We start from the raw sequence: 133,944 nt of genomic DNA, 5'->3' as shown, positions 1-133,944 counted from the left end.
AAATTACAGAAAAAAAATATCGATCATCTTACAACAAAGAATAACTATTACATTTTTAGTAAGATTTAATCAATTCGCCTGAAGTTTAAAAAATAAATTTTTATTAAAACAAAATGTTTAACTTTAGCCATTTGAAATTGAAATATAAAAATAAACTCTAAATAATAATATATTCAAATTGATCAGCAATATTAACAATTTGGGCTAAATACATTTTTTATTTTTTAAATAAAAATAAAGTCAGGTTTAACAGCTACAATGGGCACGTTTTGCAACACACAGCCTTTTGAAGCATGATACTGATAAAGCATGTTCCCACGAGCCCCCCCCTTGGCACCGCCCCACTAATTGAGGACTGATTTAAATTATGACATAAAAAAAATTAATGCACGCAAATGATCTTCTTAACTCAATATTATTTGATACTACAAGAAATTCATGCTTTTTTGGTCATTAAAACCCTTTTAAAATTAAATTCTACACTCGCTTAACCAAAAAATCTGCTTGTCATTTTGACTTCTGGTTCCAAAGCATCAGTTTGTTGGAACACAAGAAAAATAATCAAATGAATTAAATGAAAAAGCACAGTTGGAATAAAAAAGCAGCGCCTCCAGGATTTTTTTTTTTTTTTTTTAGAACGTTGCAAACTAAAATGCTTGATTTCGCAGCTAATTTTTCTCGGCCCGCGGTACATTTTAATAAATACTATTACAAAAATGAACATGAACAATTGGAACAGAAGAGCAAGCAGGTGAAATTGAACAAGAACAAGTTGCAATGTTGACTCTTATAACACAAAGCTGCCATGCTTTGACTATTTTTTTTTAAATTTAAAAATGCCATTGCTCGAAATATTAAAATGAATCAAAATCAATGTGAATTATTGACCTATTTAGGGCTCCATTTACATCAAATATTCCACTTCTTATTCAATGCATTTCCTTTATTTCCATGACTATTTACATTGTAGATAGTCACTGAAGGCATCACAACTATGAATGAACACATGTTGAGTTATGTACTTAACAAAAAAAGGTGAAATAACTGAAAACACGTTTTTATATTCTAGTTTCTTCTAATAGCCACTCTTTGCTCTGATTGCTTTTTTGCACACTCTTGGCATTCTCTCGATGAGCTTCAAGCACACCTGTGAAGTGAAACCCCATTTCAGGTGACTACCTCTTGAAGCTCATCGAGAGAATGCCAAGAGTGTGCAAAAAAAAGCAATCAGACCAAAGAGTGGCTATTTAGAAGAAACTAGAACGTAAAACATGTTTTCAGTTATTTCACCTTTTTTTGTTAAGTACATAACTCCACATGTGTTCATTCATAGTTGTGATGCCTTCAGTGACAATCTACAATGTAAATAGTCATGAAAATAAAGAAAACACATTGAATGAGAAGAAGTGTCCAAACTTTTGGTCTGTGCTGTATATTTTATTGGTTTGAAAAAGAAACATTTTTGCAAATTTTTTTAGAGTGCGACCCTTAGTGGAAAAGTTAGGACACCCCTGGGTTAGACAGTTGATGAGACAGTAGATGTTGCGTTTAAGTGCTGCTGGGACATTTTCGATTAACAAAAATGTGCGGGAAAGTGCAACGTGTCGAAGCCACGCATAACTTGCGGCGATTGGTGCGATCACAACATGTAAAATCCCGGAGGGACTAACTGACTGATACGATACAGTATGATGATATCATGATACCACGAAGCGGCCCACTGGGGGCTTCTGCTTCTGTGACCACGATGAAAATGAGTGTGACACTCCGGTTCTAGAAGGAGGTAGACACAAAACTTGACCCAATAAAGTGTTTTTTTAGGTCATATTTTTCAAAATGAGTCTTGACTAAGAAACAAAGAAGTATTTTTATTTGTATTTCCATTTATGTTAAGCAGTATTATACTTCACTAAACATCATTATGAGCAAAGAAGCCCCCTATTGTTATGAAACATGTCCGTGAAACTGATGATCAACTTTCACCTCAGCCACCTCAGTCATCATTCAATCATGTCAGATTCTTGCTGCGGGGTTTACCCTACATGTACTTGATTGCGGCGCAACGCCACGGCAAAATAAATGCCGCCACACCTTCAACACAAGTATTTTTAAGTAACATATTGTATGAACGGATATACTGTATAATCTATTGTTTACATTCAGTTGGCCATAATAAGTGTCAGAATAATTGTATCTAAGTTATCACAAAACTTTGCGTTTCGATGAGTTCCCGGCGAGCAGACAAAAGCTGTCTTTGATCTTACCAATCAAAAGGCTCGTAAAACTCCACTGTGTAGGATGGGGAGCGACATGCAGGTGTCGGTTTCTTTGATGTATTGTAATCCACAGGAAGATTTTGTCTTGACCCGAGATCTACAAAGCAGGGCCTGACCCCCCTCCAGGCGCCTTTTCTTCAAACTGTTTTGTGATAAGGGCAACGGCTGTTTACGACCCCCCTCCCTTAGAAACAGCTGTTGCCATGTAATCAGGGAAAGTCCAAATAAAAGAGGAGGCGTACAATCTTTCGTCAGAGCGTGGGACGACACTGTACAAGGGTACAGTGTCTACACTGCAAAAACTGAAATCTAAGTAAGATTAAATATCTCAAATAAGGGTGATATTTGCTTATTTTCTGTCTGATAAGATAATTCTTCTCACTAAGCAGATTTGATGTTAGAGTGTTTTACTTGTTTTAATGTTTTGGTCCTAAATTATCTCAGTAAGATATTACAGCTTGTAGCTGAGATCTGATGACCAATATTGAGTAAAACAAACTTCAAACTAGAATATCAACTGATGCAAAGCTGTGTCATTAACACTCACAAGTATAAAACTACTTTTTTAAAGTAATAATTTCTTACTTCAAGCATGAAAAAAAAAATTAGGATGCAAGCGCATATCATTATGTCAAGATAATGGCACTAGCAATTTGCTTAATTTAAGAATATTTTTCAACATATTGAGCAAAAAGGTCTCTTTTTTTTCTACCAAGAAAAGTGCACTTGTTATTAGTGAGAATATACTTATTTTAAGGTATTTTTAGGTTCATTGAGGTTAGCTAATTTTACTTGTTTTGTAAAGTCTTGACAAGCCGAATTTTCTTGTTCTATTGGCAGATAATTTTGCTTAGTTCAAATAAAATAACCCTCATTTTGGTATTTTTTTCGCTTGTTTTTGAACTGACTTTTTGCAGTGTACGCGTTTCTCCTCAATTGAGCTGAATTTAATTCTGTCTCTGTTTAATTCCTTGCTTCTTGTCTTGTTTAATAGATGTCATCAGTGTTTGAACCTGACAATAAGGTTGAAAGACATTTCTAATACCATGAAAAACATTCCTCTATGCTTTATTAAGGGGGAAAAAAAGCATCTAAATCGCCTCAACATTTTTTTAGCCTCGAGGAAACCCTGTGCTGTGAGTAAAAAACACAAAACGCTAAACTAGGAAAACTGCCGCTAACTATTGCTAAATTTGAGAACATGGCGGCCTTTAACCTGCCAGTGAAACAAATATGCTAATAGCTAGCATGCAAGCAGCTAGCAATACCACCAACGTACTGAGAGGATTAATTGCATAAAATCTTTAGTGATTTTATGCAATAAACTAGTGCAGAGTACTGAACAACATGACATGTAAATATTTACACTTTATCATGAGTAAAATACGTCAAATGCTAACAGTTTTCATGCTACCAACTAGCAAGCTAACGCAAAGTACTGATTGTTTAAAGGCAGTTCTTACATCATGACACGTAAATACAATATTTTTATCGTGAATACACTTGATTAAATGCAAACATGCTAACCGTTTTCATGCTAGCAACTAGCGAGCGAAGGCTATAACTACTTCACGTTTAAAGGCAGTTCTTATGTGGTCTTACATCATGACAAATAAATATTTGGATTTTAACATGAATAAACTAGATTAAATGCTAACATGCTAATTGTTTTAATGCTAAGAACTAGAAAGCTAATGCTAACTACTGAACATTTAAAGGCAGTTTAGTGTTGAAGTACTGAACGTTAAAAGCCAGTTCTTCCGTGTTCTTACATCATGACATGTAAATATTTGCATTTTATCGTGAGTAAAATGTATTAAATGCCAACGGTTTTTATGCACCCACTTAGCAAGATTATGCTAAGTGGTGAAAGCGCTATGGCAGTCCTCTTGCTAGCATATAGGTTGACATTCTGCTAGGGTTGTACGGTATACCGGTACTAGTATAGTACCGCGGTACTATTGAATCAAAAACAGCACTATACTCGGTTTGAAAAGTACCAGTTCCCTATTCTTTTTTGTCGTGACATTGCTGGTTTTGCGAGTAGAGGAGCATGTTCGGCAGCACACAATCACAGAGTACTTACAAACAGACACAGTGTGTAGACAGAAAAGGGAAAAAGGACGCATTTTGGCTTAAAAACTAATGATAAAGGTGAAGTTATAAACACTGAAACGCCGCTCAGCAAAAGGTGATTTAAAACATGGCTAGCTAGTTAGCGGCTAACACACATCCGCACTCGGCAGTGTTTTAGCTAATCCTAAATCTCTAATCCTCGCCTCCATGGTGACAAATAAAGTAAGTTTCTTACAAGTATCATCCCTGCAGGAAGAGGAATAGCTAAACATGCTTCACTACACACCGTAGGAGGATACGATAGCTAACAGGCTAGCGTTCCTGAATATAAACAAATGCCATGGGTGGATCTAGACCTGACATCCACTGTAATGATACCAAGTACAGGAGCAAATCTAGTCGACCCTATTATGATTACATCGATATTTTTTATCGTCACAAAATCTTTTTCTTTTTAATTCACATTATGTTTGTGTCCCTGGACACATGAGGACTTTGAATATGACCAATGTTTGATCCTGTAACTACTTGGTATTAGATTGATACCACAAATTTGTGGTATCATCCAAAACTAATGTAAAGTATCAATCAACAGAAGAATAAGTGTGTGGACGGGGGCGTGGCCTGCAGGCCTGCCGCAGAACGGGGTGTGCCAGGACCGGCCTCGAAGACAGCAACAGGTGAGTAGATGGCCCAGGTGGGCCTTGTTATCTAATCACCTGCCGCTTTTATTAGCAGCAGCCGGGATGAGACAAGGAGTTGGAGTTGGAGTGGGAGTCAGACGCCAGAGAGACACAGACGCAGACAGACACTTTGCTGAAAAGCAAAAGGCTCTCCACATTTATGCAAATAAAACAGTGTTATACCCTGAATTCCGGGCTCTCCTGGCAGTGTGTGGTGGTCCGAAGAACCCACTAGAGGGCAACCTCTACAAAGTGATTATTACATTTTAACAGAAGTGTAGATAGAACATGTTAAAACAGAAAGTAAGCAAATATTAACAATAAATAAACAAGTACATTAATAATACATTTTTACAGCTTGTCCTTTCTAATATTGACAAAATAATAGAATGGAAAATGACACAATATGTTACTGCATATGTCAGCAGCTAAATTAGGAGCCTTTGTTTGTTTACTTACTACTAAAAGACAAGTTGTCTTGTATGTTCACTATTTTATTTAAGGATAAAATTGTTCTTCGAATGCGATAAGAAACATGTGTTTAATGTACCGTAAGATTTTTTGTTAAAATAAAGCCAATAATGCCATTTTTGTGGTGCCCTTTATTTAGAAAAGTATTGAAATACATTTTGGTACCGGTACCAAAATACTGGTATGGGGACAAGTAGAGATGTCCGATAATGGCTTTTTTGCAGATATCCGATATTGTCCAACTCTTAATTACAGATTCCGATATCAACCGATACCGATACATACAGTCGTGGAATTAACACATTATTATGCCTAATTTTGTTGTGATGCCCCGCTGGATGCATTAAACAATGTAACAAGGTGTTCCAAAATAAATCAACTAAAGTTATGGAAATAAATGCCAACATGACACTGCCATATTTATTATTGAAGTCACAAAGTGCATTCTTTTTTTTAACATGCCTCAAAACAGCAGCTTGGAATTTGGGACATGCTCTCCCTGAGAGAGCATGAGGAGGTTGAGGTGGGCGGGGTTGAGGTGGGGGGGGGGGGGGCTAGGGGGTAGCAGGGGGTGTATATTGTAGCGTCCCGGAAGAGTTAGTGCTGCAAGGGGTTCTGGGTATTTGTTCTGTTGTGTTTATGTTGTGTTACGGTGCGGATGTTCTCCCGAAATGTGTTTGGCATTCTTGTTTGGTGTGGGGTCACAGTGTGGCGCATATTTGCAACAGTGTTAAAGTTGTTTATACTGACACCCTCAGTGTGACCTGTATGGCTGTTGACCAAGTATGCCTTGCATTCACTTGTGTGTGGGAAAAGCCGTAGATATTATGTGACTGGGCCGGCAGTTCCCTTAAGGTTTATTGGCGCTCTGTACTACGTCCGTGTACACAGCTGTGTTTTAAGAAGTCATAAATTTTACTTTTTGAAACCGATACCGACGATTTCCGATATTACATTTTAAAGCATTTATCGGCCGATAATATCGGCAGTCCGATATTATCGGACATCCCTAGGGACAACCCTACATTCTGCTCATGATGAACATCCATTGGCTAGTGGCGAACACAAAATGCTGCCTGTGTGGGTTGATGCTGTCGTGTGTTTGTGTTCAACTTTTGACTCCCGAGCTATTTTAAGCGCTCGGCTTTGCTCTCCTGAGAACGTCACAAGATGAGAGCAAAAACCTTTGAAATCACTCGACTGCAGACAAAATCTGTCAGTGGCTTAAGTCTGGTCAATGTTTTATTAAGCGCCTTATGGCCAACGCAGAAATATATTTGTAGATTTCTGATAGAGTTCAATCCCTGCGCTCCCTAACTTGTACGTTGGTGGTTTTGCAAAATGCATGCTGTAGCTAGGTTGGAAGCCACACATGTAGAACGCAATGTTCTGGCAGTCCATCTCCCTAACAACTCGGCCAACTCCTCTCTTTCATTACCGGTCTGGTGAGCTCACAATGATATTTTTCATAAGTGAGGTCTACGGTCGGTTCATTTTCCATACAGGTGGAATTAGCTGAAACGGTTGTGGTGTGCTCGCTTTGCATGCGAGAGGAAATGTGCTCGAAGCCTGCATTCTTCCAGATTGTACAAAACCAGTGAAGTTGTCACGTTGTGTAAATCGTAAATAAAAAAAGAACACAATGATTTGCAAAACCTTTTCAACCTATATTCAATTGAATAGACTGCAAAGACAAGATACTTAACGTTCAAACTGGCAAACTTTGCTATTTTTTGCAAATATTAGCTCATTTGGAATTTGAGGCCTGCAACATGATTTAAATAAGCTGGCACAAGTGGCAAAAAAGACTGACAAAGTTGAGGAACACTTATTTGGAGCATCCCACGGGTGAACAGGCTAATTGGGAACAGGTGGGTGCCGTGATTGGGTATAAAAGCAGCTTCCATGAAATGCTCAGTCATTCACAAACAAAGATGGGGCGAGGGTCACCACTTTGTGAACAAATGCGTGAGCAAATTGTCCAACAGTTTAAGAACAACATTTCTCAACCAGCTATTGCAAGGAATTTAGGGATTTCACCATCTACGGTCCGTAATATCATCAAAAGTTTCAGAGAATTTGGAGAAATCAATGCACGCAAGCGATGATATTACGGACCTTCGATTCTTCAGGCGGTACTGCATCAAAAAGTGACATCAGTGTGTAAAGGATATCACCACATGGGCTCAGGAACACTTCAGAAAACCACTGTCAGTAACTACAGTTGGTCACTACAGGTGTAAGTGCAAGTTAAAACTCTAAAAAGCCAAAGCCATTTATCAACAACACCCAGAAACGCCGCCGGCATCACTGGGCCCGAGCTCATCTAAGATGGACTGATGCAAAGTGGAAAAGTGTTCTGTGGTCTGACGAGTCCACATTTCAAATTGTTTTTGGAAACTGTGGACGTGGTGTCCTACGGAACAAAGAGGAAAAGAACCATCCGGATTGTTATAGGCGCAAAGTTTAAAAGCCGGAATCTGTAATGGTATGGGGGTGTATTAGTGCCCAAGACATGGGTAACTTACACATCTGTGAAGGCGCCATTAATGCTGAAAGGTACATACAGGTTTTGGAGCAACATATGTTGCCATCCAAGCAACATTATCATGGACGCCCCTGCTTATTTCAGCAAGACAATGCCGAGCCACGTGTTACAACAGCGTGGCTTCATAGTAAAAGAGTGCGGGTACTAGACTGGCCTGCCTGTAGTCCAGACCTGTCTCCCATTGAAAATGTGCGGCGCAATATAAAGCCTAAAATACCACAACGGATACCCCAGACTTAAGCTGTACATCAAGCAAGAATGGGAAAGAATTCCACCTGAAAAGCTTCAAAAATTGGTCTCCTCAGTTCCCAAACGTTTACTGAGTGTTGTTAAAAGGAAAGGCCATGTAACACAGTGGTAAAAATGCCCCTGTGCCAACTTTTTTGCAATGTGTTGCTGCCATTAAATTCTAAGTTAATGATTATGTTGTGTTTGCAAGAGGGAGTTGACGGCACAGCACCACAAGGGGACAGTAAAGCTCTATGATTTCTATGATATTATATATATATACAGTGGGGCAAAAAAGTATTTAGTCAGCCACCCATTGATTGTCAATGGGTGGCTGACTAAATACTTTTTTGCCCCACTGTATATATATATATATATATATATATATATATATATATATATATATATATATATATATATATATATATATATATATAATAATCAAACAATAATAATATTAAAGTTCTAAGTTAATGATTATTTGCAAAAAAAAATTAAGTTTCTCAGTTTGAACATTAAATATCTTGTCTTTGCGGTCTATTAAATTGAATGCAAGTTGAAAAGTATTTGCAAATCATTGTATTCTGTTTTTATTTATGAATTACACAATGTGCCAACTTCACTGGTTGTGGGTTTTGTACCATTAGGGGCGCCGTGATCACTAGCTTTTGCTGCTATATGGCTTGGATATACGTGGTGTCACGTACGACTCATTAAATATGGTGGTCAAGCCAGCGTCTGTTCTCAATGGGCACCAGGCGCCATTTTGCCTTTCTCGAAGACAAATGCCCTATGCTTGCGTTGTTCTCAGCGTTACGACTCCTCTGGATCACGGAAAGGATAACAGTTTCTTCACAGTTCCAGGAGACGCGGAAGAGTGCAAGGTTTTACGAAAGACAACGACAAAAGTGGCACGCACTACAGTCCAAGGGAGCAGAGTCGAAGAACGCACAAGTTTGCAGCGATCACTCCGTTAAATATTTGTTTGATATGCTTTGAATATACTACTGGGTTTTGTCTATGTTCTTTTATTCCATTGAATGCCCTGAGTTTACCCGGTTAGTATCTCCCATTGAAGTATTAGCACAATATTGTTTGTATTTGATTTTTCAACAAACTGAAAGTCAGAGTCAATGATATTTTGTCTATAAAAGGTACTTCTACATCTTCCCTCTTGTTTATTTTGTACACAAATGCAACACCAGGACCAAAATCTAATATTGTGATGATTCAGTAATTGTTAGTTTGTTAAATGGACATGCAGTTCGACATGTCTGGGAACTCCACCGACAGATAATCCTTGATATCACTCGACAAACCTTTGTTTGATAACGTATAGGTATCTATTCCATTGCATGGTTGAAATTTGTTGCTCGCATCTGCTTTTTGCAGGAACATCTAAGCCCTTTGCGTACTCGGCATCATGGTTTGGTTGACCACCACTGGTTTTCACTTCCAGGAAGAAGTCACGTGACGGAATGCAAGTAATTGACATAATGGGCCGGTGAGATGCTGCATCGCCTCTGAGCAGGTCAAGAGGAATTCTAGATTATAACCGAGAAGTTGTTCATCTTTGACATCCAACTTTTGCGCCCCCAGTTTTTTTCACATGCGTGAGGATTATGATTAGTTCTTCATTTAAATGGGAAGATATAAACATCCCATCAGGCGGCATCCCAGTAAGACATTGTACAGTAAGTGATTGTTTTATTATATTCATAGTCTCTATTTCTTGTTCAGCACTTAGCAGTGTTAGAATAATTGTTTGTAAGTTATCACAAAAAACTTTGTGTTGAAATGAGTTCCAGGCAAGAAGACAAAAGCTGTCTTTGAAACCTACCGAGAGTAAGGCTCGTAAAACTCCACTGTGTAGAGGGGGGAAGCAAGATGAAGGTGTTCCTGTGTTCTTTCATGTATGGTAATCAACAGAAAGATATTGTTCTAACCCAAGGGCTTCAAAGCGGAGAGAAGACAGGATCTGCCCAATTTCCAGACGACCTCTTTTTGAAGTATTTTACAAACTTCTTTTTGAACTATTTTATGGACCGCTTTTGGAACTATTTTACAAACTCTTTTTGAACTGACCTTTTCTGTGAATTGTTTACAACATTTTCTGTGAACTTTTTGCGACCTTTGTCCTTTGGAAACAGTGGTGGCCATGTGGTTGGGGAGGGTCCAAAATAAAAGGAGGAGGCGTGCAATCTTTTGCCAGAGCGTGCTGAGATACTGTGCAAGGGTACAGTGTACAGACGACTGTCCTCAATATTGAGTCCAAATTGAATTCTGTCTCTGTTTAATTCTTTGCCTCTTGTCTTGTTTAATAGATGTCATCAGTGTTTGAACCTGACAAGCAGTACTGCAAAATACATAAATATTACATGTTATTATGCATGTGCCTGTTATTACATACAGTATGTACTTACAACGTGTATATGAAACCGAGGTTTTGGGGTGTTTTTAGAGTGTTTTAAAGGCAGAATAGAACAAATCTCATAAGGATTGTGAATGATAGACAAAATAAAAAAAGAATACTGCAGTTCCCATTTAAGAGCGAGATCCAAAGTGAGCAGATGCTTTCTGTCCTCTCGCTCAGTCTCCAAATGTTTTTTTGGGTACGCACAGAAATTCTGCTGCGTTTACTCCAACGTAAACAGAAACATCGTGTTATTGTCTGAAATTTGCTGCTTGTAAAGTTAAACTAAACGATCATAAAGGACGAATGCACTGGTAGATGATGTCTTACATTTACGTGGACTGGTGAGTCATAGGGTGGCGGAGTAGCTGCAAGATTCCAATCTCCTAATAGAATCTTCCAGAAGCAGATCTGATCTCTTCCTTGCAGGATAACACGGTAGGTTATAGACCACTAGAAGCTAGCAGCTAACACTTATTTTAACTGCAAATTAATGAAGAGATTTAATGTCATGCAGGTTTTAGCTTTGGAAAGAACATTTTAGGGTGATTGCATTTTTTTTTCTCCCTCAGAATTGAGTGATTCCATAAATGTCCAAAAATGAAACGGTTACAGACTACCACCGTTTATTTTCTTAACAACTGAATAAACATGATCTCAGTCTGCCGATTCCATGATTTTTGCCAGGGGTTGTATTTTGTGCTACTTGTAACATCACTCAAAACTATGCTGAAGAAACAAGTCCATGACAGAAAACCAACAAATTTAGCTGAACTGCACCAATTTTGACAAGCGGAGTGGTCAAAAATTCAACCAGAAGCTTGTGGATGGCCACCAAAAGCGCCTTATTGCAGTGAAACTTGCCAAAGGGACATGTAACCAAATATTAACATTGCTGTATGTCACATTTTCAGTAGACCCCTAATAAATTCATAAAAGAACCAAACTTCATGAATGTTTTTTGTGACCAATAAGTATGGGCTCCAATCAGTCTAGCACAAAAAAATAAGAGTTTTAGAAACTATTGGAAACTCAAGACAGCCATAACATTATGTTCTTTACTAGTGTATGTAAACTTTTGACCACGACTGTACATTTTAGACAAAATCGCCCATCCCCTGTGAAAACAATTATGTACTTCTAAGAGTATTAACTGCGATTAGTAATTCAGCAGTAATAATACTTCTTTCCTGCTGCGTCCTGGTATACGTGATTCAGAGGACTTGTTAGGGGTCACTGGGTCATTTTGGCAGTCACGCATACATCCTGATAAAACCGGTATCTTCAGGCAGCTGTGTTCCGTCGCCGTGGTCACCGCCTCCTTGAGCCCGCGGCTCGTGTGTCAGCGTGGAAAGTTTGTCAGAGTCCGCAACCCTCCTCGAAGGGAGCGCGGCAGGGAATGCTTGCAGACAGGCGGAGTCGCCTGCCTTAATGAGGCTATCACCGTGGCAACACACCGGTGGATGTGGCAGTCGTGTTGACCTTTTGAGGTCAAAGCCTGCGTTTTGTCAGGACGTGTCAAATAGGAACACTTTAGGTGTAACATTAATTCATTATTAGATTATATTGTTATAATAATAAAGTCCAACCTGTGATTTAGCAATGAAAGTCCACTACCGCCCCCACGTGGCCGTCACTGGGAATGGCGGGTGATCCGGGCGAGAGCAAAAAGGCGCACAAGAAGCTTCTTAATTGAATTTATTAAGTTGTAGGTGATCAGTCCATCATCATAGTCGTGTCTTTTCATTGTTAAAATCCACTTTGCTGTAACGGAGCTGAGAGTTAGCGGCTCACAACATCGCTCGTATAAAATGAAGACATGATGATCAACACTGCGATGCAACGTTCCGGTCCAACGTGGCGCCGCAGAGGGCTGGTTTGTTTTGTTGTTAATAACACTACACGGAGCTAATAGTAATTATAGAAATAATACAAAAAAAAGACCACCACAGCTTTACGCTTTGACCAGTTTGGAGACGAGAAGAGAATATGAAATAAAACCAAAAAGCAACAAAGACCCTCAAGACTGTACAATTGTTCGGAATCTCTTAGCGAGCCTCGTGGTTGTTTTGTCCACAGTCCCAAATCCAGGTCTCTTCCCCCCAACCCCTGGACAGAGACGTCACAGAGCGGGGACGTTCCACATCTTCTCTTCCGTGGGCGGCACTGACGAAGCGCAACGGGAAGCATCTGGTGGACGCGCAGAGGCCTCATCGTTGCAACATTTATTTCCACAGAAGAAGAAGAACTGCTTTTGTTGGGGTTAGTCGCTGAAAGGAGCGCGCTCACTGGGCATCAATGGTGGGTCTGGCTAACGAGGCCCCCCTTTCACGCTGGCAGGCTGGTCTCGCTTCAATGTGGGGGTTAGTTTTTGTTGTTGTTCAGGCGTTGTAGTGATAACATGCATCCTTTATACTCTTCTTAAAAAAAAAAAGTTTGTTTAAAAAAAAAAAAAGTACATTAAGAACAAACAAAAAGGTTTTAGAAATGCAGCTATACAAAGTCTTTCGCTATCCACAAGGGTGGGGTGAGGACAAGGTTTGACGTCGGGAATTTGAGAAACCCAATGTGTGTGAGTGTGTGTTTTCTTGTGTGTGTGTGTGAGTGTGTGTTGGGAGCGGGAGGGGGTCTTCTTAGTTACTGCAGCACTTGCGGCTGTTGGCCTGGTTCGTCTCCGTCAGGTCCACGCCCCGGTTCCGCCCGCCGCTGGCGCCGGCCGCTTGTGGCTCGTTCTTGGGGAGCTTCTTGGCTGCGATGACATCATCACACATGCGTTTACCTCCATGCGTCTGTTTTGTCAGGATGGGTCTCCCTCCACTTAATAAAAAGGCGGCAAGGCACCGTAGATGACCACAATGTACCCTGGATGTTCCCAATGGTGCCAATTCACAAATGGATGAAGGAACATTAACGGTGGAGTTGCTCCGCCCAGTGGTGAGGTTGCTAAATTACACTTTCATGAACCCTTTACCAAAAACATTTACTAACAAAATACCACGCTCACATGTGAGATAGAGTTACATAAGCCTGGGCTGATAAACTTTGCTTGACCATATGTTGACCTGCCAATTATTGCTGATCAACGAATTTATTGTCAACATTATTTTGAAACCAAATTATACAGCATTATTCACATGTGAATAACATAAATACAGTCTATTATACAGCATTATTCACAAGTAATAATATAAATACAGTCTATTATACAGCATTATTCACATGTGAATAATATAAATACAGTCTATTATACAGCATTATTCACATGTGAATAATATAAATACAGTCTATTATACAGCATTATTCACATGTGAATAACATAAATGCAGTCTATTATACAGCATTATACACATGTGAATAATATAAATACAGTCTATTATACAGCATTATTCACATGTGAATAGTATAAATACAGTCTATTATACAGCATTATTCACATGTGAATAATATAAATACAGTCTATCATACAGCATTATTCACATGTGAATAATATAAATACAGTCTATTATATAGCATTATTCACATGTGAATAATATAAATACAGTCTATTATACAGCATTATTTACACGTCCATCCATCCATTTTCTACCGCTTATTCCCTTCGGGGTCGCGCTGGAGCCTATCTCAGCTACAATCGGGCGGAAGGCGGGGTACACCCTGGACAAGTCGCCACCATCACAGGGCCAACACAGATAGACAGACAACATTCACACTCACATTCACACACTAGGGCCAATTTAGTGTTGCCAATCAACCTATCCCCAGGTGCATGTCTTTGGAGGTGGGAGGAAGCCTGAGTACCCGGAGGGAACCCACGCAGTCACAGGGAGAACATGTAAACTCCACACAGAAAGATCCCGAGCCTGGGATTGAACCCTGGACTACTAACCCCTGTGCCACTGTGCTGCCCTTTATTATTATTATTATTTACACGTGAATAATATAAATAGTCTATTATACAGCATTATTCACATGTGAATAATATAAATACAGTCTATTATACAGAATTATTCACATGTGAATAATATAATTACATTATACATTTAAGTCCGGTCAAAAAGGAACATATGCATTATACAGTCTGATGACTGTCGGTATGAATATTAGTAGATATTAAAGTTTAAACGATATGCAGTAAATGTGTTTTTAATACCAAAATGTAAAGAACAAATACATTTAGTAAGAAATTATTGGCCCTGCGACGAGGTGGCGACTTGTCCAGGGCGTAACCCGCCTTCCGCCAGAAATGCAGCTGAGATAGGCACCAGCACCCCCCGCGAAAGCCGTAGAAAATGGATGGATGGATTAAATAGACATAATAATTCAAATATACTCTCTCCAATGCAACACATTTGTATTTCTCGTATATTTTAACATTGTCACTCAATTAATCAACGTTTATTTGTACAGCCCTTAATCTCAAGTGCCTTGAAGGGCTGCATTGTAATTGGAATGCAAACTTTGAAACAAATTATAAAAATAAAATATACTGTTAGCAAACGTTTGCACTTGATTAAAAATCACAACCAAAAGCAATAAAATAGATTATGTCTATCTGTTAAGGTGGGGTGGAGGACCTCCAAATATACACAACCAAAAGCAATAAAATAGGTTATGTCTATAAAGGTGGAGGACCTTTAAATATACACAACCAAAGCAATAAATAAAATAGTTAATTAAAGTTATTGTGACCAAAATAATCACGATATTGTTGAATGTGCTCAAAAAGTACTTATACTCACACTGAAATGTATTAAGCAAGTTGTATATTTTTTTTAAACCTAAAATAAATAGACATACAAAAATACTTTCTTGGCAGAGGAAACATTAAATATTGTTCCGGCTTCAGAAGAGCCATATTATTTTTATTTGTGTGTTTAAATATGTTTATCTTCTTGGGTTTGCATTTGGAAACGTTTTAGAATGTTTTCTAATAAATGCAACTTAGGCAACCATTTTTTCACGCCCTGTTTATGTGACATCACACAAGTTCACATCCTGTTGACGACACGTCTGTTTCTACTCGGAACTGTTTAGTTTATATTAGGGCTGCAACTAACGATTAATTTGGTAATCGATTAATCTGTCGATTATTACTTCGATTAATAATCGGATAAAAGACGAACTACATTTCTATCCTTTCCAGTATAATATTGAAAAAAAACAGCATACTGGCACCATACTTATTTTGATTATTGTTTCTCAGCTGTTTGTACATGTTGCAGTTTATAAATAAAGGTTTATAAAAAACAAAAATTTAAAATTTAAAAAATAATAAAAAATTGCCTCTGCGCATGCGCATAGCATAGATCCAACGAATCGATGACTAAATTAATCGCCAACTATTTTTATAATCGATTTTAATCGATTTAATCGATTAGTTGTTGCAGCCCTAGTTTATATCGATCACTTTGGTCAAAGGCAGCACAGCCTTTACATTCAATGTGAATATTATATCTTAGTTGTTTAGACAACAATGTGTTTATACAAGTTTAGATTAAGGTAACAGGGAAGGACATTAGTGTCTATTGTTTTCATGTTAGCATTTAAGCTACCTCATAGGGTACACTAATAAAGTACCGCGGTACCATCCATCCATCCATTTCCTATCGCTTGTCGTCCCTTTCAGGGTCGCGGGGGGTGCTGGAGCCTATATTAAACCATACTATACTGTTTCTGAAAAATACCGGTACATTTTTTGTCGTGACATTGCTGGTAAAACGAGCAGAGGCACATGTTAAGCAACGCACACAGAAACAGCGTGAAGATAGAAAAGGAAGAATGGACGCATTTTGGCTTAAAAACAAACTATAAAGTTGAAGCTCCCGCTCTGCAAGAGGTGCTTAGCTATTGCTCCTGTTAGCTAGCTAGCGACTAATGTCCATTTGCAGTCGGTAGAGTTTTAGCTACACTATATTGCCAAAAGTATTTGGCCACCCATCCAAATGATGAGAATCAGGTGCCCCAATCACTTGGCTCGGTGTATAAAATCAAGCACTTATGCATGGAGACTGTTTCTACAAACATTTGTGAAAGAATGGACCGCTCTCAGTGATTTCCAGCGTGGAACTGTCATAGGACAACAAACTGTGCAACAAATCCACTCGTGAAATTTCCTCGCTCCTAAATATTCCAAAGTCAACTTTATTATAAGAAAAGTGAAGCGTTTGGGAACAGCAGCAAGTCAGCCACCAAGTGGTAGGCCACGCAAACTGACAAGAGAGGGGTCAGCGGATGCTGAAGCGCATAGTACAAAGACTTTCTGCACAGTCAGTTGCTACAGAGCTCCACACTTCATGTGACCTTCCAATTAGCCCACGTACAGTACGCAGAGAGCTTCATGGAATGGGTTTCCATGGCCGAGCAGCTGTGTCTAAGCCATACATCCCCAAGTCCAATGCAAAGCGTGGGATGCAGTGGTGTAAAGCAGTGGTCCTCAACCCGTACCGGTCCGTGGACCGATTGGTACCGGGCCGCACAATAAATAAAAATAAATAAAAAAATTTTAAAAAATTTAAAAATTAACTTTTTTTTTTTTTTTATTATTAAATCAACATAAAAAACACAATATATACGTTATATATCAATATAGATCAATACAGTCTGCAGGGATACACTCCGTAAGCACACATGATTGTATTTCTTTATGACAAAACAAAAAGAAAAAGAAAAAGAAAAAAAGAAATAAAATACCATACATCGCTCCCCCCTGGTCCGTGGGACAAATTTTCAAGCATTGACCGGTCCGCAGCTATAAAAAGGTTAGGAACCACTGGTGTAAAGCACGTCGCCACTGGACTCTAGAGCAGTGGAGACGCCTTCTCTGGACTGATGAATCACGCTTTATCATCTGGCAATCTGATGGATCAGTCTGGGTTTGGACATTGCCAGGAGAATGCTACATTTCGGATTGCATTGTGCAGAGTGTGAAATTTGGTGGAGGAGGAATTATGGTGTGGGGTTGTTTTTTAGGAGTTGGGCTTGGCCCCGTAGCTCCAGTGAAAGAAACTGAATGCTCCAGGATACCAAAACATTTTGGACAATTCCATGGGATGGCACTTCAAGTTCATATGTCAGTAAAGGCAGGTGGCCAAATACTTTTGGCAATATAGTGTACTTCTAACTCACTAATCCTCGCCACTATGACGACAAATAAAGTACGTTTCTTACAAGTATTATTCCTGCAAGACGGGGAATAGCTAACCAGGCTTCACTACACACACACAGCAATGTAACACTCCTGAATGTAAACAAATTCCATGGGTGGGTCTACATACAGAGACATAGACTGTAACGATACCAAGTACAAGAGCCGTACATAGTCGATACTACAATGATTACATCGATATTTTTTATTATCAAAAAATCTTTTGTCTTTTTATTGTTTATAAACCCAGGAAATACATCCCTGGACACAGGAGAACTTTAATCATGACCAATGTATGATTGGTGATCCCCAAATGTGTAGTGTCACCCAAAACTTATGCAAAGTATCAGGAATAATAAGTAGATTAATGATCTGTTTTCTACGGTTTGTCCCTCATAATTTTGACAATAGAATAGGAAATGACACAATATGTTACTGCATACGTCAGCAGACAAAATAAGAGCCTTTCTTTGCCTACTTACTGCTAAAAGAGAAGTTGTCTGGTATGTTTAATATCTTATTTAATGAAAAAATTATTTGATTTTATTAAGAGTTCATTTTCATTTATCGTTCGGTTAGTTAATTTTATCCTATATCGGCCCAGGTCTAGTGGAATAATGTGTTTGAGGAGACACATACCAATGGCCATGAATATCTCGTTGACGTTCATGGAGGTCTTTGCCGACGTCTCCATGAAGAGCAGGCTGTTGTCGTCGGCGTACGACTGTGCGTCCTGTCAACGTAAGAACAACATTGTCAACTTATTTTTGTGAACAAAATCAACGTCAAACATTTGCTAAAGAGCAATCGCTTCTCATATGACCCACTATTTGTATGATTCAGTTCTTTAACACAATCTTTTGCACAAGACTTTCCCCCAGGGGTCGTATACCATCTCGGTTATCGTACGGCCAAACATTCCACGTAACAAACTTGTCCGCTAGCCCGTGTATCATTTCACATAATTCAGTGTCCAAACCAAGAATTCACATGCTGGTAATTCATTCTGTGTACCGGTATGTTTTTTTTACGGAGTACGACTGCAAAGTAATCCACCGTGGGGCCAAAGAAAGTTGCGAGTACCAGCACTTTGATAAAGAAGATGAGAAACCCAAATAAATTCCAGCAAAGTACAAAAAGTGTGTCCTTTCTCTCTGCCAACAAGAATCTTTAATAACATTTATACCAAGGGTCTCCAAACTTTTTCAACCATTTTTAATATTTTTTTATTCTGTAAAAAATGCTAAAAACAGAAATTATACATATTTAAAGATAGAACCTTGAGTCAGCTTTCTTTCTTTTCTTTCTTTTAGTTTATATCGAACATGAACACACTTACAGCATAATACATCACACAATTTCATATAATTTCTCTTTACATCATGTCCGAGTAGGAAGAAGCAAAGCTTATTTAATCCTACCCCTTTCCCACTTCAGAGCAAACATATACATTCATTTACTGACCTTTTTAAAGTAAAATGACATCCGTGAATGAGTAATACAACAGTTTTGTAATATGTAATTAATTAAGTATTTATTTTGAAACTGCTCTGTGACATGTGCTGTTGACCTCTTGGCCAGGTCACCCTTGTGAAAGAGATCTTGATCTCAATGGGTTTTCTTATCTGGTTAAATAAAGGTTCTAAGTCAGTCATTAACATACTGAGATGAAGAATATCTTATTTTCAATAAGGTTGAAAGTATTTCTCATAATTCTTCTTCTTTGTTCTTTGTAAGCACTATTAATTTGAACAACCTCTTAAACTGGATCATATCAGTACAATGTTTGACTTCTTTCCATAATTTAATTCCACATACTGATATGTTAAAGGTTCTAAGTGTTGTACGTGCATACAAATGTCTTGAATTAGATTTTCCTGAAAGGTTATATTTCTCCACTTTAGTTGAGAAGAATTGTTGTACATTCTTTGGTAGCAGGTTATAGTTTGCTTTGTACATAATTTTAGCTGTTTGCAATTTTACCAAATCATCGAACTTTAATATTTTTGACTCAATAAAGGGTTTGTATGTTCTCTATATCCAACATTATGTATCAGTCTAATTGATCTTTTTTGTAACACGGTTAACGAATGTAGCGCACATTTGTAGTTATTTCCCCATATTTCTGCACAATAACTCTGATATGGTAACACTAGCGAGCAGTAGAGAATATGAAGTGATTTTTAGGCCCAGGACGTATTTTGCTTTATTCATTATTGAAATGTTCTTTGCCACCTTATGCTGTATATTTTGTATATGAGATCTCCAGTTCATTTTATCATCTATTAATACTCCCAAAAATCTGGTTTCTTTTACCCTTTCAATGTCTACTTTAATAATGCCACTTTGTGTTACAAGTGGCATTATTATTCTTATACGATATCGGAACCTTGAGTATTGGCCAATAACGACATTAATCCAATACGGTATCAGTACAAATGATTTACTTTTGTTTAGTAGTGTGGAATGTTAGAAAAAGTTTGATCAAGAGTATAAAAAGGTATGGAAAAACAAAGTATGAAAAACACAAACCTATTTATTATCAACCGTCTAGAATGAACGTTTGCTGTCTTTGGGTAAAGTGAAGTGATAATTGTTTTTGGCACACCTAGTGGTCACAATAATTGAATACGGTCACAGTGTAGTAAGTGGAATGATGCGGACACGTTTGTTTCTAATATGCATTTGCCTTGGAGACTTTGTATGTTTAAGTAATATGTAACTATGTTTATTTGATACTTGCTTATATTGACAAATGTGCTGTTTTAGACTAAAATATTGTTCAATTAAGGACACCTATTAAGTATGTCTAGCATGTGTGCTATTGTGTGCTTAGCTGTTGTGTATCTGCTAGCTCCTACAGTATACAACATGTTTACCTTTTTAAATGACTTGACTTGGGCTGGGACGATTCGTCTACTAAGTAGACGTCATGTACCTTGCATCAGTGCGTCGGGAAAAGATGGCCGCACACGCAGAAAAAGATAACACTGTGTTCTAATCGAATTTGAATATGCTGCTCCGTTGGAGACTTTGAATCTGTATTTAATATTTTATACTTATTGACAAATGTGCCGTTTTAGACTGCATTATTGCTAAATTAAGGACACTTATTAAAGGTGGGGGAAATAATAGATTTTTGGATGCATTGCAATTCAGACATTTATTCGGATTATAGAATTGATTAGTAAACGTCACTAATCGATAATCGATTTATTTATTGTAAATAATGCAGACAGTTCTAAAATTTGGCTGAGTGCAACGAGACACCTCACCGGGAGATCAGACCAGCTCCTTTACTTTTGGGCACTTATGGTCCAGTTTTACACACATTTCCATTAATTTCATAAATGTGATGGGAATTAATTTAAGTATTTATTATTTCAAACAAATTGTTTTTTTTTTTAAGTTGCTAGTGATAAACGCTTACTTAATGAAACGAAAATAATTATAAAACTGCATCAATATACATAAATTAAAGCTGCATCAATAATCGATTTTTAATAGAATAGCTCCTGAATCTTGAGGTGCCCAAAGATGCCCACCTCTACTTATTATGTATACCAAGATGGCGCTAATTGTTATTTTGCCATCTTATCGGGACACCCCTAGTTATTAATATCCAAATTTAAGCTTTTTCACACAGCATTGTCTTTTTGCTCTTTTTTTCTTGCATTGTTACATGCTTTGTTTAATTTTATTTAACAGTATCCTTGCGGGCCAACAAAACCCAAGCCCCTGATTTCTACATTTTATCCATCATTTATATGTATTTAAGTTTGTTTTCTGCATGTAAATCTGCATTCTCTATAAAATAAATGTGTTTTGTGTTCATATTTGTGGGTGCCTGTAACAGATTCCTCATATTTACATTAGTTATTGAAGAAAACAGTGTTTCAGTTTTCATTAGGTGGTTTGGACTACTGACAGAAACGGGTACCACAGTACATCCAACAAGCCCACTTTGATAACCTGCGCTGCCAGGACACATCATTAGGTATACCTGTTGCACTGTGATCCAAGTGATTTTTAAAAATCCCAACCAAAAGCAAGCAAACCAAAACAAATAAAATTGGGCACGTATTGAATGGAAGCATATCTGTTTTTGTGTTATGACGGAGGGTGTGAGAAATCTTTCATAGGCGTTCAAAAATGATCACCGACCCATCAAACTACTTGGTGCTTCAAGGCGCAGGTGTCCAAAATAACTGCAGTCAGACAAATTCAAAGATGTTGGGGCCACCGAGAAGCATTTTGTGCATTAAAGATGCTGGAAGCAAGCCACTGTATGTCAGAATGCTAAGCTTTCTTAACAAAACATCCACACTTGCTCAGTAACGGTCATATGCGCTAATACAGTGTTTCTCAAATGGGGGTACGTGTACCCCTGGGGGTACTTGAAGGTATGCCAAGGGGTACGTGAGATTTTTTTAAATTTTCTGTCAAAAAGAACTGTGAAAAGAAGTGCAACAATGCAATATCCAGTGTTGACAGCTAGATTTTTTGTAGACATGTTCCATAAATATTGATGTTAAAGATTAATTATTTTTTGAAGAAATGTTTAGAATTAAGTTCATGAATCCAAATGGATCTCTATTACAATCCCCAAAGAGGGCACTTTAAGTTGATGATTACTTCTATGTGTAGAAATCTTTATTTATAATTGAATCACTTGTTTATTTTTCAACAAGTTTTTAGTTATTTTTATATCTTTTTTTCCAAATAGTTCAAGAAAGACCACAACAAATGAGCAATATTTTGCACTGTTATACAATTGAATAAATCAGAAACTGATGACATAGTGCTGTATTTTACTTATTTATCTCTTTTTTTCAACCAAAAATGCTTTGCTCTGATTGGGGGTACTTGAATTAAAAAAATGTTCACAGGGGGTACGTCACTGAAAAAAGGCTGAGAACCACTGCGCTAATACATCTTGACGCGTCGTTGCGGACACAGTAAATTGACTAACCTGGAAGTCGAGCGCTCGCTTGTTGGCCAGGTCGGCTTTGTTTCCCGCCAGGGCGATGACGATGTTCGGACTGGCTTGTCTCTGGAGCTCCTTCACCCAGTTCTTCGCCCGTACAAACGACTCCTGTGCACAGGAAGACCGCGTCAGTGAAACATACACCCCTAAATCCTCCACTCGACACCTCCGCTCCGGACAGGCTAACCTCCTCCAACCTCCGAGGACAAAGCTACGAACAATGGGAGACCGGGCTTTCTGCTCCGCCGCTCCCAGCCTGTGGAACGCTCTCCCTGACCACCTGAGGGCACCACAGACTGTGGATGCTTTTAAAAAAGGCTTAAAAACCCTTCTTTTTTTAAAAAAGCCTTTTTTTTTTTTTTTAGATATATGCATACTAGTTCTATCTATTTGGCTGTTCTATTTTTTTTTTTTTTTTTTTTTTTATCTTTTTATTTTAATTTAATTTTTTTTAATACACTGTAGCACTTTGAGGTTGTTTACTCAATGTAAAGTGCTTTTTACAAATAAAATCTATTATTATTAATATTCCAGGGAGGGAACAGAGTTGCCTATGATGCCTCTCCAGGCCGGACAGGAAGTAATATTGGACGATCTGCTTCTAAACATGTCAACCAATTCCGAATACAAAGTTGCTTTTTCAAGAGAAGGGCGAGATTCACCGAGGTGTTAGAAGAAGGTGGGAAGAAAAGAACAATGAAGACAGGAAGTTATGTAATGTAAGCAGACTCAGGTCAAAGACAAGCAAGATTCTAAAATGCAAATGGCTTATTAATTTATGTATTTACCTTATGTACATGTTTAAAAACACACGTGAGCCTTAACATATCTACTCTCCTCTCACAATCCCCCATTATTCAAAAAGAGACCTACTGTATACAATTGTTCATTTATAAAATGCATACATTGGGAAGCTTAAGTCAATAAAATGCCTGTACAGAGAGGCCTACAATTCATAAAATACCCCAAATATACAATGCATAAATTAAAAAACACCTACTTTAAAAGTCTTTAATTTTTTACAGACTACACCACAATACACAGCAACAATGTACCGTCTATAAAACGCATGCTAAGAATCTTTAATTTATACAGTTAGTAAGATATTGCATACATTTGAAGGCTACACTAAAACAACACAGGTAAAAAACACTAGTCTTTTAATGTTAAACTAACTATGATATTTACTGTATTTCATATTAAAATACTAATCCTGTCAATGTTGGCAACACTGGTTGATCATTAATAACTAATCGTTTGCAAGAAAACAAAAATTTGAATTATTAGTTAAATTTTTAAGGTATGTGGGAAGCTTATTCCAGTCTTTTGTTGCTTTATTAGCAATAGAGCAGATTGGGCAAAAGCAATTTGTTTTTCTGTCGTCTTAGAGTAAGGTCAAATCAAACAGGCTCCGGTTTGGACGACTGTATCAGCTTTAGCTAACAAGTTCATACATGTCACTTTTACATGGATGTAAGACTTTTATGATATAATAACTTGCTTGTATTCGCTCACAAGAAAAATGTACTAACGTGCATTTTTTTACTTTAAAGAATCTATTTTTAATCATTTTTGAAAAGATCTACAAACATGTTCACTCAGCCATAAAAAAGGTCAGTTGGTGGCCCTGTAGCTGATGCAACATCCCGTTTACTGCCATCATGTCTATGATCGCATTCAAAGCAGTATATTATGACGTTTTCTACATTTTAAAACTCTTCCTTGTGGTCAACATAGCATGAAACGGTGGTTGTTCAGTAAAAAAATGTAAATTGATTGTTTTACAGACCGTCTAAAAGCCGCTTTATGACCGTCTCTTCAGGAACTATACGCTACCTTGTATTAGAAATGACAACATCGAAAGATGCATGTGCATGCACACAAGAACAGGTACTAGTAGGTAAGAAAAGATGAATGTAAATAATAAGTCTCCTTTACGAGACGCCATACATTAACTTACTTGTTAGCTACAGTGTTGCACTTTTAGTACTGCTTTACTTCTTAACACTGTGCCATGAGCTCCACATTACATCTTTATTATCAACAAGAGAGTCAAACGGAAAACTCCCATCAGTACACTTCAATACAGTAAGCATAATGTGTAGACTACACTGTGTATTAGTACACTTCAATACAGTAAGCACAATGTGTAGACTATACTGTGTATTTAGTTTCTAAGAGCGCAAATGTTGCCAGTTTACAGTCCAACACAATTATGGGAAAAGATGATCAAAATGTTTTTTAAACTGTGAATTTCAACCACTTATTAGAGCATTATCACCAACATTTTGATCCCCTAATAAAATGTCTGCCAGGTTTCCACCCACCAGCCCCTCAATATAATTTAAAACGTACCCATAAAGTTCGGATTATAAGGCACTAATTTTTTCCTAGGCTTTGAACCCTGCGGCTTATAAAACGGTGCGGCTAATTTATGGATTTTTCTTCGTTGACGGTCATAATGCAAGTATTATTAAAAAATACAAAGCAAACACACTGAATAGGTGTGTTTTTGTTTGTGCCATGGCGCTATCTTTTGGACGAGTTTGTTCACTACAGGTGCTGCAGCGCCGCATTGCCCTTCTATTTAGACTGAGCCTTCAACCGAAAGTTCCATATTCTAGCCGCCCATAGCGTTTCTACTCGTATTGATTCTTCATTTATTATTCCAATTAACATTTGTACGTTTGACAATATCACGAAAACAATTCTTACTTACTAGACCGTCCCATGTGTGATGTCTGTCGGAGTGTTTTAACGCATATTTATACATGCTATTGTAATTAAATCAAGCTAACGTCGTTAGCATTAGCTAATATGCTAACATGTTTACGAGTGTCTATTTTTGTCATTGTAAGGTAATAATACTTTCTTTTTGTATGGTTTCAGTTTCAGAAATTCCTCAGTAAATTCACCAAAACGTCACGTGGAGTTTTTGAGTCTGTTTAGCTGAATGGAGAGCTAGCTTTCGCAGCTAGTGGGTCCATGACGATGACTTCTGTTTTGTTTGATCAGCCGTTTTACTGCCATGTGAGAATTAAAGTATGTAAATATTTACAAATGATTTCTGTGTGTATAACTAATTTCACAATGTTTATATCTGCGTTTAATAGTCCGGTGCGGCTAATATATGGAAAAAATATCAATTTAAGTTGTTCCTCCCCCTCCACCTCCCAGCCAAGACGGCGACTACCGAGGGCGGTAAGCGTCCTTTCAAGTCCGTTTACTGACCGTTTTATTGTTTTGACGTTTGTAGAAGTCTCCTTCTAGTGGGGTGGGTGAATTGGATACCGGTGTTCTGATTCAACAACTGGTTTTATTTCGTCATAAAGCACTTGCATGACACACAACTTTTCAGTCCTCTTTTGTCTCATGCTCTCCAAGTCTCTCTCCAAACTTCCCCTCCTCTCCTGCACCCGGCCGCTCCCTCTTAAAGACAACAGATGATTAGATTAACACGTACCACCTGTGAAATCTAATCACCTGCCAGCTGTGTCTCGCTGTCAGCACATGCCCCGCCCCTGCCCGATGGCACTTGCCCTCAGCACCACGGACAGCGGCGGTGATTTTTACTCCTACAGACAGCGCTGGCCACACCTCATCCCACAACGTTTTACTGTCGACAGTGGTTCTCTTCTTTTTACACTTGCACGTCAGATGTTTTGACCTCACCTCATTGGTGATGTCGTAGACCACAATAGCGGCCTGAGCGCCTCTGTAGTACATGGGAGCTAGGCTGTGGTAGCGCTCCTGGCCGGCCGTGTCCCAAATTTCGAACTTGACTGTCGTGTCGTCCAAACATACCGTCTGGGTCAGGAAGGCGGCTGCGTGGGTTGGCGGGAAACAAAAGCACAGATTGGTTCCATCAAGCAGTTGAATACTACGTTGCCATGACAACCTGTTGGCGGTCGGTCTACACATCGCGGTTTACACATGTAATGTACGGTAAGATTAATTCATTCGAGGGCCAAACCTCCAATCGTGCTCTCCTGGAATTCGTGAAACTGGCCCTTGACGAAGCGGAGCACCAGACTGGATTTTCCCACCGCCGACTCCCCCAGAAGGACCAGCTTGAACTGGCAGATCTTGTTGCCGCCGTTGGGCCCATTGGGTCGGGTAGCTCCGCCTCTACTTGCCATGTCACTTTCTCTGGACGTTTCCTTTCGGATGCTGGGAAACATTTAGAAAAAAAGACATTGAATATTAGGGGTGCACACAAAAAAATCGATCCATATTTCAATCGCGGTTCTTATTCATACCGATTCTAAATCGATACTTTTTTTTTTTTTTTAAATCAGTTAAAAAAAGATTTCGAAAATATATTTTAAGAATAAATGTTTTGAGGCCATCTCTATGCAAGATTTAAAAAAGTCATTATAATTAATTAGAGATGTCCGACAATGGCTTTTTTGCCGATATTCCGATATTGTCCAACTCTTAATTACCGATTCCGATATCACCCTCAATGTGACCTGTATGGCTGTTGACCAAGTATGCCTTGCATTCACTTGTGTGTGTGAAAAGCCGTAGGTATTATGAGATCGGGCCGGCACGCAAAGGCAGTGCCTTTAATGTTTATTGGCGCTCTGTACTTCTCCCTACATCCGTGTACCACTCCGTACAGCGGCGTTTTAAAAGTCATAAATTTTACTTTTTGAAACCAATACCGATAATTTCCAATACACATTTTTTAAAGCATTTATCGGCCGATAATATCGGCAGTCCGATATTATCGGGTTACTTTTTGAAACCGATACCGATAATTTCCAATACACATTTTTTAAAGCATTTATCGACATCTCCATAATTAATATTCCAAATAATATATTGCAAGAATTTGTTTGAATTTGTGGGGCGGCGTGGCGAAGTTGGTAGAGTGGCCGTGCCAGCAATCGGAGGGTTGCTGGTTACTGGGGTTCAATCCCCACCTTCTACCATCCTAGTCACGTCCGTTGTGTCCTTGGGCAAGACACTTCACCCTTGCTCCTGATGGGTGCTGGTAGCGCCTTGCATGGCAGCTCCCGCCATCAGTGTGTGAATGTGTGTGTGAATGGGTGAATGTGGAAATACTGTCAAAGCGCTTCGAGTACCTTGAAGGTAGAAAAGCGCTATACAAGTATAACCCATTTATCATTTATAATTGAGAATCGATTCTGAATCGAATCGTCACCACAGGAATCAGAATCAGATTGAATCGTAAGATGCCCAAAGATTCACACACCTATTGAATATGATTATTATTGCACTTGTACAAACAACTAACTCTACATCATCAGGCGATTCTAACATTTTGGTATGGACTTGATGAGCGGGTTGAAATATAATGTGTGAGGAAAAGTGTGGTGATGACTGTAGAACAGACAAAGCAACATACCGCCAGTCTGGAGTGACAAGAAGTTGACATGTGTAAATTGCAAAGTCAGCCATTGTAAAGTGATTTAACTGCCTCGCATATTTTGACACGTTGACAACTAAGAGTGTGACGTAAAGCATTGCCAGAAGTCCATGGATAACGTTTGTCTTAAAGGGGAACTGCACTTTTGGGGGGAGTTGTTCCTATCCAGGGTTTCCCACACATTCATTTAATTGTGGTGGCCCGGCACGAAAGAATTACGTCCGCCACAAATAAAAAAAATAAAAAAAAATAAAAATTAAAAATTAAAAATTTTTTTTAAAAATTATTATTTGTTTTTGGTCCTCTCCAGCTTCTCAGGCAAATCATATAGTTGATGTAGATGCCCATATCGGCTTTTCATATTTACTTTACAAAAGAGAAGTGTAGGATACTTCTCTTGTTGCCTTATTTGTATTTGACTTTATTAAATTTATTTATATTAGAAACACAACATGTGTATATAACAAAGGGTGCAAAGTCTGCAGGCAGTAGGAAACACATGGTTAAGTGTAGGGAGTAAAACTGATTGCAGTCTAAAGTTCAAGATTTTTGGAGCTCTTTGTTCAGTGGATCAGATGTTTGATGAAGCTCTGTGTATCTACCACCACTACTGTTTTCTGTTTATTTGTTACTGACTGTGACAGGACACCTCTGGCTCTGTTTCACTTTATGTTGCTGGTAAATAATATGGTTGTAGTAGTAGGCTAAAGTTAAATTATTTAGTATGCACTAATTAAAGGGGCAGAGCTTTGAGACATTTTAGCTTTTATATTTTATAAGATATATTTTTTGTAAGAACCACAATTAATAAATATATTTCAGTGAATAACTTATTGTTCAAATCTGTATATAAATATGTACATAAAGTGTTGTAATTATATTGTAAAATGGATGGATGGATGGATGGATGGATGGATGGATGGATGGATGGATGGACGTTTAAAACAAAACTGTTATTATTAATTAGTAAGTATACATTTTTTTAGCCTTTTTAGAGAAAATCAAATCATTATAGTAAATTATGCAAATTACTCGATGATGTCATGATGACCACGCCCATAGCCACGCCCCCACCGCCACAGGTATCTTGGCAGTTTATGGGAAACACTGCTATCATTCACAATCCTTATGTGAGACAAAAACACAAAATGTTTTTTGTTTTTTTTTATGCATTCTAATTCATAAAATATGGCAAATACAGTGCAAAAAATATCCCAAAACTGCTAACAATAGTCCATTTACATCTCCTGACCTGAATATTAACCAAGCATTAGCGATATTACATATATTATAGCTGAAAAACAATGTTTAGCTGCTCCGTGATTACAGAGAGCTAACTTGCTTATGCTACTATATTGACATATTGAGCGTGCAAGCTGCTACATCGTCTCGGAGTTGGTGACAGTTAAGTCTAGATTACAAATCATGCCTCTCACCTGGACTGTAGAAGGTTGTGGTCATAACCTGAAAAGTTGGTCAACTTTGACATTCCACTTATACACAGAGATGGCAAGAAAAACACGAAAAGGCGCTTGTTTGCTGCACTTTTTTTTAACCCTTCATGTGAATTATGATTATATCTTCATCTAAACAGGAAGATTTGAACATCCCATCAGTCAGCATCCCAGTGAGAGCAGACAATGTACAGTAAGTGATTGTTATATTATGTTTACATATCTTGTTTAGCACTTAGCAAAACTGCTACATGATGCATATAGTTCCACTAACATTGGATTGGTTTAGCATGCAGCTTCTAAAACTTGCAGATCACCCTCCTTATATTCAGGCTCAAAAATATATAAAAAAAAGGTACTGGTTCTGGATCATCATTTGTACCAAAGTCGTCTTTGATGGCTTTCATGAAGTCTGTCATGATTAGTAGTGTTGTTATTGAAGGGAAAAGCAAACATAAATATTACAGGTTATTATAAATGTGCCAGTTTCTGCATTACATTAATACTTACAGCATGTATATAAAACACTGATGGAGGTGTTTGGAGGTTTTTAGGGACGGAATAGAGCGACTCTCTTTGGGTCCTTTGTTAGCTGACTTTGGCTAACATTTATTTACGAGTTAGAATACATGGAAAGAAAAAAAAATGTGTGCTTGCCTCACATAAGGATTGTGAATACCGTAATTTCCGGACTATAAGCCGCTACTTTTTCCCCTCGTTCTGGTCCCTGCGGCTTATACAAGGGTGCGGCTTATTTACGGCCTGTTCTTCTCCGACACCGACGAAGAGGATTTCGGTGGTTTTAGTACGCAGGAGGAAGACGATTACACAATGATTAAAGACTGACTTTTCATATACCGGTAGGCTGGTTATTTTGATAACGTACAGGCGAGCACTTTGTATTACTTTGCACCGTTGTATTATTTGTACTCTGTACGAATGCTGTTCGCCATGTCAAAGATGTGAAAGTTTGATTGAATGATTGAAAGATTTATTGTTAATAATTGTTAATGTCATCTCTGTCCCGACAATCCCCTCCGTGGTAGCAGGAACCCCTATATATTACGGTAATTACACATCAAAACCCTGCGGCTTATAGTCGGGTGCGGCTTATATATGGAGCAATCTGTATTTTCCCCTAAATTTAGCTGGTGCGGCTTATAGTCAGGTGTGGCTTATAGTCCGGAAATTACGGTAATTGGCAACATTCCCAAAAAAAGAGCAGTTTCTCTTTAAGGGGCCATTTTTAAAGGTAATTTCCATCTCCACTGTAATAATGTTATTTTGTCGTAAGTCCACAGTAAATGAAGCATCAACAGTAATGTAATGCTTCACGCGAACATGAGTCACCAGTAGTATTGTATTGCAGGTCACACAAAAAACAAACAAACAATGGTTGCTTGACAAACTGAACGAATAAGGTGTGCCCGTCCATGGCAACAATCACCATTTGGGGATACATACTTTAATATATTGCCTTTCATATATGTACATATTAGATATATAAAAGATGAGGGGAGCACACATCTGGAGTAGTGTGGGAATATGTAGGCTACATTCCGCAAATACATGTATTTAACTATCATATAACCCGTCTCACAGCTTGATGAAATTATATCCATTTCTACCACTTGTCCCTTTTGGGGTCGCGGGGGGTGCTGGAGCCTATCTCAGCTGCATTTGCGGTTATTTTGTTTCAGAATTGACTAGGGATGTACCGGAATTGTAGATACAGCGGTATTGCCGTTTCAAAAATCCCACAATAATGCCATTTACGTGTGATGGCGTCAAAACAAAAACTCAAGTGAGTGTAGTTTTTATCTGGCCCTTTTGTGTTGGCCGGTCTTCAAATAAACTACATCTCCCATCATCCCTTGCGCAGCGCGAGACCGGCAAGATAGGGGCGTGAAACGCCATAAAAGGGAGAAAAGGAGGCAGCAATAAAGGGAGAAGAGTGTTCGTTGTAGATAAGAAAAATTTTGGGGGAGACATTTCCTCAAAATCTCTCCATAACTGTTTGAGTTATGTTGCTAACACACAGATAAACAAACCCTGGCAAAAACAACCTCTTTGGTGTAGGTAATAAAGTCTGCATACTAAAGCGCTACCTTCGTCTCGAGCAATTCTAAGGCGACACTTCCGCGGTGGGAGCGCAGATATTGCACTCCGCGGGAAAATAAGAAGCTACTTGGTGAACATCACCCGTAATAATATATTTGAAGCCAGCAAAACTATACATATACACATTTTTGAGGTATTTGCATTATTAAAAGTTAAATAATCATTTAACTTTTCAGAGAAACAGCATTTTCCAAACAGATATAACATTGGACAATGCTTCTTAGAAAGTAAATGTTAAACATTGTTTTTTTGATGTTTAAACTGCCCCTTAAAAGACACTCAAATGTATTTTTTTTTACTGTTGTTGCTTGAAACAGTGCGAAAAATACATGTACTGTATGTAGTAAAGTGAATATGATTAGTACATTTGAGCATTGTGTTTGTGTTTGATTACAGTAAGTGTGTTTATCCTAAACATCCCTGCCACTTCATTTTACACACAATGGCAGTTTTACCAAACATTTCCACATGATTGTTTGCACCTAAAAATACATGTTTGTAGTAAAAAAAAAATGTGATTAGTATATTTGAGCATTATGTTTGTGTTTATTTACAGTAAGTGTGTTTATCCTAAACATTCCTGCCACTTCATTTTCCACATAATGGGAGTTTTACCAAACCTTTTTTTGGGGGGGACAATACCACAATAATATTGTACCGATCCAGGGTTGGAATTGGGGGTTAAATCACCAAAAATTATTACAGAGCGCGGCCACGGCTGCTGCTCACTGCTCCCCTAACCTCCCAGGGGGATGGGTCAAATGCAGAGAGTCATTTCACCACACCTAGTGTGTGTGTGAAAATCATTGGTACTTAACTTTTTTGATTTACGCTTTTTTGTTGTTGCTTGAAACAGTGCATGTTTCTTTGCACCTAAAAATACATGTTTGTAGTAAAGAAAATGTGATTGGTATATTTGAGCGTTATGTTTGTGTTTATTTACAGTAAGTGTCCATCCATCCATTTTCTACCGCGTGTCCCTTTCGGGGTCGCTGGAGCCTGTCTCAGCTGCATTCGGGCGGAAGGCGGGTTACACCCTGGACAAGTCGCCAACTCATCATAAGTGCGCTTATCCTAAACATTCCTGCCACTTAATTTTCCACACAATGGCAGTTTTACCAAACGTCTGTTTTTGGACAATACCACAATAATATTGTACTGATCAAGGGTTGGGATTGGGGGTTAAATCACCAAAAATGATTCCAGAGCGCGGCCACCGCTGCTGCCCACTGCTCCCCTCACCTCCCAGGGGGCGGAACAAGGGAATGGGTCAAATGCACAGAGTCATTTCACCACACCTAGTGTGTGTGTGACTATCAGTGGTACTTCAACTTTTACACTTGTTTTTGTTGTTGCTTGAAACAGTGCATGTTTCCACATGATTCTTTGCACCTAAAAACACATGTTTGTAGTAAAGAAAATGTGATAAGTACATTTGAGCGTTATGTTTGTGTTTATTTAAAGTAAGTGTCCATCCATCCATTTACTACCACTTGTCCCTTTCGGGGTCGCGGGGGGTGCTGGAGCCTATCTCAGCTGCATTCGGGCGGAAGGCGGGGTACACCCTGGACAAGTCGCCACCTCATCGCAGGGCCAACACAGATAAACAAACAACATTGTTCATCCTAAACATTCCTGCCACTTCATTTTCCACACAATGGCAGCTTTACCAAACCTTTTTTTGGGGGACAATACCACAATAATATCGTACCGATTAAGGGTTGGAATTGGGGGTTAAACCACCGAAAATGATTCCCGAGCGCGGCCATCGCTGCTGCTCAATGCTCCCCTCACCTCCCAGGGGGTAGAACAAGGGGATGGGTCAAATGCAGAGTCATTTCACCACACCTAGTGTGTGTGTGACTATCAGTGGTACTTCAACTTTAACTTTTTTGTTTTACACTTGTTTTTGTTGTTGTTGCTTGAAACAGGGCATGTTTCCACATGTTTGTAGTAAAAGAAAATGTGATTAGATTACCGTAATTTCCGGACTATAAGCCGCTACTTTTTCCCCTCGTTCTGGTCCCTGCGGCTTATACAAGGGTGCGGCTTATTTACGGCCTGTTCTTCTCCGACACCGACGAAGAGGATTTCGGTGGTTTTAGTACGCAGGAGGAAGACGATGACACGATGATTAAATACTGACTTTTCATATACCGGTAGGCTGTTTTGATAACGTACAGGCGAGCACTTTGTATTACTTTGCACCGTTGTATTATTTGTACTCTGCACGAATGCTGTTCGCCATGTCAAAGATGTGAAAGTTTGATTGAATGATTGAAAGATTTATTGTTAATAAATGGGACACTTTGCGTTCCCAAACAGTCATCTCTGTCCCGACAATCCCCTCCGTGGTAGCAGGAACCCCTATATACTACAGTAATTACACATCAAAACCCTGCGGCTTATAGTCGGGTGCGGCTTATATATGGAGCAATCTGTATTTTCCCCTAAATTTAGCTGGTGCGGCTTATAGTCAGGTGCGGCTTATAGTCCGGAAATTACGGTAGTAAATTTGAACGTTATGTTTGTGTGTATTTACGGTACGTATGTTTATCCTAAACCAGTGGTTCTTAACCTGGGTTCAATCAAACCCTAGGGGTTCGGTGAGTCGGCCTCAGGGGTTCGGCGGAGGTCAAGACACACCCGACTCATCGTGTAAATAAAAACTTCTCCCTATCGGCGTATTATGGATACGGCAACAGCAGAAGTCACACTGATTTGCAGGTGTGTAATTTGTTGTGAGTTTATGCACTGTGTTGGTTTTGTTGTTTGAACAAGGTGATGTTCATGCACGGTTCATTTTGCGCACCAGTAAAAAAAATGGTAACACTTTAGTATGGGGAACATATTTACCATTAATTAGTTTCTTATTAACATGCAAATTAGTAAAATATTGGCTCTTAAAGGCCTACTGAAACCCACTACTACCGACCACGTAGTCTGATAGTTTATATATCAATGATGAAATCTTAACATTGCAACACATGCCAATACAGCCGTGTTAGATTAGTAAAGTGCAATTTTAAATTTCCCGCAAAATATTCTGCTGAAAACGTCTCGGTATGATGACGTTTGCACGTGACGTCACGGAATGTGCGGACATATTGGGACACCGTTGTGGCCAGCTATAAAGTCGTCTGTTTTCATCGCAAAATTCCACAGTATTCTGGACATCTGTGTTGGTGAATCTTTTGCAATTTGTTTAATGAACAATGAAGACAGCAAAGAAGAAAGCTGTAGGTGCGATCGGTGTATTAGCGGCTGGCTACAGCAACACAACCAGGAGGACTTTGAGTTGGATAGCAGACGCGCTACCGTGAGTACAGCTTTGGCTTCCAAACATTTGATCGCTTGCCCGTACGTGCGTGCCGCTATGTGCATGTCACGTACGTAACTTTGGGGAAATATATGTGCTGTATGAACTTTACGGAGGTGAACGGTACTTTGGGCTGTGGGATTGAGTGTGTTGTGCGGGTGTTTGATTTGTATTGGTGGGTTATATGGACGGGAGGGGGGAAGTGTTTGTTATGCGGGATTAATTAGTGGCATATTAAATATAAGCCTGGTTGTATTGTGGCTAATAGAGTATATATATGTCTTGTGTTTATTTATTGTTTTAGTCATTCCCAGCTGAATATCAGGTCCCACCCGCCTCTCACAGCATCTTCCCTATCTGAATCGCTTCCACTGCCCTCTAGTCCTTCACTCTCACTTTCCTCATCCACGAATCTTTCATCCTCGCTCAAATTAATAGGGAAATCGTCGCTTTCTCGGTCCGAATCGCTCTCGCTGCTGCTGGCCATGATTGTAAACAATGTGCAGATGTGAGGCGCTCCACAACCTGTGACGTCACGCTACTTCCGGTGCAGGCAAGGCTTTTTTATCAGCGACCAAAAGTTGCGAACTTTATCGTCGATGTTCTCTACTAAATCCTTTCAGCAAAAATATGGCAATATTGTGAAATTATCAAGTTTGACACATAGAATGAACCTGCTATCCCCGTTTAAATAAGAACATTTAATTTCAGTAAATAGTAAATGGGTTATACTCGTATAGCGCTTTTCTACCTTCAAGGTACTCAAAGCGCTTTGACAGTATTTCCACATTCACCCATTCACACACACATTCACACACTGATGGTGGGAGCTGCCATGCAAGGCGCTAACCAGCAGCCATCAGGAGCAAGGGTGAAGTAGGCCTTTAACTAGTCGTTATTAAGTACTTATTAATGCCTTATTTGGCATGGCCTTATTATAACCCTAACCCTCTAACCCTGGCCCTAACCCTAACCAAATAACTCTAAATTAAGTCTTTGTTACTTATATGTTCCCCTAGTGTCCAAAAAACTCTAAATTAAGTATTTGTTACTTAGAATATGTTCCCCATACTAAAGTGTTACCAAAAACATATAACTTTGTCTTGAATTTGAAAAAAAAACAACATTGTATTTTTCACTAAAGAAGGGTTCAGTGAATGCGCACATGAAACTGGTGGGGTTCGGTACCTCCAACAAGGTTAAGAACCACTGTCCTAAACATTCCTGCCACTTCATTTGACACACAATGGCAGCTTTACCAAACGGTTTTTTTGGGACAATACCACAATAATATCGTACCGTGATATTTTGATACCGTTACATCCCTGGAAGTGACAGTTTACGCAACCTGTCCTCTTGTTATTGTTGACTAGCAGGAATTAGCAGCGTGCTAGCGTTAGCAGCGCGGCTAACTGACGAAAGTTCGGAACGTATTTCCCCAAGACACATTTTTATTCCCCCCAGCTATTAAGTCCACTACGCGTCGTGTCGTGTCATTTGCACCCACCTACACATAGTGGTGTGAGAATTGTGCGCGCTTTGGCGAGGAATTATAAATGTGGCGTAAGTTATGTGTTTGGGTGTGTACGCGGCTAGTGACAGATAGCTAGGCTAGCTGTCACTACGAACTGACCTGACTAAATCGTGGTGAAAATGTTCAAAACGCTTTTGCATGTTTTGTTATTCGAACATAACGAATGACACTCGGAACCGCCCAAGTCGTCATGCCAGCGAATTTAGCCCTTCCAGTGTCGACGGCACTTAAGCGGAGCCGACACCCGGCTAGCTGGGAGCGGCTAATGCTAATGCTAATGCTCGCTGTACTCACCCGGCCAAGAAACGAAGCCGCTGGGTGTGATCACAATGTCGCCGCAGTAACAAAAACAAAACAAAAAAAAATTAACACTTCAAGCCGTCTTGCTGTGCGCCGATGTCGGGCGAGCTAATGAAGCAACCGAGTATTCTCCAGCAGGCTCCGCCACTTTAACTTCCCGGTTGGCTTTGTACGTACGAGCGATGATGACAGATCGGATGACTTGCGGCTCACAATCCTCCTACGTCCGGCCGAGCACCGCCAATCATAACACACACTATCCACATTTATCTCTTTTTAAAATGTTTTCAACATTGCATGCCACGACAAGACATATATGAGACAACGCCCGGAATTGTTTTTAATTTTTCCCCCCCATCATTTTTAAAAAAATGTATTCTATTTTTAATTTTATAACCCTTTATTTATAATATGCAACATTTACATACAATCAACAAATAATAATAATAATCACAACAAGTACAGAAATAGTACAAGACAACACCCGGAAATATCTAACGATACCGTAGAAAATGTCATTTAAAAAACTTAGTTTCGTCAATCTTTCTTCATATTCATTTTCTAATGTCACTTTTATTGATGTCCTTTGAGTTCTAATGAAAAGTAACAGCAATATATGTCGGCGCTTTAATGGACGTGTTGCTAGGCAACGGCACACTGTTAAGCAAGCTAGCCCTGATATGTTTCCTCCCCGGCAGGGAACGCCGTTTTATACTTTTTTGTAAATATTCAAGAATGTGGAAAAATGTCCGACGGAATGAAGCTGGCGGACAGGTTGACACAAATGCCGACGGTAAGTTCAAGTGTTGACTCGATAAGCAACATTCGCTATAGCTTGTGGCTTTCTTTGATAGTTGTATAAACGCTTAATGCTAACTTCACGTTAAATTCAATGATTACTATCATTTTTATTTTTTAATCCAGGCTGGAAAACGATATCCTGTTGGGGACAGAGCCGAGGCTTGCTTACAAGATGGGGAAAGGGTAAGTTTTTACAAATATCAAACAAGCCAGTGGTGTCCAAAGTGCGGCCCGGGGGCCATCTGTGGCCCACAGCTAATGAAAAAAACTAGAGATAAATGCTTTAAAATGTATTATCAGAAATTATCTGTATCGTTGTTTTATTATTATTATCGGTATAATTTTTTATTTATTCAACCCCAAAAACCTCATTCACACAAAAGGGTGGTTTCTTTCAGTTATTAATATTCTGGTTCCTACAATATATATCAATATATATCAATACAGTCTGCAAGGGATACAGTCCGTAAGCACACATGATTGTGCGTGCTGCTGGTCCACTAAAAGTACTAACCTTTAACAGTTAATTTTACTCCATCCATCCATCCATTTTCTACAGCTTGTCCCTTTTGGGGTCGTGGGGGGTGCTTGTGCCTATCTCAGCTGCACTCAGGCAGAAGGCGGGGTACACCCTGGACAAGTCGCCACCTCATCACAGGGTCAACACAGATAGCCAGACAACATTCACACTCACATTCACACACTAGGGCCAATTTAGTATTGCTTTAACAGTTAATTGTACTCATTTTCATTCATTACTAGTTTCTATGTAACTGTTTTTATATTGTTTTACTTTCTTTTTTATTCAAGAAAATGTTTTTAATTTATTTATCTTATTTCATAATTTCAAAAAAAAAAAGACCTTATCTTCACCATTAGAGATGTCCGATAATATCGGGCGATAAATGCTTTAAAATGTAATATAGGAAATTATCGGTATCGTTTTTTTTATTATCGGAATCATTTTTTTTTTGTTTTTTTTTAATTAAATCAACATAAAACACACAAGATACACTTACAATTAGTGCACCAACCCAAAAAACCTCCCTCCCCCGTTTACACTCATTCACACAAAAGGGTTGTTTCTTACTACCATCAGGGCGCAGGTACAGAACCATCAAATTCCGGAGGGCCCGCCTCAGGAAAAGCCTTATCCCTGCAGCTATAGCCGCCCTTAACAGCAGGCCCGGCCGACCTGTCTGACAAGCCTGTAAATGTGTGCTGGTCATGTAGGATGTCTTTTTGTTATTTTTGTTTTTGTGATGTGTAATGTCTATTGTTCAAATGTACGGCAGTGAAAATGAATTTCCCCAAGGGGACCAATACATTTATATCTATATCTATCTTCTTTCTGTTATTCATATTCTGGTTCCTACATTATATATCAATATATATCGGTTTCATAAATACACCTTACGGTGCAACCTGGACACATCATCAGTGATTCTCCCGGGGTCATAGGGTGTTTCGGGTCTTAATCAAACACCCTCTCCCGGGCGACCCAGCCGAGGGTGATCAGTCCCTCGACTTGTGTCCAGGTAGCGCTCCACGCCACGCGTCCCCCCTCCGACGGTCTGCCCCGGGGTTGCGCCGGTGGTGCTTGGAGGTTCCAGGCACTGTGGGGAGTGTCCGGGCCTGGGTCCTCCTCCGTCTCATCAGGGCCGTACAAGGTACTGGCCCTGTGCGTTGCACCACGGGTTTCCTCAGGCAGCCTATCTTGATCTTATGTGTCTTCAGGGTTTTTCGCAGCGTTATATGGGCGCTCCCTTGCGGGAGCTGCAACTTGGGATGCTACCCCTCCCTGCCCCGGTTGCCGTCTTTCCGAGCTGTCAACTGTCTCTCCAGTTGTCACCACTCTTTCGGGGTTGTCATCCAGCCTCTTCCTGGAAGTCAATGGCGATGCCATACTGGATCGGTTTCATAAATACACCTTACGGTGCAACCTGGACACATCATCAGTGATTCTCCCGGGGTCATAGTGTGTTTCGGGTCTTAATCAAACACCCTCTCCCGGGCGACCCAGCCGAGGGTGATCAGTCCCTCGACTTGTGTCCAGGTAGGGCTCCACGCCACGCGTCCCCCCTCCGACGGTCTGCCCCGGGGTTGCGCCGGTGGTGCTTGGAGGTTCCAGGCACTGTGGGGAGTGTCCGGGCCTGGGTCCTCCTCCGTCTCATCAGGGCCGTACAAGGTACTGGCCCTGTGCGTTGCACCACATGTTTCCTCAGGCAGCCTATCTTGATCTTATGTGTCTTCAGGGTTTTTTGCAGCGTTATATGGGCGCTCCCTTGCGGGAGCTGCAACTTGGGATGCTACCCCTCCCTGCCCCGGTTGCCGTCTTTCGTTATTAATATTCTGGTTCCTACATTATATATCAATATATATCAATATATATCAATACAGTCTGCAAGGGATACAGTCCGTAAGCACACATGATTGTGCGTGCTGCTGGTCTACTAATAGTACTAACCTTTAACAGTTAATTTTACTCATTGTCATTAATTACTAGTTTCTATGTAACTGTTTTTATATTGTTTTACTTTCTTTTTGATTCAAGAAAATGTTTTTAATGTATGTATCTTATTTTATGAATTTTTTTTAAAAAGGACCTTATCTTCACCATACCTGGTTGTCCAAATTAGGCATAATAATGTGTTAATTCCACGACTGTATGTACCGGTATCGGTTGATATCGGTATCGGTAATTAAGAGTTGGAAAATATCGGAATATTGGATATCGGCAAAAAGCCATTATCGGACATCCCTAGAAAAAACATTTAAAAATGTGGAATAAACAAAAAAAAAACAGGTGATATATAACGAGAAAAAGTTACAATGTTTACTCGATAAACACAAAGCTGCCACACAGGCTGTTTTTTTTTCTTTAAAACTGTCATTGCTAAAAAAAAAAGATTGACTCAAAATTAGGGATGTCCGATAATGGCTTTTTTGCCGATATTCCGATATTGTCCAACTCTTAATTACCGATACCGAGATCAACCGATACCGATATACACAGTCGTGGAATTAACACATTATTATGCCTAATTTGGACAACCAGGTATGGTGAAGATAAGGTCCTTTAAAAAAAATAAAAAATAAGATAAATAAATTAAAAACATTTTCTTGAATAAAAAAGAAAGTAAAACAATATAAAAACAGTTACTTAGAAACTAGTAATTAATGAAAATTAGTAAAATTAACTGTTAAAGGTTAACACTATTAGTGGACCAGCAGCACAGACAATCATGTGTCCTTACGGACTGTATCCCTTGAAGACTGTATTCATATATAATGTAGGAACCAGAATATTAATAACAGAAAGACACAACCCTATTGGGTGAATGAGGGGAGGGAGGTTTTTTGGGTTGGTGCACTAATGGTAAGTGTATCTTGTGTTTTTTATGTTGATTTAATAAAAAAATAATAATAACAATAAAAAATTTTTTAAAAAACGCTACCGATAATAAAAAAAAAAACGATACCGATAATTTCCGATATTACATTTTAAAGCATTTATCGGACATCCTTACTCAAAATCAATGTGATGAATTATTTACCTATTCAAGGCTTGATTTGATTTACCATATTTTTCGGACTATAAGTCGCAGTTTTTTTCATAGTTTGCGACATACTCAGGAGCGACTTATGTGTGAAATGATTAACACATTACCGTACAATATCAAATAATATTATTTAGCTCATTCACGTAAGAGACTAGACGTATAAGATTTCATGGGATTTAGCGATTAGGAGTGACAGATTGTTTGGTAAACGTATAGCATGTTCTATATGTTATAGTTATTTGAATGACTCTTACCATAATATGTTACGTTAACAAACCAGGCACATTCTCAGTTGGTTATTTATGCGTCATATAACGTACACTTATTCAGCCTGTTGTTCACTATTCTTTATTTATTTTAAAATGCCTTTCAAATGTCTATTCTTGGTGTTGGGTTTTATCAAATAAATTTCCCCAAAAAATGCGACTTACCGTATACTCCAGTGCGACTTATATATGTTTTTTTCCTTCTTTATTATGCATTTTCGGCCGATGCGACTTATACTCCGAAAAATACGGTATTTTAAATGTATTGGTCTCTGTTGGGGAAATTCATTTTCACTGCCGTACATGAACAATAGACATTACACATCATGAAAAAAAAAAAAAAAATGACATCATACACGACCAACACATTGATAGTTCTGTACCTACGCCATGATGGTAGTGGGATGATGTATTGGTGTAGTGGGTGAGTCATATCCTGGACTATTGTGTTTGCTTCAATTACTTCACATCATAAATTCCACTTTGAAATATTTTTTAAAAGAAAATATTGCATATTTTGTGTTTACCTTTGCCATATAAAAAACATGTTTCTTTGACAAGCAAAGAAAAATAAGAAAAACTTATATTTCACGGATAGATTTGAAGTTGATCTGAGTATTAACTATAAGACCATTGTTGGGCCGCAAGCGCCCCCATACAGGGCCTCCCAAAAAAAATTGTTTTTAAGTTGTGGTCCATATGGGCCACAGCTGTACTCAGTTGTAATACAGATTTCCACTACACGTGGCAGTAATGACAATATCAAACAAACAGAAGAAGACTGGAGCTAAAGTCCTTGAGAAGTTTCTTAAGCGCAAAAATTATGACTAAAGTGGTGAAGCTGTATTTTCATTTGCATTTAAATTTATTTGAGAAACATATACTGTATATATATATATTTTTTTTCTTTTATTGATTTAGTTACAATGTATTTATTTTAGCACAGTGTAATTGTATATTTATTTTTCATCAGTTTTTATGAGTGTCTTCTTTTGCAGTATATTTGATTTGTATTTATTTTTGTAGTCAGCCTGACCTAAGCCTTGATAATAACCTTTGTGGTCAACACATGCTTTCATACCGTTGTATATCCTGTTGAACTGTAAGTAAATAAGATATAATTATTGAATATGATTAAAATCAAAAGTGATATTACTTATTTAGTGTTAATATTTTAGTGGGCCTTCTGTAGTGGAAAAGTTGGGACCCAAGGTCAAAAAGGTAAGAACTCCTGATCAAGAGATTTCATCGCTAAAAGTAAAAATAAAAATATATATATATGTATATTATTTTATTTTCCACAATTCTATGAGTGGGGCCCTTTTGGATCCCGAATAAATTTAATGGTATTTTTTTTTTTAACGGTCATTGTTAAAACAAATAATAATAATCATGTAATCAAATCAATGTTATGAATTATTGACCTAAGGCTCCAATGACTTCACATCAAATATTACACTTAGAAAATATATATTTTTTAAAATTTTGCATATTTTGTGTTTTTGTCGTAAAAAACAAGGTTTTGACAAAAAGGGTATAAACCTAAAAAAAAAAATCACTTTACATTGACAGATAGACCTGCAGTTGATCTAGAGAATTAAGCTTTTAAATTGTATCTATCTATCTCTCGTTATATATATACACATACATACATATCTATATCTATATATACATAAATATATCTATATATATATATATATATAAGCCTTTGTGGGACTCCCCTGAGTGTTTTTCTAGGTAACGTAAAGGAAAACTGCACTTTTTTGGGGTTATTTTGCCCTTCATCCACAATCCATATTTGAGACAAGAACACACGTCTTTCCCTTTTCTGTGTGTTCTGCATAGTTAAGAAATTCTACTATTTCCCCTACACTTTAACATCTTGTTGGCCTGTGGCACTAAAGAAAACATTGTAACTTGAGCGAACAATAGCTGGGTTCCTCTTTTAAAAAGCACAGTCTCTCTTTTCACTGTTCTGTAGATGAATGTCCGATATATAAAAAGGAATGCTGCATCTTTTCCACTGAAGTCATTGTTAGCACAACTCGATGGAACTTGGAAGGCTGTAAACTATTTAAAATTCTAGCAAAGGTGAACATTGTTTTCTATAAAAAGCACTTTGAGACCGTAATCCATGCCTTTTTTGTTTAAATCTTTCATCTTTGTAAATGGCGTTTTTGTAGTTGTAAACCAGTCATACGCACTTTTAGACGACCACAATGTAACCCACCGGACATCCATTTCAAGTACTGGTCTAAAAGGCATGTAAAGTGAACATAATCCAAATAAAAATAAAATATTCATTCTAGTGGTGGGATGCAATACACATTGAAATTACTGCATACAATAAAAGGCACATTTCTTAATATTTGTCATTGTTTTTTTCCAGGCTCTAACCCCACCTATGGTGAAGAAGTACCACGACAGTAACCGACCCATGCCTGGCGTGATCCGAGTGCACCACGGGAAGGCCAACGATCCCAAAATTGCAGACACAATCGTCCACGGCAAGAGTATCAAGTCTTCCCTGACGGTGAACAACTCTCTCACCCCAGAAGCCAAAGGTTGATGATACTGATCTGATAATGACTTTTTGTCAAACAGGCGGCAGATTCCCTCAACCCCCCTGTGTGCAGCAGGTTCCAGCATAATCTTCAAGACTTCAGTGAGGCCATCTACGCATCCAAAAGGAAGACGCCGCTGGCACGTGTGCCCGACCAACGCCTTGGACTTCCCAGCTGGTACAACAACGAAACCACTTTTGGACATAGAAATGTGAGAGGTACGTGTGACGCCAAGTAAGACAAATCCTTACTAGTCTGCTTGGTGTCTCATTCCTAATCAGGGTTTCTTTTTGTGCAGAGGTGGACGTCCGGGATGTTATTCATCCTCCTAAAACGGCCGAGGAGTTGAACAATGAGATTCAGGGGTCACACGAGGCTTATGTCCGGAGTCACAACAGCTATTTTGTCGGTGAGTATTCTGGAAATGCTGTATATGGATACAACCCTTGTACTGAATTTCGTTAGATTGTGTACCTCAAGTGTATCCTGCCAGTCCTCAGTGATCCTGTCTCTCGTATTCCAGGCGAGCGAATAAACCGGAAGTACGACACGGATCACTACAATAAAGAAAGATGCTTTGGCAAGCCGACACCTCATTGCAACGAGGGACGCAGGGTTGCCCGAAGTTTACGATGGCTGGACGAGCCCACCGGGTGAGCCGGGACTTAATTAAGGTGGCATCAACTGAGCCTTGTCCCACCATTAGCGGAGTCTTAACAAGGCCCAGATCTAGTAGTGTGGTTGCCTCAGAGCGATTGTTGCCAGGAAACACAGCTGACAGTCTTCCATTAATTCAGAGCCAATCACTTGTAATTTATCATTGATAACTGAATGTCGGCCCAAAAAAAACATTGATTAATACACAGTCATCCATAATAAAATGACAAATACAAGAACGAGAAGCAGCTAACAAAGAAAGCGGACATACAATAAACATATAGAACACAATAATACAGCGGACCATTCACTATCTCGGAAATATTTCTAAAAGTGAGAAATTTGTTGTCAAAATTGGATCTCATTTCGTCTCGTATTGACTATTGCAATTCTCTTTTCACTCTTTTCAACTTTCAGACTGTACAAAATGCGGCTGCCAGACTTTTGACCGGTGCACCCAGAACAGCCCATATTACCCCCGTTTTATCCAGTCTTCATTGGCTTCCAGTTAAATTACGCATTGAGTTAAACATTTTTGTCCTGACATGGTGGGGCCCCTTTAGTACTTCACTGACTTGCTATGCCCCTATTCTTCAAAGTGCAGGGTCTTCTAAAGATGCCAAAAACTTGTTTTAAAACCTGTGGAGACCTGGCATTCCAGGCTATAGCTCCCAGACTCTGGAACAATTTGCACCAGTCCCGCCGTGATCTTGACTGTGTTGACACTTATAAGAAACATTTGAAAACTTCTGTTTTTAGTTAAGCTTTTAGTTAATGCACCTTTTAACTATCAATTTTAATCAACTTTGTATTATTTTTATGATGTTGCCCCTGTTGTTTTAATTGAATTGTTGTTTTACTTCACCTATGTTTTGTACAGCGCTTTGTGATTTTATATGTGAAAAGCACTTTATGGATAAAATGTACTTACTTACTTCCATTGAGGCATTGTTCTTTTCCTGAAGGTTCTACAATCCAGACCCTGACTCAACTGGCTGCTTTGGAAAGTCACAAAGGTGAGAGTTACTTTAAAACCACATTTCCAAGTTGACCTGTCTTTATTACCAGGAAAGGGGGCAGCTTAAAGGTGTCACCACACCACAGTTTCGGAATGGTCAAACCTGAGGATGAATTTGGTGAGTTTTCTTATCCTAGCTGGCCATCTGAGCCAAGACGATCCGATGGCGTCATTTTCGTGTTTCCTCCCGCAGGCCTCGGAGAATTGATCCACTGCATGGACCCGGACGAGAGCGTTCGACCAGTAGAGCGTCACCGTAGTTTGTCTGGCGCGTTGCGACACCGCCTCAAGATTATTAACTTCCAGAACTTTTCTTCTATTGTGGAGGCCTTCAGGTACTATGACAAGGTACATGTAGACCTATCTGGTTGGGATTGGGATTATGAATGGTTTCAGTAAAACCTTGGTGACTTACTCCCCTCATGGCAGTTGTCACTGACAAGAACAACATTTGTCTCCAGAAAGGCAACGGGCAGGTCGACAAGGAGGACCTTAAAGAAGTGTGCCGTCACTTCAAGCTGGGGGTGAGAGATTCGGTCCTGGGCGAACTGCTCCAATACTGCGACACGTACAAAAACGGGTTTATTGACTTCCTGGAGTTTGCCAACTACCTCACCTGGAAGGACAAGATGCCTCTTAACAAAAAGGACCAGACACTGGTTGTGAATGGTGAGCTGCAGCTGTTCTTGGATGTTTCGAGAACTACCAACCTGTTTGCATAACAATTCTAGTCTAGTGAAACTGGGGCTGGGCGATATATCGATATACTCGATATATCGCAGATTTGTCTGTGCGATACAGAAAATGACTATATCGTGATATTCGAGTATACGTTCTCACGCAGTTGCTTTTAGCTGCGGGCATCAGACTGCATGCGTTTCCCACTCTTTCTTGTCTCTCCTCACAGAGACTTAAAACAAGCGCACTTTCTTACATACATCACGTGTGCAACTTCACACGCTCCCGCGGAGCAGACAGGTAGCGACATGGTAACGTTAGCTGTGATGCTAACGGTGCGGTGCGGGCGGTAATACGAGAGAGAGAAGGTGTGAATCTGGCAACAAATGAAGGAATCATTAATTACCAAGAAAAACAGCACGGGGTCCATCGTCTGGCGGTGGTTTGGCTTCAAGCGGGAAGATGTTGAAAGTGTTTCTACAAAAAGTAGCACCACTGCTAATGTAGCATCTTTTGAAAAGTCACCCGCTAGAGAATAAGGAGTGCTTGAAACTCTGCATGTCAACATCTCCGTTCGGTGTAACACCAACAAAATGCCGAAGCAACCATTTCCACATCAACACCGTATGAAAAAAAATAGTCAACAACAAAAGGAGATAACGTCCGCAATAAACTGTCACATAGCGAAGGACATACACTATTTGATTTTCTACTATGCAGCTCATTTTTATTTGACACTTATTGAAATATCTTGTGTGACATCATGCACAAAAGTGCACTTTATTTGTTTTAAACTATTGTAGTGGCATTCTGTACAAAAAGTGCACTTTAATTTAGTGTTTTGATATGTCATCTTAGTGACATCATGCACAAAAGTGCACTCATAGCTTGTTTTAAAATGTCTCTGACAATCTTGCACTTTCTGTTTTGGAAATGACATGAATGTTTGTGCCACTGCTTAATAACTGTTTAATAAATACAGTTTTGGTAAATTGACTTAGTTGTGATTTCCCTCTCTGCATGAAAGTTTAAAATGAGCATATATTAATGCAGTATGAAGAAGAATGTTTTAATGTAGACACATAGAATCATCATACTGCTGTGATTATATGCATCAAGTGTTCATTCAAGGCTAAGGCAAAATATCGAGATGTATATCGTGTATCGTGACATGGCCTGAAAATATCGAGATATTAATAAAAGGCCATATCGCCCAGCCCTAAGTGAAACCATTCTTGAGTGGTGTTGCCTCCACCTTAGAAGTTAAATGCTTGGATCCAACACCCTCCCCTCAGACTAGATGTAGTCCATGAGCATGAACAGATAAAAGTCTGCTCGGATGAGCAGTCCAGCCGTGACTAATTCAATGCCCCGAGCATTCAAGACCTGGATGAATGAAAACATTCATAGCATATAACCATTATAGCCTGTTTCTGTTGTGTCCAGCCCTGTATCCGACCAGCTCAGACGGCGATCCTGCATCAGTATTGACTCGGCACCCTTCTTCCCATGCTTTGTTAAAACCTGAAGACCTGGAACTTTTCAAGCGGGGCAGCTCAAACAAGAACGTGAGGACGATCAGACGACCCGATGCGACCCCAAATCACTACATTACCTCCGCCTCGTTCATCGGGGCAGGCAGAGGGGGACTGCAGTCATCAAGTAAGAAATTGTTACCAACAATTGATGATGTCAAAGTCCTCTCGTCTTTCTTTTTTTTGTGTAGAGACTCGCACGTATGGGCTCCCATCGGTCCGCACTGACGTTTCGCTCACACGCAACAGGAGAATCAGCAACCTTATTAATTACGGCGACATGACCACAGCGGCAGATCTGCTGGTGCCATCAGTGAACTGCAGCAATGGCGTCTACCATGACCACTTCTTCAGTCCATGCTCCAAGAAAGAGGTACACGCTGATGACCGCTCAAAATAACATTCAAGTGCATCAAATTGAACACGTTTGCCCCAACATGTGAATGACAACAGTCTTGTTTGACTGTTTAGTTTCTTTGCTTTTCTGTCGACCACTAGAATGTTCTTCAGGGCATCGAGTGACCGCCAAAAAAGGGGAGATTTTGTAGAACAAAGCTGCAGCTAAGGACTATTTTCATTGTCGATTAGCCGACTAATCGGATTGTGAAGCATTCAGAAGCTCCAATTTAAGTAACAACAAAGATGACTACTTTATTCAGATTTTTTCTATACCGTCACTGTGCTGCTTATTAGGCATATTTACAAAAAGAAAAAAATGGCTTGCCAATCAATAGGCCGTCGATCAGTATCGTTCAATTTTTGTGAAAAGGACACGATCGCCATTTGCAATTAATGCCTTTTAATGTTGATCACACTTCTAGCTGACACTTTATATTTTTAGTCCCCCGGCTGACAAGTGGCTAGCTACTAACTATGTGTCTTCATACACAGTGTGGAGTCGCTTCACTAAGTTAATAATAACAGCCTCGACTGCGGAAAATATTCTACATTCCTTAGTATTTTAAGTATCATATATTACGGGCGAACGGAGCTACACACCAAGAACAAGCCAGGAGCTGGCATGTTAATAGCAAAGCTAACCGCTGCGATAGCTTGAAACAACACAAGAAATAAGTGCAGAGTAAAGTTTAAGAAGTGAAGAAGGAACTGCGTTACAGCTAGGGCTGCAACAACTAATCGATTAAATCGATTAAAATCGATTATCAAAATAGTTGGCGAATAATTTAGTCATCGATTCGTTGGAACTATGGAACTAGTTTTTTGTTGTTGTTGTTTTTTGTTGTATAAACCTTTATTTATAAACTGCAACATTTACAAACAGCTAAGAAACAATAATCAAAATAAGTACAAAAACAGTACAAAACAGCGCCAGAGGGGCCCTGAGGCTACATCTCATGAGGTGGCGTAATGATGTGGTCATGTGCAGCTCAGGTGACGACGCCGTCTCCTTTGCTGGAAACATTCGAAAAATGGCGCAGGAAAACACTACCGATAGTTTAGTGGAGAAACATCTTGAGGTTATTGCTTCAATGGAGAAAAGTGTACGACCTAAGTCGTCAAAAGTGTGGGAACACTTCACTTTAAAGACTTCAAAGAAGACCGTTTCCTGCAAAAGGGCACGGAAGTACAACATTGCTTCAGGAGCACCTGAAGAAGAAAAATGTTGGAGCCATGGATGAAGGGAACAACTCACAGTACGTAACTTTTTAAGTCCATAGTGGCAACAGGCATTCATGAGTTCAGCTTTTTTGTGAGTAACGTTAACGTTATGCCTTTGTCGCAACGCGGGGCTGATAATGTGTCTCCGGCACATTTGACTCCGTTTTGAGAGAGAAAACGCACGGTTACCAATTTCGAAATAAACGTAACGGACATAAATATCTCAGGTTGGTTTCATAATGGATCAATGTAGCATGGCCGATAAAGCTATATAAATATATTTAGATTTGAGTGACGCTTTAGTATAACTAAACGTTATGAAGGTGCTGGAATATTTCATGCTATTATTCAGAGGCAGCCTAAAATGAATCCTTTATTATTCACAACAGAAACGTGTACAAGATTCAGTTCTGATCTGATGAGTTACATTTCTGTGTTATTATTGGTGTATGCTGCATCCCCAATGTCCACAACATGGTGCCAGTATGCTGTTTTTTTCAATAAAATACTGGAAAGGATAGAAATGTAGTTTGTCTCTTTTATCTGATTATTAATCGATTAATCGAAGTAATAATCGACAGATTGATCGATTATCAAATTAATCGTTAGTTGCAGCCCTAGTTACAGCAGAAAGTAATCCGCTATTAACAGGAAATTAAAAAGTAGATTATTAGGAGTATAGAAAGATGATAAAATATTGTGTCAGCATTATCACAGTCCGTACACGACGCGTAAGAGAAGAGCAAATCGATCCATAAATTGGTACCAATCACTATATGATTGGTATTAGAATGATTATACTTTTAAATTTTTTTCTGGTCAGACAATATTTTTCTTACAAGAAATTGAATTTTACCGAAAACATTATCTGACTAGAAACATTTTTAAAAGTATATTAACAAGAAGACATAATGAACGAGATATTATATATATATATATATTTTTTTTCCTCAACGTTGACAAACTTCAAGAATAATTACCTGGCCACTGGAAGACTTTGAGGGCAAAAACCGAAGCATTTAAATGAGTAATAGTAGTTTTTGTTTTGTTTAGTTATTGTGTACTATTGACTTGGTTTTGATCAAACAATTGTATGTAGGGCTGGGCGATATGGCCTTTTTTTAATATCGCAATATTTTAAGGCCATATCGCGATACACGATATACATATGGATATTTTGCCTTAGCCTTGAATGAACACTTGATGCATATAATCACAGCAGTTTGAAGATTCTATGTGTCTACATTAAAACATTCTTCTTCATACTGCATTAATATATGCTCATTTTAAACTTTCATGCAGAGAAGGAAATAACAACAACAAAAAATCACTATTTTTTTCATACGGTGTTGATCTGGAAATGTTTACCTCGGCATTTTGATGGTGTGGGCGTGTGGCACCGAACGGAGATGTTGACATGCGGAGTAAGCACTCTTCATTCTCTAGCAGGTGACTTTTCAAATGATGCTACATATTAGCAGTAATGCTACTTTTTATAGCAACGCTTTTGCCCCACACTTGACAAATTACGTTTGTCTGTTCGATATATTCCCACTTGAAGCCAAACCACCGCCAGACGATGAACCCCCCCCCTGCTGTTTTTTGGGGAATTAATTATTCCTTCATTTGTTACCAGATTCGCGCCTTCTCTCTCTCGTATTACCACTCGCACGGCCGCGCTAGCATCACAGCTAACGTTAGCCATGCTGCTACCTCTTTGCTGCGCGAGGGCGTGTACGTACAGTATGTGACGTATGACGTGACAGTATGTGACGTGTATAAGAAGGTGCGCTTGTCTGTCTGTGAGAAGGAGACACAGGAAAGAGCGAGGAGAGCCTGTAGTGTAATGCCAGCAGCTAAAAGCAACTGCGTGAGAACGTATACCCGAATATCACAATATAGTCATTTTCTATATCGCACAGAGACAAACCCGTGATATATTGCGTATATCGCCCAGCCCTAATTGTATGTAATAAAAGAGAATTAGCAATTGGTTAAGTAGTGCGTTGGTATTAACACTGTCAATAATACTCATCATAAATAAATGGAAACATTTACAATTAATACATGTTATAAGTATTGATCGTATGGGAAGCGTTGGCATAAAAACCCGATTGGAACATGCCTAAAAATAGTAAGTCTTTTAAACTTTTTACAATTTTAAAACAAGGACAGGCAGTGTCGATTTGTAGGTAAACAAAAGACAGTCAAAATAGCAACTCGCAATAACAATAAAAAGCTAAATTAGTATTTTGTGATGTCGGGTTTAGAAAAAGATGCACACAGATATATAGAAAACATTTTGCTGCTGGACTTTGTCTCAAATTGTATATATATATATATATATATATATATATATATATATATATATATATATATATATATATATATATATATATATATATATATATATATATACACACTACCGTTCAAAAGTTTGGGGTCACATTGAAATGTCCTTATTTTTGAAGGAAAAGCACTGTACTTTTCAATGAAGATAACTTTAAACTAGTCTTAACTTTAAAGAAATACACTCTATACATTGCTAATTTGGTAAATGACTATTCTAGCTGCAAATGTCTGGTTTTTGGTGCAATATCTACATAGGTGTATAGAGGCCCATTTCCAGCAACTATCACTCCAGTGTTCTAATGGTACAATGTTTTTGCCCATTGGCTCAGAAGGCTAATTGATGATTAGAAAACCCTTGTGCAATCATGTTCACACATCTGAAAACAGTTTAGCTCGTTACAGAAGCTACAAAACTGAGCTTCCTTTGAGCAGATTGAGTTTCTGGAGCATCACATTTGTGGGGTCAATTAAACGCTCAAAATGGCCAGAAAAAGAGAACTTTTATCTGAAACTCGACAGTCTATTCTTGTTCTTAGAAATGAAGGCTATTCCACAAAATTGTTTGGGTGACCCCAAACTTTTGAACGGTAGTATATATATATATATATATATATATATATATATATATATATATATATATATATATATATATCAAAGACCGCATCCTCCAGATTTCCTGACAACACTCTGCTTTAAATTCTCCCACATTACAGACATACTGCCAAAAAGGACGGTCCGCTTTGTAAATTGAGCAAATTATTTGTGTCTTTGACGTGTTTTCGGGCTAAATGTTTGCATACTTTCTATGTTTTCACCCGTTGTGTTGTTGCCAGTGGCCACAGCCATTGTTCTCTTGCTGTTGCTGCCGGTCGCTTAGTAACCGCAAATGCTTGTTTCCGTCCGAGGAAAACACGAGCAATGACGTAATCGACAGATTTATTATCGATGTTTGTTGACAAACAGTTGGAGAATGACCCGTGTGTTGAACTCCAGCTCCAGCTCGGTTCAAAACAACATAGCAAAGCATCAGACTCAGCTGTTGAAACAATTCCAATAAATTATTTTGGGAAGTAGTTTGGTAATTCACATTCTTTGAATTATTCAGAACAACGTACCTGAATGGTCAAAAAACAGGCGCAGTCGTCTCTCACTGCCAGTCATGTCCAAATCCTTCTGTGACAGCCAATCAGCTCTTTTCCCTGCCGTGCTCTTTCTGTGTGAGCCCATCATCGCCTTATCTTTTACGTTTCCAACCTGTCGTTCGCAGATTGCGGAGGTCTACAGGAATTTGGGCGAGGATATTTCTGAGAAGACGTTTGAAGAGACCTGGAAGCTGGCGTCCACCAGGCATCCCTATGGGAGCGTCTGTGTGGACTCTTTCCGTGCGGCCCTCAAGGAGATAAAAGCTTTGTAACCAGAATATTTGTGTTTTTTACTGCTCTGTCAGGAAACCTTCATGTTAAAATGTCACTAAATCAAACATTTTATCTAGGTGTGTCTTAGAATAGTCCACTACTCCATTCAGACTTCACAGTCGAATCGTTGGACATTGAACCCAAAGTTGAGTACCTGAGGCCCCTCTGCGTGTACAGCAAATGGTGTTGAGAGGATGTCCCAAGATGGGACACGGGGCCGGAGCCCCCTATCTGACACACCAGGGACTCGCCCAAGATTGGACCTGGTGCGCTGCTGCGGCAGGAAGTTTCCCTCCCTGCTCCCCTCTAGCAATGGTAATGATCCTTTTTCAGGTTCACTAACATAAAACTTGTTACGACGTTTCCTGGCACTTTCTCTAGATCATGGCTATTTAATTACACATTTGGGTGAGCCAGAATGGTGAAAACTATAATGCTTGGCTGGGCCAGACATTTCTGGCAATCAGCATTTAAAAAACATTGATAAATAAAACATGCAAACAATCATTGTTTCCCCTTTAAAGTAGCTTATATGGAGGTTAATTTGTGTCTTTATTATGAACGTTTTTTGGACATTTTTTGCGTTTGAATTTTGTGAACTGAATTGTATTCCATCAAATTTCATTAAAAAAAAAATCCGTTTTAAAATTCAGTGGAAAAAAAAAAAAAAGGTGCACAAAAATTCAGTGTAATAAAATTTAGGGTATAAAAATTTGGTGTAAAAAAAATTAAGTGTCGAAAAATTTGCTGCTTCAAAAAAGCAAAACCCACTTTGGGTCAACTATGGCTGAAGCAATTGATCCTGTCCCAGAACCAGCCCATAAGGTGTCAAGTTTGAAGTCTGACCACCAGGTGTGCATTCACACACTCGCAACTGACCACCAAGTGTTACATCAGATACACTAGCACCTGACCACCAGGTGTGCAGTCTCACACACTCGCACCTGACCACCAGGTGTGCAATCACACACACTAGCACCTGACCACCAGGCGTGCAGTCACACACACTCGCACCTGACCACCAGGTGTGCAGTCACACACACTCGCACCTGACCACCAGGTGTGCAATCACACACACTAGCACCTGACCACCAGGTGTGCAGTCACACACACTCACAACAAACCACCAGGTGTGCAGTCACACACACTAGCACCTGCTCATGATAATTTATACACAGAATTTTTAAACACATTTTTTTTCCAATTAAATTGTCAGCATAAGTTATTTCTATTAATTTGTCCATCAGTAAAATATTTTTAAAGACTACTCCAACTGTTTAGCTGACTATTTATATCTGTGTTTGGCATTGCATTAGTGTTTTACAAGAATAAATAAATACAAACAGAATAATGCCACGTATGACGTGTGGAGACATTTCACCCCAACCAATGTAGGCGAAAAGGCTGTGTACATTTGCAAATACTGTGCAAAGAGCTACGTCAAAAATGCCAGAAAGATGCAGCAGCATATAGACAAGTGCCCAATAATATATCATTATTGTAATTCCCCATTTATTCCCATATATTCCCATGGACGGTGTCCAACTTTGAATAATCAAAAAATTGTCAATATTTCCAAACTTCCCGAGCTTAACTTCCCATGGTAAATTTCCGGAAAGTTTCCGGAAATTTACCGGAAACTTTCCACCCCTTTGCAAACCTAATTGTGGGCCGGCTATTGCTCAGCTCTGCAGTGGTTGCATTCACATTCTTTGCTATGATGGGAATATTTCATGTCCAGCATGTTTGTTTTTCTTCAATATTTTTTTTTTTTATATTTAGTTTTTTTTTTTTAGAGATGTCCGATAATATCGGCCGATAAATACTTTAAAATGTAATATCGTAAATTATCGGTATCGGTTTCAACCTCCCGATATTCCCGGGAGACCCCCGAATTTCAGTGCCCCTCCCGAAAATCTCCTGGGGCAACCATTCTCCCGATTTCCACCCGGACAATATTATTGGGGGCGTGCCTTAAAGGCACTGCTTTGGCGTCCTCTACAACCTGTCGTCACGTCCACTTTTCCTCCATACAAACAGCGTGCCGGCCCAGTCGCATAATATATGCAGCTTTTACACACACATAAGTGAATGCAATGCATAGTTGGTCAACAGCCATACAGGTCACACTGAGGGTGGCCGTATAAACAACTTTAACACTGTTACAAATATGTGCGACACGGCATACTTGCCAACCTTGAGACCTCCGATTCCGGGAGGTGGGGGGGCGTGGGCCGTGGTTGAGAGGGGAGGAGTATATTTACAGCTAGAATTCACCAACTCGAGTATTTCATATATATATATATATATATATATATATATATATATATATATATATATATATATATATATATATGAAATACTTGACTTTCAGTGAATTCTAGCTATATACTGTATATATATATATATATATATATATATATATATATATATATATATATATATATATATATATATATATATATATATATATATATATATACATATATATATATATACATATATATATATATATATGTACACATATATATACATATATATATATATATATATATATATACACATATATACAGTGTTGGGTTAGTTACTGAAAACCAGTAACTAGTTACAATTACTAGTTACTTTATTTCAAAAGTAACTCCGTTACTAACTCAGTTACTTACACCAAAAAGTAATGCGTTACTGTGAAAAGTAACTATTTAGTTACTTCTTTTTCCCCCCTTTTTTTTAAGGCTCCCATTAATGCCCTTTTAGCCTTCATTTCAGTACTGTTATTGCACTGGAGAATAATACAATCTGTTGATCAACTTGACATGCATTTGCATCACTGAACTCAGAAAGCAATGTGGTCTACATACAACACACAAAGACAAAGATATGTTTCAAAGGGCCAATTTATTTCAGGCCAGAAAAAATTGACAAAACTATTTTAAATAGCTGCAACATAATGGCACTTTAACTTTAACTCTAAGTAGATAGGATCTTTGATCCAAGACACAACTTACATTTAACTAAAATGTTATTTTCTTTGTGCTCGACAAAAGAAAAGTATTGAGAATGTCTCCATGTTAAAAAACTCGACTTCTGGCTTCGCCATGATGTCTTGTTAGTTGTTATGAGAGTAGCGTATGTGTGTGTGTGTGGCCCTTTAAGATATGACAGCATGAGAGGTGAGTGACGTCAGTGAGTGAGTGGGCGAGAGAGGTGAGGGAGCGGCGACAGTGAGTGCGTGTAGGCAGGGGCGCCGCTAGGGATTTTGGGCCCCATGAAAATAATCTTTACAGGACCCCCAACACAGCGGCAACATTTTTTGATGCTATTTTACATACAATTATGCATTTTAATGGTATTTTTGACTATCATTACCATATTTTTGAAAGAAGAACAGCATCACAGTTGACATGTACAGTAGGGGAAGAACTGAGCACTCTGAATACAATGGAATTCATTTTGAGTCATTTATTTGCTGCACCACTGATTCTTAAATTGGAAATAAACTCTTCCATGACATTATTGAATAAGAACAGCTTGATAAATGTTTGACTGGATTGATTATTTAACTAATATAGCAGTAAAATGTAAAAATCCAGAGTTTTCTTGAGCTAACATGGTGAGAAAAGTGAGCTAGCTTATTACCACAGACAGGGACAAAGTTAATATGCATAACTTTCCACCACAACTAACAAACCCACCTTTTTTTGGAAATATTGGGTGACATATTGTCGACCCTTCAACTCCTTCTCCTCTCTTATTTTCTTTTCCTTTCTTTTTTGGCTGCCTGATTTTTGAGGCATGCTGTTGTCTCCTCCGCTTAGCCCGCTCTGGCGCTGTCTGTAACAAATCGCCGGTGCTCTACCTGCAGCTGATCCAGTCGGACTGAACCATTTTACGTAAATAGAGGGGGGAAGGGAGGGCCCTGCAGGTGTTGATGCTTCCAAAACAAATAAAGGTATTGTTACCAGGACATGGAAAATAAAACATCTGTGATTATTATTATTACACTAAGTTATTAACTAACATATATGTTAGTTAATAACTTAGTGTCATCATTTTTTCTGTATTATAATTTCATCATCATTAGGGGCCTCTCTGGGCCCCCCCCCTCCATCATGGGCCCCTAGAATCCGTCTCCTTTACCCCCCCTTTTCGGCGTCCCTGCGTGTAGGTGCTCTAGCTTGCTCGATGGCTGCGTGCAATAAAGTCACAAAGTTGCAACAAACCGCCGGGCTCGTCATTCACCCTCAGCTGTAAAGACCCTCTTCCGGGTAAAGTGAAGGTTGTTAGACCTGCGGGGAGGCGTGCTTTCTGTGGGTGGGGGAAAGCACGCCTCTTCTTTTCCACCGGAGCGCTCCAATAAAACACACTCAGATCTTCAGTTTCTAGCCAATACTACATAACAAATAACGTAAAATAACGCAGTAACGCATCATGCAGTAACGGTAACAGAGTTACTGTATATAAAAAAATAACGCGTTAGATTACTAGTTACCGCCGAAACTAACGGCGTTACAGTAACGCGTTACTTAGTAACGCGTTAGTCCCAACACTGCATATACATATATATATATATATACTACCGTTCAAAAGTTTGGGGTCACATTGACATGTCCTTATTTTTGAAGGAAAAGCACTGTACTTTTCAATGAAGATAACTTCAAACTAGTCTTAACTTTAAAGAAATACACTCTATACATTGCTAATGTGGTAAATGAGTATTCTAGCTGCAAATGTCTGGTTTTTGGTGCAATATCTACATGGGTGTATAGAGGCCCATTTCCAGCAACTATCACTCCAGTGTTCTAATGGTACAATGTGTTTGCTCATTGGCTCAGAAGGCTAATTGATGATTAGAAAACCCTTGTGCAATCATGTTCACACATCTGAAAACAGTTTAGCTCGTTACAGAAGCTACAAAACTGACCTTCCTTTGAGCAGATTGAGTTTCTGGAGCATCACATTTGTGGGGTCAATTAAACGCTCAAAATGGCCAGAAAAAGAGAACTTTCATCTGAAACTCGACAGTCTATTGTTGTTCTTAGAAATGAAGGCTATTCCACAAAATTGTTTGGGTGACCCCAAACTTTTGAACGGTAGTGTATATATCTATATATATTTATTTTATTATACATATAAATAAAAGAAATACTTGAATTTCAGTGTTCCGGAGGCTATCCAGTAGATGGCAGTATTGTCCTGTTTAAGAGTGTCACAGCATTGCGGTTTACGGCAGACGAACTGCTTTACGGTAGACAAAAACGTGACTGCTGTTGTTGTGTGTTGTTACCGCGCTGGGAGGACGTTAATGAAACTGCCTAACAATAAACCCACATAAGAAACCAAGAACTAGCACTCGATCATTCTACAGTTATAACGTGATTGGGCAGGTACGCTGTTTATATCGTGGGAAAGCGGACGTGAAAACAGACTGTTGCCGCTGTCCCCACTCAGGTCCGCATGGAGCTGGAGGGGGCGTGGCCTCCAGCTCCGGCTGAATTCCGGGAGATTTTCGGGAGAAAATTTCTTCCGGGAGATTTTCGGGAGAAAATTTCTTCCGGGAGGTTTTCAGGAGAGGCGCTGAATTCCGGGAGTCTCCCGGTACATCCGGGATGGTTGGAAAGTATGGCCACACTGTGAACCCACACCAAACAAGAATGACAAACATATTTCGGGAGAACATCCGCACCATAACACAACAGAACAAATACCCAGAACCCCTTGCAGCACTAACTCTTCCGGGATGCTACAATATGCACTCCCTCCACTTGTTTTTGATTGATTGATTGAAACTTGTATTAGTAGATTGCACAGTACAGTACATATTCCGTACAATTGACCACTAAATGGTAACACCCCAATAAGTTTTTCAACTTCTTTAAGTCGGGGTCCACGTTAATCAATTCATGGTAAAGTTACACTGTTTAATGCATCCAGCGGGGCATCACAACAAAATTAGGCATAATAATGTGTTAATTCCACAACTGTATATATCGGTATCGGTTGATATCGGAATCTGTAATTAAGAGTTGGACAATATCGGAATATCGGCATAAAAGCCATTATCGGACATCTCTAGTTATATTTTAAATTTTTTTTTTGTTCTGTATGGAAACGTCACCATAAGATCATTAAAAATATGTTTACATTTCATTAGAAACACAAGCCAAGTGATACTTGAGCTGCTGTGAAAGTGGTATTTGAAGTGTTCTGTGACAAATCGCATTTGATGTGAAAGCACATTGAGCTGTAATTGTATTAAAGAAAACAATTCCTTTATGGTTCTTGTAGCTGCCATCACTTTGGCTAAGCGGACCCATGAAGCGTTTTGGCACGCGGCCTCCGCTCGCGCACACACTTCAGCAACTAATGGCGATAATAATAATAATATTGAATAACACGAGCTGTCAGCACATTCTTTGTGTTCTCCTGCATGGGAGGGATTGACGCAGAAGCGCGACAAATTATTTAGCGTCCATCATCGTGTTGCTTAACTAACTACGCTGCGTGTAATCTCGTTAGGACGCCACCGGAACACACACACACACACACGGCGAAAATAAGAATTAATCCTGTCACGCGTGAATTTGAGCGCTCGGTATTGTCGACTCCGAGCGTTGACAGAGTGAGTCCACGCGCCGCTTTCATGTTAATAACATGTTTGACACTTCCTGCCGTTTGATAACATTCTCTCACTTTCATGTTGCGTTGTGTTCCTCTTCCAACACAACTGTGTCACGGTGCAATGTGCAGAAGCCGTCCGCAGGCCCTCCTGTGTCATCCATCCATCCATCTTCTTCCGCTTATCCGAGGTCGGGTCGCGGGGGTAGCAGCCTAAGCAGGGAAGCCCAGACTTTCCTCTCCCCAGCCACTTCGTCCAGCTCTTCCCGGGGGATCCCGAGGCGTTCCCAGGCCAGTCGGGAGACATAGTCTTCCCAACGTGTCCTGGGTCTTCCCGTGGCCTCCCACCGGTCGGACGTGCCCTAAACACCTCCCTAGGGAGGTGTTCGGGCGGCACCAGATGCCCGAACCACCTGATCTGGCTCCTCTCGATGTGGATCAGCAACAGCTTTACTTTGAGCTCCTCCCGGATGGCAGAGCTTCTCACCCTATCAATAAGGAAGAGCCCCGCCACCCGGCGGAGGAAACTCCTTTCGGCCGCTTGTACCCGTGATCTTGTCCTTTCGGTCATAACCCAAAGCTCATGACCATAGGTGAGGATGGGAACGTAGATCGACCGGTAAATTGAGAGCTTTGCCTTCCGGCTCAGCTCCTTCTTCACCACAACGGATCGATACAGCGTCCGCATTACTGAAGACGCCGCACCGATCCGCCTGTCGATCTCACGATCCACTCTTCCCTCACTCGTGAACAAGACTCCGAGGTACTTGAACTCCTCCACTTGGGGCAGGGTCTCCTCCCCAACCCGGAGATGGCACTCCCAGTCGCTTCACACTCGGCTGCAAACCCATCCAGTGAGAGCTGAAGATCCTGGCCAGATGAAGCCATCAGGACCACATCATCTGCAAAAAGCAGAGACCTAATCCTGCAGCCACCAAACCGGATCCCCTGCACCTAGAAATTCTGTCAATATGAACAGAATCGGTGACAAAGGGCAGCCTTGGCGGAGTCCAACCCTCACTGGAAACGTGTCCGACTGGCACTGATCGTACAGGGAGCGGACCGCCACAATCAGACAGTCCGATACCCCATACTCTCTGAGCACTCCCCACAGGACTTCCCGAGTACTTCTCCTGCGTCATATTACTTTAAAACCGGCATCCCGCAGCTTGTTTTTTATTGGTCCAAGGCACAATTAATAGCATTTTAATAATAGAATGCTAGCTTTTTAACTAGTTTTGCAGGCATAAACCTCTGCGTCAAATATTTTGTCACTTGATCAACACTTAGCATGCTAACGTTAGTATACTAGCCTTTTTAGCCACTTTTGTAGATATTGTGGAGAATTCATATATTTTTAAGAGTTCTTTCTTTATTCATAGTCATGTTTAAAGCAGCTAATATTTTCCCATGTGTACTCTTTTTCCTCGTATCTTATGTCCGCAAGTAAACTCTGTGCTTTACCTTGAAGGGGTTGGAATGTGGGAGTATAGCATACTCCATTTTTACCTTATCAGTATTAGAACAATGAGGCTGTATTCCTTTCTGGGCAGGGTGGGGGCTGTTTTCGTATTCAATAAGTTGTCTCTTTCCGTTTGGCTTTCTAGATGCCGCTATTGGCGGACTGTAGGACTGGTCTCCTAAAGCTTTAGTAAAACTTGATAATATTCCTATTCTGTCTTGATGGTCCTTCTTACTCTGCATACTGTATATGTCATCTGAAAGAACTTGGGATTGACCAGTAACTTGTATTCCCTGAGAGGAAGACTGGTCAGACGCAACAATTGGTATACACCTCAGTCATATTTTAGTACACGTTGCATGCTAATGTTAGCGTGCTGGCATTTTAAACACATTTTTCATGTACACACCTCAGTAAAATATTTTGGTACTTGACACATGTTACAGTTAGCATTTTAAAGAAAACAATTCCTTTGTGGAGTTTTCTGGAAAGAGGTTCCGCAGCCTCCGTAGCAGCTTCCCTCAGGCCATGAGACTCTTGAACGCATCATAATAATCCCCTCAATTTCCCCAAAAAACGGATTAACTGGCTGGACTATAAAGACAATATAACATACATCCGTAAACGTGGATGCATATGCAAAAGTACAATATATTTATCTGTACAGTAAATCTATATCTTTACCTTATTCCTCTTTTATCCTGCACTACAACGAGCTAATGCAACAACATTTTGTTGGTGTCTGTACTGTAAAGTTCAAATTTGAATGACAATAAAGGAAGTCTATGTCTAACTAAGTTTAAGTTTAGCAAACTAAGCATGACAGATTTTTATAGATAATTTAACAAGTTAACACGTCAGTGCAATATATTTTGGTATTTTACGAATGCTAGCTGTAAGCATGCTATTGTTTACATAGTACTAGAATAGAATAGAATGGACTTTGTCATTATATTTGCATACAACGAGATTAAGGACTCCAATTTCAGGTGCGGTAGTGGGAACAAATATGGGATAAAAATGAATTACACAAGAGGTAATAAAAATAAAACTAAGGATTGAAATAAACAGACTACTATCCAATAAAAATAATAAGCAATCCTGTACAATATACAAAACACTATACAAAATACTGTACAATATACAGAACAGGACAAGAGTGCCGGAGTAATAAATAACAATCAGTGGCGGATGTATTGCACTCGAAGGGTATTATTGCACAGTAGGGTATTAGGGTAGGATATTGTATAGGGGTGAATTATTTATATTGTTAGCATGCTAGCTTTTTTAGCTTACTTTGCTCATAGTTTTGTTACTTGACACTATCTGGCCAGCGTGCTAACTGTTATTATTTCACTCCACTTTAGCTCTTCGGCATTCATAAGTAGAGATGTCCGATAATATCGGCCGATAAATGCTTTAAACTCAGTGGCCTAGTGGTTAGAGTGTCCGCCCTGAGATCGGTAGGTTGTGAGTTCAAACCCCGGCCGAGTCATACCAAAGACTATAAAAATGGGACCCATTGCCTCCCTGCTTGGCACTCAGCATTAGGGTTGGAATTGGGGGTTAAATCACCAAAATGATTCCCGGGCGCGGCACTGCTGCTGCCCACTGCTCCCCTCACCTCCCAGGAGGTGAACAAGGGGATGGGTCAAATGCAGAGGACAAATTTCACCACACCTAGTGTGTGTGTGACAATCATTGGTACTTTAACTTTAACTTTAAAATGTAATATCGGAAATTATCGGTATCATTTTTTTAAAATTATCTATCGTTTTTTTAATTGATTTTTTTAAAATTAAATCAATATAAAAAACCCAAGATACACTTACAATTAGTGCACCAACCCAAAAAACCTCCCTCCCCCATTTACACTCATTCACACAAAAGGGTTGTTTCTTTCTGTTATTAATATTCTGGTTCCTACATTATACATCAATATATATCAATACAGTCTGCAAGGGATACAGTCCGTAAGCACACATGATTGTGCGTGCTGCTGGTCCACTAATAGTACTAACCTTTAACGGTTCATTTTACTAATTTTCATTAATTATTAGTTTCTATGTAACTGTTTTTATATTGTTTTACTTTCTTTTCTTATTCAAGAAAATGTTTTTAATTTATTTATCTTATTTTATTTTATAAATTTAAAAAAAAAAGGACCTTATCTTCACCATACCTGGTTGTCCAAATTAGGCATAATAATGTGTTAATTCCACGACTGTATATATCGGTATCGGTTGATATCGGTATCGTAATTAAGAGTTGGACAATATCGGAATATCGGATATCGGCAAAAAAACATTATCGTACATCCCTATTCATAAGCAATTTCTACTTAAATTGCATTTTCTAGTAGTTTGAAAAACATCTACATATTGTACTGGTTTTGAAGGTGAAAACTACCAAAATGGGCCCTGCATCCTTTGTTTTGTCAGTCTGTGGACCTCAGCGGAAAAAATGTGCGCACTCTTGCTCTTATTTGAGTAAAATTTTGGGCTACTCAAGCCACTTCTGCAAAGAGGGCATCGTAAGTTTTCATTTTAACACACCTCGTCTGCCAGAGAATAAGTAGACATAGCAGTGTCTATATCTCGCGAGTAAACAAGACTCCTCCGGAATCTGTTTTTCAAAAGAGTGACTTGCGACAAATCTCGCGACATTTTCTGGCGACAGACATGAAAGCACGATGGCCCCTCCCCCAAATCAAAGCCGGTCTCGCCTGTGACATAAAAAACACAAAAAGAAGAGACAGAAAAAACGTATTTGTTTGGCTTTTCGTGTTTTTCCGCCAACTTTTTGTCATTCCCACGGCGTCCACAAAAATGACATGCACCATGGCCAATTATAAAAATGAGACAGTTGTTGAGTGTCGCTTCCATTGTGTGTTTGTATCCTGACGAGCGCCAAAATGTAACAAATCCTGTAACAAGTCCTCCATGGCAAATTAGTTTTTGCATACAAACCAACCAACAAACACCTGTTCACATGTTACCTGCCTTTAGCACAATAATGGACACCACTGACTCAGAGGCACCAGAGTGAAGTCCTACCAGAGGATTTAGGTCCTAGTTTGAAAATCCTCTGCTTTCTCAGTCAGTCAGCTTGGCTCTGGTTCCAGTTCCAGTGCCAAACTGTGGTTACTGTCCAGTCCGAAGACGCGCCACCCGTGAGCTCCCGATGGAACCTGAAAAATAGAACCAACATGTGTAAGGCCCGAGCAGCAAAACAGGAAGTTGGCAATTTTTAGGCCAAAAACAGGGTTTGTTCTTTAACGAGCTCATCCTAGGGACTTGGACCAAATGAGCCGTGTTCAAAATGACAGCAGTGTTTCCCACACATTCATTTATTTGTTGCGGCCTGCCACGAAAGAATTAAGGCCGCCACAAAAAAAATAAAAATAATATTTTTTTTTTTTTTTTTTTTGTGTCCTGTCAAGCTTCTCAGGCAAATCATATAGTTGATGTAGATGCCCATATCGGCGGTTCAGATTTACTTTACAAAAGAGAAGTGTAGGATCAAGATTTTTGGAGCTCTTTGTTCAGTGGATCAGATGTTTGATGAAGCTTTGTGTCTATCTACCACCACTACTGTTTTCTGTTTATTTGTTACTGACTGTGGCAGGACACCTCTGCCTCTGTTTCACTTTATGTTGCTGGTAAATAATATGGTTGTAGTAGTAGGCTAAAGTTAAATTATTTAGTATGCACTAATTAAAGGGGCAGAGCTTTAAGAGACATTTTAGCTTTTATATTTTTATAAGATATATTTTTTTGTAAGAACCACAATTAATAAATATATTTCAGTGAATAACTTATTGTTCAAATCTGTATATAAATATGTACATAAAGTGTTGTAATTATATTGTAAAATGGATGGATGGATGGACGTTTAAAACTAAACTGTTATTATTAATTAGTAAGTATACATTTTTTTAGCCTTTTTAGAGAAAATCATATCATTGTAGTAAATTATGCAAATTACTCGATGATGTAATGGTGACCACACCCATAGCCACGCCCCCACCGCCATAGGTATCTTGGCAGTTTATGGGAAACACTGGACAGATACTAGAGAGATGGGCGATGATAAATTGCGACTTTTGTCTGCGCCTTAAGATGTGGGCGTGGCTTGGCGGCAAACTTTGGTCTGATGGTTTGCCACATAACCTTCAACATTTCTAATTAGGCTCCACAAATTCAGATCTCAATCATAATTGGTACACATGACAATGACACCCTTAACCTCTTAAGGCCCAAGCTGTTTGTTTACATGCTTTTTTTTATTTCTCTTTGCTATTTAGGCTTATTGGACCCTAATTAGAATAAAAACTAAAAATCATCTTTTAATATGATGTACTTAGTCCATAGGTGCACAAACGTGTACTTCATGTGTAGTGACATGCAAATATTTTTACACTTTTTTTTCCAAATTCCATTGTATGTTATACTCTTCTGACACCACCAGATAGCAGTATAAGTGTCCATATGTCGGCATAAGACCCCAATTCAGTAGTCTACACCATTTTGGAAATAAGAGCTAAAAGGTGCTGTACACGCAAAATAATACATTTTTAGATTTGGACAATTATAAAATCGTTTAGTAAACGTCGATCGATAATCGATTTATTTATTGTAAATAAAGTGATGCAGACAGTTCTAAAATGTTGCTGACCCCAGCGAGCCACCTCACCGAGAGATCCGACCAGCTCCTTTATTATCGGGCAGTTTTCCACACATTTCCATAATTCAATAAATGTGATGGGAATAAATGTAACTGTTTTTTTTATTACAAATACACTCTTTTTAGAAGTTGCAAGTAGAGATGTCCGATAACTGCCGATATTATCGGCCGATAAATGCTTTAAAATGTAATATCGGAAATAATCGGTATAGGTTTCAAAAGGTAAAATGTATGACTTTTTAAAACGCGGCTGTGTACACGGACGTAGGGAGAAGTACAGAGCGCCAAAAAACCTTAAAGGCACTGCCTTTGCGTGTCGGCCCAATCACATAATATCTACGGCTTTTCACACACACAAGTGAATGCAAGGCATACTTGGTCAACAGCCATACAGGTCACACTGAGGGTGGACGTATAAACAACTTTAACACTGTTACAAATATGCGCCACACTGTGAACCCACACCACACAAGAATGACAAACACATTTCGGGAGAACATCCGCACCGTAACACAACATAAACACAACAGCACAAATGCCCAGAACCCCTTGCAGCATTAACTCTTCCGGGACGCTACAATATATAAGCGATAAATGCTTATTTAGTGAAACGAAAAGAAATGTCAATCTGCATCAATAATCGATTTTTAATCTAATTGTAGCTCCTGAATCGTAATCGAATCGTGAGGCGCCCAAAGATTCCCACCGCTAGTCACTACTTGTTTGTACCCATTCGTAGTGGGCGGAGCCTGGCAGCGAAAACCCCTGCTCCTCATCAACCATCAAACTGTCATCACTTGACTTGAAATGATCAGAGCTCCTTCCAAGCTGATATGAGGCTTTAAAGGCCTACTGAAACCCACTACTACCGACCACGCAGTCTGATAGTTTATATATCAATGATGAAATCTTAACATTATAACACATGCCAATACGGCCGGGTTAACTTATAAAGTGACATTTTAAATTTGCCGCTAAACTTCCGGTTCGAAACGCCTCTGAGGATGACGTATGCGCGTGACGTAGCCCGGGGAACACGGGTATGCCTTCCACATTGAAGCCAATACGAAAAAGCTCTGTTTTCATTTCATAATTCCACAGTATTCTGGACATCTGTGTTCGTGAATCTGTTGCAATCATGTTCATTGCATTATGGAGAAAGAAGCTGAGCAAGCAAAGAAGAAAGTTGTCGGTGCGAAATGGACGTATTTTTCGAACGTAGTCAGCAACAACAGTACACAGCCGGCGCTTCTTTGTTTACATTCCCGAAAGATGCAGTCAAGATGGAAGAACTCGGATAACAGAGACTCTAACCAGGAGGACTTTTGACTACGATACACAGACGCCTGTAGAGAACTGGGACAACACAGACTCTTACCAGGATTACTTTGATTTGGATGACAAAGACGCAGACGTGCTACTGTGAGTATGCAGCTTTGGCTTCTAAACATTTGATCGCTTGACCGTATGTGCGCAACTTTTTTTTGCGTATGTACGTAACTTTTTTAAAATATATAAGCTTTATGAACCTTGGGTTAGGTGAACGGACTTTTGGGCTGAGTGATTGTGTGTGTTGATCAGGTGTTTGAATTGTATTGGCGTGTTCTATGGAGCTAGGAGCTAGCATAGGAGCTAGGAGTTAGCATAACAAAGACGTAGGTGTTTTTATGCAGGATTAATTTGTGTCATATTAAATATAAGCCTGGTTGTGTTGTGGCTAATAGAGTAAATATATGTCTTGTGTTTATTTACTGTTTTAGTCATCCCCAGCTGAATACCAGGTACCGTGAGTATGCAGCCTTGGCTGCTAAACATTTGATAGCTTGACCGTACGTGCGCGTCACGTACGTAACTTTTTAAAAATATATAAGCTTTATGAACCTTGGGTTAGGTGAACGGTCTTTTGGGCTGAGTGATTGTGTGTGTTGATCAGGTGTTTGAATTGTATTGGCGTGTTCTATGGAGCTAGGAGCTAGCATAGGAGCTAGCATAACAAACACACAGGTGTTTTTATGCAGGATTAATTTGTGGCATATTAAATATAAGCCTGGTTGTGTTGTGGCTAATAGAGTATATATATGTCTTGTGTTTATTTACTGTTGTAGTCATTCCCAGCTGAATATCAGGTACCGTGAGTATGCAGCCTTGGCTGCTAAACATTTGATAGCTTGACCGTATGTGCGCGTCACGTACGTAACTTTTTAAAAATATATAAGCTTTATGAACCTTGGGTTAGGTGAATGGTCTTTTGGGCTGAGTGATTGTGTGTGTTGATCAGGTGTTTGAATTGTATTGGCGTGTTCTATGGAGCTAGGAGCTAGCAGAGGAGCTAGGAGCTAGCATAACAAACACGTAGGTGTTTTTATGCAGGATTAATTTGTGGCATATTAAATATAAGCCTGGTTGTGTTGTGGCTAATAGAGTATATATATGTCTTGTGTTTATTTACTGTTGTAGTCATTCCCAGCTGAATATCAGGTCACCCCCGGCTCTCACAGCATCTTCCCTATCTGAATAGCTTCAACTCCCCACTAGTCCTTCACTTGCACTTTACTCATCCACAAATCTTTCATCCTCGCTCAAATTAATGGGGAAATTGTCGCTTTCTCGGTCCGAATCTCTCTCACTTCATGCGGCCATCATTGTAAACAATAGGGAACTTTGCATATATGTTCAACTGACTACGTCACGCTACTTCCGGTAGGGGCAAGCCTTTTTTTTATCAGATACCAAAAGTTGCAATCTTTATCGTCGTTGTTCTATACTAAATCCTTTCAGCAAAAATATGGCAATATCGCGAAATGATCAAGTGTGACACATAGAATAGATCTGCTATCCCCGTTTAAATAAAATAAATTCATTTCAGTAGGCCTTTAAGGTTGCGGTCTGATCATGACTACACGTTGATATTGACACCAATATCGCCCCCTTGTGGTAAGAAATTATAATGTCATAACTTCCATCCACAATCTTCGATCTTACTGAAATTTTTGATGGTGGGTCAGGGCATTGGGACGGACGGGACTGCATGCGTCATGAGCGCCTGTCGACTTGCGGGAACCCCGAGGTGCAGGCGCTCGCTCAAGCTGCTCACAGCTTTAATTCTTCTTTTTTTCGGACATTTGTCCACCATTTGAACGCACTTTTCAGAATGTTTTGCATATTTTGGTGACGCCGAGGAGTCCAGCAGGTGTTCCCGGGGAATGGGAGGCCTTTTGGGTCCCTATTTTCAGACAGTTTGACATATTTTGGTGGGGCAGAGGGTTACAGCAGGGGTTCCCGGGGAATGGGAGGCCTTTTGGGTCCCTATTTTCAGACAGTTTGACGTATTTTGGTGGGGCAGAGGGTTTTGGGCATTGTTTGTCTAAATATGGCCATGGACACGCATTACTGTGGGTTTCCTGGATGTCGTCTTCATCACTAAAGGAAAAATTTCATCTGCAGGAGAAAATCCCTCCGCCATTTTTTTTTTTTTTTTTTTTTAATTGGTCAGCTTGAAGCGTCCCTCTGTCTCGGACTTCCTTGTCATGTGACACGAGTGCATGACTGTTATGATTTTGCTTCCTGCTTTCGATGCCTCTGATTGGCCACTATGTAAGGTTTCGCCCTAACCTTAGGTTGGTGTGACTCATCATACAAACACCAACCAATCGTCATTGATTTGTTAGCGCCTTGCATGGCAGCTCCCGCCATCAGTGTGTGAATGTATGTGTGAATGGGTAAATGTGGAAATACTGTCAAAGCGCTTTGAGTGCCTTGAAGGTAGAAAAGCGCTATACAAGTATAACCCATTTATCATTTATTTATTTACTGGTGAGCAATCTCTGAATCTAGGAACATATCCTTCACAGATTTGTTGAAAACATCCGCAAATGAGAACGGAATGTTGCTTGCAAGGTGGCCCATAATACTGCATTGCCGCCGCCTTGTGCTTCTCTGACCGTTCATGAGTGACTATATCCATTCGGCCACCATGTTATGGGTTATAGATAAACCTATGGATAACGGAGACGTATATAATAGTCTCCTTTTCAGGTGAGAGGACGCTAAAGGCAGTGCCTTTAAGGCACGCCCCCAATATAGTTGTCCGGTTGGAAATCGGGAGAATGGTTGTCCCGGGAGAGGTACTGAAATTCGGGAGTCTCCCGGAAAATCCGGGAGGGTTGGCAAGTATGGTATGGATGTTCTCATTCATTCAGGTCATTGGCTTTTCTCCATATTTGTTTTTTGGCCTGGATTTGCAGTAAATGTTCTCTCTTTGTAGCACATAGCTTTGATGTAAGCTACCTCGCTACATGGGTCTAAAACAGTGGTTCTTAAGCTTGTTGGAGGTACCGAACCTTACCAGTTTCATATGCGCATTCACCGAACCCTTCTTTAGTAAAAAATAAAATGTTTTTTCTTAATTTAATATTAATTTGTAAATATTAATCATGAAATGTTATTATATTAAAGAAATACTAATAAATATATATTTTACAAACAGAAAGTTACAGGAATGTACACATGATCCCATGTTTACATCTCATTGTGCAACATGTGAATGTTTTAGTGGGACCTAAATGCGATATCTGAAAGGGGTACACATTATTTCCAAAGCAGGACCCCCCACCTAGTACACAGCTCATGAAAAACAATATATTTTGTTATTGTCATTGTAAGTGGGCCAAAACACTTATATTAGAAAATAATCTTCATGGAAATGACTGCTGTCATTTGATTATAATAATAAAACATTTAACTTGTTATTTAGTCAGGTTTGGGACTGGTGTGCTGCTGGTGTGGCCACAGTGCATGTGCACGTCTGACATCGCTCACATGTGCTCCACTGAATGCTCGAGGAGTTTTTGCGTTTGCTCAAGCATATGAAAAATTAGAGTAAGGCTGCAGCTAACGATTATTTTTCTATCGATTAATCTATAGATTATTTTTTCGATTCATCGGTTAATCTATAGATTATTTTTTCGATTCATCTATAGATTATTTTTCCTTTTACCGATTATTTTTTTATTTAAAATGAAGATGAAAAAATAAATGTAGGCCTGTTTTTTCAAAAGGCATGGCTTTTATTTACAAAAAAAAAGAAGTATGGCCACTCAGTCAACATTGACAACAACATGACAAAATATTCTGTAACAATGTAAACATTTAAAACTTTTAACATTTAACAAAATTAAAAGTAGCTTATTTGCTTTTTAATGTGCAAATATAAAAGTAAACATCCAGTGCAAATCTTAATATTCTGTAATAGTATAAGCATTTCAAAAGTAAAAGTATTGCTTATTTTGCTTTAAAATGTGCAAAAATAAAGATAAACATCCAATACAAAAAAGTGCAAAACGAAATATTCTGTAACAACAGTGTAAACATTTCAACAAAAGTGAAAGTATTGCTTATTTGCTAAAATGTGCAAAAATAAAGATAAACATCCAATACAAAAAATAAATAAAATAAATATTCTGGAGCACTGTAAACATTAAGTATTGCTTTTAAAATGTGCAAAATAAACACCCAGTCCAACACAGTACACAATAACCAATTCTACTCATTCCAGTGAGTGACTAACAGTTGTAATGAAGAAAGGTTAGCATGTCTACATGCTCTGGTTCTTTTCTTGTTTACAATATTCCCAGCAGCTGAAAATAGGCGTTCAGAAGGGGTCGATGTGGCTGGAACTGAGAGGTAATTAGCCTTCACCTCAAGCCAGGACTGCGAGTGAGCTGAGCTCCAGTTTATATTTCTAGAAGGTCAACGGGCTCATAGTGATGTTACTAGTAGTTGACTGGGAGGTGTTTATTATCATTTGGGGAGAGTCCGCTGCCTGATGCTCACCTGCTAAACACCTATCTGCTCCACGCTGAAGCGCTGACTACATGCGCTCTGAATACGCACTGCTGATTGGCTGATAACGCTTTGTATAACGCTTTGTGTGTACCAATCAGATGGTTGTGTGGGTGGGACAATGCTGCATGCTGAGACAGAGGCAGCCGCAGAAGGAGCAAAGCAGCTTGTTAACACTTTAGCAGCTAAAGTTAGCTTTAGCAGCTAAAGTTAGCTTTAGCTTAGAAACTCGTTCGGTACACCCCCGTACCGAACCGAAAGCCCCGTACCGAAACGGCTCAATACAAAACACGTACCGTTACACCCCTAGCAGATACAAATGACACATTCATGTTTTTGTGTAATGATGACAACGTATACTCGCGCGGACGATTGACTAGTTGATGGTTTTCTTTTCAAATGTTCGTTCATAGCCGTTGTGCTGCTATGATAGGCCATTTCCGCTCGACACAGTGTGCATACAACAACATTATTTGGCCGTGTATTGAAATACTCCCACACTTTTGACCACTTTTGGCGTGATTTTTTCCCCCTCGCTCGCACAGTCTGCTTTGCGCTCCGCCATGACGGTAGTGTGACGTAAATATGCGACGCGTCGACGCACAAAAACGGCGTCGACGTATTTACGTAACCGATGACGTCGACTACGTCGACGCGTCGTTTCAGCCTTAAATTAGAGGGAACATTGTTTGGGGGTATCCATAATACGCCGATAGAGAGAAGTTTTTAATTACACGATGAGTCGGGTGTGTCTTGACCTCCGCGGCAGAGGCTCCGTCGAACCCCTAAGGCCGACTCACCGAACCCCTAGGGTTGGATCGAACCCAGGTTAAGAACCAGTGGTCTAAAAGTAGCTAAACCACCGCCAAGCTACGGGAAAATGTAGTTAAGCTATGTAGCTTAGCTACATGTAGCTTGTTCCTGCCCATCACTACCTATGAGTTATGTTCCAAGATCCCCAACGTTGACGTTGAGTACTCACTCATAGACGACCGTCGCTATTTTCTTCTGTGGAACGCCGTCTTCACCGGAGGACACTTTAAATATTCTGGTGCCTTCAGGGTCGTCGGGGCCTTCATGCGAGGACAGGTGCCAACATCTCATGGCGATGATGCAGAACTTTCTACCTGCAGAATGGCGAAGAGTACATTTGGATGACGGCATCGCGGTCAAACACGACGATGCTCACCATGTGCGTCGAAGACCACAGAGACGTCTTCTGGAGTTACAAATAGGATGTCTTCCATGGAGATGGTGAGATTCTGCCTCTGACGCGCTGACAGCGGCTGACACTTCTTCTCTATGTATCGGATTGTCTGGAATGACAACACATTGAAAGAAAAAAAGCAAATTTCTATTTACTCTCTGGTGGAAATATTACGTATTGGGCTGTAAATGTCCAATGTTGTTGTCTCACCTCTAAAGACACGAGCCCAATCATTTGGACGTATTTGCCTTTGGACATCAAATCGGAGACGTGGGCCACCGCCTGGGACACGAACATCATTAGTCACCCTCATTCACATTCAATTACAAACCCCTCTATTTGCGTACTTTTCGGTGTACAAACTTTTAGATGGAGACAAATACACAAATCTTTTTGCAGTCTGTTGTGGCCAGTGCCCCGTACTTTGCAGTGGTTTATTGGGGGAGCAGTACCAGCAAGAGGGACTTAATCCGGATTGACAAACTGATCCGGAAAGCCGGCCAAACTATTGGCACGCAATTGGAGGCGTTTGTGTCAGTGAGGAACAGGAGGACACTGGACAAACTGCTGGTCATCATGGACAATCCTGCACCCCCACTCCACCAGATAATTGAGGGACAGTGGAGCTCAATCAATCAATCAATCAATCAATGTTTATTTATATAGCCCTAAATCACAAGTGTCTCAAAGGGCTGCACAAGCCACAACGACATCCTCGGTTCAGATCCCACATAAGGGCAAGTAAAAACTCACAACCCTGACTCTGGACAGCCAGCACTTCATCCATGGCCACCGGACCTGTGCCCCCCCTTCCACAAGGGAGAGGGGGGCAGAGCAGAAAAGAAAAGAAACGGCAGATCAACTGGTCTAAAAAGGGGGTCTATTTAAAGGCTAGAGTATACAAATTAGTTTTAAGATGGGACTTAAATGCTTCTACTGAGGTAGCATCTCTTAACTGTTACCGGGAGGGCATTCCAGAGTACTGGAGCCCGAACAGAAAACTCTCTATAGCCCGCAGACTTTTTCTGGGCTCTGGGAATCACTAATAAGCCGGAGTTCTTTGAGAGCAAATTTCTTGCCGGGATATATGGTACAATACAGTCAGCAAGATAGGATGGCGCTAGACCGTGTATTTTATACAGAAGTAGTAAAACCTTAAAGTCACATCTTAAATGCACAGTAAGCCAGTGCAAGTGAGCCAGTATATATATATATATATATATATATATATATATATATATATATATATATATATATATATATATATATATATATATATATATATATATATATATATGTATATATATATGTATATACAGTATAGGCGTAACATGATCAAACTTTCTTGTTCTTGTCAAAAGTCTAGCAGCCGCATTTTGTACCAACTGTAATCTTTTAATGCTAGACATAGGGAGACCCGAAAATAATACCTTACAGCAGTGGTCCTTAACCTTGTTTAAGGTATCGAACCCCACCAGTTTCATATGCGCATTCACCGAACTAGTCTTTAGTGAAAAATATATATATATTTTTTTTCAAATTCAAGACAACACTTTAGTATGGGGAACATATTCTAAGTAACAGACTTAATATAGAGTTATTGGGACACTAGGGGAACATATTCTAAGTAACAAAGACTTTAGAGTTATTTGGTTAGAGTTGGAGGGTTAGGGTTATAAGAAGGTCATTAATAAGTACTTAATAATAACTAGTTAAGAGCCAATATGTTACTAATTTGCATGTTAATAAGCAACTAATTAATGGTGAATATGTTCCCCATACTAAAGTGTTACCATGTTTTTTTACTGGTGCACAAAATGAACCGTGCATCAACATCAATTGTTCAAAGAACAAAACCAACACAGTGCATAAACTCACAACAAATTACACACCTGCAAATCAGTGTGACTTCTGCTGTTGCCGTATCTGTAATACGCCGATAGGGAGAAGTTTTTATTTACACGATGAGTTGGGTGTGTCTTGACCTCCGCCGAACCCCTGAGCCCGACTCACCGAACACCTAGGGTTCGATCGAACCCAGGTTAAGAACCACTGCCTTACAGTAATTGAGACGAGACGTAACGAATGCATGATACATACTCCAACAGGCTCCTTAAGCTTCGTTCCCACAGTGTTCCATTCAAGAATTCCTTCATTCCGCACTCCATCCAGCTGTATAATCACTCGCCATACAGCAACAGATGATATCTGTCTATTACCTGACCGCTTTTATGTTAGCTACCTCTCTTTGTTTATAATGTCTATTTTATGCTGGCCTTTTTATTTTTTTTTGCTGCAGCTGTTACACATACTGTAATATTGTACATGGTAATTGGGATTTGTTATATATTGTATATATTATATAAAAATATAATATATCAGTATATACTATATACTGTATATATAATATATAAATATGACATATATGTTATATTTTATATTGCTACTATGGTACATTTTTTGTCTACTTAATACCTGCGTTATCCTTTCCATCCTTTGAAACTGAGCTACTGTGTGGAACAATTTCCCTTGTGGATCAATAAAGTGTGTCTAAGTCTAAGTCTACATAGGCCTCGGTTTGCCAACAATGTATCTGTGTACGAAAATTTCATCCGTTCATTTTGTGTTCCTCCTGCAAGTAAAAAACAGGGCGCAGCATTTTAGTGAGGAGGCGGAGCCCCCCACGTCACTTGTTACAACATTGCAGTACACCACCAGTCACTCACTACTCCGTACTTCAGCATTTGTGCCTTTTTTTCAATTTTTAAGTTTTAATCGTGATGAGACCGGACCTTTCTGGAAAACGATGCCAGAGTCGAATTTTTCCACAGGGAGGAGAAGAAACTACACTACCGCTCCTATAGTGCCATCATTTTCTGTCTCCCTGTCTGCTGCCTTATATCCTCAGCTCTCTGCCGATGTTAATGTAGGTGGATTTTACTCTGTTAAATGTTTATTATTGTAGCAATATGGTTGTTAAAGTTAAGGATTACTGTGATTTCTGATCGTTTGTGAGGGCACCATAGTGGCTTTTGCGTGTGTTCACATGTTGGCAGAGCAGCGCATATAGCACAGTTCAGCTTGTTGATACAAAAAAAAGTCCATCCGTTGTTATGTTTATTTGATATACAGCATCCATCCATCCATCCATTTTCTACCGCTTGTCCCTTTTGGGGTCGCGGGAGGTTCTGGAGCCTATCTCAGCTGTATTCGGGCGGAAGGCGGGGTACACCCTGGACAAGTCGCCACCTCATCGCAGGGCCAACACAGATAGACAGACAACATTCACACTCACATTCACACACTAGGGCCAATTTAGCCCTGTATGCTATTTATATTGTGTACAAACCTACACTAAAATATGGACTTTAGTCACACCTGGAACCCACAAATCATATTAACATTGTTTAGGGAAAAATTTGCTTCATTATGCAAACTTTATGATTTACGTACCCCGTTCAACAAATAATGAAGTTCGTAAATTAAGGTTCCACTGTTCATTGTACCATTCATAATATAGAACAGAACACTTTGTTGTCATCAAACATGACGAAAATACAGGTGCCTACTCATTATTTGCAGTTAAAATACAATATAAACAATGAATAACATGTGCAAAATAAATACATAAATACCAGTACAGACAGCAGTGCAACAGTGGAAAAACATTGAAAACTAATGGGATAAATTCAATATCCTCATGGCTGGCCACAGGTAAAAAATGTTTTCAACTCCGTTTGTCCTGCTCTTGTGTGACCGAAATCTGGGGAGGGCAGGGGGCGGCCGATAATCTTCTCCGCTGTCCTGGTCGCCCTCTGCAGGGCCTTCCTGTCTGCAGCAGAGCAGACAGCAAACCACACAGTTACACAGCACATCAGCACTGGCTCTATGGTGGCCCGGTAAAAACATACCCGCAGTTTCTCCTCAAGTTGGTTCCTCCGCAGCACACAAAGAGAGTGGAGTCTCTGCGGAGCCAATTTGACTGGGAGTCCATGCGAGGTTCGACATGTAAGTTCCCAGGAATTTAAAGGAGGTCACAGTCTACATCTCCAAGTGGAGCATGTTGCCGTCTCTGTTTTCTAAAATCAATGACTATTCCCTTGGCCTTTGTGGTGTTCAGCCTCAGGTTGTTCTTGGTGCACCGCCCTCCCACAACTGTATATCCTCTCTGTTGGCGGGTTCGTCAACCCCGTGGTCAGGCCCACCCCCGTGGTATTATCTGCAAACTTGATGATGGTGTTTGAGGGATGAATGGGGACACAGTAATATGTATATACTGTAGGACATACTGGAGGGGGCTCAACACACAGCACTGAGGGGAGCCAGTGCTGAGTGCCGGGGCGGAGGAGCATAGTTGACCAGTTGGTCAGCTTCTAGTTGTAGCTTCTAGAGCTGTAGTTGACGAACAGCAACCTGACCACGGTATCCAGGAGGTCCAGATTTTCCACAGCTGAGTGGAGAGCAGTGGCGATGGTTTCCTCTGTGGACCGGGTTGGCCTGGTGTGGATCAAATTGGGGATAGGGATAATATTGGCTGCCCTAAAACAGGGACTGTGCCAGGGATGAATTGAAAACCCCTGTCAGTACACTTGTGCTTCACTCCAGTACCTCCCATATGACAGTGTACATACTCTAATATGCCAATTTTTGCCAAATATTAAGAAAAAATTAGGGGTGTCAAAAATGATCGCATCATGTACACACTTAGATTAATCATGCAATTTATTTTGACCGTACAAGCTCTTTTAACCTAAAGGCCTACTGAAATGATTTTTTTTATTTAAACGGGGATAGCAGATCCATTCTATGTGTCATACTTGATCGTTTCACGATATCGCCATATTTTTGCTGAAAGGATTTAGTAGAGAACATCGACGATAAAGTTCGCAACTTTTGGTCGCTGATAAAAAAAAGCCTTGTCTGTACCGGAAGTAGCGTGACGTCACAGGTTGAAAGGCTCCTCACATTTCCCAATTGTTTACACCAGCAGCGAGAGCGATTTGGACCGATAAAGCGACGATTACCCCATTAATTTGAGCGAGGATGAAAGATTTGTGGATGAGGAACGTGAGAGTGAAGGACTAGAGTGCAGTGCAGGACGCATCTTTTTTCGCTGACCGTAACTTAGGTACAAGGTCTCATTGAATTCCACACTCTCTCTTTTTTCTATTGTGGATCACGGATTTGTATTTTAAACCACCTCGGATACTATATCCTCTTGAAAATGAGAGTCTAGAACGCGAAATGGACATTCACAGTGACTTTTATCTCCTCGACAATACATTGGCGAAGCACTTTAGCTACGGAGCTAACGTGATAGCATCGGGCTTAACTGCAGATAGAAACAAATTAAATGATAAATAATGATTAATGGGTTATACTTGTATAGCGCTTTTCTACCTTCAAGGTACTCAAAGCGCTTTGACAGTATTTCCACATTTACCCATTCACACACACATTCACACACTGATGGCGGGAGCTGCCATGCAAGGCGCTAACCAGCAGCCATCAGAGGCAAAGGGTGAAGTGTCTTGCCCAAGGACACAACGGACGTGACTAGGAAGGTAGAAGGTGGGAATTGAACCCCAGTAACCAGCAACACTCCGATTGCTGGCACAGCCACTCTACCAACTTCGCCACGCCGTCCCTAAATAAACTCCTGACTGGAAGGATAGACAGAAAATCAACAATACTATTAAACCATGGACATGTAACCACACGGTTAATGCTTTCCAGCCTGGCGAAGCTTAACAATGCTGTTGCTAATGACGCCATTGAAGCTAACTTAGCAACGGGACCTCACAGAGCTATGCTAAAAACATTAGCTATCCACCTACGCCAGCCAGCCCTTATCTGCTCATCAACACCCGTGCTCACCTGCGTTCCAGCGATCGACGAAGCGACGAAGGACTTCACCCGATCATCAATGCGGTCGGCGGTTAGCGTCGGCTAGCGTCGGCTAGCGTCGGCTAGCGTCGGATAGCGCGTCTGCTATCCAAGTCAAAGTCCTCCTGGTTGTGTTGCTGCAGCCAGCCGCTAATACACCGATCCCACCTACAGCTTTCTTCTTTGCAGTCTTCATTGTTCATTAAACAAATTGCAAAAGATTCACCAACACAGATGTCCAGAATACTGTGGAATTTTCACGATGAAAACCGAGCTTTTTGTATTGGATACAATGTGTCCGAATACTTCCGTTTCAACGATTGACGTCACGTGTATACGTCATCATACATAGACGTTTTCAACAGGAAGTTTCGCGGGAAATTTAAAATTGCACTTTATAAGTTAACCCGCCGTATTGGCATGTGTTGCAATGTTAAGATTTCATCATTGATATATAAACTATCAGACTGCGTGGTCGGTAGTAGTGGCTTTCAGTAGGCTCTTTAAAACCCGTGGAAACCTGGCATTCCAGGCTATAGCTCTCAGACTCTGGAACAAACTTTTTAAGAAACATTTGAAAACTTCTCTTTTTAGTAAAGCTTTTAGTTAATGCACCTTTTAACTATCTTTTTAATCCACTGTGTATCCTTTTTATGATGTTGCCCCTGTTGTTTTGAATTGAATTGTTGTTTTACTTCACCTATGTCTTGTACAGCGCTTTGTGATTTTATCTGAGAAAAGCACTTTATAAATAAAATGCACTTACTTACTTACTTACTAACCAAGTTTTGTCCAAATAAATGACATGCATTCAAGTGAAATGTTTAAAAATGTTCCTGGATGACATTCAGACGATAAGATTGCATTTGTGTATTAATACTGGGAGACCTCTCTTAAGCACGTTTTAATTATGCAAGCAAGTAATCACCCGCGATTAATCGTGATTGATCCAAATTCCAAACTGGGATTAATCTGATTTTTTTTTTAAATAATAATTTCAAAGCCCTATTAAAGCATATGCAAGTGTAATATATTTTGTGCAACAATACAAACTACAACCACAATCATAAAAATGTCATTTATCTATTACTTTTGCATTGGAACTAAACTAACTGAGCACAAAAGTGATTGTGAGTATCATTGTATATCAAATAAAATACCAAAACGTTTAATTATTCGCTAGTTGTGAATGGGCGCTGGCATTGCAGCAGGCCCATAATTATTATAATAATAAGACTTTTTGTATTGTGCATTAAAGTGAATACGCCTCCCTAGGGAGGTGTTTCGGGCACGTCTGACCGGTAGGATGGCCACGGGGAAGACCCAGGACACGTTGGGAAGACTAGGTCTCCCGGCTGGCCTGGGAACGCCTCGGGATCCCCCGGGAGGAGCTGGACGAAGTGGCTGGGAGGAGGGAAGTCTGGGCTTCCCTGCTTAGGCTGCTGCCCCCGCGACCCGACCTCGGATAAGCGGAAGAAGATGGATGGATGGATGGACAATAATAACATTATTATTATTAATAATATAATATCATTGTAATAATAATACAATATGATGAAGACAAAAGCAGTGAATATGCGCTGGCATTGCAGCAGGCCCATAATTATTATAATAATAATAAGACCTTTTGTATTGTGCAATAAAGTGAATAAAATAATAACATTATTATTATTAATAATATAATATCATTGTAATAATAATATAATATGATTAAGACAAAAGCAGTGAATAGGTGCTGGATTTGCAGCAGGCCCATAATTATTATAATAAGACTTTTTGTACTGTGCATAAAAGTGAATAAAATAATAACATTATTATTATTAATAATATAATATAGTATCATTGTAATAATAATATAATATGATGAAGACAAAAGCAGTGAATAGGCGCTGGAATTGCAGCAGGCCCATAATTATTATAATAATAAGACTTTTTGTACTGTGCATTAAAGTGAATAAAATAATACAATTATTATTACCAATAATATAATATAGTAACATTGTAATAATAATATAATATGATGAAGACCAACGCAGTGAATAGGCGCTGGCATTGCAGCAGGCCCATGATTATTATAATAATGATAATACTTTTTGCATTGTGCATTAAAGTGAATTAAATAATAACATTATTATTAATATAATATAATAATAATAATAATAATATAACATGATGAAGACAAATAGTAATGTTTACCTGCTTGACTCCTCTTCCAAAGTCATCACAGCTGACATCCAGGTCGAAGTAGAGTTTAAGCAGGAAGCAGATGACTTTACACCGGATCCAAGTGATCGGATCCGGGGTGCCGACCACTGAGATGTCCGAATGCCGGCCGGAGGGCTCCCTCCCCGGGTCCTCAGCTCCGGGCTGTGAGCAGAACATTCGCTCATTCTGACCCCAGAACATGACTCTTCTCCGGGCGTCGACGACCTCCTCGTTCCGGCTGAATGTCCACCGGCACACTCCCGTGGCCATGGGTCGATGAAGGCCGCTCCTCCAGCCGCGAATGCCGGGTGAGCTGGTCGCCAACTCCCGGCAGGCTGCGAGGCGGCTGATCCGCAGCATGACGGCGGCGTTTGACCGGCGAGCGGGAAGTTACAATCCACCTTAATTGTCTTACACAAGTCAACCATTTTTTTACCCACAATGCTCCTGGCCCGGGTTTGGTTACGTCACTGATGCCTTTAAGTACTGATGGACATCGGAGATCTGTTGCTTTTATTGACATTTAAAATATTAATTGTGTGAAAAATGTAATGTAATTTACGCTTACGTTGTTGTACAAACACAAATATTATATATATTTTTTCATGATTATACTCTATAATGTAGCGTAGTGGTCGCTCAATACAATAAACAAATACATTTGGCTAATTAAACGATTTTTCGAAAGATTTGTATGAATACAATTATTGATATAAGAAATACAAAATTAATTTTGATTGGTTAAAGTAAGAGTGTCTTTACTCAAACAGTCCAGCAGAGGGAGACATTTAGCTATATTTTACACTATCCATTAGGTAGAAAAATCATGCACGGAAGTTTAACTTTTTTATTTATGTATTTTTATTTTTTTTACTTTAAAACACACACACGCACGCGGCCAGGTGCGCTAAATAATTATGTGCAAAAAGGCGAAAAGAGAGAAAAACATTCCGGGTTCGAATGCTACTAATGCATCTATCAACAATTAGCAATATTTACTCATTCGTGAGTGTCGCTGCAGAATATTATGAACGACATAATGCCCCGCGACCCCAAAAGGGACAAGCGGTAAAAAATGGATGGATAATGCGTATCATTTTCTAATATTTTAGTATAGTTAAAATGAAATATATGTTGACGTAAGACAATATTGTTCCACGTACTTGTATATTAAAAACATAGTTATATTATTTTATTGTTTATTAGCACAGTTTTCGTTTTAAAGATGCCGCTGAACACAAATAATAATATGTGTTGTATTTCAAAATAAAATACAAAAATAATATTAATTTTTGTGGAGCTTTAAAAAATATATATACTATTTTATATTGACTGTACATGCACTGAAAGAGACTGTTGCCGGCACGATGCCACTGAATAATAACTGATGATAAATCAATGCAATATTTTATGATAAATGGCAACATAAAACCCACGGAAGCATGAGGATGACGCATGTGTGCGTGCGCGTTATTGTCAGTTTCCTACGCGATGAACAAACGTGTGATTTTTTAAAAAATTATTATTATTTTATTTTTTTTAGTGCAGATTAAATTTACAAGTCTCACAATTTCACACTTATTGTCAAATCACTTCAGTACAAAAAAAAAATGTTTAGGTTGATTCCCCGAGAAAATGTGACTTATTTGTTAATTAATGCCAAGTAAATATAAATGGCGTGGAATGTGTATTTGGACACTTTATTAGGCACACAATATTGACAACCTTTGAAAAGTCATATAATTCTAAGTTATTGATTCAATATGTTTATTATTAGTTTGCAGTTTTGTCTCTAATATTTTATTGACTTTATTCATCAGCTGTACAAATATGTGTCGTTTTTAGAGTGTTGTGCAATTCCAGTCATCTAATATTAAAATACATTTGTCATTTCGACTTTTTCTTCATCACGACATCTCTGACTCAAGTTTGAGCTAATGAGAGAAATTAGCATTTAATAGTTGATGTTTTTTTTCCCACTCTACACTCACAAATTATTTTCCCGCTTGTGTTTTTTTTATTAAATGTTTTTATTGTTTCATCTGCGCATAAATTAAAAAAATCTGCCCAAACGTATTATTCATCGGAGATGTGATTAATATGCAAAATTATGCAAATTAAGATGCAATTAGGCTCCAATTCTCCAGTGGAATTTTCCATTATAATTTAATACAAAGTAACAGAGTAATTGGTGTCACGTGTAATTACGCTTAGTGGAGCGCGGTCGCCGGGATGCAAGTGTTGTCGCGGAAACGGACCGCGGCCCGACTCAGCTTGTCCGAGGAAGCGCCGACTTTTAATGAGTGGATCTGTAAGTTTCAGATTGGGTTTTTTTTTTTTGGTGTGTGATTTGGCGCACCAGACACCCTCTTCAGTTCTTAGGATCAATGTTTGATTCCTGAACACAAAGATGGACAAGGAGAACTTGACGCTTCTTCCTGGGAGGCCAGTAGTTTGTATGTTTTGACTTTACACACACACACACACACACATGAAACACACACACATGAAACACACACACGCACAGAGAGAGTGCTATCTGTCTTGCTCGCCATCACCGCCGCGAACAAAGACGTCCTCCCTCGGCCGTCCTCACCGCCTCCACTCTCCTGGCTGCGCTCTCTCAAAGAACATAATCCCTCAACAAAATGGAGGCACAAAGGAAACTTGAGCTCAATCCTATAAAGGCGCGGACACGCCACACAATGCGTCCTCCCACCCGTTTCCCCGTATCCTCGTCCCCCTGCACGCCTCGGGCCCCCCCACTCGCCTGCCGTGAAATGCCCCGTGGCACAGATCAGGATTTATCCAACACATTCCCCTCCTTTTTTCTCCTCCTCATCCATCCGTCCTTTCCTTCACGATTAACTCCTCGCGCCTTAGCCCCGCCCTCCCGCCGCCATCGACCCCCTTACCTCCACATGGATGGAGCGCACCTGGACGGCCTTCATGTTCGTTCACTTTGCTGATGCCGCACATATGTCGCCGAGTTAGCAGAGTTATATGAGTCACTTATGATTTAGTGAGTTACATGAGTCAGTTAGTTATGACTTAGTGAGTTATATGAGTCAGTTAGTTATGACTTAGTGAGTTATATGAGTTACTTATGATTTGATGAGTTACATGAGTCAGTTATTTATAACTTAGTGAGTTCTATGAATCAGATATTTATAACTTAGTGAGTTATATGAGTCAGTTAGTTATGACTTAGTGAGTTATATGAGTCAGTCAGTTATGACATAGTGAGTTATATGAGTTATTTATGATTTAGTGAGTTGTATGAGTCAGTTAATTATAACTTAGTGACTTATATGAATCAGTCTGTTGTGACTTAGTGAGTTATATGAGTCAGCTAGCTGTGACTTAGTGAGTCAAATGAGTCAGTCAGTTGTGACTTAGTGAGTTATATGAGTCAGTTAGTTATGAAACAGTGAGTTGTATGAGTTACTTATGATTTAGTGAGTTACATGAGTCAGTTAGTTATGACTTAGTGAGTTATATGAGTCAGTTAGTTATGACTTAGTGAGTTATATGAGTCAGTTAGTTATGACTTAGTGAGTTATATGAGTTACTTATGATTTGATGAGTTACATGAGTCAGTTATTTATAACTTAGTGAGTTCTATGAATCAGATATTTATAACTTAGTGAGTTATATGAGTCAGTTAGTTATGACTTAGTGAGTTATATGAGTCAGTCAGTTATGACATAGTGAGTTATATGAGTTATTTATGATTTAGTGAGTTGTATGAGTCAGTTAATTATAACTTAGTGACTTATATGAATCAGTCTGTTGTGACTTAGTGAGTTATATGAGTCAGCAAACTGTGACTTAGTGAGTCAAATGAGTCAGTCAGTTGTGACTTAGTGAGTTATATGAGTCAGTTAGTTATGAAACAGTGAGTTGTATGAGTTACTTATGATTTAGTGAGTTACATGAGTCAGTTAGTTATAACTTAGTGAGTTATATGAGTCAGTTAGTTATGACTTAGTGAGTTATATGAGTCAGTTAGTTATGACTTAGTGAGTTATATGAGTTACTTGTGATTTAGTGAGTTACATGAGTCAGTTATTTATAACTTAGTGAGTTCTATGAGTCAGTTAGTTATGAGTTAGTGAGTTATATGAGTCAGTCAGTTATGACTTAGTGAGTTATATGAATCAGTTAGTTATGACTTACTGAATTATATGAGGTAGTTATGATTTAGTGAGTTACATGAGTCAGTTCATTATAACTTAGTGAGTTGTATGAAGCAGTTGGTTGTGATTTAGTGAGTTTTTAGAGTCAGCCAGCTGTGACTTAGTGAATTAAATGAGTCAGTCAGTTGTGACTTAGTGAGTTATATGAGTCAGTTAGTTATGACAGTGAGTTATATGAGTTACTTATGATTTAGTGAGTTACTTGAGTCAGTTAGTTCTGACTTAGTGAGTTATATGAGTCAGTTAGTTCTGACTTAGTGAGTTATATGTGTCAGTCAGTTATGACATAGTGAGTTATATGAGTCAGTTAATTATGACCTATTGAGTTATATGAGTCAGTTAATTATAACCTATTGAGTTATATAAATCAGTCTGTTGTGACTTAGTGAGTTATATGAGTCAGCTAGCTGTGATTTAGTGAGTTATATAAGTCAGCCAGCTGTGACTTAGTGAGTTAAATGAGTCAGTCAGTTGTGACTTAGTGAGTTATATGAGTCAGTTAGTTCTGACTTAGTGACTTATATGAGTCAGTTAGTTCTGACTTAGTGAGTTATATGTGTCAGTCAGTTATGACATAGTGAGTTATATGAGTCAGTTAATTATGACCTATTGAGTTATATGAGTCAGTTAATTATAACCTATTGAGTTATATAAATCAGTCTGTTGTGACTTAGTGAGTTATATGAGTCAGCTAGCTGTGATTTAGTGAGTTATATAAGTCAGCCAGCTGTGACTTAGTGAGTTAAATGAGTCAGTCAGTTGTGACTTAGTGAGTTATATGAGTTACTTATGATTTAGTGAGTTACATGAGTCAGTACATTATAACTTAGTGAGTTGTATGAATCAGTTGGTTGTGATTTAGTGAGTTATATGAGTCAGACAGCTGTGACTTAGTGAGTCAAATGAGTCAGTCAGTTGTGACTTAGTGAGTTATATGAGTCAGTTAGTTATGACAGTGAGTTATATGAGTTACTTACGATTTAGTGAGTTACATGAGTCAGTTATTTATAACTTAGTGAGTTATATCAGTCAGTTAGTTATGACTTAGTGAGTTATATGAGTCAGTTAGTTATGACTTAGTGAGTTATACGAGTCAGTTAGTTATGACTTAGTGAGTTATATGAGTTACTTATGATTTAGTGAGTTACATGAGTCCGTTAGTTATGACTTAGTGAGTTATATGAGTCAGTTAGTTCTGACTTAGTGAGTTATATGACTCATTCAGTTATGACATAGTGAGTTATATGAGTTATTTATGATTTAGTGAGTTATATGAGTCAGTTAATTATAACCTATTGAGTTATATAAATCAGTCTGTTGTTACTTAGTGAGTTATATGAGTCAGCTAACTGTGACTTAGTGAGTCAAATGAGGCAGTCAGTTGTGACTTTGTGAGTTATATGAGTCAGTTAGGTATAACTTAGTGAGTTATGTGAGTCAGTCAGTTATAACTTAGTGAGTTATATGAGTCAGTCAGTTATGACTAAGTGAGATACAGTATATGAGTCAGTTAGTTATGACTTAGTGAGTTATATGAGTTAATTATGCTTTAGTGAGTTACGCGAGTCAGTTGGTTATAACTTAGTGAGTTATATGAGTCAGTCAGTTATGACATAGTGAGTTATATGAGTTATTTATGATTTAGTGAGTTATATGAGTCAGTTAATTATAACCTATTGAGTTATATGAATCAGTCTGTTGTGACTTAGTGAATTATATGAAACAGCTAACTGTGACTTAGTGAGTCAAATGAGGCAGTCAGTTGTGACTGTGTTATATGAGTCAGTTATGTATAACTTAGTGAGTTATGTGAGTCAGTCAGTTATAACTTAGTGAGTTATATGAGTCAGTCAGTTATAACTTAGTGAGTTATATGAGTCGGTCAGTTATAACTTAGTGAGTTATATGAGTCAGTCAGTTATAACTTTGTGAGTTATATGAGTCAGTCAGTTATAACTTTGTGAGTTATTTGATTCAGTTAGTTGTGACTCAGTGAGTTATATGTGTCAGTCAGTTATGACATAGTGAGTTATATGACTTATTTATGATTTAGTGAGTTGTATGAGTCAGTTAATTATAACCTATTGAGTTATAACCTATTGAGTTATATAAATCAGTCTGTTGTGACTTAGTGAGTTATATGAGTCAGTCAGTTATAACTTAGTGAGTTATATGAGTCAGTCAGTTATAACTTAGTAAGTTATATGAGTCAGTCAGTTATAACTTTGTGAGTTATATGATTCAGTTAGTTGTGACTCAGTGAGTTATATGTGTCAGTCAGTTATGACATAGTGAGTTATATGAGTTATTTATGATTTAGTGAGTTGTATGAGTCAGTTAATTATAACCTATTGAGTTATATAAATCAGTCTGTTGTGACTTAGTGAGTTATATGAGTCAGTCAGTTATAACTTAGTGAGTTATATAAGTCGGTTAGTTATAATTTACTGAGTTATATGAATTTGTTAGTTGTGCATTGGTGAGTTAAATGAGTCAGTCAGTTGTGACTTAGTGAGTTATATGAGTCAGTTAGTTGTGACTTAGTGAGTTATATGAGTCAGTCAGTCATGACTTAGTGAGTTGTATGAGTCAGTCAGTTATGATTTAGTGAGTTATATGAGTCAGTCAGTTATGACCTGGTGAATTATGTAAGTCAGTCTATTGTGACTTAGTGAGTTCTATGAGTCAGTCAGTTATAACTTAGTGAGTTATATGGGTCAGTTAGTTATAACTTAGTGAATTATATGAATCAGTTAGTTGTGACTTAGTGAGTTAAATAAGTCAGTCAGTTGTGACTTAGTGAGTTATGTGAGTCAGTCAGTTATAACTTAGTGAGTTATATGAGTCAGTCAGTTATGACTAAGTGAGATACAGTATATGAGTCAGTTAGTTATGACTTAGTGAGTTATATGAGTTAATTATGCTTTAGTGAGTTACGCGAGTCAGTTGGTTATAACTTAGTGAGTTATATGAGTCAGTCAGTTATGACATAGTGAGTTATATGAGTTATTTATGATTTAGTGAGTTATATGAGTCAGTTAATTATAACCTATTGAGTTATATGAATCAGTCTGTTGTGACTTAGTGAATTATATGAAACAGCTAACTGTGACTTAGTGAGTCAAATGAGGCAGTCAGTTGTGACTGTGTTATATGAGTCAGTTATGTATAACTTAGTGAGTTATGTGAGTCAGTCAGTTATAACTTAGTGAGTTATATGAGTCAGTCAGTTATAACTTAGTGAGTTATATGAGTCGGTCAGTTATAACTTAGTGAGTTATATGAGTCAGTCAGTTATAACTTTGTGAGTTATATGAGTCAGTCAGTTATAACTTTGTGAGTTATTTGATTCAGTTAGTTGTGACTCAGTGAGTTATATGTGTCAGTCAGTTATGACATAGTGAGTTATATGACTTATTTATGATTTAGTGAGTTGTATGAGTCAGTTAATTATAACCTATTGAGTTATAACCTATTGAGTTATATAAATCAGTCTGTTGTGACTTAGTGAGTTATATGAGTCAGTCAGTTATAACTTAGTGAGTTATATGAGTCAGTCAGTTATAACTTAGTAAGTTATATGAGTCAGTCAGTTATAACTTTGTGAGTTATATGATTCAGTTAGTTGTGACTCAGTGAGTTATATGTGTCAGTCAGTTATGACATAGTGAGTTATATGAGTTATTTATGATTTAGTGAGTTGTATGAGTCAGTTAATTATAACCTATTGAGTTATATAAATCAGTCTGTTGTGACTTAGTGAGTTATATGAGTCAGTCAGTTATAACTTAGTGAGTTATATAAGTCGGTTAGTTATAATTTACTGAGTTATATGAATTTGTTAGTTGTGCATTGGTGAGTTAAATGAGTCAGTCAGTTGTGACTTAGTGAGTTATATGAGTCAGTTAGTTGTGACTTAGTGAGTTATATGAGTCAGTCAGTCATGACTTAGTGAGTTGTATGAGTCAGTCAGTTATGATTTAGTGAGTTATATGAGTCAGTCAGTTATGACCTGGTGAATTATGTAAGTCAGTCTATTGTGACTTAGTGAGTTCTATGAGTCAGTCAGTTATAACTTAGTGAGTTATATGGGTCAGTTAGTTATAACTTAGTGAATTATATGAATCAGTTAGTTGTGACTTAGTGAGTTAAATAAGTCAGTCAGTTGTGACTTAGTGAGTTATATGAGTCAGTTAGTTATGACTTAGTGAGTTATATGAGTCAGTCAGTCATGACTTAGTGAGTTGTATGAGTCAGTCAGTTATGACTTCGTGAGTTATATGAGTCAGTCATTTATGACCTGGTGAGTTAAATGAGTCAGTCAGTTTTGACATAGTGAGTTATATGAGTCAGTTAGTTATAACTTAGTTAGTTATATGAGTCAGTCAGTCATGACTTAGTGAGTTGTATGAGTCAGTCAGTTATGACTTAGTGAGTTATATGAGTCAGTCAGCTATAACTTAGTGAGTTATATGAGTCAGTTAGTTATGACTTAGTGAGTTATATGAGTCAGTTAGTTATGACTTTGTGAGTTATATGAGTCAGTTAGTTATGACTTAGTGAGTTATATGAGTCAGTTAGCTATAACTTAGTGAGTTATATGAGTCAGTTAGTTATGACTTAGTGAGTTTTTTGAGTCAGTTAGTTATGACTTAGTGAGTTATATGAGTTACTTATGATTTAGTGAGTTACATGATTCAGTTAGTTATAACTTAGTGAGTTATATGAGTCAGTTAGTTATGAATTAATGAGTTATATAAGTTAGTTTTGACTTAGTGAGTTATATGAGTAACTCAGTTATGACCTGGTGAATTATGCGAGTCAGTCTGTTATGACTTAGTGAGTTATGTGAGTCAGTCAGTCACAACTTAGTGAGTTATATGAGTCAGTTAGTTTTAACGTAGTGAGTTATATGAATCAGTTAGTTGTGACTTGGTGAGTTAAATGAGTCAGTCAGTTGTGACTTAGTGAGTTATATGAGTCAGTTAGTTATAACTTAGTTAGTTATATGAGTCAGTCAGTCATGACTTAGTGAGTTGTATGAGTCAGTCAGTTATGATTTAGTGAGTTAAATGAGTTACTTATGATTTAGTGAAATACATGAATCAGTTAGTTATAACTTAGTTAGTTATATGAGTCAGTCAGTTATGACTTTGTGACTTATATGAATCAGTTAGTTATAACTTAGTGAATTATATGAGTCAGTCAATTATAACTTAGTGAGTTATATGAATCAGTTAGTTATGATTTATTGCGTTATATGAGTCAGTCAGTTATGACCTAGTGAGTTATATGAGTCAGTTAGGTATGATATATTGAGTTATATGTGTCAGTTATTTATGATTTATTGAGTTACATGAGTCATTTAGTTATGACTTTGTGAGTTATGAGTCAGTTATGAATTTGTGACCTATATGAGTCACTTAGTTATGATTTGGGGAGTTGTATGAGTCAGTTTGTTATGACTTACGTAAGTCAGTTTGTTATGACTTAGTGAGTTATATGAGTCAGTTAGCTATGATTTATTGAGTTATATGTGTCAGTTATTCATGACTTATTGAGTTACATGAGTCAGTTAGTTATGACTTTGTGAGTTATGAGTCAGTTATGAATTTGTGACCTATATGAGTCACTTAGTTATGGTTTGGGGAGTTGTATGAGTCAGTTTGTTATGACTTATGTAAGTCAGTTCGTTATGACTTAGTGAGTTATATGCGTAAACTAGTTATGACATATACGAGTCAGTAAGTTATATCTAAGTGTGTTATATGAGTCAGTTATGCATTTGAGAGTTATATGTTTCAGTTAGTTATGATTTATTGCGTTATGTGAGTCAGTCAGTTATGACCTGGTGAGTTATATGAGTCAGTTAGGAATGATTTATTGAGTTATATGTGTCAGTTATTTATGATGTATTGAGTTATATGAATCAGTTAGTTATGACTTTGTGAGCTATGAGTCAATTATGAATTTGTGACCTTTATGAGTCAGTTAGTTATGATTTAGGGAGTTGTATGAGTCAGTTTGTTATGACTTATGTAGGTCAGTTCTTTATGACTTAGTGAGTTATATGCGTAAACTAGTTATGACTTATATGGGTCAGTAAGTTATAACTTGGTGTGTTATATGAGCCAGTTGGTTATAACTTAGTTAATTATATAAGTCAGTCGGTTATGACTCAGTGAGTTAAATTAGTCAGCTATAAATTAGTGAGTTATATGACTCAGTTAGATATGTCTAAGTTAGTTTTGTTTTTAACATGGCTGTGCAGCACTTTGGAAACGTTCTTGTTGTGTAAATGTGCTATATAAATAAAGTGGATTGGATTGGATTGGATTGGATTGGATTGGATTGTATGAGTCAATTATAAATTAGTGAGTAATATTAACCAGTTATTTATGAATTATATGAGTCAGTTAGTTATGACTTAGTGAGTTATATGATTCAGTTATGACTTAGTGAGTTATATGAACAAGGTAGTTATAACTTGTTAAGTTATATGAGCCAGTTAGTTATGACCTAATGAGTTGTATGAGTCAGTTAGTTATGACTTATGTGAGTCAGTTCGTTATGACTTTGACGTTATATGAGTCAACTAGGTTTGACTTATATGAGTCATTTAGTTATAACTTAGTGTGTTGTATGAGCCAATTAGTTATAACTTAGTGACTTATACAAGTCAGTTAGTTATGATTTAGTGAGTTATATGAGTCAGTTATGACTGTGAGTTATATGAGTCAGTTAGTTATGACTTAGTGAGTTATTTGAGCGAGTTATGACTTTGTGAGTTATATGAGTCAGTTAGTTATGATTTATTGCATAAAATAAATCAGTCAGTAATGACCTAGTGAGTTAAATGACTTAGGTATGACTTGGTGAGGTATATGAATCAGTTAGGTATGATTTATAGAGTTTTATGTGTCAGTTAGTTATGATTTAGTGAGTTATATGAGTCAATTATGACTTTGTGAGTTATATGAGTCAGTTATTTAGGATTTAGTGCTCTATGAGTCAGTTGTAAAATTCTGAGTTATTTGAGTAAGTTAGCTATGATTTGTTAGGGGCAGTTACTTATGACTTATTGGACTATATGACTCAGTGAGTTATTTGAGTCAGTTAGTTGTGACTTATATAAGCTATTCAGTTATGACTTTGTGAGTTATAGTATATGAGTCAACTAGTTATACTTTATATGAGTCAGTTTGTTATGACTTATGTGAGTCAGTTCATTATGACTTAGTGAGTTGCATGAGTCAACTCGTTTTGATTTATATGAGTCAATTAGTTATAACTTAGTGTGTTATATGAGCCTTTCAGTTATAACTTAGCGAGTTATATAAGTTACTTAGTTATGACTAAGTGAGTTATATGAGTCGGTTATGATTTATTGAATTATATGAGTCAGCTAGTTATGACTTAGTGAGTTATATGAGTTAATTAGTCATGACTTAGTGAGTTATATGAGTCAAAGAGTTATGACTTTAATGAGTCAGTAAGTTATGACTTACTGACTTGTTTGACTAAATTAGGTATGACTTAGTGAGTTATATGAGTCTGTCAGGTACAAACCCCATTTCCATATGAGTTGGGAAATTGTGTTAGATGTAAATATAAACGGAATACAATGATTTGCAAATCATTTTCAACCCATATTGAGTTGAATATGCTACAAAGACAACATATTTGATGTTCAAACTGATAAGCTTTTTTTTTTTTGTGCAAATAATCATTAACTTTAGAATTTGATGCCAGCAACACGTGACAAAGAAGTTGGGAAAGGTGGCAATAAATACTGATAAAGTTGAGGAATGCTCATCAAACACTTATTTGGAACATCCCACAGGTGAACAGGCAAATTGGGAACAGGTGGGTGCCATGATTGGGTATAAAAGTAGATTCCATGAAATGCTCAGTCATTCACAAACAAGGATGGGGCGAGGGTCACTACTTTGTCAACAAATGCACAAGCAAATTGTTGAACAGTTTAAGAAAAACCTTTCTCAACCAGCTATTGCAAGGAATTTAGGGATTTCACCATCTACGGTCCGTAATATCATCAAAGGGTTCAGAGAATCTGGATAAATCGCTGCACGTAAGCAGCTAAGCCCGTGAGCTTCGATCCCTCAGGCTGTATAGCATCAACAAGCGACATCAGTGTGTAAAGGATATCACCACATGGGCTCAAGAACACTTCAGAAACCCACTGTCAGTAACTACAGTTGGTCGCTACATCTGTAAGTGCAAGTTAAAACTCTCCTATGCAAGGCGAAAACCGTTTATCAACAACACCCAGAAACGCTGTCGGCTTCGCTGGGCCTGAGCTCATCTAAGATGGACTGATACAAAGTGGAAAAGTGTTCTGTGGTCTGACGAGTCCGCATTTCAAATTGTTTTTAGAAACTGTGGATGTCGTGTCCTCCGGACCAAAGAGGAAAAGAACCATCCGGATTGTTATAGGTGCAAAGTTGAAAAGCCAGCATGTGTGATGGTATGGGGGTGCATTAGTGCCCAAGACATGGGTAACTTACACATCTGTGAAGGCGCCATTAATGCTGAAAGGTACATACAGGTTTTGGAGCAACATATGTTCATCTAGGCAGCACGGTGGCAGAGGGGTTAGTGCGTCTGCCTCACAATACAAAGGTCCTAAGTAGTCGTGAGTTCAATCCCGGCCTCGGGATCTTTCTGTGTGGAGTTTGCATGTTCTCCCCGTGACTGCGTGGGTTCCCTCCGGGTACTCCGGCTTCCTCCCACCTCCAAAGACATGCACCTGGGGATAGGTTGATTGGCAACACTAAATTGGCCCTAGTGTGTGAATGTGAGTGTGAATGTTGTCTATCTGTGTTGGCCCTGCGATGAGGTGGCGACTTGTCCAGGGTGTACCCCGCCCTCCGCCCGATTGTAGCTGAGATAGGCTCCAGCGCCCCCCGCAACCCCGAAGGGAATAAACGGTAGAAAATGGATGGATGGATATGTTCATCTAAGCAACATTACCATGGACGCCCCTGCTTATTTCAGCAAGACAATGCCAAGCCACGTGTTACATCAACATGGCTTCATAGTAAAAGAGTGCGGGTACTAGACTGGCCTGCCTGTAGTCCAGACCTGTCTCCCATTGAAAATGTGTGGCGCATTATGAAGCCTAAAATAGCACAACGGAGACCCCCGGACTGTTGAACAACTTAAGCTGTACATCAAGCAAGAATGGGAAAGAATTAAAAAATGTGTCTCCTCAGTTCCCAAACGTTTACTTAATGTTGTTAAAAGGAAAGGCCATGTAACACAGTGGTGAACATGCCCTTTCCCAACTACTTTGGCACGTGTAGCAGCCATGAAATTCTAAGTTAATTATTATTTGCAAAAAAATAAGTAAAGTTAATGAGTTTGAACATCAAATATCTTGTTTTTGTAGTGCATTCAATTGAATATGGGTTGAAAAGGATTTGCAAATCATTGTATTCCGTTTATATTTACATCCAACACAATTTGCCAACTCATATGGAAACGGGGTTTGTACAACACAAATACAACGTTGAAACAACATACTTTTTGACAACGTTTATTCAATGTCAGGTTGTGACATAGATTTAACCATTGAATTTTGATCATTTTCCAACCAATATTCTACAACACAAACCTGACGTCGAAGCAACATTCTTTTCGATGACGTTTAATCAATGTTTGGTTGAGACGTTGATTTGACCATTGAAATTTGGTCATTTCCCAACCAACAACGTGGACATCAACGTTGTCTCAATGTGCAAATACAACTATTTTGCAACATTGTTTCAAAGTCCGCTTTAAAGGACACGTATGTATAATCAACGTTGTATCAATGTCTTGTGCATGCCGGGAAAGTCGGGCCCTGAGGTCAAAAAGGTTCAGAAACTTTGCTAGTTTTCCTTAAATTGACTTTAAAAGTCAAACAATGGAAGTTTCTTTGAGAAGAAAGTGCATGAAATGGCCGTTTTAGTTGGGAGAAGTAGAATATGTTGTTGAGGTTAGTGGATGCAGCTTGTTGTCAGTTGTGTTGTTTTCAAGTAACACCTGCGTGGGTGCGATGCGTTCAGGGTCCCCCCCCCGCCAGCGGGAGGAAACGCGATGGACGAGCGTTGTCTGTGGTTAGTCCCCCTCTTTCCCGCCTCGACGTTCAGAAGCAGAGACAGGCCACGCCCCTTTGTGCCGATTACATCAAGGCTCGGCGCAGGCGAGGCGCGAGATAAACGCCACCGAAGTAGGCCGCCACAGGAAGAGGAAGTGCACCCGGCGCACCTCCACCTGCGTCTGGAACGCATCGGCGCGCCACATCACAGAGCGCCGGCGCTTCCTGCCGCCGCGAAATGTCAACGCGTGCGCCCGAGATAACGTCGGCGCTCGTCACTCGGGCGTCAAACGCTCCAAGTTGCGCTAAAGTCTCTCAGCCCGCGAGGGTAATTAACCTGTGTCGCTCTGCAACAAGGTGCTGGATTCTTCAGGCGCCACAAACATCACACGCGCGAAGCGGCGAGGAGTTCCTCTCCCTGCGAATTCTATAAATGTCTGCTCTCCTTTCATGGATTACTGTCGCCATTGTGACGCCTGCCAGGCCCGCTCCTCTCTGGGCCCGTCTCTGAAACCTTGATATATTTGCCAAATGAATATTTGAAGCCGTAATTAAATTCATCCCACCTCTGCACCTTCTGTACGGACGCCACCTTGCACACGTCTCATATGACACGTTACACACACACGCACACACACACACACACACACACACACGCAAACACACACACGCAAACACACACACATTCTTGTATTTGTCCCCTTCTGGAGACCTCTGAAAAAGGCCTCCCTCTTTAGGACCACCTTTACTAGATGTATAAAGGTGTGTATTTACAACAGTAATAATATATACATACTATGCAAATATAAAAAAGGTAAGCTTTTAGTTAACTTTTTTTTTTTTTTTTTTACATTTTTTGTTTGTAATTGGTTTTTAATCTTCAATATTTGCTTCAAGTTATTACAGTATGTCTCTACTTACATATTTATTTATTTTTACTTACGTCAGCACCGGAAGTGGTAAAATCAGCTGTTCACCTGGCGTTTTTTTGGGGGGGATGAATAGAGAAGTCTTTCTTTAGCTGCCGTCTTGTTTGATCATATATTGCTGCCTTTGCACCCGTCAATGTTTACTTTTGTATGCACATTAAATCAACAAAAAAAATCCTGACTTTGGAGCAATGTTCACAGACTCTAGTGTTTGGCTCTCTAATATTTGCAATGGTTTTCCGTATTGGGACCATGATTTCGGTCCTAACTTGTTCATTGTGTATGTCACACACACACACACACACACACACACACACACACACACACACACACACACACACACACACACACACACACACACACACACACACACACACACACACACACACACACACACACACACACACACACACACACACACACATTCTTGTATTTGTCACCTTCTTGAGACCTCTGAAAAAGGCCTCCCTCTTTAGGACCACCTTTACTAGATGTATAAAGGTGTGTATTTACAACAGTAATAATATATACATACTATGCAAATATAAAAAAGGTAAGCTTTTAGTTAACTTTTTTTTTTTTTTTTTTTACATTTTTTGTTTGTAATTGGTTTTTAATCTTCAATATTTGCTTCAAGTTATTACAGTATGTCTCTACTTACATATTTATTTATTTTTACTTACGTCAGCACCGGAAGTCGTAAAATCAGCTGTTCACCTGGCGTTTTTTTGGGGGGGGGGGATGAATAGAGAAGTCTTTCTTTAGCTGCCGTCTTGTTTGGTCATATATTGCTGCCTTTGCACCCGTCAATGTTTACTTTTGTATGCACATTAAATCAACAAAAAAAATCCTGACTTTGGAGCAATGTTCACAGACTCTAGTGTTTGGCTCTCTAATATTTGCAATGGTTTTCCGTATTGGGACCATGATTTCGGTCCTAACTTGTTCACTGTGTATGTCACACACACACACACACACACACACACACACACACACACACACACACACACACACACACACACACACACACACACACACACACACACGCTAACACACACACATTCTTGTATTTGTCACCTTCTTGAGATCTCTGAAAAAGGCCTCCCTCTTTAGGACCACCTTTACTAGATGTATAAAGGTGTGTATTTACAACAGTAATAATATATACATACTATGCAAATATAAAAAAGGTAAGCTTTTAGTTAACTTTTTTTTTTTTTTTTTTTACATTTTTTGTTTGTAATTGGTTTTTAATCTTCAATATTTGCTTCAAGTTATTACAGTATGTCTCTACTTACATATTTATTTATTTTTACTTACGTCAGCACCGGAAGTCGTAAAATCAGCTGTTCACCTGGCGTTTTTTGGGGGGGGGGGGGTGAATAGAGAAGTCTTTCTTTAGCTGCCGTCTTGTTTGATCATATATTGCTGCCTTTGCACCCGTCAATGTTTACTTTTGTATGCACATTAAATCAACAAAAAAAATCCTGACTTTGGAGCAATGTTCACAGACTCTAGTGTTTGGCTCTCTAATATTTGCAATGGTTTTCCGTATTGGGACCATGATTTCGGTCCTAACTTGTTCACTGTGTATGTCACACACACACACACACACACACACACACACACACACACACACACACACACACACACACACACACACACACACACACACACACACACACACACACACACACACACACACACACACACACATTCTTGTATTTGTTGCCTTCTTGAGACTTCTGAAAAAGGCCTCCCTCTTTAGGACTACCTTTACTAGATGTATAAAGGTGTGCATTTACAACAGTAATAATATATACATACTATGCAAATATAAAAAAGGTAAGCTTTTAGTTAACTTTTTTTTTTTTTTTTTTACATTTTTTGTTTGTAATTGGTTTTTAATCTTCAATATTTGCTTCAAGTTATTACAGTATGTCTCTACTTACATATTTATTTATTTTTACTTACGTCAGCACCGGAAGTCGTAAAATCAGCTGTTCACCTGGCGTTTTTTTTGGGGGGGGGGGGGTGAATAGAGAAGTCTTTCTTTAGCTGCCGTCTTGTTTGATCATATATTGCTGCCTTTGCACCCGTCAATGTTTACTTTTGTATGCACATTAAATCAACAAAAAAAATCCTGACTTTGGAGCAATGTTCACAGACTCTAGTGTTTGGCTCTCTAATATTTGCAATGGTTTTCCGTATTGGGACCATGATTTCGGTCCTAACTTGTTCATTGTGTATGTCACACACACACACACACACACACACACACACACACACACACACACACACACACACACACACACACACACACACACACACACACACACACACACACACACACACACACACACACACACACACACAAACACATTCTTGTATTTGTCACCTTCTTGAGACCTCCGAAAAAGGCCTCCCTCTTTAGGACCACCTTTACTAGATGTATAAAGGTGTGTATTTACAACAGTAATAATATATACATACTATGCAAATATAAAAAAGGTAAGCTTTTAGTTAACTTTTTTTTTTTTTTTTTTTACATTTTTTGTTTGTAATTGGTTTTTAATCTTCAATATTTGCTTCAAGTTATTACAGTATGTCTCTACTTACATATTTATTTATTTTTACTTACGTCAGCACCGGAAGTGGTAAAATCAGCTGTTCACCTGGCGTTTTTTGGGGGGGATGAATAGAGAAGTCTTTCTTTAGCTGCCGTCTTTTTTGATCATATATTGCTGCCTTTGCACCCGTCAATGTTTACTTTTGTATGCACATTAAATCAACAAAAAAAATCCTGACTTTGGAGCAATGTTCACAGACTCTAGTGTTTGGCTCTCTAATATTTGCAATGGTTTTCCGTATTGGGACCATGATTTCGGTCCTAACTTGTTCACTGTGTATGTCACACACACACACACACACACACACACACACACACACACACACACACACACACACACACACACACACACACACACACACACACACACACACACACACACACACACACACACACACACACACACACACACACGCAAACACACACACATTCTTGTATTTGTCACCTTCTTGAGACCTCCGAAAAAGGCCTCCCTCTTTAGGACCACCTTTACTAGATGTATAAAGGTGTGTATTTACAACAGTAATAATATATACATACTATGCAAATATAAAAAAGGTAAGCTTTTAGTTCACTTTTTTTTTTTTTTTTACATGTTTTGTTTGTAATTGGTTTTTAATCTTCAATATTTGCTTCAAGTTATTACAGTATGTCTCTACTTACATATTTATTTATTTTTACTTACGTCAGCACCGGAAGTCGTAAAATCAGCTGTTCACCTGGCGTTTTTTTTGGGGGGGATGAATAGAGAAGTCTTTCTTTAGCTGCCGTCTTGTTTGATCATATATTGCTGCCTTTGCACCCGTCAATGTTTACTTTTGTATGCACATTAAATCAACAAAAAAAATCCTGACTTTGGAGCAATGTTCACAGACTCTAGTGTTTGGCTCTCTAATATTTGCAATGGTTTTCCGTATTGGGACCATGATTTCGGTCCTAACTTGTTCATTGTGTATGTCACACACACACACACACACACACACACACACACACACACACACACACACACACACACACACACACACACACACACACACACACACACACACACACACACACACACACACACACACACACAAACACATTCTTGTATTTGTCACCTTCTTGAGACCTCCGAAAAAGGCCTCCCTCTTTAGGACCACCTTTACTAGATGTATAAAGGTGTGTATTTACAACAGTAATAATATATACATACTATGCAAATATAAAAAAGGTAAGCTTTTAGTTAACTTTTTTTTTTTTTTTTTTTACATTTTTTGTTTGTAATTGGTTTTTAATCTTCAATATTTGCTTCAAGTTATTACAGTATGTCTCTACTTACATATTTATTTATTTTTACTTACGTCAGCACCGGAAGTGGTAAAATCAGCTGTTCACCTGGCGTTTTTTGGGGGGGATGAATAGAGAAGTCTTTCTTTAGCTGCCGTCTTTTTTGATCATATATTGCTGCCTTTGCACCCGTCAATGTTTACTTTTGTATGCACATTAAATCAACAAAAAAAATCCTGACTTTGGAGCAATGTTCACAGACTCTAGTGTTTGGCTCTCTAATATTTGCAATGGTTTTCCGTATTGGGACCATGATTTCGGTCCTAACTTGTTCACTGTGTATGTCACACACACACACACACACACACACACACACACACACACACACACACACACACACACACACACACACACACACACACACACACACACACACACACACACACACACACACACACACACACACACACACAAACACACACACACACACACACACACACACACACACACACACACACACACACATATACGCACACACATTCTTGTATTTGTTACCTTCTCAAGACCTCCGAAAAATGCCTCCCTCTTTAGGACCACCCTTTCTAGATATATAAAGATTTGTATTTACAACATTAATAATATATACATACTATGTAAATAAAAAATAGCTTGTTGTGAAAAATGAGTTGGAATTTCACAAGAAAAACTTTGGCAGTATTATAATAAAAGTTGTAATTTTACTCAATGCAAGTCAAAATTTTACAAGAAAAACTGAACATTTGTGCCATATTATGATAAAAGTTAGAATTTTACTCAATAACAGTCGCAGTTATACAAGAAAAGCTTAAAATGTTGGCAATTTAATAAAAAGAGTCGCAATTTTACTGGACAAAAGTCACAATTTTATAAGAAAACTTTAAAATGTTGGCAATATTATAATAATAATCGGAATTTCACTTGGCAAAATTAGGACAAAAATCATAATTTTACTGTAAACGCTAAAAGTTAATGGCCACTATAGTCTTAGTACCGTGGTATATTTGTTCATCCTATGGTCACATATGGGACGCGGGTTGGCCTACATCAGCTGTTCACCTGACGGATTTTTTCGGGGGATGAATAGGGAAGTCCTTCTTTAGCTGCCGTCTTGTTTTATCATATATGGCTGCCTTTGCACCCGTCAATGTTTACTTTTGTATGCACATTAAATCAACAAAAAAAAATCCTGACTTTGGAGCAATGTTCACGGACTCTAGTATTTGGCTCTCTAATAGATGCAATGGTTTTCCGTATTGGGACCACCTCCTGGTACCCTAGCACCTCCAAAACCCTCAAATCTAAACTCCAAACATCTCAGAACAAGCCAGTCAGGTTACTGCTAGACCTCCACCCCAGATCCCACCTCACTCCTACCCACTTCTCTAAAGTGGGCTGGCTCAAGGTGGAGGACAGAGTTAAACAACTTGCACTGAGCCTAGTCTATAAAATCCGCTACACCTCCCTGATACCGAAGTACATGTCAAACTACTTCCTTAACGTAAATGACCGCCATAACCACAACACCAGGGGGTGCTCCACTAACCACGTTAAACTCAAATTCCGAACTAACAAAGGTCTTAACTCATTCTCTTTCTATGCCACATCAATGTGGAATGCGCTCCCAACAGGTATAAAAGAAAGGGCATCTCTATCCTCCTTCAAAACCGCAATAAAAGTTCACCTCCAGGCAGCTACAACCCTAAACTAACACCCTCCCCGGATTACTAACAATCAAATGTAAACAATCAAATGCAGATACTTTTTCTTATGCCTTCTGATCTCTCTCTCTCTCTCTCTCTCTCTATGTCCACTACTTGCTGTCCATATCCTAACCCCCCCCCCCCCTCCACACCCCTGATTGTAAATAATGTAAATAATTCAATGTGATTATCTTGTGTGATGACTGTATTATGATGATAGTATATATGATAGTATATATCTGTATCATGAATCAATTTAAGTGGACCCCGACTTAAACAAGTTGAAAAACTTATTCGGGTGTTACCATTTAGTGGTCAATTGTACGGAATATGTACTTCACTGTGCAACCTACTAATAAAAGTCTCAATCAATCAATCAATCAATCAATTTCGGTCCTAACTTGTTCACTGTGTATATCACACACACACACACACACACACACACACACACACACACACACACACACACACACACACACACACACACACACACACACACACACACACACACACACACACACACACACACACACACACACACACACACACACACACACACGCACACATTCTTGTATGTGTTACCTTCTTGAGACCTCCGAAAAATGCCTCCTTCCTTAGGACCACCCTTTCTAGATATATAAAGATTTGTATTTACAACATTAATAATATATGTATGCTATGCAAATACAAAATAGCTTGTTGTGAAAAAATGAGTTGGAATTTCACAAGAAAAACTTTGTCAGTACTATAACTAAAGTCACAATTTTACTCAACGCAAGGCAAAATTTTACAAGAAAAACTGAACATTTGTGCCATATTATGATAAAAATTGGAATTTAACTCAATAACAGTCGCAGTTTTACAAGAAAAACGTAACATTTTGGTAATTTTATGAAAAGAGTCGCAATTTTACTCGACAAAAGTCAACATTTTTTAAGAAAACTAAGCATTTTTGGCAATATTAAAATAATAATCGGAATTTCACTTGGCAAAATTATGACAGATATCACAATTTTACTGTAGATGCTAAAAGGTAATGGCCACTATAGTCTCAGTACCGTAGTATATTTGTTCATCCTATGGTCACATATGGGTTGTCTTACATCAGCACCGGAAGTCGTAAAATCAGCTGTTCACCTGGCGGGGTTTTTCAGGGATGAATAGGGAAGTCCTTCTTTAGCTGCAGTCTTGTTTGATCATATATTGCTGCCTTTGCACCCGTCAATGTTTACTTTTGTATGCATATTAAATCAACAAAAAAATCCTGACTTTGGAGCAATGTTCACGGACTCTAGTATTTGGCTCTCTACTAGATGCATTGTTTTCCGTATTGGGACCATGATTTATGTCCTAACTTGTTCACACCTCCTCATATGGAAGCTACTTTTCCTTGTTGATGTCTCAAGAAGGGTGTAAATACAAGAACACACATACACACACACACACACACACACACACACGCACACACACACACATTTTTGTATTTGTTACCTTCTTGAGACCTCAGAAAAACTACCTTTTTAGGACCACCTTTCCTAATAATAATATAATAATTAATATTATATTATTAATTAATAATTATTATAATAATAATACTATGCACAATATAGAAATAGCTTGTTGTGAAACATGAGTTGGAATTTCACAAGAAAAACTTTGGCAGTATTATAATAAAAGCCGTAATTTTACTCAACGCAAGTCAAAATTTTACTAGAAAAACTGAACATTTGTGCCATATTATGATACAAGTTGGAATTGTACTCAATAGCAGTTGCAATTTTACGAGAAAAGCTTAACATTTTGGCAATTTTATGAAAAGAGTCGCAATTTTCCTCGACACACGCACTCACACACACACACACGCACACACACACACACACACACACACACACACACACACACACACACACACACACACACACACACACACACACACACACACACACACACACACACACACACACACACACACACACATTCTTGTATGTGTCACCTTCTTGAGACCTCCGAAAAATGCCTCCTTCCTTAGGACCACCCTTTCTAGATATATAAAGATTTGTATTTACAACATTAATAATATATGTATGCTATGCAAATACAAAATAGCTTGTTGTGAAAAAATGAGTTGGAATTTCACAAGAAAAACTTTGTCAGTACTATAACAAAAGTCACAATTTTACTCAACGCAAGGCAAAATTTTACAAGAAAAACTGAACATTTGTGCCATATTTTAAGGCAAAAAAAAACGCCCAAAAACTAGCAGCTCAGTCGCCAGAATTGTAATGTAAAATTAGCAGTGGTACTGTTATTTACAGCAATTTGCTAAATTTGACGGTAAAAATAAGGCCAGTTTTTTAATATCTAATAAGTCAGAAATATAATAATTAATTAATAATAAATACAAAAAAATCTACAATTTATCACTACAAGATTAAAGGCCTACTGAAATGAATTTTTTTATTTAAACGGGGATAGCAGATCTATTCTATGTGTCATACTTGATCATTTCGCGATATTGCCATATTTTTGCTGAAAGGATTTAGTATAGAACAACGACGATAAAGATTGCAACTTTTGGTATCTGATAAAAAAAAGGCTTGCCCCTACCGGAAGTAGCGTGACGTAGTCAGTTGAACATATACGCAAAGTTCCCTATTGTTTACAATGATGGCCGCATGAAGTGAGAGAGATTCGGACCGAGAAAGCGACAATTTCCCCATTAATTTGAGCAAGGATGAAAGATTTGTGGATGAGTAAAGTGCAAGTGAAGGACTAGTGGGGAGTTGAAGCTATTCAGATAGGGAAGATGCTGTAAGAGCCGGGGGTGACCTGATATTCAGCTGGGAATGACTACAACAGTAAATAAACACAAGACATATATATACTCTATTAGCCACAACACAACCAGGCTTATATTTAATATGCCACAAATTAATCCTGCATAAAAACACCTGCGTGTTTGTTATGCTAGCTCCTAGCTCCTCTGCTAGCTCCTAGCTCCATAGAACACGCCAATACAATTCAAACACCTGATCAACACACACCATCACTCAGCCCAAAAGACCGTTTCCTTAACCCAAGGTTCATAAAGCTTATATATTTTTAAAAAGTTACGTACGTGACGCGCACATACGGTCAAGTTATCGAATGTTTAGCAGCCAAGGCTGCATACTCACGGTACCTGATATTCAGCTGGGAATGACTACAACAGTAAATAAACACAAGACATATATATACTCTATTAGCCACAACACAACCAGGCTTATATTTAATATGCCACAAATTAATCCTGCATAATAACACCTGCGTGTTTGTTATGCTAGCTCCTAGCTCCTCTGCTAGCTCCTAGCTCCATAGAACACGCCAATACAATTCAAACACCTGATCAACACACACAATCACTCAGCCCAAAAGACCGTTCACCTAACCCAAGGTTCATAAAGCTTATATATTTTTAAAAAGTTACGTACGTGACGCGCACGTAGGTACGGTATGTGTTATGCTAGCTCCTCTGCTAGCTCCTAGCTCCATAGAACACGCCAATACAATTCAAACACATGATCAACACACACAATCACTCAGCCCAAAAGACCGTTCACCTAATCCAAGGTTCATAAAGCTTATATATTTTTAAAAAGTTACGTACGTGACGCGCACGTAGGTACGGTACGTGTTATGCTAGCTCCTCTGCTAGCTCCTAGCTCCATAGAACACGCCAATACAATTCAAACACATGATCAACACACACAATCACTCAGCCCAAAAGACCGTTCACCTAACCCAAGGTTCATAAAGCTTATATATTTTAAAAAAGTTACGTACATACGCAAAAAAAAGCCAAAGCTGCATACTCACAGTAGCACGTCTGCGTCTTTGTCATCCAAATCAAAGTAATCCTGGTAAGAGTCTGTGTTGTCCCAGTTCTCTACAGGCGTCTGTGTATCCAAATCAAAAGTCCTCCTGGTTAGAGTCTCTGTTATCCGAGTTCTTCCATCTTGACTGCATCTTTCGGGAATGTAAACAAAGAAGCGCCGGCTGTGTACTGTTGTGGCTGACTACGTTCGAAAAATACGTCCATTTCGCACCGACAACTTTCTTCTTTGCTTGCTTGGCTTCCTTCTCCATAATGCAATGAACATGATTGAAACAGATTCACGAACACAGATGTCCAGAATACTGTGGAATTATGAAATGAAAACAGAGCTTTTTCGTATCGACTTCAATGTGGAAGGCATACCCGTGTTCGCCGGGCTACGTCACGCGCATACGTCATCCTCAGAGGCGTTTCGAACCGGAAGTTTAGCGGCAAATTTAAAATGTCACTTTATAAGTTAACCCGGCCGTATTGGCATGTGTTATAATGTTAAGATTTCATCATTGATATATAAACTATCAGACTGCGTGGTCGGTAGTAGTGGCTTTCAGTAGGCCTTTAATTTACTTACAGAACTTAAAACTTTTTTTTTTTACAGTGCAGAGTCATACGGTAGAAAAAGCTTTTTTTTTTAATGTAATGTAAATAATAAATATACTAATAATAATAGTAAAGATTATAATAATAAAAATAATAAGTTCTAGTCAGCACTTGAGCAGCAGCATACATATGTATACGTATATATCCATCCATCCATCCATTTCCTACCGCTTGTCCCTTACGGGGTCGCTGGGGGTGCTGGGCCAACACAGATAGATAGACAACATTCACACACGAGGGACCATTTAGTGTTGCCAATCAACCTATCCCCAGGTGCATGTCTTTGGAGGTGGGAAGAAGCCGGAGTACCCGGAGGGAACCCACGCAGTCACGGGGAGAACATGCAAACTCCACACAGAAAGATCCCGAGCCCAGGATCGAACCCAGGACCTTCGTGCGCTAACCCCTGTGCCACTGTGCTGCCTATATGTATATACGTACTGTATTTATAGCAGATGTATAATTGGCATAATTTGAAATTAAACACCCAGAGGTTGGACTTAAGTTCTTACTTGTCCACGTACCTTCATTAATGTTATGGACATTTTTGACCAGTTCTAGTCAGCACTTGAGCAGCAGCTCTTTCCGTAACAAGATGTATAATTGGCATAATTTGAAATTAAACACCCAGAGGTTGGACTTAAGTCCTTACTTGTCCACATACCTTCATTATTAATCATAGCAAGACATTTTTGACAAGTTCTAGTCAGCACTTGAGCAGCAGCTCTTTCCGTAACAAGATGTATAATTGGCATAATTTGAAATTAAACACCCAGAGGTTGGACTTAAGTCCTTAATTGTCCACAAATCTTCCTTATTAATCATAGCAAGACAGTTTTGACAACAAATCTTCATCACTATACATAGAAAGCCATTTTTTACAAGTTCTAGTCAACATTTGAGCAGCAGCTCTATACGTAACAATATGTATAATTGGCATAATTTGAAATTAAACACCCAGAGGTTGGACTTAAGTCTTTACTTGTCCACAAAACTTCATTATTAATCATAGCAAGACAGTTTTGACAAGTTCTAGTCAGCATTTGAGCAGCAGCCTTTTGGAGGAGCTGCTCTTCACGTAATCACATGGATTGTTGGCGGCATAAATCTCCAAACATTTCACTCTCTGCTTTCAAAAATACACACAAAGAGGTTGGACTCTTGTCAAAAAATCGTCATCACTATTCATAGCAAGCCATATTTGACAAGTTCTAGTCAGCACTTGAGCAGCAGCTCTTTCCGTAACAAGATGTATAATTGGCATAATTTAAAATTAAACACCCAGAGGTTGGACTTAAGTCCTTACTTGTCCACGTACCTTCATTAATATTATGGACATTTTTGGCAAGTTCTAGTCAGCACTTGAGCAGCAGCTCTTTCCGTAACAAGATGTATAATTGGCATAATTTAAAATTAAACACCCAGAGGTTGGATTTAAGTCCTTACTTGTCCACGAACCTTCGTTATTAATCATAGCAAGACATTTTTGGACAAGTTCTAGTGAGCACTTGAGCAGCAGCATTTTGGAGGAGCTGCTCTTCATGTAGCCACATGGATTGTTGGCGGCATGAATCTTCTGCTTTCAAAAATACACACAAAGAGGTTGGACTCTTGTCAACAAATCTTCATCACTATACATAGCAAGCCATTTTTGACAAGTTCTAGTCAGCACTTGAGGAGCAGCTCTTTCCGTAACAAGATGTATAATTGGCATGATTTGAAATTAAACACCCAGAGGTTGGACTTAACTCCTTACTTGTCCACGAACCTTCATTATTATTCATAGCAAGACATTTTTGACAAGTTCTATTCAACACTTGAGCAGCAGCTCTTGCCGTAACAAGATGTATAATTGGCATAATTTGAAATTAAACACCCAGAGGTTGGACCTAAGTCCTTACTTGTCCACGAACCTTCGTTATTAATCATAGCAAGACATTTTTGGACAAGTTCTAGTCAGCACTTGAGCAGCAGCATTTTGGAGGAGCTGCTCTTCATGTAGCCACATGGATTGTTGGCGGCATGAATCTTCTGCTTTCAAAAATACACACAAAGAGGTTGGACTCTTGTCAACAAATCTTCATCACTATACATAGCAAGCCATTTTTGACAAGTTCTAGTCAGCACTTGAGGAGCAGCTCTTTCCGTAACAAGATGTATAATTGGCATGATTTGAAATTAAACACCCAGAGGTTGGACTTAACTCCTTACTTGTCCACGAACCTTCATTATTATTCATAGCAAGCCATTTTTGACAATTTCTAGTCAGCACTTGAGGAGCAGCTCTTTCCGTAACAAGATGTATAATTGGCATGATTTGAAATTAAACACCCAGAGGTTGGACTTAACTCCTTACTTGTCCACGAACCTTCGTTATTAATCATAGCAAGACAGTTTTGACAACAAATCTTCATCACTATACATAGCAAGCCATTTTTTACAAGTTCTAGTCAACATTTGAGCAGCAGCTCTATACGTAACAATATGTATAATTGGCATAATTTGAAATTAAACACCCAGAGGTTGGACTTAAGTCTTTACTTGTCCACAAAACTTAATTATTAATCATAGCAAGACAATTTTGACAAGTTCTAGTTAGCACTTGAGCCGCAGCATTAGGAGGAGCTGGTCTTCACGTAGCCACATGGATTGTTGGCGGCATGATCTTCTGCTTTCAAAAATACACACAAAGAGGTTGGACTCTTGTCAACAAATCTTCATCCCTATACATAGCAAGCCATTTTTGACAAGTTCTAGTCAGCACTTGAGGAGCAGCTCTTTCCATAACAAGATGTATAATTGGCATGATTTGAAATTAAACACCCAGAGGTTGGACTTAACTCCTTACTTGTCCACGAACCTTCATTATTAATCATAGCAAGACATTTTTGACAATTTCTAGTCAGCACTTGAGCAGCAGCTCTTGGCGTAACAAGATGTATAATTGGCATAATTTGAAATTAAACACCCAGAGGTTGGACTTAAGTCCATATTTGTCCATGAACCTTCATTATTAATCATAACAAGACATTTTTTGACAAGTTCTAGTCAGCACTTGAGCAGCAGCTCTTTCCATAACAAGATGTATAATTGGCATGATTTGAAATTAAACACCCAGAGGTTGGACTTAACTCCTTACTTGTCCACGAACCTTCATTATTAATCATAGCAAGACATTTTTGACAATTTCTAGTCAGCACTTGAGCAGCAGCTCTTGGCGTAACAAGATGTATAATTGGCATAATTTGAAATTAAACACCCAGAGGTTGGACTTAAGTCCTTATTTGTCCATGAACCTTCATTATTAATCATAGCAAGACATTTTTTGACAAGTTCTAGTCAGCACTTGAGCAGCAGCTCTTTCCATAACAAGATGTATAATTGGCATAATTTGAAATTGAACACCCAGAGGTTGGACTTAAGTCCTTACTTGTCCACGAACCTTCGTTATTAATCATAGCAAGACATTTTTGGACAAGTTCTAGTCAGCACTTGAGCAGCAGCATTTTGGAGGAGCTGCTCTTCATGTAGCCACATGGATTGTTGGCGGCATGATCTTATGCTTTCAAAAATACACACAAAGAGGTTGGACTCTTGTCAACAAATCTTCATCACTATACATAGCAAGCCATTTTTGACAAGTTCTAGTCAGCACTTGAGGAGCAGCTCTTTCCATAACAAGATGTATAATTGGCATGATTTGAAATTAAACACCCAGAGGTTGGACTTAACTCCTTACTTGTCCACGAACCTTCATTATTTATCATAGCAAGACATTTTTGACAATTTCTAGTCAGCACTTGAGCAGCAGCTCTTGGCGTAACAAGATGTATAATTGGCATAATTTGAAATTAAACACCCAGAGGTTGGACTTAAGTCCTTATTTGTCCACGAACCTTCATTATTAATCATAGCAAGACATTTTTTGACAAGTTCTAGTCAGCACTTGAGGAGCAGCTCTTTCCATAACAAGATGTATAATTGGCATAATTTGAAATTGAACACCCAGAGGTTGGACTTAAGTCCTTACTTGTCCACGAACCTTCGTTATTAATCATAGCAAGACATTTTTGACAAGTTCTAGTCAGCACTCATGTGACTCATGAGTGTTATCAGCTGATCAGTCAGACCGTCACGGTGACCGTCAGTGCACCATGGCAGACCCCGGATCAGCGCCAACGCAGCCTTATCAGGAACACTCATTCATCACTTTGTTCGCCTTTTGTCTTCCTCCTTTTTTTTCTTTTTTTGTTCCTCCTTAAGGCCGGCGCAGGAATTATTAGCGGCTTAGCGCCGGGAGGCCCCTAAGAAGCTCTCGGGGTGTGTAAGCCCCTCTCCCGAGTCGGGGCCAACAGGGTGCTGAGACCCCCCCAACACCCCCCGCTCATTCACCGACACCGTGTACGTGTCAGCGGGGACGCGCCATGATCCCTCCCAAATCCACTCCCGGGAAAGAAAGTCCCAGAAAATATGAACACGTCGGCGAACAATAGCGCCTGCCGAGGCATGACTCAGCAGATGATTCCCAATTCCATGCACACAACAGGGGATTGTACTCCGTGTGTGTTTCCGTCAGCACCAACCCTTCCGGTCCAAGAACATTCCAAACCCCGAGCATCAGCACCTAGCGTATGATCTGTGGGAATTTTTTTTTTTATAATTTTTTTTTTTTTTCGGAGCACCTCGCCGGCGTTTCCAGACGGGCCCCATTTGGGAACGCCGTGAAATCCGTGGCACCTCTCCTGGCTTCCTGGCTGAACGGCTGCCATATCTGGTGATGGACTGAGGCGGGAGAGAGCGCGGCAGCCGGGGATTGAATACGGCTTAATCTTCGCGCCGGGCCACATGTGTGCGCACGATAACGCGCTCGCTTTTCTTCCCGCGCACCGTCGCTCGGCGCCAGCTGCCAGGTTAGCCGCCTCGCACAGCCGCGATATTTGCCCGCCGTAAAAGGAGCTATCGCACCTCAGGTGGGGGCTAATGCATGTTTTTGGAATTGGCGGTAATGCCTGACACATTTGGAGGGACAGATAGTGGATGACAATGTGCGCAAAAGACACCTTAGCGTGGCTGCTAATGTTTGATTGGTAAGGGAGCCTCCCCACGCTGCACATTGACGCTATTTCGGGCTTTGGACACCTGCACGGGCTATTTTTACACCGCGTCTTGGAGGGCGTTAAAACACGGCGCCGCTAAATCAACACTCGTTCTGGTAAACATTCGTTAATACACGACACTAGATACTAATATAGTCCATTTGTTTTAGATTCGGGGCCTCGAAAAAATTCAGAACGCGCAACATTATTTACGAGAATACACAACATCATTTGTACGGCGCTCGTCAGCGTTCGAGCAGCAGCGTTCTTCACGTAGCCACATGGATTGTTGGCGGCGCAAACCGCCAAACATTCCACTCTCTGCTTTCGAAATTACACACAAAGAAGTTGGACTCTTGTCAACAAATCTTCGTCACTATTCATAGCAAGCCATTGGTTGTCGTCAGCACTTGAGCAGCATTTCTTCACATAGCAGGATTCATTTTTTGGCATAATTTGAAATGAAACACCAAGAGGTTGGAGTCAAGTACTTAACTTGTCCAATCTTCATTATTAATCATAGCAAGACATTTGTGACAAGTTCTAGTCAGCGCTTGAGCAGCAGGATTATAAAAGCCTTTTTTTAGATATGTGCATACTAGCTATAACTATTTGGCTGTTCTAGTTTTTATTTTTATTCATTTTTTATTATCTTTTTGTATTTTTTTGTTTTTTTTGTTAATACACTGTAGCACTTTGAGATTGTTTACTCAATATAAAGTCTATATAAAATCTATTATTATTATTATTAATTATTATTAATTGTTGGCATAATTTGAAATTAAACACCCAGAGGTTGGACTTAAGTACTTAACTTGTCCACAAACTTGCATTATTAATATAAGCAAGACATTTTTGAAAAGTTCTAGTCAGCACATGAGCAGCAGCTCTTCACGTAGCGGGATTAATTGTTGGCATAATTTGAAATTAAACACCCAGAGATTGGATTTAAGTACTTAACTTGTCCACGAACATTCAATATTAATCAGAGCAAGATATTTTTGACAAGTTCTAGTCAGCACTTGCGCAGCAGCATTCTGGAGGAGCTGCTCTTCACTTAGCCGGATGGATTGTTGGCGGCATAAATCGCCAAACATTACTTTCTCTGCTTTCAAAAATACACACATAGAGGTTAGACTCTTAACTTGTTCACACATTTTCATCACATTCATTGCAAGCCTTTCGAGACAGCACTTGAGCAGCAGCTCTTCACGTAGCGGGATTAATTGTTGCATAATTTGAAATTAAACACACAGAGGTTGGACTGAAGTACTTAACTTGTCCACAAACCATCATTATTAATCATAGCAAGACATTTGTGACAAGTTCTAGTCAGCGCTTGAGCAGCAGCTGTTCAAGTAATAGGATTAATTGTTGGCATAATTTGAAATTACACACTCATAGGTTGGATTTAAGTACTTAACTTGTCCACGAACCTGCATTATTAATATAAGCAAGACATTTTTGAAAAGTTATAGTCAGCACTTGAGCAGCTGCTCTTCACGTAGCGGGATTAATTGTTGGCATAATTTGAAATTAAACACCCAGAGATTGGATTTAAGTACTTAACTTGTCCACGAACATTCAATATTAATCAGAGCAAGATATTTTTGACAAGTTCTAGTCAGCACTTGTGCAGCAGCATTCTGGAGGAGCTGCTCTTCACTTAGCCGGATGGATTTTTGGTGGCATTAATCGCCAAACATTACTTTCTCTGCTTTCAAAAATACACACATAGAGGTTAGACTCTTAACTTGTTCACAAATCTTCATCATAGCAAGACATTTGTGACAAGTTCTAGTCAGCGCTTGAGCAGCAGCTGTACAAGTAATAGGATTAATTGTTGGCATCATTTGAAATTAAACACCCAGAGGTTGGACTTAAGTACTTAAATTGTCCATGAACCTGCATTATTAATATAAGCAAGACATTTTTGAAAAGTTCTAGTCAGCACTTGAGCAGCAGCTCTTCACGTAGCAGGATTAATTGTTGCATAATTTGAAATTAAACACCCAGAGGTTGGACTCAAGTATTTAATTTGTCCACGAACTTTCATTATTTATCATAGCAAGACATTTTTGACAAGTTCTAGTCTGCACTTGAGCAGCAGCTCTTCATGTAGCAGGATTAATTGTTGCATAATTTTAAATTAAACACACAGAGGTTGGACTGAAGTACTTAACTTGTCCACAAACTTTCATTATTAATCATAGCAAGACATTTTTGACAAGTTCTAGTCAGCACTCGAGCAGCATCTCTTCACGTAGCAGAATTAATTGTTGGCATAATGTTAAAATAAACACCTAGACGTTGGACTCAAGTACTTAACTTGTACACAAACCTTCATTATTAATCATAGCAATATATTTTTGACAAGTTAGTCAGCACTTGAGCAGCAGCATTTTGGAGGAGCTGCGGCACAAATTGCCAAACATTCCAACCTCTGCTTTCAAAAATACACACAAAGAGGTTGGACAGCACTGGAGACAGCAAACAGCATACAGGAACCAGCAAACAGGAACCGCTCACAGCAAACAATATTCCAGCACTGACTGGAGGGCGAGGCAGGTCTAAATAGTGGCCTGATTGGCAAGTGCCACCAGGTGTGCCAGACTGCCAATCAGGTACAGGTGAGGGACACAAGCGCTCAGGGAGACGTGCAGGAAAAGGAACTAAAATAATAGCTCTGACAGGAAACACAAACAGAGGAAAAACCAAAACATAACCAAACTGTCAGTGACAAGCTTGACAGTTTGTATGACATTTAAAAATGTTAAAATGTGACTTAAAATCAATGTATTTTTTTTTATTATTAACACTGCTTCACTTCTTTTTACATTTGTATGACATTTAAAAATGTTAAAATGTGACTTAAAATCAATGTAAAAAATGTTTTTTCCTATTAACACTGCTTCCCTTCTTTTTACATTTATATGACATTTAAAAATGTTAAAATGTGACTTAAAATCAATGTATTTTTTTTAATTATTAACACTGCTTCACTTCTTTTTACATTTGTATGACATTTGAAAATGTTAAAATGTGACTTAAAATGTATGTAATTTTCTTTTTACGATTAACACTGCTTCACTTCTTTTTACATTTGTATAACATTTAAAAATGTTAAAATGTGACTTAAAATCAATGCAATTTTTTTTTGTTACTATTAACACTGCTTCACCTCTTTGTACATTTGTATGACATTTAAAAATGTTAAAATGTGACTTAAAATCAATGTAATTTTTTGTTTTACTATTAACACTGCTTCACTTATTTTTACATTTGTATGACATTCAAAAATGTTAAAATGTGACTTAAAATCAATGTATTTTTTTTACTATTACACTGCTTCTTTTCTTTTTACACATGTATGACATTTAAAAATGTTAAAATGTGACTTAAAATCAATGTATTTGTTTTACTACTAAAACTGCTTCCCTTCTTTTTACACATGTATGACATTTAAAAATGTTAAAATATGACTTAAAATCAATGTATTTTTTTTTTTACTATTAACACTACTTCCCTTTTTACATTTGTATGACATTTCACAATTTTAAAATGTGACTTAAAATCAATGTAATTTTTTTTTACTATTAACACTGCTTCACTTCTTTTTACATTTGTATGACGTTTAAAAATGTTAAAATGTGACTTAAAATCAATGTATTTTTTTTTTACTATTAACACTGCTTCACTTCTTTTTACACATGTATGACATTTAAAAATGTTAAAATGTGACTTAAAGTCAATGTTTTTTTGTTTTTTTTACTATTAACACTGCTTCCCTTCTTTTTACACATGTATGTCATTTAAAAATGTTAAAATATGACTTAAAATCAATGTAATTTTTTTTTTTTACTATTAACACTGCTTCCCTTCTTTTTACACATGTATGACATTTACAAATGGTAAAATCTGACTTAAAAATCATTGTTAACATTTTACACTTTTAACACTGCTTCATTTTATTAAAATAATCCCCTCAATTTCCCCCCAAAAATGGATTAACTCGCTGGAATATAAAGACAATATAACATACATCCAAAAAACGTGGATGCATATGCAGAAGTGCAATATATTTATCTGTACAGTAACTATTTATTTATATCTGTACCTTATTGTTTTTTTATCCTGCACTACCAAGAGCTAATGCAACACAATTCCGTTCTTATCTGTACTGTAAAGTTCAAATTTGAACCACAATAAAAAGGAAGTCCAGTCTAGTCTAGTCTATTTATTTTTACACTTTATGACATTTAAAAATGTTAACAAATCTGACTTCAAATCATTGTTAACATGTTTACACTTTTGACACATGCTGTTAACTATCTGTCCAGCTGCACACGCTGGAAAGGAGTAACCAGGGCAGAACAATGAGTTTATTGACAGTGCAGTGTGAAAGTTGATGTGTTTACTTTGCAATGAAGTATTCCCAAAGGGATAAACCCTGCAGGGCCACTTTCTGACCAACTACCCACATTTCCATGTCCGTTATGTAGTTGCATAGCCCTGGCGTACGCCAATTTTTGGTAGGAAATCCATGCAACTCTTAAGGGGCCGACTCACTGCCGGCCCCTTAGTGACTCGTTAAAAATGAAGACATGGATTTGATATCATAAGGATGAAGAGGGATCCTGTTTCAGGTGGCTAATAAACACATTTTTGTTGAAAGTCTTCCAGAAAAGCTCCTCTCTCCTGTCCCAATACTTGTGATGCAGTTTGTTTGGCGCCAACTTTGCGGCGTGTCCGTCCTCAAAACTAACAAAGCGTTTATTATGATTGCATTAGCATAAATGATTTCATAACATCTGCTTGTCAATAATTACACCCGCATATTCGCCCGCCCCCTGACCCGCGCTGGCGATGAACCCCAGGTGTAAGGCGCCATCAGGCTAATGAGCGCCGCGTCGTCCCCCACGTCCGTCCCCCCGCTTCAATTAGCGGCCGAAGCCGCGCTTGATATTAGCTGGAATATCCGGCAATTGTGGCTAATTGAGGAGATCGCATTCAAGAAGACGCGCGTTTCAAGATGGCGTGCGGCGTGTCTTTTTTTGGAAAAAACATTGGGTTTGTTGTGGCGCCATTTTGCAAATACTCATTGGAGATGTCAGTCACTTCCTGTTTGAACTCTGAAGTGAATTGGAAATTAATTCACTTTTTCACGTCCCCACTAGTGATGTGCGGATCGATACTGGACTATCCAGACCGCCGATACCAGATCTTTATGCTCTAATATCGATCCTCAAATCAAAATATCGGTACTTTTATTACTTTTTCCAAAAATCTAAGTATGCAGGGGCCTTATTGATATTTTAATTGAATAAAAATGCTAAAAACAGATATTGTTTCAGCTTTGTATTATTGGTGACTGAGAATAATTATTTTAATAATTATTTTTTCATTACATAACAATTTTTCTGGTCTTTTTTCTTACATTTTTACTATTGTTTGATTCCTAGGTACAATCGAATAAAAAAGCAACAACAATAATACGATTGTTTAACTGCATAACCTAGTATGTCAAAAATGTTGCCTGCACAAAAATAACATATTCATGTTTAGTTACACATATAACAGTGTTTATTATGGTCTAAAATTAAGTCATAAGTTAATATTATTAAAAAATTTTAATGAACTAACTAGACTTTGTTTATATGTTATGTATGATTTTTTAAAAAAAAATTTTTTACGATTTTAATATTTTAGCTCAGGGGTGTTTAGACTTTTTCCACCAAGGGCAAAAGACAAAACTTTGTCTTAAAAGTGACTAAGTATATTATTAATATTATTAGTTCGAACATTTCAGCTTTTTCTCAATACAAACCAATTTTTGTAAATCTTTTTTTCTTACATTTTTACTATTGTTAATTGAATAAAAATAATAATAATAATACGGTTGTTTAACGGCATAACTTAGTGTGTCAAAAATGTTGCCTGTATGAAAACAAAATATTTATGTTCAGTTACACATTTAACAGTTTTTATTATATTATTATTATTATATACTACAACTAACTAGACTTGTTTACATTTTAAGTATGATTTATTTTTTATTTTGAGCGATTTTAATATTTTAGATCAGGGGTGTGTAAAGGAGGGAGGGGGGCATTTTGATATATTTGTATTTAAAAAAAAAAAAAAAAACATTAATTATATATATATTTAAAGACACAACTTTGTATTATAGGTGATTAAGTATATTATTACTAATTATTAGCTGGAACATTTCAGCTTTTTTTTCATTACATACCAATTTTCTTTGCTCTTTTTCTTACATTTTCCCTGTTGTTTTTGTTCCATGTAAGAACAAAATAAAAATATGAAAAATACAATTGTTTAACTGCATAACCTAGGGCTGACAAGACAAGTATTGGGGGGTATTTTTTATATATATATTTGTATTTTTTTATTTAAATAATACAAACATAAATTATACGTATTTAAAGGCAAAACTTTGTATTATATGTGATTAAGTATATTCTTAATAATTATTAGTTACAACATTTTAGCTTTTTCTCATTACAAAACATTTTTTTTAGCTCTTTAGTTTTTGTTCAATGTAAGAATGGAATAAAAATAATAATAATACGATTGTTTAACTGCATAACCTAGGGTGTCAAAAATTCTGCCTGTGCGAAAATAAAATATTTATGTTCAGTTACACATTTAACAGTGTTTATTATGGTTGTTGTAATTTTTAAATGAATTCATTAGTGAGTATTATTTTACTTTTGTTCATATTTTAGGTATAGTTTGTTTTTGTTTTGAGACATTTTTATATTTTAGCTCAGGGGTGTCTGAACTTTTTCCACCAAAGGGGGAATTTTTTTTTTTTTTTTTTATTAAAAAAAAAATTAAAGTACATATTTTATTTATATTCAAAGACAAAATGTTGTATTGTAGGTGATTAAGTATACTATTATTAACTATTAGAAAAAAAAAAAAAAAAAAGTTAAGCTTTTTCGTATTACATTCAGATATTCTGCTCTTCTTTTTTACATTTTTATTCTTGTTGTTGTTTAAAATGTTTAGCAGACACGTTAAGTATATTTGCACATATATTTTGATACCATTCTGAGTTTTACACGGTATCGAATCGTTAAGAAAATGAGTGGTGTCACACCTCACCAGTCATAAACATGCTTGCTAACATTAGGTCAGTGAACGCACCATCCATCCGTGGACAATTGTTGGCCCTGATTGTGTTTTTTTGGGTGAGACTCAGTGCAACGTGTCATCACCCCGCAGAGTCGTGAAGGGGAGGAAGTTACCCACAATGCACCAATTCATCAACTTCCTGCGGGCGCTAGCGCTGCAGGACCGAGATAGCAGTTCCATCCGGTTCTTAGTTGTCCCAGAATCTTCACTTTTCTTTTCCCAAATGCACAAAGCTAGGGAGCGAGCGGCTACACAACAGTTAAGCACACAATAGCACACACGCTAGCCACCTCTAAAACAACGTTAATATAAACAAGTATCAACTAAGCGTAGCACTTACGCATAAAAAGAAGTGTATAAGAAAGTAACAAATGTGTCCGCATCATTCATTTTACACTTTTAACACTGCTTCATTTCTTTTTACACTTCATGACATTTAAAAATGTCAACATCTGACTAAAAATCAATGTTAACATGTTTTACTACTAACACTGCCTCACTTCTTTTTACACTTGTATGACAACTAAACATGTAGAAGTCTGACTTAAAATAATTTTTAACATGTTTTACTATTAACACTGCTTCACTTCTTTTTCCACTTGTATGACATTTGAAAATGTAAATGTCTGACTTAAAATCAATTTTAACATGCTTTCCGATTAACACTTCTTTTTCCACTTGTATGACATTTGAAAATGTAAAAGTCTGACTTAAAATCAATTTTAACATGCTTTACGATTAACACTGCTTCACTTCTTTTTACACTTGTATGAAATTTGAAAATGTTAAAATTTGACTTAAAATTAATGTTACATTTTTTTTTTTACTGTTAACACTGCCTCTCTTCTTTTTACACATGTATGACATTTAAAAATGGTAAAATCTGACTAAAAATCATTAACATTTTACACTTTTAACAGTGCTTCATTTCTTTTTGCACTTCATGACATTTAAAATGTCAACATCTGACTTAAAATCAATGTTAACATGTTTTACTACTAACACTGCCTCACTTCTTTTTACACTTGTATGACATTTAAAAATGTTAAATTCTGACGTAAAATCAATTTTAACATGTTTTACGATTAACACTGCTTCACTTCTTTTTACACTTGTATGAAATTTGAAAATGTTAAAATGTGACTTAAAATCAATGTTAACATGTTTTACTATTAACACTGCTTCCCTTCTTTTTACACTTGTATGACATATAAAAATGTTAAATTCTGACTTAAAATCAATTTTAACATGTTTTACTATTAACACCGCTTCACTTCTTTTTACACATGTATGAAATCTGAAAATGTTAAAATTTGACTTAAAATTAATGTTACATTTTTTTTTCACTGTTAACACCGCCTCTCTTCTTTTTACACATGTATGACATTTAAAAATGGTAAAATCTGACTAAAAATCATTAAAATTTTACACTTTTAACAGTGCTTCATTTCTTTTTGCACTTCATGACATTTAAAATGTCAACATCTGACTTAAAATCAATGTTAACATGTTTTACTACTAACACTGCCTCACTTCTTTTTACACTTGTATGACATTTAAAAATGTTAAATTCTGACGTAAAATCATTTTGAACATGTTTTACGATTAACACTGCTTCACTTCTTTTTACACTTGTATGAAATTTGAAAATGTTAAAATGTGACTTAAAATCAATGTTAACATGTTTTACTATTAACACTGCTTCCCTTCTTTTTACACTTGTATGACATATAAAAATGTTAAATTCTGACTTAAAATCAATTTTAACATGTTTTACTATTAACACCGCTTCACTTCTTTTTCCACTTGTATGACATTTAAAAATGTTAAATTCTGACTTAAAATCAATTTTAACATGTTTTACTATTAACACCGCTTCACTTCTTTTTCCACTTGTATGACATTTGAAAATGTAAAAGTCTGACTTAAAATCAATTTTAACATGCTTTACGATTAACACTGCTTCACTTCTTTTTACACATGTATGAAATTTGAAAATGTTAAAATTTGACTTAAAATTAATGTTAATTTTTTTTTTTTACTGTTGACACTGCCTCTCTTCTTTTTACACATGTATGACATTTTAAAATGGTAAAATCTGACTAAAAATCATTACAATTTTACACTTTTAACAGTGCTTCATTTCTTTTTGCACTTCATGACATTTAAAATGTCAACATCTGACTTAAAATCAAAGTTAACATGTTTTACTACTAACACTGCCTCACTTCTTTTTACACTTGTATGACATTTAAAAATGTTAAATTCTGACGTAAAATCATTTTGAACATGTTTTACGATTAACACTGCTTCACTTCTTTTTACACTTGTATGAAATTTGAAAATGTTAAAATGTGACTTAAAATCAATGTTAACAGGTTTTACTATTAACACTGCTTCCCTTCTTTTTACACTTGTATGACATATAAAAATGTTAAATTCTGACTTAAAATCAATTTTAACATGTTTTACTATTAACACCGCTTCACTTCTTTTTCCACTTGTATGACATTTAAAAATGTTAAATTCTGACTTAAAATCAATTTGAACATGTTTTACTATTAACACTGCTTCACTTCTTTTTCCACTTGTATGACATTTGAAAATGTAAAAGTCTGACTTAAAATCAATTTTAACATGCTTTACGATTAACACTGCTTCACTTCTTTTTACACATATATGAAATTTGAAAATGTTAAAATTTGACTTAAAATTAATGTTACATTTTTTTTTACTGTTAACACTGCCTCTCTTCTTTTTACACATGTATGACATTTAAAAATGGTAAAATCTGACTAAAAATCATTACAATTTTACACTTTTAACAGTGCTTCATTTCTTTTTGCACTTCATGACATTTAAAATGTCAACATCTGACTTAAAATCAATGTTAACATGTTTTACTACTAACACTGCCTCACTTCTTTTTACACTTGTATGACATTTAAAAATGTTAAATTCTGACGTAAAATCATTTTGAACATGTTTTACTATTAACACTGCTTCCCTTCTTTTTACACTTGTATGACATATAAAAATGTTAAATTCTGACGTAAAATCAATTTTAACATGTTTTACGATTAACACTGCTTCACTTCTTTTTACACTTGTATGACATTTGAAAATGTTAAAATTTTACTTAAAATGAATGTTAACTTTTTTTTTTTTTTACTATTAACACTGCCTCTCTTCTTTTTACACATATATGAAATTTAAAAATGGTAAAATCTGACTAAAAATCATTAACATTTTACACTTTTAACAGTGTTTCATTTCTTTTTACACTTCAAGACATTTAAAAATGTTAAAATCTGACTTAAAATCCATGTTACATTTTACTACTAAAACTGCTTCACTTCTTTTTACACTTTATGACATTTAAGACGTTACAATCTGACTTGACCTGTCTCCCATTGAAAATGTGTGGCGCATTATGAAGCCTAAAATACCACAACGGAGACCCCCGGACTGTTGAACAACTTAAGCTGTACATCAAGCAAGAATGGGAAAGAATTCCACCTGAGAAGCTTCAAAAATGTGTCTCCTCAGTTCCCAAACGTTTACTGAGTGTTGTTAAAAGGAAAGGCCATGTAACACAGTGGTGAACATGCCCTTTCCCAACTACTTTGGCACGTGTTGCAGCCATGAAATTCAAAGTTAATGATTATTTGCAAAAAAAAAAAAAAGTTTATGAGTTTGAACATCAAATATCTTGTCTTTGTAGTGCATTCAATTGAATATGGGTTGAAAAGTATTTGCAAATCATTGTATTCCATTTATATTTACATCTAACACAATTTCCCAACTCATATGGAAACGGGGTTTGTAGAAGGTGTCAGGTAATAGACAGATATCATCTGTCATGATCATGTTTTGTGTTTTCCGTTTGTTTTGGACTCCTGTAGTTCCTGTTTGTGCACCTCCTGAGTTTGTCACCGTAGCTACTTATTATCTTCACCTGCCTCTGGTTAGTGGTCCCACGCTCAGCTGCTGTCAACCACTAATCAGAGAGCTGTTTCGTCACCTTGCTCTCCACGCTCAGTCTGGCGTCATTGTTCGCTTCATGTCTGGTTCCGTGCTAAGTATTTGCTACATGCACCTGTCACGTAAATTCTCTATGTCCATAATCTACGCTAAGTGTTAGCTTTTGTTTCAAGTATGATCAGCGTGTTGTGCCTTCGCCTGGTTTTCCGTTTTTGTACCCTTTTGAGTTCCAAGATTAAAATATGTTCCTACCTGCAAGTCCTGTCCAGAGTGATCCGTTTGCATCCCGGGGGAACAAACCTCGCTGTGACATCATCTATTGCTGTATGGCGAGTGATTACACAGCTGTATAATCACTGTTCTGTAATGAAGAACATTTAGCATTTACTGAAGAAACATGAAAAAAAAAACCTCTCCTGAATCCTGAGATTCCAAACACATGACAACATCCTAGAGGCCAAAAGTGCCACCATTTTGAGATCATTTTGGACTATTACTTCAAAAAAGTAATTGATTATTACCAAAAAATGTAACTGAATTACTAAGAGCATTACTCTTTAATAAATTCAGTTCATTACTAGGAGTAGAAATGATGGCGTTACTAAAAAAAACCAACTAATACCTGGCATATGCAGTTAAGATGTTTCATGAGAGCAGAGTGCGTGTGTCTTTTGCCAAGCCGCATTGACTCATCTGTGTTTGTGCACTCGGACGTTTTACTGGATTGTGTTAGCGTTACATAATTAAGAGGTTCCATATTTTTCAGTGGTTTCACTCATTGATTTGTTGTTCATTATTCCCTCGTAGTAGCAGTAGTAGTAGTGCGTATGTATACGTTTATGACGTGTTTGCTGTGTGATGTTGCCTCCTATTTAAAACCAAGTTCATTTTAGTGCGGTGCTGCTTGTTGCCTTCATTAGTAAAAAGTAATTGAGCTTGTTGTGCTTCTGGAACTGTCTTGTTGACATAAAAAAACACATCAAAAGTAGCGTGTCACGTTATATGAACCCTATCGCTAACTTCACTTGTCAGGTATTTGGAACAGTGTTCACTAGCGAAACTACAAGTTTAATATTTATTATTAAAATACATACGAGTAGAACCGCTATGGATGGTGAGAAGATGGAACGGAAATTGTACTTCCGGTCGAAAGCTTTAAAGAGAAGGGCCACTGCAGGACTTGCAGTGAGCAAACTCGTCCAAAAGATGGCGCCGTAGCACAAACAATAACACACATTTTAAGTGTCTGCTTGTAATAAAAAAACAAACTATTTGTGTCAGAATAATTGTGTCTAAGTTATCACAAAACTTTGTGTTTCAATGTGCGAGCAGACAAAAGCTGTCTTTAATCCTACCAAGCAGAAGGCTTGTAAAACTCCACTGTGTAGGATGGGAAGCAACATGAAGGTGTTCTGTTTCTTTCATGTATTGTTATCAACAGAAAGATATTGTCTTGACCCGAGATCTACAAAGCTAAGAGGAAGCAGGGCCTGATTCCCATAAAGGCGACCTCTTCTTTGAACTGTTTTACGACCTTTTCTTTGAACTGTTTTAATCGAAGGCGATGGCTGTTTACGACCCCCTTCCCTTAAAAACAGCTGTTGCCATGTAATCAGGGAAAATCCAAATAAAAGAGGAGGCGTACAATCTTTCGCCAGAGCGTAATGACACTGTGCAAGGGTACAGATGTACATGTTTCTCCTCACTGACCCAAATTGGATTCTGTCTCTGTTTGATTCTTTGCTTTTTGTCTTGTTTAATAGATGTCATCAGTGTTTGAACCTGACAATTTGCATTATGGCAGTCGGCGAGGGAAATTCCATAAATTAGCTGCACTGTTTTGTAAGCCGCAGGATTCAAAGCGTTGGAAAAAAGTCGGGGAATTCACTTGTCAGGTATTTGGAACAGTGTTCACTAGCGAAACTACAAGTTTAATATTATTTATTATTAGAATACATACGAGTAGAAACGTCATGGATGGCGAGAAGACGGAACGGAAATTGTACTTCCGGTTGAAAGCTTTAAATAGAAGGGCCACTGCAGGACTTGCAGTGAGCCAACCCGTCCAAAAGATGGCGCCGTAGCACAAACAATAACACACATTTTTAGTGTCTGCTTCTAATTTAAAAAAATTAATTATTTGCATTATGGCCGTCGGCAAGGAAAATTCCATAAATTAGCCGCACTGTTTTGTAAGCCGCAGGACTCAAAGCATAGGAAAAAAGTCGGGTAATTCACTTGTCAGGTATTTGGAACAGTGTTCACTAGCGAAACTACAAGTTTAATATTATTTATTATTAGAATACATACGAGTAAAACCGCTATGGATGGCTAGAAGATGGAACGGAAATTGTACTTCCGGTTGAAAGCTTTAAATAGAAGCGCCGCTGCAGAACTTGCAGTGAGCAAACTCGTCCAAAAGATGGCGCCGTAGCACAAAAAATAACACACATTTTCAGTGTCTGCTTGTTTTAAAAATATATATATATTTGCATTATGGCCGTCGGCGAGGAAAATTCCATAAATTAGCCGCACTGTTTTGTAAGCCGCAGGACTCAAAGCATAGGAAAAAAGTCGGGTAATTCACTTGTCAGGTATTTGGAACAGTGTTCACTAGCGAAACTACAAGTTTAATATTTATTATTTGAATACATACGAGTAGAACCGCTATGGATGGTGAGAAGACGGAACGGAAATTGTACTTCCGGTTGAAAGCTATAAATAAAACGGCCACTGCAGGACTTGCAGTGAGAAAACTCGTCCAAAAGATGGCGCCGTAGCACAAACAATAACACACATTTTCAGTGTCTGCTTGTAATAAAAAAACAACAACTATTTGTGTCAGAATAATTGTATCTAAGTTATCACAAAACTTTGTGTTTCTATGAGTTCCCGGCGAGCAGACAAAAGCTGTCTTTAATCCTACCAAGCAGAAGGCTTGTAAAACTCCACTGTGTAGGATGGGAAGCAACATGAAGGTGTTCTGTTTCTTTCATGTATTGTAATCAACAGAAAGATATTGTCTTGACCCGAGATCTACAAAGCGAAGAGGAAGCAGGGCCTGACTCCCGTAAAGGCGACCTCTTCTTTGAACTGTTTTACAACCTTTTCTTTGAACTGTTTTAATCAAAGGCGATGGCTGTTTACGACCCCCTTCCCTTAAAAACAGCTGTTGCCATGTAATCAGGGAAAGTCCAAATAAAAGAGGAGGCGTACAATCTTTCGCCAGAGCATAATGACACAGTAAAAGGGTACAGATGTACACGTTTCTCCTCACTGACCCAAATTGGATTCTGTCTCTGTTTGATTCTTTGCTTCTTGTCTTGTTTAATAGATGTCATCAGTGTTTGAACCTGACAATTTGCATTATGGCAGTCGGCGAGGGAAATTCCATAAATTAGCCGCACTGTTTTGTAAGCCGCAGGATTCAAAGCGTAGGAAAAAAGTCGGGGAATTCACTTGTCAGGTATTTGGAACAGTGTTCACTAGCGAAACTACAAGTTTAATATTTATTATTATTAGAATACATACGAGTAGAAACGTCATGGATGGCTAGAAGATGGAACGGCAATCGTACTTCCGGTTCAAAGCTTTAAATAGGAGGGCCACTGCAGGACTTGCAGTGAGCAAACTCATCCAAAAGATGGCGCCATAGCACAAACAATGACACACATTTTCAGTGTCTGCTTGTAATTAAAAGAAAAAACTATTTGCATTATGGCCGTCAGCGAGGAAAAATCCATAAATTAGCTGCACTGTTTTGTAAGCAGCAGGATTCAAAGCGTAGGGAAAAAGTGGGGGAATTCACTTGTCAGGTATTTGGAACAGTGTTCACTAGCGAAACTACAAGTTTAATATTATTTATTATTCGATTACATGATAGTAGAACGCTATGGATGGGGAGAAGACGGAACAGAAATTGTACTTCCGGTTGAAAGCTTGATATAAAAGGGCCACTGCAGGACCTGCAGTGAGCAAACTTGTCCAAAAGATGGCGCCGTAGCACAAACAATAACACACATTTTCAGTGTCTGCTTGTTTTAAATATATATATATTTGCATTATGGCCGTCGGTGAGGAAAATTCCATAAATTAGCCGCACTGTTTTGTAAGCCACAGGATTCAAAGCGTAGGAAAAATGTTGGGTAATTCTCTTGTCAGGTATTTGTAACAGTGTTCACTAGCGAAACTACAAGTTTAATATTATTTATTATTAAAATACGTACGAGTAGAAACGCTATGGATGGCGAGAAGACGGAATGGAAATTGTACTTCCGGTTGAAAGCTTTAAATAGAAGGGCCACTGCAGGACTTGCAGTGAGCAAACTCGTCCAAAAGATGGCGCCGCAGCACAAACAATAACACACATTTTCAGTGTCTGCTTCTAATTAAAAAAAAGCTATTTGCATTATAGCAGTCGGCGAGGAAAAGTCCATAAATTAGCCGCACTGTTTTGTAAGCCGCAGGACTCAAAGCGTAGGAAAAAAGTCGCTGAATTCACTTGTCAGGTATTTGGAACAGTGTTCACTAGCGAAACTACAAGTTTAATATTATTTATTATTCGATTACATACGAGTAGTACCGCTATGGATGGCGAGAAGACGGAACGGAAATTGTACTTCCGGTTGAAAGCTTGAAATAAAAGGGCCCCTGCAGGACTTGCAGTGAGCAAACTTGTCCAAAAGATGGCGCCGTAGCACAAACAATAACACACATTTTCTGTGTCTGCTTGTAATTTAAAAAACAAAACTATTTGCATTATGGCCGTCGGTGAGGAAAAATCCATAAATTAGCCGCACTGTTTTGTAAGCCGCAGGATTCAAAGCGTAGGAAAAAAGTCAGGGAATTCACTTGTCAGATATTTGGAAAAGTGTTCACTAGCGAAACTACAAGTTTAATTTTATTTATTATTAGAAAACATATGAGTAGAAAAGCCATGGATGGCTAGAAGACGGAACGGAAATTGTACTCCCGGTTGAAAGCTTGAAATAGAAGGCCACTGCAGGACTTGCAGTGAGCAAACTCTGTCCAAAAGATGGCGCCGTAGCACAAACAATAACACATTTTTAGTGTATGCTTGTTTTTTTAAAACAAACAATTTGCATCATGGCCGTCAGCGAGGAAAAATCCATAAATGAGCCGCACTGTTTTTTTGTAAGCCGCAGAATTCAAAGCGTAGGAAAAAAGTCGGGGAATTTACTTGGTTTTCACTAACGAAACTACAAGTTTAATGCTGACGCCCCCTCCTTACTGTTAGTGTAATTATTCATGTGGCTCAAAAAGCACCCACGGACAAAACTTTTGTCTTTCCCTTTCCCTTTTGACTCATATTTTTAATAAACGGCCTTGAATTTACCCGAAGCGCCGTGGTGAAAAATGCCTACCTCTTTAGGACCACCCTTTCTAGATATATGAAGGTGTGTATTTACAACATTAATAATATATACATACTATGCAAATATAAAAAAGCTTGTTGTGAAAAATGAGTTGGAATTTCACAAGGAAAAAGGTCACAATTTTGAGTTTTGGCAATATTATAATAAAAGTCGTCATTTTACTCAACGCAAGTCAAAATTTTTACAAGAAAAACTGAACATTTGTGCAATATTATGATAAAACTTGGAATTATACTCAATAATGGTCACAATTTTACAAGAAAAGCGTAAAATGTTGGCACTTTAATGAAAAGAGTCATAATTTTACTCGACAAAAGTCACAATTTTATAAGAAAACTTAAACATTTTGGCAATATCATAATAATAATCTGAATTTTACCCGGCAAAAATTACAACAAAAGTCATCATTTTACTCAAAAAAATGTCACTATTTTACAAGAACAACAAAAAAGTTGGCAATATTGTTGATAAAAGTCCCAAAAATGTATGACAAATGTCACCATTTTACATTAAAAAGTAATAATTTTACGAGAAATTATTGCAATATTACAGAAACAGAAAGAATATGAGAAATTGTTCCCAATTTTATAAGAAAAAAGTCTCATTGTGAGAAAAAGACTGCTGTTATAGTTAATTATCATTTTATTTTTTTTTGTAATTGTTTTTTAATCTTCATTATTAACTTCACGTTATTACAGTATGTCTCTATATACATATTTATTTTATTTTTTTAATTAATTTGGGCCAAAGGGCCAAATTTTACTCGATAACAGTTGCAATTTTACAAGAAAAACTTAAAATGTTGGCAATTTTATGAAAAGAGTCACAATTTTACTCGACAAAAGTCGCAATTTTATAAGAAAACTGTAACATTTTGGCAATATTATAATAATAATCTGAATTTTACTCTAAATAAATTCAGACAAAAGTCATCATTTTACTCAAAAAAATGTCACTATTTTACAAGAACAACAACAAAGTTGGCAATATTGTGATAAAAGTCTGAATTTTATATGACAAATGTCGCCATTTTACATAAAAAAGTAATACTTTTACGAGAAAATATTGCAATATTGCAGAAACAGATAGAATATGAGAAATTGTTCCCAATTTTATAACAAAAAAGTCCACGCATTGTTAGAAAAAGACTGCTTTTAGTAAAAAAAAATTTTTAGTTTGTAATTGGTTTTTAATCTTCATTATTTACTTCAAGTTATTACAGTATGTCTCTATGTACATATTTATTTATTATTTTAATTAATTTTGGCCAAAGGGGGCGCATTTCAATTTCTTACACACACTTGTTATTACATATGTTGGCCAGAGGAGTGGGATTTATTTATTTATTTTACATTTATTTTTTTGTCATAAAGAAATACAATCATGTGTGCTTACGGACTGTATCCCTTGCAGACTGTATTGATGTATATTGATATATAATGTAGGAACCAGAATATTAATAACAGAAAGAAACAACCCTTTTGTGTGAATGAGTGTAAATGGGGTAGGGAGGTTATTTGGGTTGGTGCACTAATTGTAAGTGTATCTTGTGTTTTTTATGTTGATTTAATCCACAATATATATATATATATATATATATATATATATATATATATATATATATATATATATATATATATATATATATATATATTTTATTTTTTAATTTTTTTATTTTTTTATTTGTTGTGCGGCCAATCGATCCACGGCCCGCGCGGCCCGGTGGTTGGGGACCACTGACGTACGGGATGTGCTTTGTGGACGCCGTCTTTTCTCCACACGCTGTAAGTTTTTGCTGTCGTCCAGCATTCTGTTTTTGTTGACTTTGTAGCCAGTTCAGTTTTACTTTTGTTTTACATAGCCATCCCTATGCTTCAGTGCCTTTTTCTAGCGGCACTTGCCTTTTGTTAATTTTTGGTTTAAGCGTTACGTACCTTTTTACCTGCACGCTGTCTCCCGCCGTGCTCTGCATATCGGGATCACGACAAACCATCCCCGACGCGTTCCGGCTTCTACAAAGTGGTTGAAAATCACTGCTCTATTAGATGCAATGGTTTTCTGTATTGGGACCATGATTCATGTCCTAACTTGTTCACACCTCCTCATATGGAAGCTACTTTTCCTTGTTGATTTCTCAAGAAGGGTAGAAATACAAGAGCACACACACACACACACACACATTGAAAATGTGCGGTGAAGTTACAAGTGAGTGGCGAATGGAGTGTGCGCCATGCGTGAAGTTTCTCAGCGTGGGCACAGAGCAAATCACAGTGAGAGCCCGCGAGTCAGGATTAGCGTTTGAAGGCTAAACGGTGTTATCGCTTCTGATTAAGGAGCGTCTTCGCCGCGCTCGCTCCACCTCGGAGGCAGCCACGGATGTCAATAGGGCTAATTGGCTCATTAGCGCAGGTGTTTAACGCCGCCGTAATCACCCGGTGTCATCACTTAAGCCCGGGCGGAGCACGCGGCGCTCTGGCGATTGACTGGCCTCCTCACCTTCAGCGTAATTGGACATGAAGAGGCTTGTCTGACAGGAAGTGCCGCGCCGTAGGTCAGGATGGCGCCGCTTCCTTCAAATATGGAGTCCCAAAAGTCTGCATTATACAAAGAGATTAATGTTCCGTTATGATTGAATTCAAACTGTTTTCATACTGTTTTTATTTCTTTCTAAGACTAGATCTGATCAATCTAAGCCTAAAACTATATCTTATCAATCTAAGCCTAAGACTAGATCTGATCAATCTAAGCCTAAAACTAGATCTGATCAATCTAAGCCTAAGACTAGATCTGATCAATCTAAGCCTAAGACTAGATCTGATCAATCTAAGCCTAAAACTAGATCTGATCAATCTAAGCCTAAGACTAGATAGATCTGATCAATCTAAGCCTAAAACTAGATCTGATCAATCTAAGCCTAAAACTATATCTTATCAATCTAAGCCTAAGACTAGATCTGATCAATCTAAGCCTAAAACTAGATCTGATCAATCTAAGCCTAAGACTAGATCTGATCAATCTAAGCCTAAGACTAGATCTGATCAATCTAAGCCTAAAACTAGATCTGATCAATCTAAGCCTAAGACTAGATAGATCTGATCAATCTAAGCCTAAAACTAGATCTGATCAATCTAAGCCTAAAACTAGATCTGATCAATCTAAGCCTAAGACTAGATCTGATCAATCTAAGTCTAATACTAGATCTGACCAATCTAAGGCTATGACTAGATCTGACCAATCTAAGTCTATGACTAGATCTGACCAATCTAAGTTTAAGACTAGATATGTTCAATCTAAGTCTAAGACTAGATCTGATCAATCTAAGTCTATGACTAGATCTGACCAATCTAAGTCTAAGACTACATCTGTTCAATCTAAGTCTAATACTAGATCTGACCAATCTAAGTCTAAGACTAGATCTGATCAATCTACCTTTAGGACTAGAGCTGACCAATCTAAGCCTAAAACTAGATCTGATCAATCTAAGCCTAAAACTAGATCTGATCAATCTAAGCCTAAGACTAGATCTGATCAATCTAAGTCTAATACTAGATCTGACCAATCTAAGTCTATGACTAGATCTGACCAATCTAAGTCTATGACTAGATCTGACCAATCTAAGTCTAAGACTACATCTGTTCAATCTAAGTCTAATACTAGATCTGACCAATCTAAGTCTAAGACTAGATCTGATCAATCTACCTTTAGGACTAGAGCTGACCAATATATGTCTAAGACTAGATCTGACCAATCTAAGTCTAAGACTAAATCTGTTCAATCTAAGTCTAAGACTAGATCTGATCAATCTAAGTCTAAGACTAGATCTGATCAATCTAAGTCTAAGACGAGATCTGACCAACTAAATCCAAGACTAGATCTGAACAAAATAAGTCTAAGTCTAGATCTGACCAATCTTAATCTAAGACTGGATCTGACCAATCTACGTTTAGGACTAGAGCTTACCAATATAAGTCTAAGACTAGACCTGACCAATCTAAGACTAAATTTGACCAATCTAAGTTTAAGACTAGATCTATTCAATCTAAGTCTAATACTAGATCTGACCAATCTAAGTCTAAGACTAGATCTGATCAATCTACATTTAGGACTAGAGCTGACCAATATATGTCTAAGACTAGATCTGACCAATCTAAGTCTAAGACTAGATCTGTTCAATCTAAGTCTAAGACTAGATCTGATCAATCTAAGTCTAAGACTAGATCTGATCAATCTAAGTCTAAGACTAGATCTGACCAACTAAATCCAAGACTAGATCTGAACAAAATAAGTCTAAGTCTAGATCTGACCAATCTTAATCTAAGACTGGATCTGACCAATCTACGTTTAGGACTAGAGCTGACCAATATAAGTCTAAGACTAGACCTGACCAATCTAAGACTAGATTTGGCCAATCTAAGTTTAAGACTAGATCTGTTCAATCTAAGTCTAATACTAGATCTGACCAATCTAAGTCTAAGACTAGATCTGATCAATCTACCTTTAGGACTAGAGCTGACCAATATATGTCTAAGACTAGATCTGACCAATCTAAGTTTAAGACTAGATCTGTTCAATCTAAGTCTAAGACTAGATCTGATCAATCTAAGTCTAAGACTAGATATGATCAATCTAAGTCTAAGACTAGATCTGACCAACTAAATCCAAGACTAGATCTGAACAAAATAAGTCTAAGTCTAGATCTGACCAATCTTAATCTAAGACTGGATCTGACCAATCTACGTTTAGGACTAGAGCTGACCAATATAAGTCTAAGACAAGACCTGACCAATCTAAGACTAGATTTGACCAATCTAAGTTTAAGACTAGATCTGTTCAATCTAAGTCTAATACTAGATCTGACCAATCTAAGTCTAAGACTAGATCTGATCAATCTACCTTTAGGACTAGAGCTGACCAATATATGTCTAAGACTAGATCTGACCAATCTAAATTTAAGACTAGATCTGTTCAATCTAAGTCTAAGACTAGATCTGATCAATCTAAGTCTAAGACTAGATCTGATCAATCTAAGTCTAAGACTAGATCTGACCAACTAAATCCAAGACTAGATCTGAACAAAATAAGTCTAAGTCTAGATCTGACCAATCTTAATTCTAAGACTGGATCTGACCAATCTACGTTTAGGACTAGAGCTGACCAATATAAGTTTAAGACTAGACCTGACCAATCTAAGACTGGATTTGACCAATCTAAGTTTAAGACTAGATCTGATCAATCTAAGTCTAAGACCAGATCTGACCAATCTAAGTGTAAGACTAGATCTGACCAATCTAAGTCTAAGACTACATCGGACGAAAATAAGTATGAGACTAGACCTGACCAAACTAGGACTAGATCTGACTAATCTAAATCTATGACTAGATCTGACCAATCTAAGTCCAATTCTAGATCTGACCAATAAAAGTCCAAGTGTAGATCTGACAAATCTAAAACTAGATCTGACCAATCTAAGTCCAAGACTAGATCTGATCAATATAGGTCTAAGTCTAAATCTGACCAATATAAGTCTAAGACTAAATTTGACCAATCTAAGACTAGATCTGACCAATCTAAGTCTAAGGCTAGATCTGACCAATCTAAGTCTAGATCTGACCAATATAAATCTAAAACAATATCTGACCAATGCAA

At 38.2% G+C, this 133,944-nt stretch overlaps 3 protein-coding genes across 6 annotated transcripts; 1 reads left to right on the top strand and 2 right to left on the bottom strand.

Moving 5' to 3' along the window:
- Nucleotides 1–12,363: 12,363 nt before the first annotated feature.
- On the bottom strand, nucleotides 12,364–37,190 carry rab5ab (RAB5A, member RAS oncogene family, b). Its single transcript, XM_062062663.1, has 6 exons — nucleotides 36,944–37,190; nucleotides 26,800–26,996; nucleotides 26,499–26,650; nucleotides 22,812–22,934; nucleotides 18,479–18,572; nucleotides 12,364–13,444 (listed from the first exon to the last, which is right to left on the bottom strand). The coding sequence occupies exons 2-6, from the start codon at nucleotides 26,963–26,965 to the stop codon at nucleotides 13,329–13,331; spliced, it is 651 nt and encodes a 216-aa protein (XP_061918647.1). The 5' UTR covers nucleotides 26,966–26,996; nucleotides 36,944–37,190; the 3' UTR covers nucleotides 12,364–13,328.
- efhb (EF-hand domain family, member B) lies at nucleotides 36,338–53,914 on the top strand. The gene is made up of 14 exons (XM_062062662.1): nucleotides 36,338–37,742; nucleotides 37,874–37,933; nucleotides 43,969–44,112; nucleotides 44,184–44,361; nucleotides 44,442–44,552; nucleotides 44,667–44,796; nucleotides 45,766–45,816; nucleotides 45,869–45,936; nucleotides 46,012–46,166; nucleotides 46,280–46,487; nucleotides 47,943–48,158; nucleotides 48,223–48,404; nucleotides 53,271–53,413; nucleotides 53,496–53,914. The coding sequence occupies exons 1-14, from the start codon at nucleotides 37,695–37,697 to the stop codon at nucleotides 53,509–53,511; spliced, it is 1,710 nt and encodes a 569-aa protein (XP_061918646.1). The 5' UTR covers nucleotides 36,338–37,694; the 3' UTR covers nucleotides 53,512–53,914.
- A 2,216-nt stretch (nucleotides 53,915–56,130) lies between these two features.
- si:dkey-82o10.4 (uncharacterized protein LOC797793 homolog) lies at nucleotides 56,131–82,291 on the bottom strand. 4 transcript variants are annotated; one of them, XR_009827729.1, is made up of 7 exons: nucleotides 81,312–81,790; nucleotides 73,440–73,511; nucleotides 73,212–73,338; nucleotides 73,005–73,149; nucleotides 64,552–64,685; nucleotides 57,705–59,046; nucleotides 56,131–57,658 (listed from the first exon to the last, which is right to left on the bottom strand). XR_009827729.1 is itself a non-coding variant. In XM_062062661.1 (5 exons), exons 1-5 carry the CDS (start codon nucleotides 81,678–81,680, stop codon nucleotides 64,595–64,597), a joined length of 804 nt encoding a protein of 267 aa, XP_061918645.1. In that variant the 5' UTR covers nucleotides 81,681–81,790; the 3' UTR covers nucleotides 63,817–64,594. The 4 variants fall into 4 exon arrangements, 1 of the variants encoding a protein (XP_061918645.1); XM_062062661.1 differs by lacking the exons at nucleotides 56,131–57,658; nucleotides 57,705–59,046 and having other exon boundaries at nucleotides 63,817–64,685; XR_009827730.1 differs by lacking the exons at nucleotides 56,131–57,658; nucleotides 57,705–59,046; nucleotides 64,552–64,685; ... (1 more) ...; nucleotides 73,212–73,338; nucleotides 73,440–73,511 and adding exons at nucleotides 75,666–77,061; nucleotides 77,141–77,780; nucleotides 80,415–80,575 and having other exon boundaries at nucleotides 81,312–82,291.
- Between the last annotated feature and the right edge of the window lie 51,653 nt (nucleotides 82,292–133,944).

This window comes from Entelurus aequoreus, linkage group LG11, assembly GCF_033978785.1.
Source record: "Entelurus aequoreus isolate RoL-2023_Sb linkage group LG11, RoL_Eaeq_v1.1, whole genome shotgun sequence".
In the NCBI taxonomy this organism is placed as follows: Eukaryota; Metazoa; Chordata; class Actinopteri; order Syngnathiformes; family Syngnathidae; genus Entelurus; species Entelurus aequoreus.
The sequence above is the reverse complement of the archived record's forward strand: the minus strand, read 5'-3'. Positions and strand labels throughout refer to the sequence as shown.

Bases quoted from the DNA above. Each gene is read 5' to 3' on its own strand.
- rab5ab (XM_062062663.1), bottom strand. From the start codon at position 26,965: ATGGCAAGTAGAGGCGGAGCTACCCGACCCAATGGGCCCAACGGCGGC. The intron at 22,935-26,498 runs GTGAGGTCAAAA...TCCTGTGCACAG, and splicing joins TCTACGACATCACCAATGAG to GAGTCGTTTGTACGGGCGAA. The intron at 13,445-18,478 runs GTATGTGTCTCC...ATGTCATCGCAG, and splicing joins CGAGATATTCATGGCCATTG to CCAAGAAGCTCCCCAAGAAC.
- efhb (XM_062062662.1), top strand. From the start codon at position 37,695: ATGTCCGACGGAATGAAGCTGGCGGACAGGTTGACACAAATGCCGACG. The intron at 44,797-45,765 runs GTGAGCCGGGAC...CTTTTCCTGAAG, and splicing joins TGGCTGGACGAGCCCACCGG to GTTCTACAATCCAGACCCTG. The intron at 45,937-46,011 runs GTGAGTTTTCTT...TTCCTCCCGCAG, and splicing joins CAAACCTGAGGATGAATTTG to GCCTCGGAGAATTGATCCAC.
- si:dkey-82o10.4 (XM_062062661.1), bottom strand. From the start codon at position 81,680: ATGCTGCGGATCAGCCGCCTCGCAGCCTGCCGGGAGTTGGCGACCAGC. The intron at 73,150-73,211 runs GTGAGCATCGTC...GCCATTCTGCAG, and splicing joins TGTGGTCTTCGACGCACATG to GTAGAAAGTTCTGCATCATC. The intron at 64,686-73,004 runs GTGAGTACTCAA...TCTATTTTTCAG, and splicing joins ATAGCGACGGTCGTCTATGA to GTTCCATCGGGAGCTCACGG.